Source organism: Onychostoma macrolepis, chromosome 08 (assembly GCF_012432095.1).
Source record: "Onychostoma macrolepis isolate SWU-2019 chromosome 08, ASM1243209v1, whole genome shotgun sequence".
In the NCBI taxonomy this organism is placed as follows: domain Eukaryota; kingdom Metazoa; phylum Chordata; class Actinopteri; order Cypriniformes; family Cyprinidae; genus Onychostoma; species Onychostoma macrolepis.
The window spans coordinates 6657974-6802152 of record NC_081162.1 but is presented as its reverse complement, the minus strand read 5'-3'; the positions used below and the strand labels follow the sequence as shown (position 1 = coordinate 6802152).

General features: G+C 36.0%; 5 protein-coding genes and 1 long non-coding RNA gene across 11 annotated transcripts in view; 2 read left to right on the top strand and 4 right to left on the bottom strand.

Annotated features, from left to right (window-relative positions):
* Positions 1–6480, bottom strand: part of LOC131545382 (uncharacterized protein C9orf43 homolog) — a 7787-nt gene extending 1307 nt beyond the window's left edge. The window contains exons 1-8 of one of the 3 annotated variants that reach the window (XM_058784138.1): positions 6341–6480; positions 4573–4715; positions 4283–4421; positions 4126–4186; positions 3935–4047; positions 3310–3385; positions 1401–1560; positions 1–930 (exon numbers count right to left, since the gene is read on the bottom strand). The exon at positions 1–930 is cut by the window's left edge and continues 1307 nt beyond it. In XM_058784138.1, coding sequence (XP_058640121.1) covers positions 800–930; positions 1401–1560; positions 3310–3385; positions 3935–4047; positions 4126–4186; positions 4283–4421; positions 4573–4715; positions 6341–6357 — 840 coding nt within the window. In that variant the 5' untranslated portion in view covers positions 6358–6480 and the 3' untranslated portion in view covers positions 1–799. Of the gene's footprint in view, positions 931–1400; positions 1561–3309; positions 3386–3934; positions 4048–4125; positions 4187–4282; positions 4446–4572; positions 4716–5691; positions 5842–6340 lie in introns of those variants that run through there. The other 2 variants (XM_058784136.1, XM_058784137.1) reach the window with 2 other exon arrangements.
* Positions 6339–33300, top strand: fkbp15b (FKBP prolyl isomerase family member 15b). Of its 2 annotated transcripts, none has more exons than XM_058784131.1 (29): positions 6339–6478; positions 8911–9017; positions 10099–10177; positions 10416–10485; positions 10580–10654; positions 10739–10837; positions 10912–11061; positions 11885–11953; positions 12042–12185; positions 12366–12493; positions 12590–12638; positions 13623–13748; positions 13920–14010; positions 14214–14290; positions 15131–15173; positions 15322–15437; positions 15524–15622; positions 15867–15961; positions 16094–16196; positions 18593–18764; positions 21691–21827; positions 21923–22078; positions 22233–22385; positions 23245–23337; positions 23773–23886; positions 24919–25026; positions 25138–25763; positions 31189–31324; positions 32735–33300. In XM_058784131.1, the coding sequence occupies exons 1-29, from the start codon at positions 6429–6431 to the stop codon at positions 32813–32815; spliced, it is 3546 nt and encodes a 1181-aa protein (XP_058640114.1). In that variant the 5' UTR covers positions 6339–6428; the 3' UTR covers positions 32816–33300. The 2 variants fall into 2 exon arrangements, with proteins under 2 accessions (XP_058640114.1, XP_058640115.1); XM_058784132.1 differs by lacking the exon at positions 6339–6478 and adding an exon at positions 8439–8669.
* A 204-nt stretch (positions 33301–33504) lies between these two features.
* Positions 33505–45021, bottom strand: stambpb (STAM binding protein b). 3 transcript variants are annotated; one of them, XM_058784133.1, is made up of 11 exons: positions 44951–45005; positions 44789–44872; positions 44078–44315; positions 43659–43734; positions 43472–43567; positions 39699–40065; positions 39484–39608; positions 36400–36537; positions 36121–36233; positions 35293–35392; positions 33505–35187 (listed from the first exon to the last, which is right to left on the bottom strand). In XM_058784133.1, the coding sequence occupies exons 3-11, from the start codon at positions 44281–44283 to the stop codon at positions 35131–35133; spliced, it is 1278 nt and encodes a 425-aa protein (XP_058640116.1). In that variant the 5' UTR covers positions 44284–44315; positions 44789–44872; positions 44951–45005; the 3' UTR covers positions 33505–35130. The 3 variants fall into 3 exon arrangements, with proteins under 3 accessions (XP_058640116.1, XP_058640117.1, XP_058640118.1); XM_058784134.1 differs by having other exon boundaries at positions 39759–40065; positions 44789–45021; XM_058784135.1 differs by lacking the exons at positions 43659–43734; positions 44789–44872; positions 44951–45005 and having other exon boundaries at positions 44078–44210.
* Positions 45022–47294: 2273 nt separating this feature from the next.
* tgoln2 (trans-golgi network protein 2) lies at positions 47295–52914 on the bottom strand. The gene is made up of 4 exons (XM_058785867.1): positions 52759–52914; positions 51255–52162; positions 51052–51135; positions 47295–48913 (listed from the first exon to the last, which is right to left on the bottom strand). Exons 1-4 carry the CDS (start codon positions 52805–52807, stop codon positions 48911–48913), a joined length of 1044 nt encoding a protein of 347 aa, XP_058641850.1. The 5' UTR covers positions 52808–52914; the 3' UTR covers positions 47295–48910.
* An 11400-nt stretch (positions 52915–64314) lies between these two features.
* On the top strand, positions 64315–75800 carry LOC131545541 (uncharacterized). The gene is made up of 3 exons (XR_009272453.1): positions 64315–64406; positions 74432–74468; positions 74609–75800. It is a non-coding gene; the product is annotated as an uncharacterized LOC131545541 (long non-coding RNA).
* tcf7l1b (transcription factor 7 like 1b) lies at positions 66267–132623 on the bottom strand. Its single transcript, XM_058784455.1, has 12 exons — positions 131738–132623; positions 131557–131629; positions 130600–130727; positions 91853–91936; positions 77721–77853; positions 77538–77640; positions 77373–77456; positions 73487–73627; positions 73069–73228; positions 70115–70222; positions 68947–68998; positions 66267–67154 (listed from the first exon to the last, which is right to left on the bottom strand). Exons 1-12 carry the CDS (start codon positions 131921–131923, stop codon positions 66697–66699), a joined length of 1710 nt encoding a protein of 569 aa, XP_058640438.1. The 5' UTR covers positions 131924–132623; the 3' UTR covers positions 66267–66696.
* Positions 132624–144179: the final 11556 nt, after the last annotated feature.

Below are 144179 nucleotides of genomic sequence, written 5' to 3'. Positions count from 1 at the left end.
GGAGAAACAGGATTAAAATTCATATATATTAAATGTATATTAAACGTATCAGAATGATGGTTTAAATGCAAGTCTGCTTATTTTTAAACAAAGTTTAAAATTTGATGCAACAGAATTATTGGAATACCTTGATTTAATCTAGATTTAACCTTAGTTTTTGTTGGTGCAAAAAAAAAAGAGAGACTGTTTTACTGTTTACGGTTTTAAAAAAGCTATTTTCTATTTTTATAGAGGTATTTTAAGTCTGTATTGATATACAATATAAACTATCTGTGTTGGCAAAGCCCTATTTTTTGAAAGTCTAAAAAGCAGTGATCCAAACTGTGATCACAAGTAAACTACATACTAGTTGTTCATAAGTATTGATTTCCTTTTAAAACATAAAAATACATTTCAACAGTAGTGCATGTTTTGTTTGTTGATAATTGTCAACTGCAGTTCTATTCATATAGCATACATCAACTGAACTCACACTAAATTTGATGTAATCACTTTGCAAGTTCAGTTCAGTTAGGATTTGAATCTCTCTGATCTCCTCTGCCACCTGCTGTTTATTATCATAATGCACTTTCGTGAATAAATTAATTGTTCAGGCAGTGAAAAACAAACTATGTAGGCTACATTTGAATTATTTGTTGAAACTAGTCTATGTTTTAAAATAGGAATAGACTTTCAAGACAAAGTGCACTGAATCATTGGACACGACTAACTACTTATGGAACAGGCTTTCCATTTACAGTTAAAAACCTTTGTCTTCTTAGTGTGGCGTAAATAAGTATGAGATCTGTTTAGGTCTGTTTCAGTGGTCTCTCCAGCACTTTACTGATCCTAAACTCAGGCTCAAGGCTGGACTGACACTACTGCTCTTTGGGTTTGGGTGTGGTGTGGTTAGGCTTGGCAGTTTTTGATCCAATGATCCCCACCCACTTTCTGTGGACAGATGAGTGGGAGTGAAGAAAAGAAAAGGAAGAAAGACATAGACACACTGAAACAGAATATGCTATATTATATTATATGTGAAATATTATACTCACGCTCATGTCGTTCCAAACCTGTATGACTTTCTGCTGAACACAAAAGAAGATATTTTGAAGAATGTTGGAAACCAAAGCGTTTCGGGTCCCATTGACTTCCATTATCCAATATGGACAAAAATAGTCAGTGGGACCAAAACTGTTCGGTAACCACTTTTCAAAATATCTTCATTTGTGTTCAGCAGAAGAAAGAAAGTCATACAGGTTTGGAACGACATGCGGAACAGTCCATCATTTTTGGGTAAACTATCCCTTTATAAATTGGAAGTACTCTAATACTCCAATTAAAGAACTGAGAAATTATTTCATTTAATATGGGTCAGTTAGGCAAAGTGTAGCTTTATCCCAAAACACATGTATGCTCACCTTTGAACGCTAGGCTGTGGGAGAGGTGATGTGGGGTGGTTTTGGGAATGGGATTAAAGCCAATGCCCACCCACCGTGGGCTGCCAGCGCCCTCTTGTGTACAGTTAATTCCTTTCTTCCCTCTCCTTTTATGACCATTACACTTCTTCCACTGGTTGGCCTGAATATAAACAAACAAAAACAGCAGAATTATGCTGGACAGAAGCACTTCTGGGGCCTGTACCATGATGGCAGATGAACAAATTCAGAGTTATAGGATAAGTTTTGACTTGACAAATGCAAACCACTCCAATCTGGCTTTGTTGGTACCATGAAGCTGATCATCAACTTTCTCTGTCAACTTTCTCTGTCAACTCAGGCTTGATCCTGAGTTAATGGAGCACGTGCACATGAACGTGTGACATCAGCGGCGAACAGCCAATCACAACACAGATCAAGCGTGATTCACTTCTCGCGAGAGAGTCAGCGAGATACAAAACTCTTTTGTTAAAGGTTAAGAGATTAAAGAATATGAGGAATTTAAACGCATTTCCACTGAATTACTTGTCCATGAAAGAGGACAAATAAAGGAAATTATCTTGCTCTATCAGTGCAGTCACAAGTGAAACTTGTAAAGTTAGTTTATATAGTTGATAATATATAACGATAGAGACTCAAACATGTAAGGTCACATGTAGCCATTTTTAAAGTGTTATCTATTAATTCTACCACTTATTTATATTACATATGATCTGTATATATTAATATTCATTTAAAATAAATGCTTTATAATAATTGTTAAACTAAAAGTGCTTGTGTAATGGAGTAATAATAATATAAATCATATTAAAATTGTGACCTTTAATTTGTAGGAAGAGAAACTGGGGGAGTGACTTTTGTTTGTGTCAGACGTGTGTCACTTTGCTCACATCCGATTGGTCCAATTTCAGTTTGCGATCTCTAACTCAGAACATAACCTACCCCGGAGCAGGTTAGTTGTGCAGTGTAAGTTACTATGGTAATGAACGCAGCTAAAAGCCAAGCCACTTTTATGGTACCTAAAACCCAGGATTGGTGCAAACTAAACTGAAACTTACCTGGCTAGCCAGCTAATCCGGCTTCATGGTACAAGCCCCTGCTTTGAAAGACTAAGAGTTCCATATAATTAATAAAAAATGATTATTAATTTATTCAGACACCTTCAACATTTCTCACATTTTCAGAGTTTATTCACTAAAGTTTAGAAAATGGTAATAAAATAATACAAGAACTCAGAGTTAAACTGTGTCAGAACAAATTCATCTTGATAATGTCAGATAACTTTGATAGAAAGGTATGTAATGATGAATTAGGTTGAATAGCTATCAGCTGTTAAATTTAAGTACACGATTAGATAATACCAATTTAGCTCAACCAATTACCAAGCAATGCTTCATTTTGTTCAGTCTGTGGTGTGAAAAGGTCGCATTAGCTATTAAATAAAAAACACTTAAGCAAAACATGGTCAGGTCAAAGTGTGTGAATCATTTTTGGGTATAATATGTCAGTTTTCTTTATTTTGCTATCCTCACTTAGCCTACATAAATGAACTATAGTGTCTTGCACCCACTAGTAAAATAATATCAAAAATGATATCTGGTGTCTGAATAATTTTTGGTTTGACTGTATTTTTTTTAAATAGGCATTTTAAATAAAAGTAATAATTATACAGAGAGACAAATTTATGTATTTATTATTAAAGAGTTGAATATATCCAAACTGTATTAATACTAATAATACATATTTTTAAATGACATATAAAATCTTTTTTTTTGTAAATATATATAAAGTTTTGGCATCTACCAATTACTTTTATTTTTCTAAACTCTAATGATGCCCTCACATTATTATGGCTGCATAATTATAGCAGACACTGTGCCTGGTTACTCACCACTATGGACGGCTTGGTCATTGGACAAGATGGAAGGCAGACTAACTCTTTTATAGTGATGTTTGGAGATTTAGACCTTTATAGTGAAAAACAGATGCCAAACATCAGATAAATGCAAGTATAAAAAAAGCATTGTACATGTGACTAATGAACAAGTATGGAATTTATTTTTCAAGTAGCCATACGTTCTCTTTTTCCCAGACGTGTCCTGGTCAGGACTTTTTTAAATGGGCTAAAATGTCCAGGTTTTGAATTTGTACTCCTATGGACCCTTTTCACAGACTGTGATGACGCGTTTTAACGGTCTTCAGCATCGCAAATTCTGCAAAGCTTTTTATAATTTAATTTTTTTTTTTAAATGTATGTGCATTTACAACACTTAAATTTTTCATACATGTAACGTATGAGGATTGTAGAGAGAACATCAATAGGAAAACAAAGCAATCTAGAAACCCCGGACAGGCCAAGACATGTCCAGGAAAAATAGGACATATGGTCATCACATACTTGATATCAATAACTCATAAAAGGTGGTTTAAAAATACAATAATATGCAGTACTACTTATATGATTTATAAAACAATGTTGATACAATGGGAAGCAATTATTGTAAGGTCAGGCCTACTTGTTTCGGCGGAGCCACTGAGGCTCATGGTGCGGGTTGGGAATCCACATAACCACTGGACACTGTGGCAACTCAGAGCGGCCCATCAGAGGACTGATGTCAACTGTATTTAACTGCAATCACAAGTCACAATTTATTTAATTCAGATATGATTATTGATATTTTGGAAGTCAAGTGTAACTTCTACATACCTTGACCGTATTGTTTAGTTTATCGCTGGGCAACATGATGTCTGGGAAGGAAAGATTTGCCCTGCCAAACAATAACCAGAGACTGTGAGTAGTGGTGGGATAGAAAAATAATAGTTCTGATCACTTTTGTATTAATGCAGTGATGTATTAGACTTACCTCTTAAATTTCTGAGTGTCTTTTGTCTGTTTGCTGAGAGAAACGCAAGAGACATCATTCAAAGACGCCTCTGTGTCAGCACCGTACAGTGGTCTTTCTTCAATCGGTCTCCCCCGTCCAGCCCATTCAGAGACATTAACTATACTCAGAGATGGAAAGTCTTCTGCTCGTATTACAAGACCAGAATAACAATATTGCATTATACAGACAGAAATCAAATGAATAAGGGACTGGATGTAAATGACACAAAGAAATGATGCAATATCCAGAAATCTGGAATGGAAACACACCATTTTTGAGAGCGTGTTTCCTCAGGCGTGCTGGAGTGTGGCGTTTGATTCCTCTGGTGCAGCGGCGCTCAGTGTCCCAGCAGCATGGGTGCGAACACAGTGCCCTGAAACAATGAGCTCCATCCACACTGGCCTCAAAGTCCCTGAAAAATGAGGGAAAGTTTTCAAAGAACTACAGTGAACCTGATCAGACTTGTGAGTGGAAAGACTTAAAGCAATAGTTCACCCAAAAATGAAAAAATACTTTACTCATCCTCAGGCCGTCTAAAATGGATTTGTTTCTACATCGTAACAGATTTGGAGAAGTGTAGCATCATCACTTGCTCACCAATGGATCCTCTGCAGTGAATGGGTGCCGTCAGAATGAGAGTCCAAACAGCTGATAAAAACATCACAATAATCCACACCACTCCAGTCCATCAATTAATGTCTCGTGAAGTGAAAAGACAAATCCATGAACGTCTAACATCCAAAACGTCCGTCTGTTTTTGTCTTCTTACATCAAAATCCACAGAAAAATCCATATACGTTCACTACTGTTTTAGACTGTTTTCACTTATAAACAGAGCCTGATCTGGGCATATTTCCCTCCTGATTCAGACTAGACTACTTTTTCACTGGAGAAAACAATATTATGGATAGAGGACTCAGATGGACTGGAGTGGTGTGGATTACTTGTGATGTTTTTATCAGCTGTTTGGACTCTCATTCTGACGGCACCCATTCACTGCAGAGGATCCATTGGTGAGCAAGTGATGAAATGCTAAATTTCTCCAGATCTGTTCAAATGAAGAAACTCATCTACATCTCGGATGCCCCGAGTGTGAGTAAATCTTCAGCAAATTTTCATTTTTGAGCGAAATATTCCTTTAAAAATTATTTTTAAGCCTATTAATATTCTAGCATATCAAATATTAGTGAGAAACGTTCAAAATAACCTCACAGTCTTTTATTCATTTACTGAATAAAATGCAAGGTGACAATAAAAATAGAACAACCCTTTAACGTCCTATTATTGTGATAATCATTTATTTCCTAGGATTTAAGAAAAGCGCTTAGCTAACGTTTTATTTGGACTGGATTTGGTGTAATAGCACTATAACACTTATATAAGCTTACCTCATTTGTTAAAACAAACATCAGAGTACATCCTCGCAAGCGTTAACTAACTTGTGCCTTTGCTTGTGTAAAGTTTGGTTGCTTAGCAGCAGCAGAAGTTCACTGGCCTACTTTCACTGTAAGCGCTCACGCAAATCGGACGCGATGCTGCTGTGGTATTTGTTATGCAAATCAAACTGTTAGATTTGTAATACAAATAAAATAGATTCTCAAATTAATATTATGAAACATTTTCATAATAATAATAATAATAAAAATAATTTTACAACGGTTGATGCATCATGAAATAAATATAAATAATAATATGAAATATGATAACATAAATAATAATTAGTTATGTGTTTTTAACAAGAAAAATGAAACATACGTAGTACACGAGGAATAAATAAAGGAAATCCATTATATTTAATAATTTATTTTAAATTATTTTCGTATTATTCATAAATTTAAACAACTCAGCACATTAACTATAAGCACATTAAAACATATTTTAGATTTTCCAAATGTGTTTTAATTACTAGTTTTGTTTTTTTCCTTCTCGCGCCAGTGCCGCGTGACGTAAGCGCGCGTGGTCAGGTGGCGGGTCAGCTGACACCAGCAGAACCAGGAAGCGCCTGGAGAGAATTATTACACGTTAATATTTACTCACCGCATGCAGGCGATCATTACTTCATATCTGGAATATAAGTAATTCTTGCGCCTCAGTTCGCCTCGCGGTGTGAAGATCAGTCAGGGCCATGTTTGCAACAGACGACGAGGACGGAGACTTTCTGTCTCCCACTGGAGGGTGAGTTCCTGACGGACAAAGACACTATCTTGCAGGCAAAAGTCATCAAACAAACGACATTCACTGTTTAAATAAAGTTTGGGTGGATGTGTAACGCCGAAACTAAAATGCAGCGACGGTTTGGGGAAGAAAAAAACAATTCTGGTGCCAGAGAGAAGAGAAGTGTCACTCATTGGCTAAAAACGGACAGTAATGTAGCAGATATATTGAAGCTTTCTAATGGCTGACAGGTCAACTTGAAGCTTTTGAAACTTTTGTTGCGACAAAGTACTTGAACAGGCAAGTGAGTCGTTTGATGCGTTGAATAACATCGAGTTGTTTTCAACATTCAACACTTGAACGTTACATGTGTCCCTCTCACGACGTCCATGATCATGTGATGTCTGATCTTTAACAGTCCTCTTGCTTGAGGTGTTGTCAATTCCACTAAACTCATCTCAGTCTATGAAGTATTTTAATGACAGATAGCTTTTTTTCTCTAAACTAAAAACTCCAAAATGTCACAGCCCACTTAAGGACCACCAGTGGCCCCAAAACTTTAGAACATTAAAAAGCATTAAAGTCTCAATTGCAGAAGTAACTCTGATTTGTGTAATGTAAGACTATCAGACATTTTTAAGTGTTGTTTAAGTCAGGGTTTTCTTTTTTTTTTTTTTTAGATATTATGATTCTCAAATATTATGGTTCTCATACATGAGATCCTCGTCCTAAAAATTTAAATTAATATTATAAATTTGTCAAAATATTATTTGGAAAATATTTAGTTTCTATATATGATTTATATGATATCCTACTGTATCATATTTGATACGCAAATTTCTAAGGCTTCTAAATGATCAACATGATCAAAACTTTGCAGTCTGTTATACTGTAAAAAAAAATTACATTACTGACTATCAATATTTAATTTTACTTTTTGGCTAAATAAGTATTAGCAACTGCACCATATTTCATATTTTTGCTCAGTTTGGGATAATGTTTTTTCTTCCTTGAGTATGAGCTCCATATTCACCTGTATCATACTATAGAAGCCATAAAAGCCTGATCAACTTTTTTTTTTTTTTAAACAAATTTTTCAACCATTTTTTAAATACTTTGTATAAAAATTATTATTTTTTTAAATGTCTGTTATTTCAAATGTCAGGCTTTACAGGATTACATTACATTATGATATTTTTTTCTACTTTTTATAGTGCTCTACTAATAGGGGTGTTATTTATTCATTTATTTGCTTATTTTAATATATTTATTTTATTTTTATATTTTTATTACTCTTAATGATAAGCTATCATTATTTTTAATGACATCTTAATTAAGTAGCTTAAAGGGATAGTTCACCCAAAAATGAAAATTCTGCCATCATTTACTCACCCTCAAGTAGTTTCAAACCTGCATGAATTTCTTTGTTCTGCTCAAGACAAGGAAGATATTTTGAAGAAAGTTTGTAACCAGGCTGTTTTGGGGCACCATTGACTTCCATAGTAGGAAAAAAAATACTATGGAAGTCAGTGGTGCCCCAGAACTGCTCTGTTTCCCACATTCTTCAGAATATCTTCCTTTGTGTTCAGCAGAACAAAGACAGTCATACAGGTTTGGAACTACTTGAGGGTGAGTAAATAATGACAGAATTTTCATTTTTGGATGAACTATCCCTTTAATGATAGCAAATTACATTCAAATATACCCATTGTTTTTATGTTTTTCTCTACACATTTACACAGACTCTAACACCCCATCCCCCTAAGTGTCACTGAATTTTGGAGCCACTACATTTCTTCTCTCTGGTGTTATCTGAAGTTATATCCATAAATTCAATTCTGCGCTGGCATCCACATGTGCTAATGGGGAATATGAAGCTGTTGAGAGGGATTGTAGAGAGGTGGAGAGTCAGCATGTTAATGCTGCTCACATGCTGGTAGTTACACGTACCGGATCAGAGCAGGGCCTCAGTCTGGGAACAGGGCGCCCACAGTCACGCGGAGCTGCTGTGTGGTTGTAGTCCCTGCCAGACCTGCTAAAGAGATCTGAAATTACGTGGAATTGGAAATGTGGCATGAAGCTAATATGCACATGAGGAGTGATTCACTGGTTAACATTGCATAGCTTCCAGCTCAGGCAGCAGGTCAGAAACAGGTCAGCTGAGCATGGCAGGACAGCAGGACAATGACTACAAGTGGAGACAGATCCATGGGTCAGTGCTGTATGCATTATAGCTTCCTGATGATATTGTAGAAGTCATACTTTTTTGGTTTCATTTGTTGTTGCAGGTGTTCACTGATGTTCTCAGTTTAAAGTTTAATCTAAAAGTCATTCAAAGTCAAAATTAGGTCAGCTTTAATTTGAGAATTGAGCGTCGTTCAGACTCTCATGTGATCTTACACAAGTGGAGCAGTGTAATAGCGGGCTTACTTGCTGCTGTTTTGTGATTTCAGAGCAAAGTTAGCTTCTCTGTTTGGACTGGATCAGGCAGCAAGCCAGGGGAACGAGTCTTTCCAGTACACGGCACCCAAACAGCCCCGCAAGAGCTCTGCCAACTCAGGTAAGACTGCAGGAGCCTCTGCGAGTGTGAACTGACACTTAAAAGTGGTCATATCATGAGGAATCAAATTTTTCTATTTTGTTTTTTTAAGCAAAATTAATTGGTGAGGAGTTAGAAACTGCATAAAAACGGCATTTATAATTACAAACTATATCTAACACAACAGCAAACTGCAAGCACAGCACCCAAAACCTTCAATACGAAAGGGGTGTTTCTAAAGGTTCAACAGCAAAAAACTGACATTTAATTGCAAGGATCCAGGAGAGAAAAAATGCTTTCTTCTTTTGCAGATGCTGAATGTGCTAGTTTAGTGCCTGACTTGCTAAAGGAACAATGTAAATCAGCCAATGGCACAAACACACCTGTGAATTTAGCACTGATGCCAGTTTGCATCGGGCAAAAAACATTGACACAAACGTACATATCAATAGTCTCTGAAACAATAATGTTCTTGTTTGATAGGAATGAAGCCACAATATTCTAAGAATGAAATGCAGCTAAAACTGTGAAAGTAAACTCAAACGTCGCATTTATATATTTGTATAGCGTAGGCTCAACATTTTTGGGTTGATAAGATTGTTTTTTTTTTTGCTTACAAAGGCTATAATAATGTGATTAAAAATACAGTAATATTGTGAAATATTATTACAATTTAAATGAACTGTTTTTTTATTTTAGTGTATTTAAAATTAATTTATTACAGTGATCAAAGCTGAATTTTCAGCTTCATTACTCCAGTCTTCAGTGTCACATGATCCTTCAGAAATCATTCTTATGATGATTTGCTGCTCAATAAAAATTTTATATTATTATCATCGTTGAAAACAGTTGTGCTGCTTAATATTTTTGTGGAAACCGTAAAGAATTTTTTCAGAATTCTTTGATGAATGGAAAGTTCAAAAGAACAGCATTTATTTAAAGAATTATAAACAATGTATCTTTACTATCACTTTTGATCATTTTAATTGTAAGAGAACTGTAGAGTTAAGAGGACCTCATGGGGGAGAAAAAACTGAATATGAAATACGATAATACTTTTTTTAATTCAGATTTTTTCTTTTCTTTTTTTTTTTTTTTACAGGACCCCCAACCCAAAAGGGTGCACCTCCTCCAAACTCTCCTGCTGTTCTCATTGCTACTGCAGTACATGCATACAAATAGTAAGTTGGAAAAGATGCAGAAGCTTTTTTAATTTTGTGTATTATTTATTTAATTTTAAGTGTAATGAATAAAGCATAATAAATTTACAGATAGTGCTGCACATTTTAAACCTGTCTTCCAAAGCAAAGTGCCGTTTACAAGTATTTATCTTGAGTACTGGTTGTCTGTGGTAATGCAAAGTTTGCAGACTGATGTTATGAATAGAGAAATGCAGCGGTCGCTGTTTTTTCTGTGCAGTGTTAACGGACAGTATGTGAAACAAGGCAAGCTTGGAGCAGCGGTCCTTGGAAATCATTCAACTAAAGAGGTTAGAATGATCACATTTGTCGTCTTTTGGCTGAATCTTAAATGGAATTGATTTTTTTTTTTTTTACACATTTGCATGTCTGCACCTATTTCAGTACAAGATCCTGCTGTATGTCAGTCAACAGAAGCAGGTGACGGCCGCCAGGATCCACAGCAGTTTCGTCTTCACCGTGAGCTCTTATTCACATAATTCAAGTCAGACAACAAGTTTGTTTTCTATATGTTTTTTTTCTAACGGTCTCTCCCACATTCAGGTCCAGCCCAGTAGCTACTGCACATTTTATGATGACCAGAGACAGAATTGGTCGCTGATGTTCGAATCTGAGAAAGCAGCTACAGACTTTTGTAAAGAGGTTTGTATTTTATGGGTTCTTCGTCGTGTGGTGTTGCATGAGGAGCTTCTTACGCAATAATAATATTGTTTCAGGTCTGTCTTGCCAAAGTAAACTGCAGCAGTGCGTTAGACTCGGTCCTGATCCAGGATCTTGCTCTCGGAGAGGGTCAGTCTGTGGAGAACGGAGACTCTTTAGAAGTGGCCTACTCTGGCTGGCTACTGCAAAACCACACCGTTGGACAGGTAAAGATGTGTTGTCAATGACCACATTTACGTGTGCACAGTGTCCAAAATGGACAGTGTAAATAAAAATGGCTTTGGTGAGTAAATAAGATGCTGTTATGATCCACAATGTACTATGTGCTAAGCAAGTTAATGAATTTGCATGATGCATACATTATGAGAATATGGCTGAATTCTGATTAAAATTCTTGTGAAACATGGTTTTTTATGAGAATTGTAGAACAACACTAAGGTTCAGGAAGTTCAGTATCTTGTGCTCACCAAGACTGCATTTATTTAAGAAATAAAGTAAAAACATTAATACTGTGAAATATTATTAAAATTTAAAACAACTGTTCTATTTGATTTAATTTTTAAAATGTAATTTATTCCTGTGATATCAAAGCTGAATTTTCAGCATCATTACTCCAGTCTTCAGTGTCACATGATCCTTCAGAAATCATTCTAATGTGTTGATTTGCTGCTCAATAAACTTTTTTTTTTTTTATCAATGTTAAAAACACGTTTTTTGTGTGTGTGTGTGGAAACACTTTTTTTCAGGATTCTTTGATGAATAAAAGTTCAAAAGAACAGTGTTTATTTGCAATATAATTTTTTTGGAATATTATAAATGTCTTTGCTGTCACTTTTGATCACTTTAACGTGTCCTTGCAGAATAAAAGTAAGATTTTATTAAAAAAAACTTTTGGACTGTAGTTTATGAGCATAATGAAATATCTATAGATAAATTATTTTATTTGAAGTAATCTTTAGATAAATAGTTTTATTTATTGCTACCCAGCTTTTTATATATAATTTTTTTTTTTTTTAAATTCTCCTCCAGATGTTTGACTCAAATCTGAATAAAGACAAACTGCTGAGACTGAAGCTCGGGGCTGGAAAAGTCATTAAGGTGAGGGGGAAGTTGGCTGGGCTGGATTACCTGTGTCATTATCACTTATATGGCAGTCTAAAGCTCTCTCTGTCTGTCCTTCTCTCAGGGTTGGGAGGAGGGGATGTTGAATATGCGTAAAGGTGGGAAACGGTTCATGGTGATTCCCCCCAGTCTCGCGTACGGGTCGCAGGGCGTTGCCAACCGCGTCCCACCGGACAGCACGCTAGTCTTTGAAGCCGAGATTCGTCGGGTACAGCATTCTCACATTCAGAGCTTCCCTTTACTTCCTCATGTTTGACTGTATAATGTTAATACATACTCAAAAGTATGTGCTTTTACATCCTCGACTCAGTTTATAGTGTTGTAGAATATGCAAATTGAGATCCAGCCCTGCTCTCTTCATCTGTATTCTCTCTTGATGCATGCTCAGGTTAAGTTTGCAAAGGATGGAAGTTCAAGAGATTCGGCGGCTCCGTCTCCTGCTCCCAGCGTGGAGAGTCTGACCCCCTCCGAGCTCAACCAGCCCCTCAGCACTGTCCCACAAACCAGCAAACCCAGGTGAGCCCTACAGGCCTTCTGTTGTAGCCCGACTAGAGATTATTGTTTATATTAATAATATTTGATTTAGGTTTGCTGTTTCCTCTGTGTTTACAGTGAACCGCCTCTTCGAGCAAAATCAAACTCCCTCAGTGAACAGCTCAGTGTAAGATTTGGCTCTTTTCAGTTTAACCGCACATTTATTTTTAGCATTTTTGTTTTATTAATGCAGATTTTTATTAGAAATAAATATATCTGGAGCTGTGGCTTAGTGGTTAATGCAGAACATATGTATTTATAACTAACAGGTGTGCACAGTATATCAGGAACATAATGATTATTGGCCAACATTAAAGATTATTTTAGTCTGTCAAATCAGTATCTCTCGATATTGGAAATATACTGTATTTTTAATTATTCAGGCTGATATTTTCTATTTTTATTCTTTTTTTGTCTTTTAGCTTTAGACTTACACTACTGTTCAAAAGTTGAGGGGAAATTAGCACAACTGTGTTTTATTACACTGATAATAATCAGAAATGTTTCTTGAGCAGCAAATCAGCATATTAGAATGATTTCTGAAGGATCATGTGACACTGAAGACTGGAGTAATGATGCTAACCATTCAACTTTGCATCACAGGAATAAATAAAATTTTAATTGTAATATATTCAAATAGAAAACGGTTATTTTAAATTATAAATTAAATTAGAAATATTTTACTGTATTTTTGATCAAATAAATGTAACATTGATGAGCATAGGACACTTTCAAAAACTTAAAAGCAAATCTTACAGACATCAAACTTTGGAATGGAATGGTAGTCTAAGTTAATTAATATTTAATGACATTAATAATTTAATTACACTCTTAAATGTTTATCAAATCTCAGAAATAGTTTTAATAATAATGTTTGATGCCCAAATTAATTTTTATTATTTTTATTATTAGTAGTAGTTGTGGTAGTATTTCTTTTTTTTTTACACAAAACAGTGTAGACTTTTATTATAGGCACTTTATTAGTAATCAGTCATAGTATGAAAATAATTATCGACTAGAATTTTAATATCAATGCTTCACTAGTAATAAACCTTCTGCAGTGTAATAAATATGTCTGTGTGTTTTCTGACATATTTTGCAATGTCTTCAGAATCCTGATGCCACTAAAGCTAAACTGATTTCACGCATGGCCAAAATGGGCCAGCCAATGCTGCCCTTCATCACCGGCCCAGCCTCGTCGCCCTCACAGCCAGACTCTAGTGACTCCGAACTTGAGGCAAGGTTTATTTTTGTGAGACATTCATTGAGAACTTCATTGCAGTCTCCTAACCAGACACAGCACAAAACTCTGCCACTGTAATCTATGTTTTTGTCCTTTAATAAAGATGCGCAGTGTAAATATGAGAGATAATCCTCATGCGCTCTGATCCTGTTATCATTGCTGTAGGACCCGAGTGTGTCCAGACTCAAGGAACATAGCAGTGCACCATCACCGCAGCCTGTGCACATCTCCTCCGGCCCCCCACCTTCAGTGCATGGTAACACCTATATCAAATCATATTCTGATCAAGGCCAGGAGTGTAGCATAGTGTAAAATAATGCACTTTTTATAAGATATACTCATTGTTTGTAATGAAATTTAGCATAAACCTACAAAACCAGCGCACAAATGCTCGGCTATATACTGTTATTCAGTTCATTTTAGTTTTATGACATTGTATTCACTCTCTCTTCATTCCAGCTTCGGCCCTTCTGCCGGTTACCATGGCAACAGCCAATCCACAGCCCATGATGCCGGGAGCAGTACATGCCTTTCAGGTGGCTAACTCACTAGTGCTGTGTAACTTAAGACTGATATCAAAAATTAAAATTCATTCTGTCGTCATTTACTCACCGTCAAGTTGATACAAATCTGTATGAGTTTCTTTCTTCTGTTGAACATAAGATATTTTGAAGAACATTCTTCAAAATAACTTCTTTTGAGTTCAACAGAAGAAATAAACTCATACATGTTTAGAACAACTTGAGGGTGAGTAAATGATGATTGTTATTATTATTATTATTATTATTGCTCCTACTGTTAGTTAGTGATCTGCTGCCAGTTGCACCAGCTGTGTGTAGAGTAGCTTAATTGCAACCTAAAGAGGCACAAAGTTAAAACTTGTGCAGTATGTATGTTTGCATTGCACTGTAAAACTTGAAATGTAACTCTGCATCAGAAAGCTCATGTTTTACCAGACAAACTTTAATTCTTTAGACAGATGATCATTTTTACACTCATCTGCTTTTTAAGAGAGAGAACATGTAAATAAATTATAAATTAGCAGCTCTTCAACACACTTGATTTAAACAGTGCAGTCAACAGTCAAATAAAATAATTTACAAATAATATAATTTCTTATTTTTTTGTTTCAGTATTTATTTTTTTCTATTAATTTCAAATGCTATGTTATATGATGCACCTATGCATTAGTAAAGTGCTTACTAGCTACATTCTGCCTTAAGAACAAATGGTGCAGCCAAATTAATTACCTCTAGTGTGGACTTTATTATTTCAATTTAAGTAAAAACTTACAAACGGCTGGTGCAACCCTATCCTGAACAAACCCTTGACATCAAGTATAGTCACATCAATTGACTGTGATTTCCTCTTTGCAGCCTGTAAGTCAGATGTACCCCACACAGACTGTGCCTTACCAAGGTAAAGAACATAGCTGTACACTACAAAATCTGTACAACCTACAAAATCTTACTGCTTTTACATAAATATTGCATTTATTTGTAGTTTATCAGCTGCAGATGTGAATGTTTTAAGGTTGGGATTGTAAATGATTGTCTGTCTCTTTAAGGAACTGGTGATCCTTCAGTCACATCCTTCTTGATGACAGAGGCTCGACAACACAACACTGAAATCCGATTGGCTGTTGGTAAAGTGGCAGACAAACTGGACCACTTGTCTTCGAAGGTTGGTATATTATTAGTCACTATTTCTAAGTAATTGCTACATTATATACTTGCACAACCTTTTGAGAAATCTCTCTTCTTTTTCAGATTGATGACCTACAAAAGCAAGGCAGCGTTTCGTTGGGCTTATCGAATGTATCCATGGAAACCGCAATGATCATGCACAACATTCAGAGAATCATACAGGTAATTGGCAGTGAATTGGCAGGTGAGCAGTGATTGGTCAATCAAACCCTCATTCATATTTGTCAGTACTTGCAGAGTTTGTAAGGGAACTACAGACAGGTTTATGAGTCGATGAAAAGCTACTAAAAATGTAAAATGAAAATAAATAAATGATTGTAAAATAAAAACAATCAATCAAAATAAAATACTTAAAAAAGCTGAAATATTTTGTTGACCTGCATGTCATGTGACTTCATTCATTCAGGAGAATGAATGTCTGAAGAAAGAGGTTTTTGAGAAAAGTTCCCGCATTGAGGAGCAGAACCGCAAGATCGGCGAGCTCATCAATCAGAACCAGAGGCAGGATTCAGTTCAACACTCCCACTTTATATTTGACTTTCTGTGTTTTGTATTTTCTGTCTACCTGTTTCCTGCTCTTATCCCCGTCACTTCTTTTCCTGTTTTGACTCATGGGTGTTTGTGTTTGTGTAGGTATGTGGAGCAGAGTAATCTGCTGATGGAGCAGAGAAACGACTCTCTGAAGAACAGCAGTGAACAGAATCAGGCCAGAATACTGCAGGCAGAGCAAGACAAGGTAGCTCTATTAAACCGTCCAATCCGTTACACACACACACACAAACACAATAACACCAGAACAGCTCTGTTTCAAAAGTTAGTGAGCTGCCATGCTTTATACTTCCTACATGGGCTGATAACTACATCAGGTGCCTGATCTGAAGTGCACTTCTTGGGGAGCATCTTCACATGGCATACAGTTAGCGCTCCTCAGGTGAAGTGCACAGGAGACTCAACTCCCAGTGTGTTTCAGTAGAGTTTGATGTTAGCATGTTGTGAATAAAATGGTGTGATACTCGGTCGCTCCAGGATTGTGTGAATTTGGGAGTGCGGAATTTAACTCGAAATCCAACAAACTACATTTTTGCAGCAGGTTTTTGTATAAGTTTGTCTAAATTTCCAAAATTTTTAAGGAGTGGGGAAGCAATATAATGGACTGACTATATAGCTCTGGGACTTGTTTGAAGTCTTTGAAAGGAAAGAAATATTCTGATATGAGACATGCCCATTTGAGAGGGTAATATTTAATATTTCCAAGTGATTGCTCTAAATTATTCATTCACAACTTGCAATTTCCAAAATGTTCGATTCTGTGCAAGTGATCCACTATATTTACATGTAAGCATCTGGGATTAAATGAAAGTTTCTGGTTGTTTAATAATATATGTATATATGTAATAATGAATATAACACACATTGGGGTGAATATTTGCTAGTCTTAATAATGCCTGATTTCACCAGTAGATTAGATTTAAATAAATATATCATTTTACTGGCTATGCACTTTTTAAATATTTCACTGATAATGTTGATGTTACTGTTGTAAATTTATATAAATGTAATTCATAGTTGTATTGACTTCTTCATTAAATAAGTAAAAAGATGTAATACTTAATATATATTAGTGCTGTCAAACTATTAATAAAAATAAAAATTTTGGTTACATAATATATGTTTGTGTGCTGTGTATATTTATTATGTATACTGTATATAAATACACACATACATGTATATAATTAAGGTTATGTTAATATATTAAATATATTTATATCTAAATTAGAAATATAATAAATAATTAGAAATAGAAATATAAATTCTATGAATATAAATGTATACATGTAAATATTTTCAAAATATATTTTTTATGTGTATGTATACATAATAAAAATACACAGTGCACATATATATTATGTAAACAAAAACTTTTATTTTGGATGCGATTAATCGCAATTAATCGTTTGACAGCACTAATATATAATTATTCACTATTAAATTATAATTTTTTTAATTATTAAAAATAAAATTATAAATTTTTAACGTGTACTATATAATCAATGTGACTGATTACTGATTCAATGTCAGTGTGCAAGCTGTGATTTCAGCAGTGCAAAATGATGAGTATTTCTTTGCTGGTGTCACCATTGCCATGTGCATCGGTGATCAGAACTGGAAGTTCTGTAATTGTGCACAAAAATATTTACAGATAATTTCTCTTACTGTCACTAACACTAATTATATAAGTACATCATGGTTATTGGTGAGTTTACACTGCAATACAACCAAAATGCTGCAAATATCACAGTCATTTTTGAGAAAAGCTGCAGCAAATTCAGTCGCTTTAGGCTGTAAAAATCAGCAAATGTGCAAAAATAATCTGACAAAAAAGCATTCAGTAAAATATATATATATATTTTTTTTTTTTGATTGAATTATTTTTTAAATACTTTTTTTTTTATGAAGGATACGCGTGATTCTGCCTTATTTTTTTACCTAAATAAGGCCCAACCATTTGGAAAAGCCATCATGGTCTCTCTAAAAGAGATGTAGAAGTGAATTCCTGAATTCCTGTTTATACCACAAAAATCACTCTTTACACGCTCATTTTAACATTACAGAATAATCTGGTGTTCATAACACAGCAAAAACTCTTAAATATCTCTACTGTTAATACTTTATTTCCTGCTAAGCCATGTATCTCTGCTCTGATTGGTTAATTAACACTGCTCTGATTGGCTGAGAGCCTTTAGTGGTGACTGCTCTCTTTTCCCAGCATGCACTGCCACAGGAATTGAGTTGGGATCAGGTGAGCAAAAGCGCTGTCCTGCCTCATCCGTTTCTTCATAGTCTTCACTCACTTGTTTCCCATCATTTATTTCAGTGAGGCATTTTTCATTTCTCCTTCTGTTTTCACTCCTTGTTTTAACAGGCACCACTCACTAACCAATCAGCATTCAGCTCTCAGCAGAGATAGATAGTTCTACCACCATATTTGACGTATCTTCTTGCCACTGGTTTTGTTTCCTTTTATCTTTTTTCTTTCCATTACAGTCCCATCATCATTTCATCTGAGTAGTGCTGTTGTAACATGAGTTGAGGATGAGCTGGTTTAATGTCGTCTCTCTGTTTCTCCGGAAGGCACGCTTGACAGAGGAGTTGGCGTCGTCCACGGCGCGCATGTCGGAGCTGCAGCTGGAGTTGAGCTCTCAGCAGCAGAAGGCCGCAGCGCTGCAGACCAAACTCAACTCGGCCCTGCAGGACAGTCAGCAGCGCAGCACACACGTCACAACACTGGAGGCGCAGATACTGGGTGAGCGGCACTGTGTGACAACTAGCTAACCTTGAGTGTAACAAGTGATTCTGTTGATCGCTGAAATCTCTGTCCAAAATCGAAATCCGCAAAAATATGTATTAAACAATAAATATGTGGGTGAATTTCACAATTAACATGTTCAGGTCACATTTCACTAAAAAATAAAATTTAAAAAAATGATTTGCGTTTAGATTTTTACATTATTTTTAATTAAGCATATTCTCGTTACCATAATAAATGCAAATGTTTTACCTTTAGGTGTTTTAGTTTCAGTATTCTCAATTATTTTTATTTATTATTATATTACTGTATTTTTAAACAGCATTAAAATTAGTGGTGGGCCGTTATCGGCGTTAACGTGCTGCGTTAACGTGAGACTCTTATCGGGCGATAAAAAAAAATATCGCCGTTAATCTATTCTCAAAGTTGGGTTGGGAGCTGGGTCTATACTACGCAAGCTATGATGACTTTCACCTTGATATTTTAGCGGATGTATACCTGGCGAATTGCACTGTAGGGGGCGAGAACGAGTCTTCGAACCTGTGTGTATGCGTGCTAACATGGATGCAGCTATGAAGCCGGGTTTGCTTCAGGAAAATTTATTTTAAGAAGCTTCCCAATGGAAATCGGCAAGTCATTTCTGTCTCTACGTTACATGGTCGCTCTCTGTATCGCGCACACAGCGGAGTTCCGCCCGGTGCGCAAGCATAACCTGATATTGCCAAGTGCAACGTGTTCCTGGGTCAACATATTTTGTTGACCCTGGAACAACATTTTAATCCAAAAATATAATCTTAACCATATTCCTACACCTAAACCTAACCTTACCCATGAGTAATCCCTAAAATCTGAGGAACTGATAGATGAATTACACTGATGTACAAGCACCAAACACTGATTATAATCCTAAACTTCACAAAAATTATAAACTGGTTCTTGAAATCTGATTGGTTAATCACAATGTTGTTCCAGGGTCAACAAAGATGTTGACCCAGGAACACGTGCACTTGGCAATATCAGGTTTGGCGGTGCGGCACACACACAAGCGTAAGCGCACACACAAGTGAGCACACTCCCACTCCTATTTGTAAATATTAAGCCGCAAAACGTCTATTTAAATATGACTTCTGTGTGTCTCTGTGTTAATGTATGGCACAGACGCCGGGTTTGTTCACTACTCATACAGAAGACCGCGTGGCGCTTGCGGCGATATTAACGCCTGTCGTCTCACTAAATGAGGACATAAATACATGAACAACATCTCCAGAACTGCTCTGAGAGTCACTTCATGAGCATTCGGCGTTTCATTTGAGAAAAACTATCCTCACGGTAACCCGTCAAAATAAAAGTTCGGTTTCACTTGAAGACATTGGGCAGAATGTAATAGGCTACTACTACTAAAACTATTAAAACCTTATCTTTAAGGAATAATCATACAATGTCTTCAATGTTATTATCAATATTAAATTCTTGATGACTGCTAGTTGTTTACTACTAGTAGTGAACTTATTCTGATCTACTTGGCAGAATTCAAATGAGCCATTTTAATCTAGATTAATCTAGATTAATTCCAAGATTACAGTGAGATTAATCTAGATTAAAAAAATTAATCTATGCCCACCACTAATTAAAATATAAGAAAATAAATAAAGGCAGTATCACAAGTATTATCATGATGCATAAATAATGAATTTGTGGGTAAAATCTTCTGAAAATTATCACTAAAATAATGAAAAAAGGCTTAATTTTCTCTAGTTAAAATATGCTTTTATTCTTCTCTCTTTTTCATTTTGGGGTGAAATATGATCAGGACATGTTTAGTATTTTTTAAATCAGTTTTTGATTTTGTTTTGTTTTCTGGTTAATTTTTTTGTTTTCCTTTTTTGTTTGGTCTCTTCTTTTGTTTTAATTTTTCTTTTTTATATTTTGTTTTAAAGAATTTGTTTTGTTTTCGTGTTTTTGTTAATATTCTGTTTTTTCTTTTGTTGTATATTTTGTTTACTTTTTGTTTTTTTGTTTATTTTGTTAATATTCTTGTGTTTTCATTTGCTTTGCTGTTTTGTTTTTGGCCTTTTTAAATGATTTTTGTTTTTATCTTTTTGTTTTTTGTTTTGTTTTCTGTTTGGAACTATTTTTGCTTTCAGTAAGGGAAAAGTTGTCAAACATTAGTGACTAGGGATGTTCATTTTAACCGTTTAACCGTTAACCGACCGATAAGAATTTTGACCGATTAATACAATCAGTTAAACGGTTTAAAGTCACTTATTTATTTATTTATTTCTGTAATTTATCAAGATATTTTAACAGGTTTAATGCATGGTTAAAATAAGCTACGCGTATAAAATAAATAAATAAAAGTTTTTTAGAGAGAGAGAAAAAAAAAAAGTCGCCTATAAGTCGCATCTTATTATTTCATTCAGAAATAGACTGACGCGAATTACAAATATTATAATAAACACTGTAAACATAGCTATGCTATTTTAGTTCCCCTCACTCCACAACAAATCCTTTAAATTAAAAGTAGCCTATAAAAGAACAAGAATTAAAAATGTAAGAAGCTATAGCGACAAACCAAAACGAATTAAGGCTCAATGATACTGAAACCAATGTTGGGTCTCTCGTCCTTTTAGTCATGAAGATAATCGGAATTGTAAAAGGTTAGGGTTGCTTGCTGCTTTTTGCGCATGTAAAATTAATCCCCGGAAAACAAATGTTAGTATTTTTAACGGGTCACAGACACTTATTCCTTCTAATTTAATTTTAGTTCTAATTTAAAATAATCTTGTAGGTTAACGGTAAATAATCGGTTAAGGAGCCTCGGTTGTCGGTTAGGAAAAATAACCGAAATGAACATCCCTATTAGTGACTGTGGAAAATTGCGTGGAAAACACCTGGTTCAGATATCTGTATCTGTGTGTTTCAGAGCTGAAGGAGACCGCAGACAGAGTGCAGAGTCAATACAAGATGGAAAAACAGAAACGAAAGGAACTGGAGCACAAACTCAACAACATGGAGGAAGAGCTACAGGACTTGAAAACAGAGAAAGAAAGTCTGGAACGAGTGAGTAATTCACACTTCTGTCTGTGTGCACATGTGTGAAGGGAAAACAACAAATGATTGAATGCTCATCTTGTGCATTAAACTGTGTGATTCAGACTCTCTCTGAGAGGAAGAGGAAGTGGCAGTTGGAGAGACAGCGCTGCGATGAGGAACTGGAAGAGGTGAGGAGGGCAGGCCAGCAGGAGTTAGACAACCTCAGGAGCCAATTACGTAAAGCCAGAACGAGCACTGACCAAGCCACAGCTGAACAGGTAAACGTGTTCGCACATGATGACAAGAACAGATCCATGCTGAATTCATGGCAACTCTCCTTACCCGTTCCTAACAGTAACTGGGTGTTTAAAGAGGTTGACAACCAATATATGTTTTTTAAGTTAGTAGTTTTACTTTTGTGCCCGTGTGTAGCTGTCTCAGCTGCAGGCTGATATGGAGCAGGAGTGGCAGGTGAAGTGTGGTCAGGCTCTGGCAGCGGCACGTGAACAGCAAAGGAGAGAGATGACTGAACTCACAGAGCACAGAGACGCACTGCAGATCAAACTCACACAGCTGCAGGACAAGGTACACATACACTACACTTCTTTCTTACTAATTTTGGGGAGCTGATTCCAAAAGTAGAGGCTGTTTTGCTTGAGCATATCAAACTTTCTTACAAAATATGGTGTGTTTTGTTGCATTTTTGCTTTCAACAACCATTAGTAAGGTGAAGTCTTGAATTATCCCTTAATCAGCCAAAAAAACCTCCACAAAACATGATTCCTGTCTTCCTCTGAGCAGGTTACAACTAGTTTTTCATTTTTGATTTCACTGTTAGAATTATGGCCAGTGATAGAAGAAAATGCATGAGCCAGATGTTTTCTGCTGCATCTGTGGGTGTTTTACTACAAACAAACGGCGACAGAAAATACATTACATTAAAATTACATAGTTCTTCAGTCTTACATTTTAAATGGAGTATTTCAACAAATTTTTCACCCATTTGCAGATTCTAAGTTAAATTATACTTTTTTATCCTTAAAATTTTGAAATACATTTTGAAACTTCTGACATTTGACTGCTTTTGTTTTATTGATAAGTGAAATAAAGTATATATAAAAAATTATATATAATTTGAAAAATAATCTTATTTTGTGGAAAAAAAACTACATGATGGAAAGTCTGTACTGATATTTTTAATCTCAGCATATCAAATTAGTTAATATTAGACCTTTTTTTTTTTTTTTAGCAAATCAGCTTATTTTTTTATGATGCAGGGCTATGCTATAGATGAAGACAAACACACACATACACAGAAGAAAGTCCACACCTGTTTATAATACTTTGACAAGGAAAGTCTTCTTAAACTCGTATTTTGTACTCGTACAATCACTTATCTAATCAAGGTACTGTAACACAATTTCTTTTTATTTCCTGTCCATAGTTTAATACACTCAAACAATCCCGTGAATCAGAGGAACAGCTTTTACTACAGCAGCAGGACCAGAGAGAAGAGCTACAAGCCTTGAGAGAAAAGGTGAAACAAAAAAAAAACCAGATTCACCGGTTTCTAGTTTTCCAGTCAGCATAAAAAGACCTGATACTTTTTTACATCAAGTTGAGCCTCAAGCTTCTTCGCTCTGTGAATTTGTTTAAAGGACTAAATTCTTCAATTTTTCATGGAATTTCTTTCATTCTTTCAATGTTAGTCTGTTAGTTTTGTAATGCTAGTTTTCTTGCACCAAAAATAGTCATTATTTAGTTTTACCCAACTATTTTTTACCCTCTCTCTGACCCTTTTGCTACTGTATCTTCAAGACTTCTAAATGTAAATGACTTCTAAATAATAAAAATGTGTAACTAAATAGTATATAAATAACAATATGTAAATAATGGGCTAACCACTTCACAGTGTCTTCAGGAAGGGTTTGGGTTGTGTAACATGTTGACAGTGGTCTTGCGTGTGTTTCAGTGCTCAGCACTGGAGCAGAGAGCAGTGTTGCTGAAGCAGCAGGGGGAGACGCGGGTTTCAGAGCTGGAGAGGAAACTGACGGAGCAGCAGCCGCAGGCGGACACAGCAGAAGAGGTGAGACTTCTACCACTCTAACTCCAACTGTATTACATCAACAAACTAATTAAAAAGGTATAATTGGGAATAATAATAAGAAGGTATATTGTGTATTGTCAGTGTCAATATAATGCATCAGAACCTCGCAAAAACGTCATATATCTGCACAAGATTTACCAAGTGTAGTGTAAATTTTACCATCAGTACCTTCAAACAAGCTATGCCTCTGTAAACTGGTTTTATGTAAGTTTTGAATCATTATCTTAAACTGTAGGCTTCCGGCTGTAGACTTCCGGCTCTTGTTTTCCTATATGATTAGTGCTGGTGTTATGTTGTACATTAATTTGATGCCTTATTGTAATAACATATACATACATTTTGTGGATAATAACGTTAATGAGTTAAACAAACTTGTAAGGAAGTATGACAGTTAATTTATTACATTTTAAATTATTTTATTTAAAAAAAAAAAAAAGAATTTAAATAAATGTAACATGAATTTTGATTGCTGGTACTAGTTTTTTATTTTTATTTTTTTAAGAAATTACTATTTTGCATTGTTTATTTGGTTATTTAGCAAAGACACAGTTAATGATATACCGGTAACTTAGCAAAGACCAAAAGTAACAGTTGAGACATTTAGGGCCAGTTTTAATAAACAGGGCAAATTAGTGCGAGAGTGCAATTCCAAAACAGCGCCGATGGGTGTGGAAATTTCTGCGGGTGATTTACTAACAACGTGCAAATTAAAGAACACAGACGCAACATTTCATTTACATATCGGCCAATGCAAAAAGCAGCAAATCAGCATATTAGACCGATTTCTGAAGGATCATGTGACACTGAAGACTGGAGGAATGATGCTGAAAATTCAGCTTTACATCATAGCAATAAATTCAACTTTGGGAATAATTGCAATGCCTTAAAATAGAAAGTTATTTTAAATTCTTAAATTTAGTTTTTATTAAGCATTTAATTTTGATTTGCATTATATAGTAAACATAGTCTGGATGGATCACACTTTCTAAGCGCAGCTGTGTTTATTTTCAGGTGAAGCGTGTGATGAATGGAGTGTTTCAGTCTCTCAGAGCGGAGTTTGATCTGAGCGAGACCTACACAGGAAGTGCTGTACTCCGAGTGCTGGTCAGCACTATCAAGGTCTGGCAAATCTCTGTCCAACACAATGTGAGCTTTGTGCTCAGAATCTGAAAACACTTCATTCTGCCGATAAAGCATGCCACAAAGTGTGTTTTTCTCCTCCAATCACAGAATGTCACACTGCAGCTGCTCACCAAAAAGGAGAGATCTTCATCTGAACACAGTGAAAAAGAAGAGGAAGAGGAGGAGAATGAGGAGGAGAGGGAGACTGACGCACAGCCTAGACGTGAGGTGCATATAAACGGCCAGAGAGAGGAGGAGGAACAGAGAGAGACAGATTCTGCAGGGCAGGATGAAGATGGACAGCAGCAAGTGGAGAAGAAAGATATTTCACCAGCAGAGGAGAAGAAAGAAGAAACAGAGGAACTCAAAAGAGAAGTAGACAGGAGTGAACAGGAAGTTGTAGAAGAAAAGCGTGAAGAGAAAGTTGTGGAAGAGAAGGAAGTGGAAGTTACAGAACGCAAAGTGCAAGATCAGGAGATCAGTGAGAGTGGCACAGAAACTAAACACAAAGAAGAGATTGAAAGTGACGTCACATCCAAACAGGAAGTGACCACAGAGCCGCCTGAGGACATTAGTCCCACACAGGAAGTGAAGGTAATTGATGAGAGTGTTTCAGGGCCTTTAGATGATCCAGAAAGCACACACATGACATTAGGTGGACCTCCCAAGAACCCGCCACCACCTCCTCCTGCTCTCCAGGAGGAGTCCAGCAATACGTCTGCACTGCTCTCCAGGTAAGTACTCTACCGCTAACATGATCAATGTGCTTCACTGTCATGACAATAGATTCATTTTGTTTCAGGTTGTTTAAAGAGGATTTGCCCAAAAAATGAAAATCAGCATTTACTCACCTTCACATTGTTTTAGTATTGAGATAATATTAGTTATTTCGAATTTTTTTTATATATATATTTTTATAATTTTTTTTAATGTATGTGTGTATATACATATACACATACACAGTGGGGCAAAAAAGTATTTAGTCAGCCACCAATTGTGCAAGTTCTCCCACTTAAAAAGATGAGAGAGGCCTGTAATTTTCATCATAGGTATACCTCAACTATGAGAGACAAAATGAGAAAAAACAAAAGAATTTAAAGAATTTATTTGCAAATTATGGTGGAAAATAACTATTTGGTCAGTAACAAAATTTCATCTCAATACTTTGTTATATACCCTTTGTTGGCAATGACAGAGGTCAAACGTTTTCTGTAAGTCTTCACAAGGTTTTCACACACTGTTGCTGGTATTTTGGCCCATTCCTCCATGCAGATCTCCTCTAGAGCAGTAATGTTTTGGGGCTGTCGCTGGGCAACACGGACTCCAAAGATTTTCGATGGGGTTGAGATCTGGAGACTGGCTAGGCCACTCCAGGACCTTGAAATGCTTCTTACGAAGCCACTCCTTCGTTGCCCGGGCGGTGTGTCTGGGATCATTGTCATGCTGAAAGACCCAGCCACGTTTCATCTTCAATGCCCTTGCTGATGGAAGGAGGTTTTCACTCAAAATCTCACTATACATTGCCCCATTCATTCTTTCGTTTAGACGGATCAGTCGTCCTGGTCCCTTTGCAGGAAAACAGCCCCAAAGCATGATGTTTCCACCCCCATGCTTCACAGTAGGTATGGTGTTCTTTGGATGCAACTCAGCATTCTTTCTCCTCCAAACACGACAAGTTGAGTTTTTACCAAAAAGTTCTATTTTGGTTTCATCTGACCATATGACATTCTCCCAATCCTCTTCTGGATCATCCAAATGCTCTCTAGCAAACTTCAGACGGGCCGGACATGTACTGGCTTAAGCAGGGGGATACGTCTGGCACTGCAGGATTTGAGTCCCTGGCGGTGCAGTGTGTTACTGATGGTAGCCTTTGTTACTTTGGTCCCAGCTCTCTGCAGGTCATTCACTAGGTCCCCCCGTGTGTTTCTGGGATTTTCGCTCACAGTTCTTGTGACCCACGGGGTGAGATCTTGCGTGGAGCCCCAGATCGAGGGAGATTATCAGTGGTCTTGTATGTCTTCCATTTTCTAATAATTGCTCCCACAGTTGATTTCTTCACACCAAGCTGCTTACCTATTTGCAGATTCAGTCTTCCCAGCCTGGTGCAGGTCTACAGTTTTGTTTCTGGTGTCCATTGACAGCTCTTTGGTCTCGGCCATGGCGGAGTTTGGAGTTGGACTGTTTGAGGTTGTGGACAGGTGTCTTTTATACTGATAACAAGTTCAAACAGATGCCATTAATACAGGTAACGAGTGGAGGACAGAGGAGCCTCTTAAAGAAGTTGTTACAGGTCTGTGAGAGCCAGAAATCTTGCTTGTTTGTAGGTGACCAAATACTTATTTTACAGAGGAATTTACCAATCAATTCTTTAAAAATCGTACAATGTGATTTTTCTGGATTTTTTTTCTTCTCATTTTGTCTCTCATAGTTGAGGTATACCTATGATGAAAATTACAGGCCTCTCTCATCTTTTTAAGTGGGAGAACTTGCACAATTGGTGGCTGACTAAATACTTTTTTACCCCACTGTGTATATGTGTGTATATATACATACACACACACACACACACACACACACACACACACACACACACACACACACACACACACACACACACAGAGTCGTGGCCAAAAATATCGGCACCATTGGTAAATATGATCAAAGGAGGCTGTGAAAACTAAACTGCATTGTTAATCCTTTTGATCTTTTATTTAAAAAAAATCACAAAAATCTAATCTTTCATTGGATAATAAGAATTTAAAATGGGGGGAAATATCATTATGAAACAAATGTTTTTCTCTAATACACATTGGCCACAATTAACGGCACCCTTTTATTCAATACTTTTTGAAACCTCCATTTGCCAGTTTAACAGCTCTCCTAAATGTTCTCCTATAATGTCTGATGAGGTTAGAGAACACCTGACAAGAGATCAGAGACCATTCCTTCATCCAGAATCACTCCAGACCCTTTAGATTCCCAGCTCCATGTCGGTGCTCCATGTCGGTGCTTCTTCTCTTCAGTTCACTCATTTTCTATAGAGTTCAGGTCAGAGGACTGGAATGGCCAGAGCAGAAGCTTGGTTTTGTGCTCAGTGACCCATTTTTGTGTTGTTTTTGAGGTTTGTGTTTGGATTATTGTACGGTTGGAAGATCCAAACATGGCCCATTATAAGATTTCTAACAGAGTCAGTCACTTGTTGATTTTTTTATCTGTTGGTATTTGATAGAATCCATGATGCCATGTGTCTAAACAAGATGTCCAGGACCTCCAGCAGAAATATAGGCCCACAACATCAAAAATACAGCAGTATATTTCATTGTACACATGGGGTACTTTTTATCCCTGTGTTCACCAAACCCATCTTGAGTGTTTGCTGCTAAAAGCTCATTTTTTAGTTTCATCTGACCATAGAAGCCAGTCCCATTTGAAGTTCCAGTCGTGTCTGATAACTGAATATGCCGGAGTTTGTTTTTGGATGAGCAAGGAGAATTTTTCTTCTTCCAGAATTTACCCTCCCAAACAACATGTGGTGATGTAGGGGCTGCTTGACAATTTTTTTGTTTTTTAAGGCTTTCTGACCCCGAGACTCCACTATTTTCGGCAATTCTCCACCTGTGGTCCTTGGAGAGTCTTTAGCCACTCAAACTCTCCTTCTCACCATGCATTAGGACGATATAGACACACATCCTCTTCCAAGCAGTTTCATAACATTTTATGTTGATTGGAAATTCTTAATTATTGCCCTGATGGTGGAAATGGGAATTTTCACTTTTCTTTAAGCCACTTCACTAATTTGTGAAGCTCAATTATCTTTTGCTGCACATCAGAAATATATTCTTTGGTTTTTCTCATTGTGATGGATTGTGACCAGGAAGCCATGGCTGGATAATTTCATGTTCATAATCACCCTGGAGTGCTCAAAATTGTGAATATGAATGGAAATATTTGAGAAAAAATGTATTTCATAATGATATTTCCCCCTTGATATTCTTATTATCCAATAAAAGGTTAGATTTTTTTAAATAAAAGATCAGAAGGATTAACAATGCAGATTAATTTTCACAGCCGCCTTTGATCATATTTACCAAGGGTGCCAATATTATTGGCCATGACTGTATATATATATGTGTGTGTGTGTATATATATATATATATAATATGAAGAGTTTATTTGCAAAACAAATATCATATTTTTCAAAAATCATGTTTTTTATTATGTTATGTTCTTATTGTGTTAGCTGTTGTTTTTTTTTTTTTGTTTTTTACCTAGTCAAAAAAACCAACTGCAGTTTCATTGAGATTAATTGGAATGCACAATGAAAAAACACAATTTTTGAGAATTGTTAAAACGGAGTTATCTGTTTTTGCAAATGAACTATATATATATATATATATATATATATATATATATATATATATATATATATATATATAAATAAAATATTTTTTTTTTATGTCTATATAGTTTTTTTTTTAATAAGTTTTCTGTTTTAGTTATTTTAGTACATTATTGTAAATTAAAGGAAAATGCAGTAAACGATATATTTATATTTATTATTTTTACATTTTATTTCAATAAATGTTTCTTTTATTTCAAGTACTGGATTGTTTTATGGTTTATGTTTTATGCTTTTAGTTTTGTTTAACTATATCATCCCTGCTACACCAACATGACTTTCTTGTGTGGAATACAAAAGGAAATGGGTCAAGGACATGACAAGACCTCTTCTGTGATCAGCATGTTTTCATTTCTGAAGTACAATTCATTTTGGCGGGGACATAATATAAATGTTATAATAAAGAAAAAGACTGAAGAAAAAAAAAAGAGAAATTCTTGATTTAAAAAGTACTAAATTAGTACTAAAAGTACTAAAAAGTAATTTACTAAATTTAATAAAACTTTTGTCTGTCATGTGGTACAACCAGCAGTCAGGTATAAAAGAATCAAAACAGGAAATGATATCATAGAGGACCCTCATAACTGTGCGTTATGGTCAAGTCTGTTCATGCCATGTTGTAATTACCATAATTTCGAGATAACACAAGACGACGTACTCGGAGCTGTACTCGGACTTGGAATTATGAGCTTTAATGTCAAAACTGTCTTCGCCTAAGCGAATCTGCATATTTATAAATAATTAATTCATGATATATGTAGAAATAATTTTAAACTATTCAAAGCTTTTTTCATTTAGATGTTTACACTCAGTATTCAATGTGGATGGAAAATATTATTTGTTAATTGATGGTTATACCACATGACATTTTTAGTTATTAAATACAAATTTAAATAAAAATACAATTCAAAAACATATAAAACCAGCATAAATACAAAGTTAGTTATTTTCCTCTTGACCTAGATATTTTGCAAAGTGTTCAAGCTGTTCTTTTCTGTACAATGAAGCATAGAGTGGCCAGGTGAAGCTCCAAGCAGGACAGACAGAAAAGCTTCATAAAAGTACTTAATTTGACTTTTTATGCTTTAATCCAAGTCTTCTGGAGATCTAAGAGCCTTGATGGCGGGAAAAAATGTTGTTGTGAATAACTTGCTTTTGCATTACTTAAGTAGACTTAAAAAAAAATAGTGCACAAATCCTATAAACCACTTTTATGGTATGTTGTTATTTGTCATGTTTTTATTCACGATCATTGTGTGAAAGAGCAGCTGGAACATTCTTCGGAATATCTCCTTTTTGTGTTTCACGGAAGAAAGGAAGTCAAACAGTTTTAGATTAAAATGAAGGTGGGTAAATGAGGACTGGATTTTCATTTCACCGTCAAATAGGCCTTACATTTATGTAAAGGATCGTCTTCTCATATGTGAGAGAAGATGCACAGTCTCGTTCCCACGAAAGTGCATGGCAGCACAAACAGGATACAGTCAGTAATTAGATTTCACAGCAAGTAGACTTGCTAGTAATTGAATTTGTTTGTTGACGTCCCAGCACTGCAGTTCATCTAATTCAATCATTTTTAGGATTGTTGGTAAACCTCAGAAATCTTCCCATTACTGTATAACACTGTAAATTAACTTAAGCATATCAACTAACACGAGCCCTGCTTTAACCCTCACTGTGAGCATGTGTGTCACCCAGACGCTCTGTCCTGTTTCTCTCTGTCTCTCGTCTCATCTGTGCTCATCCTGCTATTCTCTCAGTCCGTCTGAGAGGGTAGAAGAGGAAAATGGAGAGGAACCATTTTTCCAGAGTCCCACCCCTTCCCAGCCCCCATCTGCACCTGCACACACACCTGCACCCGCAGTCGCAGCGGCCGATGAAGAGGAGGAGGAGCTGGTGAGCAGGGCTCTCTCTCACACACACACACTCCACATCCATCTGCTGCTCTTCTGCTCTTCATTCTCACAAACTAATTATTTGATTGCCATTTAAAACTGAAAATGTCCTTTGTAGACAAATCAGTCGTTTTAAAAAAGTGTAAATAACCTAATTACTGATTGTTAACTGTGTGTCATTAAAGGTCTAGTTGTCTTCCAATATTGACAGTTCCACAGTATGCTGCTCAATATGGTGTGAATGAATGCGGTGTAGTGGTTTAGAGTTGGTTACCAGAAGGTTGTTGGTTTGATGCCCACCATGAACATGTGACTCCAGACAGATCTATAATACTAGGAGAAAACTCTTCTCCTGTAAATCATGTTTCCTTTCTGACTATAATCACATGAAAGTCGTTATAAATAAAATGAATAAATGCAATATATTGTAATAAAAAAATTGAAGCACATTGTGATGCATTGATTCCATAATGAAAATTCAGTGCATCCATTATAGTACTAGAATACTATTACAGCACTATAATTTAATATTACTGCAGTACTTTATTATAATTTTCCCAATACATTAAACAATTACTTATTCAGATCATTATTTTTATGAGCTTGTCTGACTATTTTACTACAACGCAAGTTGTTGCTCCAGTTTTTGATATGTAAGATTTAAGGTCATTGCACACAGAGTCCGAAATTTTTGCACTGTAAAAAATAAATACGACCTGACGTTGTGTCAATCACGTTTACACACTGCCTCCGAAACTTTCGTCCATCATAAAAAATTTTTTGGATCAGGTTAGATTTTCTGCGTTTTCGCATCCATAGCAAGCATTTTGATAGGAAAGGATGAAGTAATATGAAAAAACGCAAACGGAAATGACCTTTAATGTTTTTTAGTTTTTTTTAAAAGTCTCAAAGGCTGCATTTATTTGATCAAAAATACAGTGAACACACTTACATTTATAGTAAATTTTGAAATATTATTACAACTGAATAGAACGGTTTTCTATTTTAATATATTTAAAAATTAATAAAGTAATTTATTCCTGTGATCAAAGCTGAATTGAATTTGCTGCTCATGAAACATTTCTGATTATTATCAATGTTGAAAACAGTTTTAAAACATTTTTGTAAAAACAATTTTTTTTTCATGATCCTTGGAGTATAAAAGTTCAAAAGAACAGCATTTATTTAAAACTGAAAACCTTTGTAATTTAATGCATCGTTGCTGAATAAGAGTATTCATTTCTTTCAACCTAAAAAAAAAACTCTTACTGTTTACATTGAACCAATAGTGTGAGTTTGGGGGCAGGACTCTGTTTGTTTGGCTAATAGCAGAGATTACTAGTCAGTATATGCCATATACAGTGTTTTTGTTCAGGTGAACTGACTGATGCTGTTGTGTGAATCTCCTCAGAGTCTGAAAGGACGCCCTCCTCCTGCCCCTCTGTTTGGTGATGGCAGTGATGATGATGATGACCTGGACTGGCTGGGCTGATGTGAACTTCCTCCATCGAGTGTTAAAAAACCAGTGCCTGACGTCAGACGACTGCCGGCAACAATGCCAGACAATCTCTGGCAGGAGGAAATGATGTTTGTGTGCTGGGCCACATTGGACACAGACTTAGTGGGTTGGGATGGTTCTGGAAACATTTCAGTATTTTCTGTGATCAAAGAACAGTGAGTAACTTCCTGCCCAAAACCTTAAAAAACATTTAAAATGAAATCTCTCTGGCAGTATGGATCAACTGCTGCTCATAAACTGATTTACTGCACATTCAGAAAAATCATCTTTAAATCTACAAATACTGTAAATCATAAAAACGGTTGATTTTTTTTTTTTTTTATCTTAATTTATAATGTAATGTTCCCATCTTTAACACAGGGTTTTGATGTGTAATTCAGCTTGCTGTCTCTGTTCTTAATATTTATACATTGTACTAACTGCAACTAGTTGCATATTAATAAAGAAATGAGACCGACTGTCTGTCACAGTTTCTTTAGTGTTTGACTGATTTCTATATCAGGTCGTACTTTAAAAGAGGGAAAACTGTAATAAACAATGTGACATGGAAAGTTACCAGTCAAATACGTAATGATATGGGTTACAGTAAGGAAGAACAGACTATTGAATTAATTAATACACAATGTGTGCGTTAAGTATTAATAATTCAGCGGCCCGTCATCAATCATTCGGCCTTTATCACCTTCACCACAAATACATCTATATAACTCGTCTCATTCATAAAACACAAGCTGAAGAGGCTTTTGCTAATTTAACTGCTTCCTCCTTTCCCTGATATGAAACTGTACAACTGTTTGCATACAAAACAAACCCGTTCACAAAGAACACGTTTTTGCATTCCAATGCGCTGCTTTTCCATATTTTATGCAAATATGTGCTAGATGGACGTTTGATGGTGGCGCTCGCTTGTCAAGACACATGGCAAATGACACGCCATTCTACATTCACAATGCTCAAGTTAAACCTAGCTCTGTATAGTATAGAAGCTTGTTTCCACCATGAGATAGAAAAACCCTAATTGCTGCTTTTATCTCATTTTATTTCTTGCAGTTCTGTGTTTCTATCTCACAATTCTGTTTTTCTCAATTCTGAGAAGAAAATTCAGAATTATGAGATATAAACTTGTGAGATTGCAAACTCAGAATTCTTAGGAAATAAGTCAAAATTGTAAGATATAAACTCGCGATGTGTAAACTTAGAATTCTGAGGGAAAAAATGTCAGAATTGTGAGATATGAACTCAGAATAGAGATAGACAGACACAAGGTGTAAACATAATTCTGAGGGAAAAAAAGAATTGCGAGATGTAAACTCTATTCTATTCTAGAATTGTGATATAAACAGAACAGTGAGATGTAACCTCAGAATTGTGAGACAAACTCACGAGGTGTAAACTCAATTCTGAGGGAAAAAAACTATTGAAATATAAACTCAGAATTCTGACAGCAATTCTGTTCTAAAAGCATGGCTCAAGTTAAAAGTAGTTCAAATAAATGAATAAAAAAAATCTCTACTTTGCTTTTTTTTTTTTTCATCCTTACAGCCGTTTCATGTTTTTAAATGCGTGTAACGCCTCTTTTACCGTTGTGCTCGTGTCTTTTTCAGTGTCTCGCTCAACACAGTTTTAAATACATAATACAAATACAAAAACCTTGCATTCTTTTGTTCTACTGTCATGTGTCTCACATTTTTAAATGCAAAAACGTATTCTGTGTGAACGGCCCATCACATTGTCAACCAATCAGAACCGAGAATTCAACATCATGGACTGATTATTGTTACCAAAAATGAAGTTGCTTTTAGAAAATATATAAGAAATTAAGCTGATAATCGGGTTCATGACAGGTGCAGCCCTGCAGGAGTGACCCGTTCAGCTTTTACCAAAAATACTCAGTAGTTTATAAAACCCTTTGTTTTAATGTTGTTTCTGCAGATGTGATATGTTAGTGTGTGAGACGTCACTAAGAGCATAAATAAACTTGGAGGGCAACAAAACATTTGCGTACGGCTCACTAGATCATTAGGACAAAGCAAACCGAAACGGATGGGCTGCAGTCCTGTGGAGGTGTTTGCGTTCCTGAGCTCCCAACGGATGTCATAAAAGACGCTGCTTCAGTTAGTGTCTTCATATTTCCCAAAAATTGCTTGTTTTAGATGAGTGTCTGTCTGTAGGAAACCCACCACCAGTGAAAGCTGGTGCCATACGAGAGCGAGTCCATCAGAGGAGTTAGCGAGGACAGATTAAAAAAATAAGCTTCATGGTACCGCTGTGTGAACACCAGAGACGGATCATCGCAGGTCTAGCATTGATACAGTGTCTTCTGTGATTCTAATGTGGTTGCCACCCTGAGGAAAAAAAACAAAAAAACTATTTATCATATATGATTCATGAAACATAATGCTTATGCCCTTTTAAAACACAGGTAAATAATAGAGGTTGATGTCACTTACAGTAAAAAGAGGAGGTTCTTTGGGGTGCGGATGAAAGCCTTTCTGAGTGCAGGTTGAGATCTCCTCCATGCCGTAGTCTGTCAGCCTGAAGTAGCCCGTCCTGGAGAGGTGCACATGTCAACATCAGTACTACATCAGCGCTTCTCAAGAGTTCTGACTCCCAGGCCCTCATTTCACTTTCATTTTCAAACTTTTTATATTACGATCAAGAGATCATGTTTTTGACAAATGTTCAGTTTTTTTCCTCAGGAATTTCTAAGCAAACAAATATTTTAAAGATGGACATCCCTTAAAATGTATACTCAATACAGAAATTCCCATGGCTTTTTAGGATTATTAATTTCCATGACTTTTCCAACTTAAAAAAAAACAGACAATCAAATAGTTTTTTTAGTCATTTGTGATAACATTTTTGTTTTGTTTACTCCCAAATAGCAATTTCTCAGAAATAAAATTTTTAGAGCTTCAAGTGTATAAAAATATATATTATAAATAGAGAAATTTCCAGAAATTTGGAACTTAGGTGTGCACTTAGGATGGGTTAAATGCAGAGCACAAATTCAGAGAATGGGTCACCACTTGAACGTGTCAGTTTCATTGCTGTCTATGGAGGGTCAGAAAGCTCTCAGATTTCATCAAAAATATCTTAATTTGTGTTCTGAAGATGAACGAAGGTCTTACTGTTTTGAAATGGCATGAAGGTGAGTAATTAATGACAGAATGTTGATTTTTGGGTGAACTATCCTTTTAAGTGTCCAGATAGTTTTTGGGGCCATTGCATCTCACTTGTGCTGCCACTGCTTTCATCTTTCTCATGACTGGACTTACTCATTGAATTTGGGAGAGCAGACGATGGCAATGGACTCCGGCAGCATCATCTGGTATGAGCAGTGAGTATGCAGGTCAACGCTGGACAGGAAGGCTGTTTGAGTGGGGTGAGTCTGTGGAGCAGAGCGACATCTGAATGATGACTGCAGTAAGACTCCATTTCAAAATGATTATTTTCTCATTGATCATTTTAAAATATTACATGCTATTACATATTTGTGGTTCATATCAGTTATATAGCAAGAGAAGGCAGAAGCGTGATGCAAGGTTGCGACTCACATGTATCCAGCCCAGTGTGATGAGGTTGTACTGGTCCTGCACCAGAAACAGCTCCTCTTCATTCTCTGTATCACAGTAATCTGGACCTCCACACTGCTTCGGCACAATCACATGTGTCACCGTGAATGCGTTCCTGTTCTGCAACAGGCACACAAACACTCTCGTCAGATGTCTTAAAGCACTGTATTGGTAAAAGCTTATCCAAGAACTGTATTAAAAGGGTTTTATCTATCTATCTATCTATCTATCTATCTATCTGTCTGTCTGTCTGTCTGAGTGTCTATCTAGCTATCTATCTATCTATCTGTCTATCTGTCTGTCTGTCTATCTGTCTATCTGTCTGTCTATCTATCTGTCTGTCTGTCTGTCTGTCTGTCTGTCTGTCTGTCTGTCTGTCTGTCTGTCTGTCTGTCTATCTGTCTGTCTGTCTGTCTGTCTGTCAGACTCAGTCTGATTAGTGTAGCAAATATCAAGTCTTTCTGTGACAAGGTCTCATAAGTACTAACAGTGCTGGGTAGATTACTTGAATTGTAATCCGTTACTGATTCCACATTACAAATTGTAGTCAGTAACGTAATCCGTTATATTACACATTTTAGGTAATATAATCAGATTACTTTTGGATTACTTCTGATTTAACTCGTTTATAACATAGATTTAGCATAACATAGATAGCATTATCTTGTACCATAATGATGTAAAAAATGCAAAGAGTAAGAAAACTTGTTCCATTCACTGTAATTAACAACATGAAGTGCATTAAACATTATATTATATCAAGGTTTCCCAAACTAGGGTTCGTAAAGGAACTGCAGGGGGGTTGTGAGTTTAATGAAAAGCTGACAATTAATTAAATCATAAAAATTAAAATGAAAATAAATCATTTTAAAACAAACTCCCTTTCGAGCAAAGTCTCTTCACTCAGCGGCCATATTTGCAACGTCCCGGGCAGCTCGTACAAGACCTATCTTAATGAACAGGGGAATCCTGAAATCTCAAAAACTGCTCGCTGAAATTAATTGCCCCATGAATGCTGTTTCTTATGCTCAAATAGTGTTTAAAAAGCTTATTTTTCAGTCTAGACCAGGCAATGCGCATGCGGAGTCATAACGTGCTTATACAGCGCATGTGCATTGGCTGGTCTAGTCAGGTTTCTATGGGAAATGTGGCTCTTTCATTTAGAAAGTGGGACTATTCCTCCATATTGCGCGTTGCAGTTTCTCCCATTCCTAAGTGAACTGTCTTTGTATTTCTATAGTCGTTGTTTTAAATAAAACACTTACTAAAAAAAGATTAAATATTTTTATTTACCTGCATGCCATGAGGTCATTGATCAACATCAAAGAAACCGTGAACATGCAAATGTGATAATTAATTATTGAAATATTTATTTTAAAATCTCAGGGGTACTTAAAGCAAATATATTTGGTGAATAAGGTTTAGATGATTACATGTAACCAAGAAATAACATGAATATGTGCATTTTAATTAGTTATAATTAATAATACATGGTTAAAAAAACCTACAGAGTAGTAATTTAAATAACAATGAATGTGTCCATCAGTAGCTGATGCAATGTTGAAACCCTTCTTAAACCTGAAATGATTTTTTGTAAATCCAGTGGTCAAATGCTGTCGCCACCTGACTAATGACTAGTCTATGTGTGAATGTCCACAAAACTGGACTTATATATATATATATATATATATATATATATATACACACATACATAAATCGGTAGACTATTTTAGAAAGGAAAATTTAAACGATGAAAAAGAGAAATTAGGGAGAATCAATGAATGATGAATAATCTATTGCTATTGTTTGAATAATATGTAATCCAAAAAAAAGTAACTGTAGTCTGATTACGAGTATTTTAAAATGTAACTTACTCTAATTACAAGTACTTAATTTTTGGAATCTGATTACGTAATCCAGATTACATGTAATCAGTTACTACCCAGCTCTGAGTACTAAACTGCTATGCATCTTCTCTATGCTACTTTCTATAGTTACACTTTAGATTCTATATAGAGTGAATGTCGTTAAAAAGAAAACAGGAGAAAACTAAGAATTTATTGGATGAACCAGTTCACCAAATCGGACTGAACCATCTGAAACAGTTTGCAGCTCGAGCAGCACAGATCTACAAGTTACTCAATCAAAACTCACTTTCGGACGCCTGACAGTCACTCCGACTCGAAATGAGCCAAAATACCGGCGTATGATCCTGTGATGCTGGGTTTTGCCAACTCATTCAGTGCTCCAGTTCCTCCAAAAGTCACTGAATTGAAGAAAAAGTTTAGACTGAAGAACCGATAAGCTGCTGTTACGAGCATGTATGAACCGAGCACTTGAATGAAGTGGCGAAATGACAGTTTTTATGGTTTCTCATTATGTAAAAAGGTGAGTTTATTAAGACTAGTTCATTCATTTTATATGTTCATATTTTATATTTAGACATAATTGGGTATACACGACATCATTGGGTATATGTGACATTGCATGATTATGTAAATTAACTGGTGAAACAATTATGTGAACCAGAAGCAAACTGTCCGAAAGATCCAGTTCAAGGAAAAGAACTGGATTTTCCTGTAGCCTGAGGTTGTAAATAATGCGCAGTTTCTTGCACAGACTGATCGTTTCACTTCATAAGACCTCAATATATCATCAGGGGCCACTGGTATTAATTTTGTGCTGCCTGATATGCTTTTTTGAGTCTCAAAGCGCCGGTAGCCGCTGACCTACATATTATAAATCACCAAAGACCATGGTTTGGGTCAAACATTTTCTTTGCTGTTCTACAGAAGAAAAAAAAGTCACCAACAACCTGGATGGCCTGAGCGCGAGTAAATTACCAGTAAATTTTCGTTTTGGGATGAACTATGCCTTTAACAGCTGTTTATTCAAGTTTAAATGTTTATCACAGCAAATTTTTTAGGCAAACATTCATCTTGGTCTGACAAGCCTTTAGCGAATCACATTGAGCCTGGTAACAGGCAAAATTTAGGTGACTCGCAACATTCAATTATGGTACAAAATCATAATAAAGGAATGATAAATCATGTCACAAAGTCATACCAGTCTCCCACAGAGTATCCCACAGGTTTCCACTGCTCTTATGGTGTTGTTATTGGCCAATCGCAGAAATTTGCCGCAAAGCTCAGCAGGAACAGCGATCTGCCGTAAACCATCGACCAATGTAGCTGAAACACAAAGAGAAACACCGTAACAACCTGAAAACACAGAACTAGAGGCTGCTCTATGTTTGCTGAGGATTGAAGGCAAAGCCGTACTGTTGTTACTGAGGTGACCCGGTTTAAGGGAGCGGTCAAAGGTCGGGGGTGCAGCCGTACCGGGAGCTGACGGAGCGTTGTGATTGGCCGAGGGGTACTGTGGACTCTGAGGGGGAGTGGGGGACTCTAGGTAGGGCAGAGGGGGACCCTGGATCCCAGGGATGAGCAGTGTGTCGTCTTGGTGGGGCGCTGGTGTGTTGAACTCATTGACGCGGTGCTGACGGTCCTGCTGCCGGATCATCTCCTCAAACATGCTGAACTGCTCCTGCTCCAGCTGCCTCCTCTGCATGTCCGCCACACGCCGCCTCTCCGCCTCCAGCTCACGCTGCCGAGACATCTCCCGCTCCAGCACCTGATCTTCTGCACGCTAGCAGACGACAGAACCACACTCATAAGACTGACCAAGGTGAAAAAAACCATGTGCATCTTTAAGTTTGAAATGAATCACACCAAACACATCAATAATGTATATGGAAATTAGACTAGGGATGTAACGATGCCCCCCAAACAAATGCGAGACAATTCAAGTCGGATGAGATGTTAAACGAATTGCGATACAATCAGAGTTTATATGAATGCATCTCTGAGGGGAACTGACTGCCTTCAGAAAAGTTTAGATGGTATTTTCTTTTCATCTTGTCTGTGTATAATCAAAGTCCCTTTAACATCTTTGAATGGTCATCCCCATCCTCATCCACAGGGAAACATCAAATTCTTCAAAACTTCGCCACACTTACGATAAAATTTCATATTTGAAATCACCAGTGAAATCTGACAACAACTATCATAAATGTTGTTTATTTTGTTCAAATAGCATTTAAAACACGTCTCAGAACGCTAACTCTTTTTAAAGAAACCGGGACTTTTAACGGCAGCTCCAGTGACGCGCTGACTTTACCGATTAGGGATTGGCTCTTTTGCTCTGAAGGCGAGGCTTCGTTTGATAGAGCGGCCATATTGAGCGATGCATTTTTCCCCATTCAAAACTATACGAGTGACACGTCTTGGGTATTCTATAATGCATATTACAGTAAGCAGTAACCAAGGAAACGCTGGGTCGCTGCTGTTCCATAAGCGCCACCTGCTGTCAGAGAGTGAACTTGCATTTTCATTCAGCCCGTCTGCCGTTTTAGCTTCAAATCTTGAAATTATAGACCAATTTCGCATAGACGTCACAGTTACGTCACTCGCAGCTGCATGCGCATTGCAGTGGCAGAAACACACGGTAACAAGCGGAGTGAAACGGGAAAAATCCACAGAATAAGAGATAAAATGTACTGTTGTGCCTTTGAATGAATGAATGAATGAATGATGCATTTTATATAGCGCTTTGTGTATTGCCGTACACCCAAAGCGCTTTTACAATCATGTGGGGGGTCTCTCTTCAACCACCACCAGTGTGCAGCATCCACTTGGATGACGCGACAGCAGCCACAGGACAACTGCGCCAGTGTGCTCACCACACACCAGCTACAGGTGGAGAGGAGAGAGGGTCATAGAGCCAATCAAGTGGATGGGGATTATTAGGAAGCCATGATTGACAAGGGCCAGTGGAGGGAATTTGGCCAGAACACCGGGGTTACACCCCTACTTTTTACGAGAAGTGCCATGGGATTTTTAATGACCACAGAGAGTCAGGACCTTGGTTTAACGTCTCATCCGAAAGACGGTGCTTTTTACAGTATAGTGTCCCCGTCACTATACCGGGGCATTAGGACCCACACAGACCACAGGGTAAGCACCCCCTGCTGGCCTCACTAACACCTCTTCCAACAGCTACCTAGTTTTCCCAGGAGGTCTCCCATCTCCCTTTTCATTTTTATAGAATACGGTCGTCAAAAACGCCATTTGAAGCTAAACGCAGACGTTTACAGAATGAATGAAACCTGCTATGATTACTCTACTTTTGAAGCATAAATTTGATTTAAACAATTGGTCTACACATAATATTCACATATGCAGTTCATAGGGAATATATTATATTTGGCCTACAGTTACAGCATGAAATACTATTTAAACCTACAACATTTTACATTTAACGTTACCTATTTTGGTTCTTTGGTTCAATTCTTTTGAGACTTTCTTTCTCGCAAATGCATTTACGACTTTATAACTCGATTTAACTCAACTATAGTGAGTTTGTCCATTCTGAGGAGGGGGTGTGGGGATAAACTCAAAAGAGAGAATGACCAGTTGATTTTTCTTATCAGAATTTTGAAATATTGAAAATGAAATTTTAACGCATACCTGCTGCTGGTTAAATGCAATAAAACGAGCAGACTGGACAGAAACGATCGTCAAAAATGCTCACATTTGCAGCGCACACTTCTTATCAGAAAAGGTTCAATAAAGTATTGTCTTTTGTTGTTATGGGCACGTCTAAAGATTTCTTATGGATCTCAGTACTATGTCGTGTATGAAATAATGTATGTGTGCATGTGTGTAAAACAACAAACTGACGATTTATATGCATAATCATGTGTAATTGTAAGTTATATACATTGTTATGAGTAATTGTGGCTGAAATAATAATGTAGCTGTAAAAATAGTTGCCTGCTGAAATTGAAAAATACATTACATCTTCATGACTAGATAGACACGGTGAGTTTGTCTTTACTATACAGGTTAGATGTGAGTCACTCAACCGGAGGTAATCCTGTCAGATCGACCATCCTTTGAGTGAGTACAGGTTGGCCAATCTGGTTCCGTCCGTTAAAGTTAACCTTTTCAAATAACGCGGTCCCGGACAGAGAGTGACCTTACATATGCAGATAAAATCGGAATTTCTTTAGTTATTGTTAAAAAAACAAGCTAACAGACTTCATAGCTAGCGTTAGTGAAGCGGTCAGGGGGATCTTTCTGCCACCACCGAAGCTCCGCCCACAGAAAAACGTCACAATGTTTACTAACAGGAAATTGGTCTATACAACCTAATTTAGATTAAAAACTGCTCATGTTTGGATTGTGATTAAAAAACAGTGGTTGCCTCTAATTTTATATAGAAAGAGCATAGGCAAAACCTTAGTTTGTTTATATGAACAGATTTCTTTTATTTGTGTTACTTATTTATTTGATTTGGGTTTTGTTTTAAAATTTAATATTGAGTTTTATTTTTTGGCATATTTCAATTTTGCAAAGAAATGTGCAGCATTTTGTCCAAGCAATAATAAAAGGACAGTACACCTTTTCATTTGTCATAAATCTCATTAAAAAAAAATAGTGAGAAAATCATATTGTAAAATCAGTATCATGAATCGTACCGCATTGTGAGTTGAATGAAACATTGCATCCCTATTAGACTAATACTATTTTTTTTTTTAAATGAAATAGTAGTAAAATGAATAAATAAATTCATTGTATTGTGACTCTCAATAGTCTCATTGGATATTCATTAAAGTAATATAGTACGTTTTGTGTAAAAAGTTATTTTAATTTTCACAAATTGTGAAAAAAATTGACAACTACATACACACACACACACAAACACAAACACAAACAGGCTATATAGAATTTAACTTTTTTTTGTGGTAACTGGGGATTGGGGGGCTCTGGGGATCTCCATGGTAACAAAAAATATATTGTATATGCTAGAATTACGGAATTACAATAAAATTACTGGAATTTGGGGAAAAACAAATGCATTACTGTAAACAAAATTGGGAAAATGTGTTAAACTGTCATAAAAACAATGTGAGGGGGGGGGGGAAATGGTTTCATCGGTTTTGCTTTTATTCCATGAAAAGCTTTGTTAATGTTTGGAAAACATGTCTCACCTTTTTGCTGATGAACTCAGCATATTCTTTCTCATATCTCCTCCGTAAATGTTTCTTTAGCTGCTCTGCTTGAGGAAAAGCGGTCTCCTTTAGCTTCTGTGTGAGGAACAACAGCAAAATTGAGACAACTAACATGGTATGATGAAAATTTGAGATTATCGATCCAGAGTTCACTAGACTATGTTACCCTTAAAGTCTCCTTCTTCTCAGAAATATTAGACAGCTTATATTCTGGATGCTTGGGGAGCTTTTCAATAAAAAGCCTGGTGGGTTAAAAAGAACCTGAGTTAAACCTGTTATAAGAAAACTGGATATTACCAACATTACACACATAACGGAGACTCCCATTAAAGTTAAAGTGATACTCCACCCAAAAATTAACATTATGTCATAATATACTCACTCCCATGTTGTTCCCAACCCATTTTAATTTCTTTCTTTTGCAGTAAAACACTGAGACTTTTTTCAAATCTCAGAATAAGTAATAAAGAAAGTCACACAAGTTTGGAATGACATGAAGGTCAATAAATGATCAAAGAACTTTCTGTTAAAGTGTCTGTTTAAAATGCAACAGATGGAGCTAGAGCGGCATTCAGGTCTTCTTACGTGATGTATTTGTTGTAGAGGACAAAGGCGTGCTCTGTGTTGCCCTCCTCGGCGTACACGTGGGCCATGCGGATCATCTCCATACCCGAGCGGAAGTATCGGCGGACGGGCACTGCCTCGTTCATGTCCACCGCGCTGCCCTTCTTGGTCAAGGCTCGCACCCGTTCATCTGGGGTCAAACTCACATCGGCGTGGTCCAACATCATGTGGCCAACGTCCTCAATCTACGCCTCCAACCCTGTGATACAAATGAGGACACATTACAAACAAAACTGGATTTCATTTAGTGAATGAAATAATTCAGATAATAATCACAGATTTACTATGCAACTATATCAACTTAATGAATGACACATTCGTTTACATATAAGTCTTAAAGGTACAGTAGCAAAATTCATATACTCTTACTTAGTAGTTTATATTATACTCACTAATAAGTAGTGAACAAATAATACTATTGACTGCGCTGACATATTGTATCGCATAAAGATAAAATAAAGTTTTACAGCTCCAAACAAGTGATATATCACATTCAAAAACTCACTTTACTTTATTTTGTATCATATTCCAAAATAACCAACAGCTGGAGCCGCCTTTTTTGATTTATTTTTTCAAAAAGGTGAATTGTTGTGATACAGTATGATGATTATGTATTCGTGCAGCTAACTGTAGCTGGCTAATGTTAGATTACAAAGCTTTATAAAGTCTTACCGTGGTAATAACGACAGTCTCTGTTTTCCAGATCACGATCACATTAGCTGGGGAAACTCGTCCATCGCCTTTAACTCTATTTCACTGAAATAAAGGCGCGTTAAATCGCGTTTAATGGCTCTGTATCCATCCTCTCCGCTTTAATCTCCAGCACTCACTCACTTCCTCTTCCTGTATGACGCAACCAGCCGCCGCTCTCAGATCAGTCTGGTGTCTCTCTGTTGACAGACTCTGCTGTGTTTCCACCATGAGGAAGGTTTTCACGATTCAAGGTGTGCCAGTTAATATGTAACTGATAAACTTTTTTACTGTTTACTTACTGCCAATAACCCAGGAAGCAAAATTAATGGGGTCATTGCTGTTGTTAAAACAACAGAATTAATTTATTATTATTATGTTACAAATAATGTTGTATTAAATGGGAAATGAATGCAAAATATAGACATTTTTATGGCGGACTTTTCTCAGGTTTTTAAGGCACTGCAGTAAATATTACCTACTGTTCTATGACAGTAAGTGATCCCTGCTATAAAAACAATAGAAAATTTAATGGTTTGTTATAATGGGAATTGTATTGGTTTTAATGGAAACTATAATGGTGTCTACTGGTATGTGATGGATTCTATTGGTGGGATGTTAAATCCTATTGGAAAATGCCCAAAACACACTACAAAGAGGAATTTTGTAATGGTTTTACTGGAAAAAGCTAATGGTTTATAATGGTATTTTAATTAGAATTTCTGTTATAGTTTCTATTGGGCTTCTATTGTTTTAGGTTTTTTTAGCAGGGATTATACACCTGTGTTGCTGCAAAAGATTCTGCTCTTGAGTTTTAATGATGAGATCCGTTGCAGTTAATTATTATTAAACTTTTAAATTTTTTATATTTTAGGGTTTTATATTATTATTTAAATGTTTACATTCAGGTCAATGTTATTTTAGTGTCATTATAGTTTTTGTTAATAATTTGAATTTTATTTTATATTTCGTGTATTCATTCAAACTTTTAGTTTTAGTAATTTTGTGTGCTTTTGACGTTTTTAGCCTCTTAACAGGCTGCAGTACATTCAAAATTCTGCTGCTGGTGTGCTTACTCCACGGGAACACATTACACCTGTGCTTTCAATGCTAGGATTGATTTTCAAATTCTAATTTTAACACATATGGGACTGCACCAGAGTATCTTCGCTCTCTCCACTCTGCCAGTTCTCTTTTACTTTATCAGCCCCCCTGCAAACTTAAGCCTATGGAGGAAAGAGCTTTTTCATTCAAAGCCCCCAAATTATGGAATGCACTTCCTTTTAATATCAGAAATGCACCAACCCTAGATCACTTTAAAAAGTTGATTAAGACACATTTATTTAAGGTTGTTTTTAATTAAATTTTTTGTATTTTTGTATTGTTCTTTTTGTGTTTTAGTTTTTCTGCAGCGCTTTGGGTTTAAGAAAAGCGCATTACAAATAAAATGCATTATTATTATTTATTTATTATTAATGTTTTTTAAAGAATTCTCTTCTGCTCACCATTTATTTGATCCAAAGTACAGCAAAAACAGTAAAAGTTTGAAAAAGTTAACTGTTCTGTTTGAATGTTTTAAAATTTCAAAGCTGAATTTTTAGCATCATTACTCCAGTCACATGATCCTTCAGAAATCATTCTAATATTCTGATTTGCTGCTGAAAAAACATTTATTATTATTATGTTGAGAACAGCTGAGTAGAATTTATTCAGGTTTCTTTGATGAATAGAAAGTTCAGAAATCCAGAAATCTTTTGCAACATTTTGTAACACTTTTGATCAATTTAAAGCATCCTTACTAAATTAAAATTTCTATAATTTCTTTCCAAATAAAAAAAAAAATTATACTGACTCCAAGCTTTTGAATAGTATAATGCATAATGTTACAAAAGCTTTTCATTTCACATAAATGCTGAGCTTCGGATCTTTCAATTCATCAAAGAATCCTGTGTACTCAAAAAAATGTACTCAACTGTTTTAAATATTGATAAAAATAATAATAAAAATGTTTCTTGAACAGCAAATCAGCATATTAGAATGATTTCTGAAGGATCATGTGACACTGAAGACTGGAGTAATGATGCTGAAAATTCAGCTTTGCATCACAGGAATAAATTACATTTTAAAATATATTCAAATAGAAAGCAGTTATTTTAAATAGTAAAAATATTTCACATTCACAATATTACTGCTTTGGCTGTATTTCAGCCTTGGTGAGCAAAGAGAATTCCTTAAAAACATTAAAAATCTTACTGTTCAAAAACTTTTGACTGGCAGTTTATATATTAGTTTTTTATATGTAGTTATTTAAATTTAAATAAAATTAAGAGGTTTATTTAGCTTTATTTTAGTACCTCAACTTACAACGTTGAATTAAAAAAAATGTTGAAGTATTTATTTTTAATTTCAGGTAATGTTTATTGAAGTTTTTGGTTTAGCTTTTTAGTGTTAGTTTACAATAATAACCCAGGTGACAAGAAGAGACCAGTCAGAGGAAAAATCAAACCTTTATTCCATTTCTTTTCAGCGTAGAAAGAATATCACTTGTGAAAAAGTTTCAATAGTGATAAAAGATTGACCACAGTAAATAGGCAAATTAAATCCCATTCATATATTTTTACCCACGTAATAATTCAAAATAGGTCCAGAATTTCAAGAAAATGGATGTGCAAAGCCACTGATTAAATGTCAAATCATCAATCACAGGCTTAACAGAGAATAGAGCGGGAATCACAGTAGGCACACCAGGAGTGTGATAATGTTTTAAATCGCACCAAATAAAACATCCACAATATTTCCCACTTTTAGGATCAAGGGGAGTATGAATATATATCCGTTTGTTTCTCACTCCTGGGAATTATCTAGATTTGGCACAGAAATCTTGCTTCATAAATCCAGCGTGGGTAATTATAATCCTACTGTACACCAAAAACAATCTTCTTTCAAATGCACCATTGACTGCTGCAAACAACAACGGTGGTTTCTTCATCAACTAAACAGTGGACTGCCTGCAGAACTGGATGGCTTCTTTCAACATTAAAGTCACTTGAGTCAAAGATTTAAGAAGAATGAAAAGTGCAACTTGTCAGAAACAGGGCTGAAGTGTTTTTTTTTCCTCAAAGTGTCCAAACGCAGTCCATTTAGAAAACCACAACCGAACCACTGACTGATAAATTCAAATACAATACAAACAGACTCAAACACCTCGCAGCATAGATAGCGTGCACACTGTGTGCAATTAAATTTGCAATTAATTTCCAATTTTAAACCCTAATAAATTATAATATTTTTTTGTTAAAGAAAAATTACATTTAATAAAATTTAAAAAAAACATAAAAACATTTCTTTCTGACGCACTAAATTATTTTTTTTGTTGGGCCGGTGAAAAGGGCAAGTATGAATCTGAACTACAGGTCTGACTGGGCCAGCAAATCAAATCCTTTTTGTTGAGCCCTTCAAAGCTAATTTAGCATTCACCGAGCAGTTAAGATGCTTTCATGGTGTTCTGAATATCTTTCACATAATTACAAAAGCTCGCCACTCCTTTTCTAATCCACACCTGTAGAAAGAATTCACCTGTCCCATAAATGTGTGCAATCAGCTTCAACAAGTGATACAGCAGCCCTCAGAACATTTCAAAACTCAATCATTCCCAATCTCCCATAAAACATCATTCATCTTCATGAAAAAGCAGCCAACATATACTTTCAAAAATATACATATCGGTTCCTTCTGTATTACACATTTCGCCCAGCAATAAATTGAGAAAAAGAAAAACAAAGACAACCACGTACGTAACTCTACCAAAAACGGCTCGGAAATTAAATAGAACCAACATCTACAATATGTACCGGTGTGTTCGTAACACTCTAAACCTGACTGAAGTTCATCCCACAAGTTTTGGAACTACAAGAGACATTGTTTTCAACATACCTGACATGCTATGGATGGATGAGAATTAATAAGATTTTGGATGAGTTAGTGACAGTTGCTGTGCAATGTTTATGAGTGGTGATATATGCCTCATTATGGATAATTCAAGTTTCAAAATCACAGTTCAAATATTTCGATTCATCCACCGCTGACTCATCTGACTGGGTCTTCTCACTGGAAAACAGAATACAGAACACTCAATACAATTTCAATTCAAATGTAAGAGAATTGATTGGTCTAAAAACTAAATTTCCACTGCAGTAAAAACTGTTACATAATGTAATGTAATAAAGTGGCAACAAATGTTTTCTTTATTTAGATGATTTCAATTATGTATTATGTTGCAGTTCCTAATTAGGTTACATTTAACTATAAAGGAGCTTTTTATTTAGTTGCCATAGCTGAGTTTAACTTACATTTGTGTTAATGACAAATAAGAATATAACTGATAAAGACAAAAATATATATATACTGTATATATAGCTTACAACATATCCACATCACATTATTTTGGAAACCTTTTATAAAATAAACTTGACGTTTTTAGAGAATGTTAAGTGGTGTAACCAAGTAAAAAGTGAAATTATCATCATAATGATGACATATTTTCCTTGAACACTTTAAATATATGCGAGAATACCTTTAAGTTTATAAATAAATCAGTCTTTTTACAAATATGATAAATGTTTTGGGAAGTTTTCACACATGACATTTTACTTTCTGAACTAACTTTGTCTTGTCAAAATAAAAATGTTTTTTATTTTATTTTTCTTTCCATGCATTTTGGTCACACAACATGACTGATTTAGCAGACCTAAGCTTTTATAAAACTACAAAGTGGTTTTGTTAAATATATAAAAGCTTTATTAAAGGGGTCATGAACTGAGAAATCAAAACTCCCTGATCTTTTGACATATAAGAGGTTGTTGTGCTATAAAAACATTCTGTAAGTTTCAAAACTTTTTGGACAGCGACAAACGCAGGTCTACGCAGAAACCACACGATAAATTTTACTTGATGAACTTTATTTTTAATAACGCTCCAGACCGCGTCAGTAAGAACTTTGTCCTTTGTTCACTTCATTTTACAGCATATTTGTTTACAAACAAGGCACAATTCGAGCAGGATTTTCAAAAAGATTGAAACTAAAAGACGATGCTGTGCCAACTATACTGTAACACAAGTGTGAGTAACCGTTTTTAATTATGTAATCACCATTACTTTGCCTGTTACTGTAAAAAAAAAAAAAGTGTCCTTGACGTTACCCGTAGGTTTCTGAAGAGCATTTTTGAAGCCCAAAGTAGGCGGAGTCGGCCGTCGCTGTCTTGGCAAGTGCGTCACCACGCATCACTCCCGGATAACGAAAATGGGCAAACAAGTGGGACGTGGGCGGAGCTGGTTGCTGAAACCACACCCACCTAGCTCACCAGTGGTGACAGCAGCAGCAATCCGCCTGTCACTCAACTGGCCACGCTCTTAATTATACAGAACTTTAAGGCTCAATATAATTTAAACAGGCGAGTTAAAAAAATTCACCCCCCTCACAGTTGTCACGAAGGGCAAAATTAGCTATATAGACCAAAATCATTTTTTTGAACCAGACTGTAAACATGTTTTTTTCTGCTGTAAAGTTTGGCATTTTAACATTGGCAGTCTATGGGATCGACTCCCTTTTGCAGCCAGCGTCTAGCGGCCAGTTGGCGAATTACAGTTTAAGTCACTTCCGAGTTGGTTTCACGAGAGAAGGTTGCCGCTTGGTTATTACAGATCGTTTGATACGTATTGAGTTATTTATGCGTTTCTGACTTAAATCACTGCAGCCTCCATCTATGAGGAATGTACGCTGCTGTCAAACATACACAACTATTAGCCAATCACAGCAGTGGGCGTCTACTTCCGAGTCTACAATCCGCCACGCCTATTCAAACAGAGCGTTCTGATGAGGGGGGTCAAAAATAGGACAGAAAATAGCTTATTACTTCTAAATTATAGTGTTTTTTGACGTAAACTCTAGATAACATTACAAGTGGACCTCAGAGAACACTACAAAATAAAAAAAAAAGGCAGTTCACGATCTCTTTAAAATGCTTAAGGTTTTATTTGAATGTTTTTCCTTCAGTATGATATTATGACAGTTTTATCACCCTGGATTTTTTACTTTCTGCTTGATAAAAACATTATTAATAGGAATTTTAATTTAGAAAATGTGCACAAAGAAAAAAAAAAGTCTTATGTATGATTTTTTATGTCTGATTTTAAATAAATGAATAGATAGGAGTCTTAACCCGCTCTGTGTACGTAACGCTACTTACATTTTGGTCGAGTTTGTGGTAATCTGATGTCTTGGGTCTCCGTGAGCCTCTTGATCTTCGGCCCTCAACAACGAAGGCAATGATCTGCAGGCGAAGGTGGAAGAAATGACTGTCATTTAATTGCCATTTGACATCTTTAAAATACAGCAGTAAAAAACTAAAATCACACAAAGTCTCTAGCATGCACAAACAGACCCACTAACCTTGCGCTTGTTGTGGCTGGCGACATACAGCACAGCCACCAGTATAACAGCACAGACCAGATAGGCAAAGAAGTGGCTGTTTTCTGCATTCTCCTCTGGTTGAAAACTTTTCATGTTACCGTCCTTCTTTTCTGTTTTGCTGTTAAATGTACCCTGTTCATTTGAAGGTTCATCAAAAGTACCTTCACCTTCTTCCAGGTCATTTGCCGAATCACCATTTTGTTGATCTTCGTCTGTAGGGATCTCAGGTCCAGGTGTCTTCTCTTCATTCTTGCCATCGGTTTCATCTCCACCATCTTCAGGTTCAGGGTTGTTATTTTCTTCAGCCTCTTCATTTTGGTCAGCTATGGTCGGCTTCTTGTCACCTTTTTCACCACTCAGTTCACCTCCAACGTCTTTATGCTCCTCTTGACCTGTTCCATCCTCTTTTGGTTTTTCTCCACCATCTTCAACAGGTTTAGAGTCTTTTGGTTCATCATCTTTATTTTGTCCAGCTGTGGTCGCCTTCTCTTTAGCATCACCATCTTCTTTTGGTGCTTCTTCATTACCTTCACCAGCTTCATTGTGGCTTTGGTGATCGTCTATTTTATTTGGGGCAGGTGTAGGTGGCTTGTCTTCACCTTTTCTTTCACTTCCCTCAGTGATTATATTTTCTGCTTCATTAGGATCAGGAGGGGTTTGATTGTTTCCATCTTTTTTGTCATCTTCAGGATTTTCAGGTTCGTTTTCCTTAATATCCACTTTCTCATCTTCAGGTGTGTTATTCTGTTCTTCCTTTGGGGTTTTTGCTGGATCCTTATCCTCTGATGTTTTCACGTCATTACCTTTTGGTTCATCTATTTTGCCCTGTGTAACCTCATCTGTGGGAGTTTCTCCTGGAGCGCTACGTGGCAGTGCTTTGGAGCAAACTGGAAAATGAAACAAAAATTACAATAAAATGTTGGGCAAACACACAGTTTAAGCTCATAATATCATCAAACCTCAAATGAAAGAATATATTTTGAAAGTAGCATGTCCTCTATATCCAGTAGAGTTCCTCAGACATGCAGAAACAATGCTGTTCTTTTTATGTTGGTTTTTGCTTTAATTTTTCACCTGTCTGTACATTTTTTACCGATTTACTGAGAGCATACGGTAAATAGGGAACACGCGCGCAGATATGACAACATGTAAACAATGGCGACCTCAAACAGGAAGTCAATCCTATTTACGTAAGTTTCAAAAGCAGGAATGTGGTTGATCCAGGCACAAAAACTGCCCCAAAAACTCACGCATTACAAAAGTGGGGAAAATCAATGTCGTACTTTAGGTGAATAATTAGCCAACAACATGTAGGATAGCCTAATAGCAGAGATTTTTCTTTTTTTTTTATTTCCAAATACAGAGCGCACCAGGACAAGGATTTAGAAGTAAACACTTCACGAGATTTATCAATCTATATTGTCTCCCAATCCAACTAACATCACACGAATATTACTATAACTAGTGTAATACACTGGCTCACCTTGATAGAAGCAGAGGACAACGATAAACAGCGTTGTTAAGCGCATCATGGCTTCAGACAGTGATACAGTGACACAGCGGCACGAGTTTGACAAAGCGCCGACGCTGACAGTGAAGCCAACGCGATTCCGGTACAACGACTTCCGTGTTTACACACAAAAGCCCCACGGTATGATAGAAAATGTGGACTAGACTGCAGGTACACATCTAGTTGTCATTCAGAATTGTTGAGATTGAGAATGAAATAGAATAATATAAATAAAAAATAAAAATAAATGCAAATACCTGATGCATGTTAGAAAATTTAAGTTTCATTATATTTAATGAATTATTGTTTTATGGGCCATGGTGAAAAATATATATATATAGCCTATATACTATTTCCTAGGAAGCCCTAATTTAATTTATTTATACTGGGGAGACTGGGGCTAGTTGTCACAAGATGTAAGTAACTTTTGAGTCTCCGATTACACAAATGTGTTTCTCTAAAAGTGTTATGTTAAATTACAACCATTTTTGACTTCTTCCCTCCGAACTACATATATTTTTTTCTTCTTCTAAAGAACACAATAAAACTACACTGACAAACACTCAGAAATTTCTTTTATAAAGTATTCAAAAAATAATAGTGATGTAGATTTTTTGGATAGCCTAATTACTGAACAGGCCAAATTAGATGAGAAAATAACTATTCCATATAGTAGGGATTAAATGTGCTTAAAGGGACAAATCACCCAGAAATGTACATTTTGTCACCATTTACTCAACCTGAAGTTTTTCCAAACTTGTATGAGTTTCTTTCTTCTGCTGAAAACAAAAGAGGATATTTTGAAGAATGTTGGTAAACAGTTTCTGGTCCCCATTGATTTCCATTGTATTTTCCCCCCATACTATGGATGTCAGTGGGGACCAACAACTGTTCGGACTTCTAAAGCTTACTTTTTATTCCAAATTCCAAAACATTATTTGGGATGTGGCAAATTCAGTTTAACTCCATCTCATGAACCTAATGTCCTGCTAATTCCATCTGCCACTAGAGGCCGCTCTCACCATACTTCAGTCCTCTGGGAGTGCTCTCTTTCAGGATGCCAACACCCCCATCCGGGACTCGGGAGGTGTGACATGTCACTGAATGCTTCCACGAGTATAAAAAAAGATGTGAAATGATGTGTCAGCAGATCAGAGACATTAATAGAGTGGCTAACAAACACAAGCCAATGCTTTTATTTTGTTTTGTTTCATTTTTCTTCCTGTTTTTATTTTATTTTGCTTGTTTTTTGTTTTGTCTGTTTTTTGTTTTGTTTTGTTCTGTTTTTTTTGTTTGTTTTTTTTTTTGCTTTGCTTGTTTTTTGTTTTGTTTTTTGTTTTGTTTTTTGCTTTGCTTGTTTTGTTTTTGTTTCGCTGGTTTGTATTTAGTTTTCTTTTGGTTTTGTTTTGCTTGTTTTTGTTTTGTTTCCTTTTTGTTTTGTTCTGTTCTGCCTGTTTGTGTTTTTGTTTTATTTTGTTTGCTTTAATGTTTGGTTTGTTTTTTGTTTCGTTACCACTATTCACACAGCATATAGTTTCCAGAGGTGTAAAAAGTACTCAAACATTTTACTCAGGATACTCAGTGAAAATTTTACTCAATTAAAAGTACAAGTATCTGGCCAAAAACATACTCAAGTACTCAAGTATTAAAAAAGTACTTTTTTTTTCTGACAGACATACAGAAGTTTGGATAAAGGGAGAAAACGAAACAAAATGCAATGGAAAAGGTCAAACATTTATATCTAGTGCAACAACAACAATTAAAATGCAGCACAGCAAAACACACACACACACAAAATTGCATGGAAAGGGATTAAAAGGAAACTCCATCCTTTCCACCCTCATGCCATACCATATACATATACATACAGTGGGTACGGAAAGTATTCAGACCCCCTTAAATTTTTCACTCTTTGTTATATTGCAGCCATTTACTAAAATCATTTAAGTTCATTTTTTTTCCTCATTAATGTACACACAGCACCCCATATTGACAGAAAAACACAGAATTGTTGGCATTTTTGCAGATTTATTAAAAAAGAAAAACTGAAATATCACATGGTCCTAAGTATTCAGACCCTTTGCTCAGTATTTAGTAGAAGCACCCTTTTGATCTAATACAGCCATGAGTCTTTTTGGGAAAGATACAACAAGTTTTTCACACCTGGATTTGGGGATCCTCTGCCATTCCTCCTTGCAGATCCTCTCCAGTTCTGTCAGGTTGGATGGTAAACGTTGGTGGACAGCCATTTTTAGGTCTCTCCAGAGATGCTCAATTGGGTTTAAGTCAGGGCTCTGGCTGGGCCATTCAAGAACAGTCACGGAGCTGTTGTGAAGCCACTCCTTCGTTATTTTAGCTGTGTGCTTAGGGTCATTGTCTTTGAATCCTATCTCACTGATGATCCAACGGTAGCTGCAAGGATCTCAGGTTGCCTGGCAGACATCTCGGCATGGATGAAAGAACATCACCTCCAGCTCAACCTGGCAAAGACTGAGCTTCTTGTCTTTCCAGCCGCTCCAACTCTACAGCATGACATCACGATCCAGATAGGTTCATCAACAATTACCCCATCAACTTCGGTCAGAAATCTTGGTGTAATCTTTGATGACCAGCTGACCTTCAAAGACCACATTGCAAAGACTGCTCGATCTTGCAGGTTTGCACTACACAACATCAGAAAGATCAGGCCCTTTCTGACGGAGCATGCTGCACAACTTCTTGTCCAGGCCCTTGTCATTTCTAGGCTGGACTACTGCAATGCTCTTCTGGCTGGACTTCCATCAAACACAGTCAAACCTCTACAAATGATTCAGAATGCGGCGGCACGACTGGTCTTCAAGGAACCCAAAAGAGCCCATGTTACACCTCTCTTTATCTCATTGCATTGGCTACCAATCGCAGCTCGCATCAAGTTCAAGACACTGATGCTTGCTCATAGAACAACCACAGGCTCAGCACCCGCCTACATGCACTCACTATTAAGAATCTACATCCCTCCAGAAGTCTGAGATCTGCTAGTGAGCGACGCCTCGTGGTACCATCACAAAGAGGCTCAAAATCACTCTCCAGAACATTCTCGTTCACCATTCCTGGCTGGTGGAACGATCTTCCCACCCATATTCGGAGTACTGGATCCCTGTCAATCTTCAAGCAACAGCTGAAAACTCATCTCTTTCGACACTACTTGACTTCAACCTACACATAACAAAAAAAAAAAAAAAAAAATCTTTCTCCTTACTTATTCCTTCCCTTGCTAGCTTGTACTTATTTAAACAATGCCTGAGACTTGGTGTTACAAGCACTTCCTTTGTCGGATTGCCTCTTCAAGATGAATCGCTTCATGTGTTCCCCAAATTGTAAGTCGCTTTGGATAAAAGCGTCTGCAAAATGACTAAATGTAAATGTAAATGTAAATGTCTTGTTGGAAGGTAAACCTTCGGCCCAGTCTGAGGTCCTTAGCACTCTGGAGAAGGTTTTCGTCCAGGATATCCCTGTACTTGGCCGCATTCATCTTTCCCTCGATTGCAACCAGTCGTCCTGTCCCTGCAGCTGAAAAACACCCCCACAGCATGATGCTGCCACCACCATGCTTCACTGTTGGCACTGTATTGGACAGGTGATGAGCAGTGCCTGGTTTTCTCCACACATACCGCTTAGAATTAAGGCCAAAAAGTTCTATCTTGGTCTCATCAGACCACAGAATCTTATTTCTCACCATCTTGGAGTCCTTCAGGTGTTTTTTAGCAAACTCCATGTGGGCTTTCATGTGTCTTGCACTGAGGAGAGGCTTCCGTCGGGCCACTCTGCCATAAAGCCCGACTGGTGGAGGGCTGCAGTGATGGTTGACTTTCTACAACTTTCTCCCATCTCCCGACTGCATCTCTGGAGCTCAGCCACAGTGATCTTTGGGTTCTTCTTTACCTCTCTCACCAAGGCTCTTCTCCCCCGATAGCTCAGTTTGGCCGGACGGCCAGCTCTAGGAAGGGTTCTGGTCGTCCCAAACGTCTTCCATTTAAGGATTATGGAGGCCACTGTGCTCTTAGGAACCTTAAGTGCAGCAGACATTTTTTTGTAACCTTGGCCAGATCTGTGCCTTGCCACAATTCTGTCTCTGAGCTCTTCAGGCAGTTCCTTTGACCTCATGATTCTCATTTGCTCTGACATGCACTGTGAGCTGTAAGGTCTTATATAGACAGGTGTGTGGCTTTCCTAATCAAGTCCAGTCAGTATAATCAAACACAGCTGGACTCAAATGAAGGTGTAGAACCATCTCAAGGATGATCAGAAGAAATGGACAGCACCTGAGTTAAATATATGAGTGTCACAGCAAAGGGTCTGAATACTTAGGACCATGTGATATTTCAGTTTTTCTTTTTTAATAAATCTGCAAAAATGTCAACAATTCTGTGTTTTTCTGTCAATATGGGGTGCTGTGTGTACATTAATGTGGAAAAAAATGAACTTAAATGATTTTAGCAAATGGCTGCAATATAACAAAGAGTGAAAAATTTAAGGAGGTCTGAATACTTTCCGTACCCACTGTATATACACACACATATACATACATACATACATATACTGGTTTTTCTCAGCAAATATTGCTACATAATAATTTGCGACTAATTATATGAATTAATGAGAAAATCATGTAATTATTAAGATTAAAAAATATTTATTGAGAGTCCAAATTCCTACTATTAATACAACTTATCCACGTCACTAAACATGAATTACAATTAAGTAAACATACAATGTTCATTTAAGCACTTTTTGGAGATTTGTAACATTTAATTTAAAAACTAATAATTCCCACAAAAATATTAATTATGTTTACATTTTTATCGCTGATATTATTTACATTCATTTATAACTGCATGCTAAATTATCAAAATGTCAATTCAAATGATTTAATAAATAAAATAAATGTAAAAGTTTTTAAACTAATTATATTATTAATTCTATCAAATTAATAATTATTAATTAAATAATAATGTATAAATAATAATAGATATTGTTGAGAAATGAGGTGCAAGTAGAGTCTGGACTGTAGAGGGCAGCGTAAGACCATGAATTTGTCAAAAGCCTTTTGTTCACTGGATTATGTGTGCAATTCTGTCTAAATTACATCACCAATTCAGCTTTTTTCCAATGCAGCTCTCCCTTTTCCTCTTTCTCTCCGTCTCTTAAGAATAAACCCCTTTCATTTAGGCTGTACTAAACTTCAAATGCATCAAGAACTATGAATGTGATCTGTCAATTAATTTTAATTAATCCTCTCATTCATCACTAAAGTGAACACAATGTTAGAGAGAGTGAAATGTTTTTTTAAGACTGATTGAAGTTCAGCTCAGAACTCGGAGCATGCATTGACAGGACTCTCCAGAGACGGACTGGAGCTCCTCCTCCAGGAGAACAGAACAGACTCTGAATCTAGAATGAGCAGATCGAGGGCCAGACTCACGCCAAATTCACAAAAATGGCTTGAACGTGTTTCTGAGAAGACCGAATCGCTCCAGCAGATTTATAATGCTTTCTAGTGTCTCTTTCACAGCAGATGTCCTCTTTCATTTTAATAACAAAACTCAATGCTTTATGTTTCTCCAAGTCCTCTGTCTGGGTTCTTAAAGGAGTAGCTCAGCCAAAATGAAACTTCTCTCATCATTTGCTCACCCTCATGCGGTTTCAAACCCGCATGTCTCTCTGTCTTCTGTGGAACACAAAGATTTAGCAGATCCTTCATGTTTTGCTTTGGTTATGTGGGAAAGCGCAGTGTGAACATTCTGCCTGACATTTTCTTCTGTGCGCCACACTGAAAGTCATACGGGTTTGTTACAACATGAGGGTGGTGTAAATGACTTCTTTTTTGGTAAAACTGGCTCCCGTTAAATAAAAATGCCTTTGTTTTTTGTCAGACCACGTGTGAGAGATTATCTTTCCAATGTAAATATGTTCTACAGTGAAACGATTGGCCTAATCGTTATCTTGTATGACCTTAACAACTGCCATGAATAATTTGTTATGGCGGCCAAAGATCTTGCACAACATGCAAATCATGTTAATGTTAATCAATGTTTTACTCCTCAGCTGGAGACAAAACCCCTGCAGCCTCAAATACTCCACCAGGCCTAATTATAGACCTGACATTTAGTACTGAAAACGATCCCTCTTATTCTTCATCTGCGTTTCCTTCTTTAAGGTCAAATGGTCTTAAATAAAACATTAAGAGGCGGTTTTGGGCGCGCGGCCAGGTGATACCTGTCTTCACGAGGAGCTGCCAGCTGAGACGCTGCCAAATGTAATGAGAATGTTGATCAAACAATCAATGAATATGTTAGCAAGAACGCACGTACTGTAAGTGTCCATCACGAATTTTGGCCAGTGGGAGACAGCAGGAGACCTCCTCCTTTGTGAAGTTCCCTGCAGGTGGAACCACTTATGGAAAGGATTTCAAGGTCAAGGAGCCCCAAATATGATTTTCCACTTATGAGGAACCCCCTTCCAAAATAATAAAGACAGCTCTATATTTTCATTTATAAAAATCCATTTGTACTGTGTGAATAAAATATAATATTTGTTATTATAGAGATTCAATTCATTATTATTATTATTATTTCAAATCAAAATATTATTATTTTTTTAATTGATTTTTATATTATATTTTAATTTGAAGGAATTTTCTATATTTATTTTTTTAGAGGTATTTCACCTGTATTTTGAATTTTACTGCATTGCATTATGTTCGTAAAATTAATGGATAATGTCCTGTGTAATGAGCCGTCAGTACTTTTTCTGTTATTTTACAGATTTATTTATTTTTTTTTACATTATTTGTAAGGATATATCATAATGCATATTTATGTTGTCACTATGTTGTATTAAAGCCAAATTATTCAAATATTATCTTTTTGTGCAGTAACCCGAAGAGAAACATTTTCAGATCAGTCCAGAGCAGGGTTATTATTAACTAATAAACTAATACTAAAACTTTTGTTGCTTAAAACTAAATTCAAATGAAAAATATAAAAAACCTTAAACTTATTCTATTTTCATTTGGTTTAACTTGATGTACTAAAATAATTAAAACTGAAATAAAAATGAAGAAAAAATACAGACATAATAAAAAAAAAATGAAAACGACAAAATAACTAAATTTACTAAATTACTTAAAAATAAAAAACAATTCTAAATATTAATAAAGAACATAACATTATCCCAAAATGACAGTGATTCAGATTTATTTGTAAAGCGTTTTTCACTGTAATATATTGTTCTAAAGCAGTGTTATAAAATTATTGCATTTTATTGATTGATTGATTTTTTTGTGTGTGTGTGTGTTAACACATCAACATTGACAGACAGACCTTAAAATAAAATTGTGTGAAAATCTGAAACCCCATTATATTGATATTTGATGTGGATTCTTATTACACCCATATAGCTCATATACACTACCAGTCAAATGTTTGAACACACACGACTGGATTTATGTTTCTCATTAGCTTAAATACTTGTGATCTATAAAGCTTCACCTTGAATGTATGCAAAGTAATTTGTTATTATTTTTCTGCATTTTTTTAAATGAGAGGTTAGTAAAGGAAAAGCAGCAACAAGTGTGCAGCATGAAGTGAACACTGAGAATGAACCTTAAATGTGAGAGTTTTGATCTAAAATTATTATTATTATTATTAACTTTTGGCTGACTTTATTCATATAAAGAAGCAAAATGAGTGTTTGGGGGCCTCCTCTTGAGTCTGAATGCACACCACGGCTCTGTCTGATCTGTCTAAAGAAAGACCATCACAGCATCAACTTGACATCGCTCTTCCTGTGCACCGTTTCTATGAATCATCAAGTTCAAGCACTCAGTCATGTTTTCAGTCTCACTTTATAGAAAATGATTGATGAAGCCATGAAAGGCTGCAAACGCCCCCTCGCAGAACCTGAAGTCTTACTCATGTTCGGTCTGCAGTTCCTGTCATGACACAATACAGCCGTTTTCATCAATCGCAAATCCATCTCAGATTCATACATCTGCAACAACCACATATGAATCGACTGTTCAGTTAATCAGCAAACTGAAGATGACGTTGTTCCTCCTCCTTCAGAGGTTGACAATCAGGCCGCCGGTCTATTAATTTGGCATTGCACTCGAGAGCTACTCAAGCTGATTTATGTATTCTTTTGTCTTAATATTGATTGTCAGAGTAGAGGAATGTAAACACAATGTCAAGTGATTCAGACACATCAAAGGCCGAACCTGGCACGAATTCAAGATCAAAGCCGGGCCCACCGGCAGACGCTTGGCCAGGGGCCAGTGCGCTCTAATGAGCTGAATTAACATGTATTAATTCTGACCTTGTGAGGAGCAGACAGATGTCTCTTATGAGAGAGAGAGTTCAGCACACACTTCTTTGTTCAATACACACATTTAAAGGGGAAGGTCTCCTGCTGTCTCCCGCCGGCCGCATCTGATTATTAAAGACACGCTCCTTCAAATGAAGAAGTTCATCGTAAGAGTAGGGTGTGTGAGGGGTTAAATATTAGACAATGCAACATTTTTAACAAACAACAACACAAAATCTATTATTTTTACCAAAAGCATTTGGCAACAGAAAGGTTAAACAAGTGTAGTATACATTTTATTTGAAAAAAATAATAATAATAAATTGCAAGAGTGCTGATATTTCATATAACAGCACTTGTATTACAGCTTTAGTCAAAATCAACTAGCTGGCCATATTGTATTGTGTTGGGGTCAGTACTTTTCTATTCGTCACACTGTTTTCAACATTGATAATAATAATAATAAATGTTTCTTGAACAGCAAATCAGCACATTAGAATGATTTCTGAAGGGTCGTGTGACACCGAAGACTGAAATAATGAAAATTCATGCATCATAACAATAAATTAAAAATACATTAAAATAATGTATAAAATTATATATATTATTTATTAAAAAATATCACTAATCCAAAACTTTTGAATGGTAAAGTTACTCAGTAATTACTAAGCATCAAACTTTCTAGTATTCAATATCAGTAAGGCTCTGATAACCTGAATATATATAAAATTGTATAAATCTATTTACATTTTATTTATTTTTTATTAAATATTTTGGTTTACATTTCTAAACTAGAATATTTGTATTTAATAATTAAATAAATGTATATATTTAATTGTAATTATATGTTATATATATAATTTAAATTGAATAGAATTTTAGATTTAAACAAATATATTATTATACAACTATTTAAATGAGAATATTTTTAATTAAAAAATTTGGGGGTTACATTTTAAACATTTCAGAATACAATATTAAACACATTTATATATTTCATTATAATTACATAATTTAAATATGATTTTAGAATTAAATAAATAATGATATATATATATATATATATATACATACACCAATTACAAGCTCAATAAAATATGAAATGTGCAGTTAAATGTGCAGTTAAATTATAAAACCACAAATACCATTACTGCTTACCAGCAAGGTGTATTCAAGATACAGTAGAAGATAAAATGCTAATGCAACGAAGTGCAACACAATTAAATAATGTCTGTCTCATCAGGTAAACACAAAATTGTGCTGTGCCTGCAACTCCACTGGAGTTAACAAGCACTTTTCCAAGAATTGACTTGGTGAAAACAAGCTTGGGAGAATAATCACAGATATCTTTCTCCAGCCAATCTCTCTAACAGGCCAGTCATATTAAAGTCACTCAGCCCGGCTCGCTGTGGGTCGCGTAGCATGTGTGAGCGCTCTGTGTGTGTGTGTGTGTGTCGGTGGGCGTATGGAGAATAGGCCAGCGCATCAGAGTCCTAGCCTTAAGGAGCCAGGCTTTCTGTGTTGTCTGACAACTCATTACCTTTAATTTGGTTGATGGGTCTAGAGCTAAGGGTACACACAGAGACACGGGGCCCCAGAGAGCATTGCAGGGCCCGGGATGATGCAAGCCATATTTCTCGCTTCTCTAATGACTGCCGAGCAAAATAAAATATAAGCTTTTGTGTGCATGTGTGTGTGTGACTGACAGGTCTGTACCTCACCTGAGGGCAGAGAGGGAAATGAGCACTCAACGTGTGTCAACCTGTCTGTCTGCATGCTCGCACACACACACACACACACACACACACACACGACATGTCACATGATACATCTGACAGAGGGGGCAGTGCAACCGTATGCTGTTAAAATCGCTCATAGTTGAATCATATGGGAACCAGCACACACTGTAAGACATCATTAAGCAATTAGTGATAATGATGTGTTGCGTTTCCTCAAACTTGACTTGATTGGCTGTTGCTGGCAGTGTGAGGCGCGTCGTTTACAGCTCTGGATGGAGCGAGTCTGAATCTAGTTATGGCACATTACTGCAGCTCAATATAATTCATCCAGTGAACACACACAGATACTGTACGTTCATGGGAGCATGGCTGTACCTGCCATTGAGGTCTCGTGTTTTCCCCAAGGTTTATATAACCAAAATTGTGAAATAACTGCATAATATTAAGTCTAATTTGGTGCTGCAAGGTATGGAGGCTTGTTTCCACTACAGGATAAAAAAAAAATAAAAATGCAAAAAAAAAATAATAATAATAATAATAAAAAATCGCAACTGAAAAAAAAAACAGAAAAAGTCAGAATTCGCAATTATCTTTTTTGTTTTTTATTCTGTGGTGGAAAAATATAATTGCAAGATATAAAGTCAGAATTGTGAGATAGGCTATGTATTACGTATCTCAATTGCAATTCTGTAAAAAAAAAATAAAAAAAAACTATGAGATAAAAAGTTGTAATTGCGTGTTTTTTTTTGTTTGTTTTTTTTTAATTCTGTGGTGGAAAAAAAAAAAGAATTGGAAGATGTTAACTCAGAATTCCAAGAAAAAAGTCAGAATTGAGAATTCTGAGGAAAATGTTAAAATTGTAAGATGTAAACTTGTAATGCAACAACTCACAATTCTGAGGAAAAAATACCAAATTGTAGGCCTATATAAGCTCACAATTGCAAGAGAAGTCAGAACTTGGAAATTAAAAAAATAAATCACATTAGGCCTACCTTAATTTATTTATTCTGTGGCAGAAAAAACTGAATTGCAAGATGTAAACTCAAAATTGGAGATGAGATAATGATTGAGATGACCAATCAAATCAAAGTAAACACTGTTCACAGCAGGGTTGCCAAGTCCCCAGTTTCCTGCTGCTTTAGGTTAATTTGTTTATATGCTGGTTACAGGTTTTGACATATTGCATATAAATTATATTTTCCTGAAATGCTTGTATTGAAATATTTTATATTCTACTAATGATAAAATTGCGCAAGATGGTAGCCTACGTTTTGCATAGGAGGGCTATAGGCTACTAGTAGCCTTTAAGCTGTGTTTATGATCACTACAATTTCAACGTGACTGTAAAATATTTAAGCATGGAAATATATTTCGAGTTTTGATATTTGGGATATGGCCACTTTTGACTACTATAGTGCTAATTGTGAACCTGGCAACCCTGAGGCTGCTGAGAGAGAATACCCGAATGACATTTCAGTTGACGGTTATTTGACAGATGTTTTATGAGAAAAGCGTTAAAATATCGACTGAAACAATAAGGTATGCAAATTAATGTTAATCTAATTTCTCTATTTTAAACTGAAAATATATAATTTACATGATTGGTGTAATGTAACTCGTAAGCAAGCTCAATTTTGGGACCTCGGTCGGTAGGCTTATTTATAAAGCCCTCCGTGGGAGGCGGGTATAATAATTTTAGCGCGGTTATTGTGAATAATTGAGCATCAGCGGGTCGCCCCGACTGACTCTGAGGCCTCGCGTTTGTTGAAATGTAAATTTTATGAGCGGGATTCCTTGATTTAAGTGTAATCGGGGTCTCAGTCGGATTTTGAAGGGTCCGCTCACGTGACGCTCCCTCAGGGGCAAGCGAGGTCTGTCAAGGGTGTCACCTCCGCCCTGTTTCCCAGCTGAGGGGAGAGTGAAAGGGACCGTTCTTGGCATCTCTGCCCGTTTCTAAAGTCCCTAAAAAGCAGAGGGCTCTACCTTGTGTATTTTTCACTAATTGAAAAGCCTAATGAGCTCCCTGGAGCTCCATCCTATTACCGCGCGCTTAATTACAGCGCCAGCAGCAGCTCGCCAAGCCACAAATAAAGACGCAACGCGAGAAAGTGAGAGAAAAAGAGAAGGCAGGGTTTGACCTGCTTTTTGTCGTTGTTTTGGGACTTTGCATTCCAGGAAGGAACAGATGTCTATTATTTTTTTTAAACCCGTGTTTATTTTTGGCAGAAATTTTTGTTGCTCTGGCTCATCTGTTTATTTTCCAGTGCGGTTTGCCTAAATTCCACCTATTAAAGATTTAACTCTAATTCCTCTTATATCAGCAGGGTTTCTCGAGAAGATTATTATGCTATCATTTTGTGCTCTAGATGTTGTTTTTAGAGGAGTATTACAAAATCCCTGCATTTTGAGGTAACATTGTGGCGTTTCCCACGAATACGGTACCATTTGTGCAACACACTTGTTAGAATTGAACTAATCACACACACACACATATATATATATATATATATATATATATTTTTTGTCGTGAAATATTAGATGCACTTTTATTTATCTAATAAACAAAAAGTCGTAACACACATGACATTCAGCTAGTTGCATTTTAGCAGTTTAATTACCAAAACATAATATTCAGCAGTCTCCCACATTTTGCATGCAACTGTTACGGTTTTCCCCATTACAAAATAGTGACTGTAATTAATAGGGTGAGAAGACATGAAAATAAGAGAGTCAAGCTAATAGAGTCAATTATATGTCAGTAAAGATGATCACTTTACACAAGAATGTTGCATTAATCAAAGAATCCTGGAAAAAAAGATGTATTGCAGTTTTCACAAAAACATTAAGCAACACAACTGTTTCAAGATTGATCGTTATAAGAAATGTTTCCTGAGCATCAAATCAGCATGTTAGAATGATTTCTGAAGGATCATGTGACACTAAAGACTGGAGTAATGTAGTATATTTCAATAGAAAACAGTTATTGTGAAATATTACAATTTAAAATATTACTGTTATACTGTATTTTTTTTTTTTTTATCAAATATTCGATGGTAAGCAGAAGCAATTTCTTTCAAAAACATTTTAAAAATCCCATCAACCCCAAACTTTTAAAGGCTTGTGTATTTTTGTTTCATTTGTGGGAAATATCAACATTTGATCTCAAACTAACTCAACCTTACTAATTGATAGCTAAATTCGGGCTACATTTTTAACTACTTTTAAATAAAGTATATATTTTATTTTATTTAATATGGTATTGATAAAATAAAAAGGATAAAAACATTTTAAGATTTCATTTCCATGACTTATTCATGGCTGGACAATTAAAAAAAAAGAAAAGGACAAGACCCATCTAATAAATAAATACATTTAAAGAAGAAGACAATAACATCAATTTTTAGAAACCATTTACAAGTTTTATTTATCAAGTTCACACACTTCAAAACTGGGGTAGAGGGGGTCATTGCAAAGAGGTCTAATAAATTGCCAGTACTATGAATTAAACTCCAAAACTACCATTAATTACAGGCAAGCTTAAAGTTTTTTTGTTCCTTCTTGTCTTTTAAAAGTAGTTTTTAATACATGTATTCTTTATACAAGTTCACTGAATAAATGCATCAAATAAGAAACCAGTTCCAAAGTAGACATTACAAAAAATACATTGTTTTATACAGACACAGAAAAGCAGATGATCAAATATTGACCAATAATATTTATTTCCTTTTCACTTATCAAAAAAGTTAACCTGACATCTATTTCTCCAAAAGGTAAAAAGCAATATACAGCATTATGTAAAAGACATTAAGAGAGAATTGCTTTTGAAGAGTCAGTCAGCTGATTTGGTTACCAAAGAGAGCGGCTGGGACTGGAACAAAGCATGATGGGAGTGAATAGCGGCCTGATGGTACGGGGAGGGCGGAGACAGGAGCGAGGCATGCAGGGAAGCCAAGGGGAGTGGCCGAGACAGAAGAGGTGGAGTTGACTGTCTGCCTGAGGCGCTGGTTGGCTGGGAGGAGGAGGAGGAGGATGTTGAAGAGGATGATGACGATGAGGAGGAGGGTTTGGAGAGCAGAGGGAAGTGATGGTGGCGGTCGGGTTTGGTGGTGAGTGACAGCGGCTGGGCCTGCTCAGAGTGAGTGGGGGCGGGAGCGGCGGGCGAGGCCAGGGCCGCCGAGGGTGTGGCTGGAGAGTCCAGCATGCTGCCGTGAGAGGAGGCCGGGCTGTCAATCATCTTCTCCTGAGGGAGGTACTGCACACACGGCTTCTTATTCCGTGGCGAGAAATCTGAAAGAGGACGGAAATCACGCAATATGAATGGCGAGGATTTCTAACCGTTCAGAGTTATTATTTCTGTTAAACAACAGCAGAGATGAGACCGAGTTTACCCAGAAACAGGAAGGTCATGATGCACTCACAGAAAACTCAACTGCAGTTTTTAAAAATTCATCACAAATCAAGAAATGTTTTGAAAATATTTTTATTCTATTTAGATTCAGAGATATTTTCAGGACAATTAAGCACATTTTCCCACCAAATTCTCATTGGTGCAATGCATCTGAATATTTTAAGGGACGATCACACTACATTTTTCACTCCATTGACTTCCATTCATACACTTTAATGCTAAAGACTGGAAACGCAAGTTCACGCAAAGACGTTTCGCAATTCGCTACGTTCGCTTGGTGAACTTGAATTTGAAGAAAAGATTGATACGTCAAGGTGTGACCTCTTAGCTGAATTTAAAAAAATTCTTTTGGAAAAGATTTCCAAGAAAGCAGTTTTTTTGCATTTATAATTGTTTATTAAATGTTGAATTCGTTTTTTAAAAAGGTGCCAGAGAATGTGATATTATATTTTTTTTGTTGCAGTATCCTAAGAAATTTCACAAATTGTGAAAAGAAAATGGCAATTCCCATTCTTCTGAATAATTAACATTAGATTCTCAATTTAATAGCCATTTTTAAACGATTCTTTTTAAATCAAGAAATTGAACAGATTTTTAAATTTAAAATGTAATTCATTTTGAATTTCCATTTTTTGCAACTCCTAGACCAAATCGGATCATCTTCAGAACATGGCCGACAAATAATGGAATTCAAGTTGATTAGTCAAAGCGTTCTCAAATAACACGCAAACAAAACTGATGAAGAACACGCAAAATGGATGCGAGGCTATTATCTCCTCAACGCTTTAGCGTATTTAAACCAAACTTGGTGTGTGTTATGATAATTATGACATGAGGGTACCTGCACAGTTTTGGCACAGCACCTCCTAGTGGTCAGGAGATGTTTTTTTTCTTTCTTTTGAGCAGTTCGCATTACATTATTAAGAATCTGGTGGAAAATGTACTTAATTGTCAAGATGCCTCATTATCCTTATGCAAAATATTTGATTTTGGGGTGAAATATGACCTAGACGTTCTTCTTTGCAGCTTTAATGAGATTCACCCATACAATACTCAACACAAAATGGAAATGGCGTTGTGTTAATTTATTGACGTCACGGTACTCAAATGGTGGACGTAGTCGTGGATGAGATCACAATGAAGAGTGGGCTGACTTCTACAGTTCTGACACTGGCTGTCTAAGAGGACGTTCACACAGGACACGCTCTTGCTTTAAAAACAGCCAAACGGGCACTACAGAAGGCACACTAACATACACCCGTCACAATAAACACTTAGCATGCTTACATCTCACTCCCACATTCATCAGATTGGTCCACTGTTTTAAACGGACACTGATTCACTGAACTGACATGGCCTCTTCATTACTAATGGCACAAGATGATGAAAATACAGCAAGACGTGGTGCAACTGCCAAAGACGTCCATTTGTTGCATGTGTATGTAAACCAATGATTAAACAATAGAAGAAAAAAAGACCGTATCCTGTGTGAACGGCCCCTAAGCCTGCAGACATACTGTACCTGCCTGTGCTAGCACTGGACCTCATAAGCTGCATGTTAGCAAGGAGGAGAGAGCGCGGTTAGAAATGGACAAGGAGAGAGAGAAAAGGCTGTGCGAGTGTGTGCGTGTGTGTGTGTGTGTGTGTGTGTGTGTGTGAGCGCGCCCTCACCCTCTGGTGTTGAGTCTGTCTTATTATCTCTCTTCCTCTTCTTCCGCTTGCCCTGAAGAGAAAAAATACAGAAAGAGAAACATAGGGCGAGAGAGATGAAAATAGAGTTAGAGCGATAAATACAGAATGAAGTAAAATAATAATACAAAATGGACAAAAGCATCAAAGAAGTGCAGTTATATAATATAAAGAACATTTGGCACTTTCCATGAATACCGTTTAAAATTAGGCCTAATATTCTTTAACAAATGATCAGTGAAGATTTGTCAACCTCAGGTGGTTAAAATGAATATTAGTTTGTTCATTTTCTATTAGGTTTGTGTCTCTGCTAAATGCCAGCCACTGTGTGTTTTCATTCTAGTAAAAAACATTAAATAACCATCCAAATGAACTAGACAATTATAATATAACAATAACAAAAAATAGACAATTTATCATCCAAGAAAAACAGAGTAACACGGTAAATGGTCTAATTATTGTGAATTAAAACTAAAACCATAAAAAAATGTGTTACTTGAAATAAAATAAACAATAACTGAAATAGCCATTTAGTATTGAAATAACTAAAAATAAAGCTGAAATAAAAATGAATAAACTATAGATGTTTAAAAAAAATCTAACAAAAATTACAACATAATTACAAATCAAAACAATTACTAAAACAATTTCTTATTTAAAATCTAAATTAAATTTTAAAAATAAATAATAAAACTGTAATAGCATATGAAAAGATACTAAAACAACGCTGGTTATAAATACACTAAGGCTAGGCTAGGCAGTTTGGGACATAATGTTTATTAGTTATTAGTAGTGATAAACTTACATTTCCCAAAAATCAAAGAAAATATATGTTTGATGTTTCTTTTCTTTTTTTAAAATTAAAAATCTTTTTTCCTACAAGGATCAGTATAAAACAGATTTTCAAAATTATTACGTATGATTTAAGATAAAGATCTGTAAGACCAACAACTATTCTTCTTGGTGGTGTATAGATTTTTGATGTATAACACATTATAAAAAAAAATCATGGGATTTGTGTCTCCACTGCTTTACAAGAACAGCAAGTGAAACCCAACTGTACCGTATTGATGGAAAGTGGCGTTTGACAGCATACAAATGTGAGCGTACAGCTGTGTGTGTGCAAGTGTGCTGAAACTGTCTGACTCACATAGTTATCTCGCGCGGACCAGCCAGGGTAGAGTTGAGAGTGCAGCTGCCTCTCTTTCCTGGCCAGCTCGTAGTATTTGGCCTGTTCCTCTCGTGATAGAGAATGCCACTGCAAACACAAACACCACAGTCAGCCAAAGGCCAAAAACAATAAACGTGCAACAAACGTGCAAAAATAGTTACACACTAATGTTCAAAGATATTTTGATGTTTTTGAAACTCTCTTATGCTCACCAAGACTGCATTTATTTCATCAAAAATACAGTAATAACAGTAATATTGTGAAATATTACAATTTAAAAACTGTTTTCTATTTGAATATATATTAAAATTGATTTCTGTGATGCAAAGCTGAATTTTCAAAGTCTTCAGAGTCACATGATCATTCAGAAATTATTATAATGTGCTGATTTGCTGCTCAAGAAACATTTCTTATTATTATCAATGTTGAAAACAGTTGTGCTGCTTCATATTTTTGTGGAAACTGTGTATTTTCAGTATTCTATAGAATGTTCAAACATTTATTTGAAATATAAATATTTTGTAACATTATAAATGCCTTTACAGTCATTCTTGTTCAATTTAATGCATTGAATAAAAGTATTCATTTCTTTTTAAAAATCATCAACTTTAGTAAAATAATTAAAATGACTGTTAATAATAGATGACGGAATTTTTACAACCCTATATATATATATATATATATATATATATATATATATATATATATATATATATATATATATATGTATATATATATATGTATATATATATATATATATATGTATATATATATATATATATATATATATATATATATATATATATATATATATATATATATATATATATATATATATATATATATATATATATATATATATATATATATACACACACACACACACACACACACATATATACAAATATATACACACACACACACACACATATATACACATACATATATCTCTCAGAGGTTGCGTTAGACTTTAACATCGTCCTACAGGGTCGTAAAAATTCTGTCAATCTATTATTAATCGTCATTTTAATTCTTATTTTAATTATAACACCACATTTAATTGCTTTTATTTTTGTTCACATTTTCATTTTTAATGATGAACCTACAGGATGAGCATATAGGCTTATGCATTTATTTATGAAGAGAACAGATGAACAGAGACTGTGCGTCACTTTTCATGTTCAACACAAACCCCGCAGTGACAGCGGACGCCACTAAAAACAACAAAAGATGCTAGGGCTGGGTAAAACAACAACAACAAAAAAAAAAGCGATTTCTTAATTTTAAAGGTGCTGTATGTAGGATTGACACCCAGCGGTTGAACTATGTATTGCAGTCCAAATTCAAAATATTGGAGACGGTTTTTTTTTCACCCGGCCCCTCCTCCGCAGAGTTGACGCACACGCAGGTTGCCAGATTAATGACACCAACAGGAACGAGTGCACATGCCGATGAATGAAATTAAATACGCTGTATTTTCCGCCAACTGGCAACCCGCGGTGCCGAAATACAATTGGGTAAACTGGCAGTGGGCGGGTTTCACAAACCATAACAAACACAGACATTCCGGGCCGGAATGCACATTTTCAAAGGAGAATAACTGACTGTAGCATTGTTTTTCAGATAAACAAGTATGTTAACTTAGCATGTTTCTTAAATATCTGCAAACATATTATGGTATTTTTATGCTTTAGTAGAGTCAAAATCCTACATACAGCACCTTTAATAGATTCTCATTTTTATGAACCAATATCGATTCTTAAATCCCAATCGATGCTGTTCAGTTGATGAATGAACAGTAGGGCCTACATTTAGCGTGCCTCCCATCCAAAAAAACCCGAAATAGGCTAAGCTTTGTGCGTTACTTTTGATATGAAATGGTCTCAGATTTCAAATTCTGTCCATTTTATTAGGAAATTCAAGCAATAAATACCGTTTTGGCGCTCTTTAGATTGCTGTAGCCACCTCAGATCAAGAAAGCAGCAACGCAAAGTGCTTCCGCTTTACTAGTGTGTACAAGGCATAGCCTGCGTGTAATCAAAGGCATAGCAAAAGACTTGTGAGTCGTTACAGTTTTATTTTGGAGCTGATGATCCTGCGCTTTGCTGCCACACTGGAGCGCACTCGCCACCAACTGGACAGGGGTGGGAATTACAGTTACAAATTACACTAGATCACCCTCAGTGTAATCTGTCAAAGTGATGGACGGCCTTCAAATTTTTCCGTCACTGCTAAAAAAAAAAAATTGTCAATGACGGAATATATATATTAGGGCTGCACGATACATCGTTTCAGCATCGATATCACGATGTGCGCATCCGCGATAGTCACATCGCAGGATGTGCGATGTTTAATATAATGACGTTATATTTATACTGATCATTTTCGCGACAGGCTCGTGTTGTGTCGCACCGCAACCGTTGCAAATCATGTGAACTTTGTGTCAGTACATCATAAATATAATGCGGCATCAGTTTACTCTCGGGATTTGTCGTGTCGCACCGCATCCACTGTAAACAGCATCACTGATTCTAATGGGTTCTATTGTATTTTGTCGCCTCGCGCTGCTCGCCTCCGGTGTACACACGATGAGAGCCACGCAGAAGCACGTGAACACTGAATTCCGTTCATCGCCGCATCTATTTGTCTCTGAAATGACACATACGTGTGAAACTATGTCAAAATGCATGTCTCTGCAAGTATCCTTGCAAACACGATTGCTTATGGCTTAGGTGAAGGTAAATTATTGAGAAAGTAAATGGATAGTATTGGTTCACAGCAGTTTAATGTTCCTGAGGCTTTGTGTGTCATGAATGTTAATCAAACAACAAAACCTAATTTTGGACCACATTTACCCCAGCATTTGTTTCTGATCACTTGTGACTGGTTCACTCAATATGGGTGTTCATATGAGGACTAAGCGGTTTACTCACTCTGCGGCCGAGGATCTGGTTGATGGCGGCGCTTTCTTTCAGTGTGCACTCGGCCACCACTTTGGCCCTCATCTCTTTCATATAGAGCATGAAGGCGTTTAGGGGCTTCTTTATGTGAGGTTTCTTGTCCTCTTCCTTCTTAGTCAGGACTGGAGACTTTCTGCAAACACACACAACAGGTGGGTCAGCCTTTGTAATGGATGTGTGTGTGTGTGTGTGTGTGTGTGGAGTGACAGTGAGAAAAATGGATATGGAGGAGTGTGTATATAATGGTGGTAAGCTGGTAGACAAAACAGTGATAAACGAGTCATTTGGAGGTGAGAGTGAAGATAATGCTATTAGCCGTTAGTAATAAAACCAAAAAGCTATAAAAAAAATAAATAAACAGAAGGGAAGCGTGTTGTATCCGTGTGCTTACGTATTAGCCGCTGGGCTGAGTTCTCCATTGGGCTCTTGTTTAATAGCCGGCGAGACGATGGCTGGGTGAGGGATGCCTGTCTGATGAAGGCCGTGAGGATGATGAGGAACGATATGAGGAGAAAAACGACTGGACACCAAACTGCAAAGAAAGAAAGCGGCGAATAAGCATTACTGTCTTCTGAAACCAAGGAAAGCACATCTGCGCCCTCCGATTTTACAGGATTTTGGACTTTGCTAGACTTGAATCTGTATTTCCCACATGAGCACCAAGGCTAAACATGTGCGAACCACTTAACCACTGCTCTGACTACATTTACACACCTGTTCACCTTGCACACCTTGACCTTTAACCCTTAAAGGGACAGTTCACCCAAAAATTTAAATTCTGTCACACAACAGACGCAAGTCAAAGACTGACACGGAAGAGAAGAAATATTTTAATTAAGCTGTTATTTGTGTTTTCTTTGCACAGTTGAACCACTGATGTCACATGTCTATTTTAACAATGTCCTTGATAACGTGATAACGTGTCAGTTATATTGCTGTCTATGGAGGATCAGAAAGCTCTCGGATTTCAAAAATATCTTAATTTGTGGTACGAAGATGAATGAAGGTCTTATGGGTTTGGAACGACATGGGGGCGAGTAATTAATGACAGAATTACTATGACTCAAACATCCCATAATAATACTCAAAACTCAATGATAGGTCTTTAAGACTCTGATAGTTCCCCAAAAATGAGTTATCATTTTCCTCACCCTCAACCTGTATAAGTTTCTTTCTTCTGTAGCACATAAAATAAGATATTTGGTTGAATGTTGGTAACCGAGCCTTCGCTGGTACCCATTGATTTTTATAGTATGGAAACCAATACTACGGAAGTCCAGACCAGAAACCGTTTGCTTACCAACATAGTTCAAAATATTTCTTCTGTTTTTAGCAGACGAAGGAAACTCATACAGATTTGGAACAACCTGACGGTAAGTAAATGACAAAATTTTCATTTTTGGGTGAACTATGCTGTGTCTAGACTAAAGCACACTCCTGTTTCTATTCATATGTCATATTTAGTCCAAATAAAGTACCAGCTGAAAAGCTCCTTTATCCGCTCCTGTTACAGGTGAAGTACAGGGTTACTGTGGTAACGCAAAAAAGCGCAACACTCCAGACCAAATTCCAAGGAAACCACTTCCTACAACCGGCTGAACGGGACACGGTTCCGATCCCAGCGCCTAGAGCTTCTACTGAGGCGAACGCACAATGAAGGCCTGTCATCATCCAGAACCAGAAAAAGTGACCAATGTTCCCCCTTCCTCTTGACTTTTTTATTAAATGAAATAACCTCTTAATTACAGTTGGCGTCAGCACAAGGATACCAGGAAGAGACTTCATTAAATGCATATGTAGCTTCCACATGATGACCGCAAAAGCAGTCTCACCTCAAAAGGAGAATTTAGACCAAAAGTATGAATTTCAGTAGAAATTCATGTTAAATCCAGTCGTGCATTTGCTGAAAAATAAAATTGAGTTTTGTTGATACTTTGCTGTGTTTGTGGCTTTCTTTACAGTTTTGTTTTGTTTGATGCAAAAGTGCATATGCCGCATTTTTGTGTAGAAGGCCAGTAGCATTGAAAATATATTAAGTGCACGGTAATTTACAGACGTTTACGGCGATATATGATTGGCCGTTTGCGGAAATGTAACTGCTCGGCACAGGACGATACGTGGATTTACCGGTGAGTGCGTCAACATTTCCGTCTGTGTCTGGGGGTTTATCGCGTTAGTGAGCGGACTGGAAAACTGCCACACACAAAAGAGTCCGTTTCTGTCCGTGTCAAGAAATCAGAAACGCCAGGGCACATACACTGAAACCGACGAAAATGTGCCGTTTACGGGTTTGTGCGCTGACGTGAACAGTCCAGAAACACGCATTTTCATGCAGTGCCATGTGATCAGGAATTTCATGTGAAAAGCTGCTGGGTTTGAAAGCAATTTCTGTGTGAGCTGTGCTTCATATATTTCTACACTATTGGCAACATACAATGGATCTTTTTTGATTGTGGAATTTCAGTCATGTTAAATCATATGGCTGTCTTTACTGTAAAGCAGATATTGCTTTTCAATCCAGGACCAAATGGAAGGAGGGGTTTATCAAACACACTCAATACGTCTCTTCTCAAAGTAACTACAGAAAGTGTAGTCCTTCTGTATCACACAAATACCAATGGAGAAGTGAGCAGGGCTGGGCTTGCACTTGCTTGTACTGACAATGGTTGTAAAGGTCTGGAGGAGGACGGACTATTGATCACTATGAACTCTGTATGAATAATTCAAGGATCCCTCTCACACACACAACACAACACAACACAACACAACACAACACAACAGGAGAAGCTCAGTACAGATCATTCTTATTTAATCCAGTGCTACCACTAAATTAAGAGCAGTTCTTGTCAATTCAGATCCATTTCATCTTGAGCGTGTACGATTGCGAAATAAACTCCAAACAGACTCTTCCAAGCATGTGTCTTGGTTTAGAAACAGTAGAGTTAAATGGTGCAGCTGATGTACAGAGGTAAAATGGAAGACTACAGTAAATGTTAAAAGAAGAATCCCCTGTTAAGGTGACACGTCCATCCAAAAGAGACACAAAAAACCCCCCCAAAAAAACAAAACAACGAACATGATTACAGCAGCTGTAATAATTAACATACTGCATCTCACACAACTTAAAAATAAGGCTACAGATTCCTTCATTCAACAAACTAGCAAACAAAAATTAAATGGTTACACTTTATTTTTAGGTGACATTGTTACAGTGTAATTGCACAAATAAGAACTACTGTTAAATGACGTAAATGTACTTACTATAGGAATAAGATTAGGGTTTGTTTTGGGGTTACTTTCTTGTAATTATGCATAATTTACTGTTATTACTATAATAAGTACATGTAATGCAACACCTTAAATAGAGTGTCACCTAATTATAATTGAACATTTATCACTCAAAGCAATTTGTACTTGTTTTCAGGTGTCACCATTTTAATTTTGTATGTTGCTAATGCTAATTCAGGGTTGGGTTACGCTTTATTTTAAAGGTGTCCTTGTTACAGTGTAATTATACACTTAAGTACTGAGTAATATTAAGTAGCTACATGTACTTACTATTTGGTTAGGATTAGGATTAGGGTTACTTGCTTGTAATTATGCATAATTAATTGTTACTATAATAGTAAGTACGTGTAACGTGTAACAAGGACACCGTAAAAAAGTGTAACCCAGGGTTGTGTAACAATTTTGACTGTTCGGGTTTATTTGTGAAAATTTTACCAAATTTTGCCACAAGTTAAATATATTAAGTTTCTACAATATATAAATATATTGTAGAAACTTAATTTCCTGTAAAGCTGCTTTGCAACGATTTGTATCGTAAAAAACGCTATACAAATAAACCTGAATTGAATTAAAATGAATGAAAATAACAACTCACCCCATCTATTTTCTAAATACATGTTATTAATATTACTGTCAACGATTAACCTGCACTTATCTTTTATTTTTTGGACTTTGTAATATAACTTATTTAAGCTTACTTTATCGACCTCTACAATCTCAAAATCCAATCAACAACCGATGCATAAAACTAAATCAAAGCCATTGTTTTTTTTTTTGATAATTTGTTACACTTGGATGTACATCACAACAGAGAATAAAAGATCTGTCGCTACTTCCATTTCATCGCAACCTTATTGCTACGGTAACATAACCTTTAAATAACTTAATTGAAAAAAATAAAAGGTGTGCTAAATTTAAATAGAAATACATCAAGAAACTCTGTGAAAAGAGTTATGGGTGAATCAATCTTCAAAACACACACAACTCACCTGGACATGGATGCGTTCATGGCAAGAGCTGGGTAAGGGTGACGGAAACCCCCGGCGGTGATTGGATACATGGGCTGACCCTGCCTGAGATGCACAGAGAGAGACAGTGAATCAGTATGAATCAGGGTGTGAGGACAGTAGCTATTAAGACTGTGGGATACTCACTGTGGGACGAGCCACCCTAATGGGTGAGGGATCTGCCCCATGGCCCCAGGGGACAGGGGGTAGTAGGGGGATAGCTCTGAGGGGTGAGGGGTCCGAGGAATACCTGAACCAGAGGTACACAGTCTGTCAGTCACATGACAGAGGACAAAGAGTCCAGTTGAAACTAAGTAGAGTGTGCAGTACCTGTCTTTGGGTCCAGGATCTCCGGCGAGAGGTGGGCTGGAGGAGTTCCTGGAGAAAAGTGTTCATTGCTGTAGGTGATGAGGGGGGTCAGGGGGTGCATGTGAGCATGCTGGACCACCGGGACCTTATTAGACTGAAAGAGAGAACGAGACAGGATCAGGTCCAGACTCTTTATAAAAGACAGGAAATCAAAACGGACCCTTTTTATCAGCATTGTTTGCAAGTGTAAGGATTACTATTGCTTACACATAGGGTTAGTGAGTTGAACAGTTTGAAATAGGAATAATTATAGCAAATAATTCAATACCAAGTAATTCTATGGAATGCAAAAGTGCACTTTTTTTGTTGTCTTGGTTCCAGAAGTACTTTTCCTATTTTTTTTCCCCATAGGGATTTTTAAAAAAGTATTCTTTCAAGAGTTATAAGCCATGAACAAAACCATCCAGCTACAAGGTCAACCACAACACCACAAATTTTTAGGTTTTTCTTTGCAGAACCATGGTAAATGTAGTTTTTCTACCAGGAATTCTGATGTTAAACACTATTATTTAAAAAAAGTATTTAATAATGTGGATTGATAATCTAAAAAAAGCATATGCCATTGATTAACAACCTCGTAGCTCACAGTATGTCTGTATTTAATGATTTATAAATGGTTCAAAATCAATTCTCCTACAGAGAAACTTAATGGTATTTTTAATCTCCAGAATCCGACTCTTGCACTCCATTTCACATTTGATTATTTTTGCTTTTTTACATATAAATGCACGTGTAACGTATGACTCAAACTAGACTCAATTAGCATCTTTGTTCTTTTGTTTTTAAGCTATTTGCTTTATAGCTTGTAATGAGTTTCTTTGCTCTTTATTTTACTACCGACTATTTAATTGAGAATCTGAAGTAGATACTTGAACATGACTTAATTGAGAAATACTTGAAAGACACTTGCCATGGTTTCAACTTAATTAGTTGCGCTGTGTGTTTAGCAGAAGTGTGTCAGCTGTAAACTACACTGGTTGTGTAAAAAAATGGTTGTTTATGTATGAGAGGATATATAAATGATGAGAAATATATCAGTATGTATGTGTGACAAGCATGAAGCATGAATCTGGCCGTGCTCCAAGGAATGCTGGGAGAGCTTAGCTTCACACCCAGTGCCACACCAAAGCCCTGTGTACACAGCATGTATTTCACTACACTCACTCAACACAAGACGACACATTACACTGTAGTGCATAGTGCACACGTACAGCATGCCATTATGACACTCAGTTAGTGTAATGAAACCTGAATCTACACCAGTGACTGAAGTTGCACAATCTAGTTCACATTTGTCTGTTTGTTAGCAGAAGCGAGCGAGAGATGTTGTGGTTCGGGCAGCACATCTGTAGGACTGAGGAATGACTGCATCAATATTTCATCATCCTGAAAACATTGCTGAAACCACAGCGACGTGATTCTGGAGTTTGCTTTATAAGGTGAGGAAAGAAAATATAGACCATCTCACTCGTCACTCCACAACCTTTATTTCCATGACAATCTGGTGGCCGAGATAATATTGAATACTGCCAAAATGGTACAACAGTTTGGTGTTGTATAGGAAAACTACTTTGGTTGTTTATTTTTAAAAGTACAATGTGTTTTTTTTTTTTTTCAATGTTACAAAAAGCCATTTTCATAACCCGGAACACCAATATTTCTATTATTATTTCATACCCTAAAACTAATAAAACGGTCGGTTTTAATATCTAAAATATTGTGGAAAATATCAAACTGATTAGAAATAAAATAAATTGTTAATTTAGGCAACATTAAATGAACAAATGGTGGTTGCACTTTATTTATTTCTTTTATTTATTTGCACAATTAATTTTGACATCTGCTAAAGATTATATTTAAGTATAACAGTGGTTCTCAACTTCCAAGGGGGCCCTCCTTATTTAAAATGATTTAAAATAAGAAAAACAAGCATTAAAATAAAATAAAATATAAAATTTTAAAATCTCAACAAACCAACGATTCCCACGGTTTTGAAAAACATATGAGGTAGCCTCATTTCAAAAGTGTGATTTGTAGACCCAGAAAAGTCATAAATGAATACAATCTTAAAACTCCATGGGCATTTTTATAATATATAATATCAATATACATTTTTCTAGTTATGCCCAGCTTTAAATTACTTTATTTGGAAAAAATTGCAAGCAAAAAATATTTTAAAAATCCTTATCCTTAATCCTAAACTGGAAAAAATCATAGGGCCTTTGATAATTGTTGTACACAGTGGAAATCAAAAATGTTGAAAACCACTGCAATTGACAACAAATGTAATTTAAATATGAAAACTCAGTGTGCAAAAAAATGAGTGTGCACAATTATACAGTATTGGCCAATATTCCATATTGTACCAGATAATAAAGTAAACACTACACCTATAAAGTCGCAAATGCATTTGACTTAACATGCTTTTGAATGCAACAATGTTCAATAAAAGACTTAAACGGTTGATAAAAAATTTATATGACAGATGTTTGGAAGAGAGATGGTGTAAAACAAGAGATCCTGGTGAAGTTAGCTGAAAAGGAAAGTGGAGAAAGTTATTTGAAAACAAGCTCTTTTCTTTTGAACAAGTTGATCAATGTACTATAAGACCATGAATGTGTCTTAAATGTCTTAATTTCATGTCTAATATCTTGTTTTCTGACGTCTTGATCAAAATCCTGTCAACAGGGGGCAGACTACAGCGGGGACGTGCAATCTGTGGCGCTGAAAGACCCAACAGCTTTAAAATTCACTAACAAGCTGTCAACTATTTCCCAGCAGCCACTGCCAAGTTGAGGGCACTTTGGTATTCACTATCTGCAGGGCACGAGTGTGAGAGTACGTGAAAAATCAGAGCTGCAGAAAGGAAAGCTAAACGGCGTTAGTGTGGGTCTAGAGCTGGCAGAGGTCTGTGGCGGTCTGGCCAAGAGGGCACGGCTCTGCTGGGCCGGGCAGAGGAGAGCAGCCTGCTGTTGGCCGTGGAGGCCGCGTTCAAGAGGGTAGGAGGATTTCGCTCAGCCAAACATGATTCTCAATCCTTCACATCTGACATAAATTACTAGGCAAACAGCCCCTGGGTACAAGAGTAACCAACAAACCAAACAACCTCCTGAGCCGTGTGTGTGTGTGTGTGTGTGTGTGTGTGTGTGTTGCTCTTTCCTTTCCAGTGGGAGGTTCTGAGTCTTTGAGGAGTCTTTTCAAAAAAGGAGGAAAGAAGAAAAAAAAAGGACAGAAAAAGAAAAGAAGGAAAAAAGGAGAATGCATGGCATGCTGGGATAGCTGAGCCTTGTTTGTCACTGAGGCAGGAAGCGGATGTAAGAGTGGGCAGAACATGACATCAGCATTTACAGGGACACACACAAAGACATAGAAAGCTTTGGTAGACTTAGTATTTTTAGTATTACAGCAGCTACACGCACAGAAATACAGTACAAATATAACAAACATGCATAACATAATAGCTGAAATTTAATGACCGTATTTACTAGAAAAACAGAAATACCTAATGATAAATATCCAATATTTTCTGGAATTATTTTCAGTCATTTTTTGATGGGAAAATGAGGCAGATCCGAACCTGCACTGCCAGAATGAGCATCACAGCTCAATGTTTTAATAAAAAAAATCTTAAAAAAATTATGAAATGACCTTTGTTCTTCAAATCCTATGAAATCAGTTTTATTTGTTGCCAAATTAAGTTTATTTATTTAATTAAAATCATGAAACGTATACAATTTAACAACAATTTATTAAGTTTAAAAATATATATTTTATATATAATATTATTTTATAATATATTTTATAGGCCCTATGAAATAGATTTTATTTATTCTTTACTTCCGTTTTATTTTTAACAAATTCTGAGTTTTCTTGGACTTTAATTTTAATGGTTTAAATAAATTTTAATGAACAGAAATAATGTCTAATCAACTGAATTCGCAAATGAAATGTTTTGCTCTTCACAGAAATTCTGTTTTGTATTAAAAATTTTCTAGTAATCAAAAGAAGACATAAGAAATTAATGAAATTAGTTCAAGTGTTGCACAACAAATGTGTACTAAAATTAAAACATGAAAGAAAATTGTGTGATTATTCCTTAAAACAAAATTGTAATAACAACAACAACAACTATTATAGTTATTATTATTGAGGTACATTCTACTGTACAATAGTGCTATACTTTATAATTACTGTATAATTACTTCAAGTTAAAGAGAAGTCTTATTTTGGCAGGCTGTATTAAAGAGCATTACAGAAATAATAGGACACTACTGAAGGGCTTCAGTATGCAAAAACAGGTCCATATGAACACAAAGAGCACACACACACACACAAATATTAATATATTATATATATATATATGATGCTACCGACATCTCAGTGTCTTTTTTGTGCACGGGACTCTGGGTTGTTTAGTGCCTTATGCAACAAATCTCAAAAGTTTGAGAGAAAATGAGTGAGAAAAAAAGAGGATCATGGAAATGTACAGCTGTTCCTTACTTCAAGAGCCACAATTCTCCACTGTGTTGTACTGAAAAACTCCCACGCAATCGGTGGTTGGTTGTGTACAATATGGATCCCAATCCCCAAGCCACAAAGCTTTCCCATCGGAGGCCTCGTCGCTAGGCTAACTTAATCAACTGGCCTAGCTTATCACATGCTGACACACAGTAAAACAGTGAGGGCTCCGTTGCATTCACACACACACACAAAAGGTGGTGCAGCAGAATATCAAGCAAACCTGTCTTCTGAATTATTGAACATTCTGGAGTGAACAGAATAACACATTAGCATAGCGACCTTATGGGTTCATACTGACAAAGCTGAGTGTGTGAGTGTGTTTGTGGGAGGACGAGGGATTGGGAATGAAATAAAGGATGAATACTAACAGTGGATTGTCCTGTTTGTTTAATCCAGCTATGTTGTTTTGTACAACTGTCAGAATTTGGAGGTCAAATGTAAAATGTTCCACTTTAATTGACTGGGATTGTAGGAGAATATAACATGTTGGGTGAACAGAATCAGGAAATGATGCTTGATGTTGCCTGTCTGAGCACCACAACACCTCAGATAAAAAGAAAAAAATGTGCTAATTCTGAGTTTAAAATCAGAATAAGTCTCATTATGAGACGACGTCACAATTACGAAAAATGAAAAACAAAAGTTGCTTTTACAAGAAAATGTGATTTTTTTTTCTTGCAACAGTTTCTGTGATTAAATTAGAGGAAAAGTCGCAATTGAGAGATATGAGGTAGTGATCGTGAGAAATTTTTGCAATTCCGATAAAAAGTCGCAACTGAGAAATGAGATAACAATCGTGAGAAATAGCTGCAACAAGAAAAAAAATCGTACAACCATTTAATTTCTTTTCTTTTTTTTTTCTTTTTTTAACCGAAGCAAACATGAGCTTCCATACATTGGGCTTCCAGTTGTGACAACGTTATATTCTAACGTGGGTTTTTATTGGCTGAAAAATATACAATTTAATAAGCTGCCATACTGACCCGAATATAAGACAATGTTTTTTTTCTTGGAAATGCATCTGAAAAAAAAACGCGGTCGTGTTATATTCAGGGTCTAGACATTGACATGTCAATAATATACCCACAACAATAGGTGGCGCCAAATACGTGTAAAACAAGTGTGCCAAGAAATACGTACAGTAATGTTAGAACATCGCGAGTGAACACAAAAGAAAAAGAAAAGATTACAGTGGCATGAGTCGTGACTGTCATGTTGCCTGATGGGACCAAACTTCCTCTGTAAGTGATTTTAAAACGTAAGACAGTACCCAGATTTGAAGACTACAGTAAGATTTCACTTCTACCGTTAATAAAATTTTGCTAGGCTACTATGAGATGGATAGCCTAATTGTTATATAATTCAGATGGGCTACCCGTTATTTTCATGGTTTATCAAAAAGTGTATATTTAAAACTGTGATTGGTGGTACATTTTAGCAATATTTACCATACTTTCAAAACAAAAAATGTATCAAAAAGAAAAAACAAGATTTTTCCAAAAGGTACATCTTGAAAAGGGGGGTCGTCTTATATTCAGGTCAGTACGGTATTTAATAATTTAATAAGCCATTCTTATTGGCTGAATAAGTTGACAATTTCAATAATAAAAAGACGTCTAATGATCAACCTATGGTCAACACATTAGCACTGATCTCCATCTTTAGTATCACACATGTGATATTTTTCAGGTATGCTGTGGTCACTTTGTTGTTTGGTGATAGTTTTCGCTCCTAGCAGGTCATATTCACGGCGCCGTTCTCCTCCATAAATAAAAAACCTTAAATAAAGACACACCTGAGCTCACCCTTCAGTCACCCTCTTCACGCCCTGACGCAAATTCCCCTCATCGAGTCTGACATTCAAGATCAGATGTTTTCTCAAACAATCCTCCAGCCAACGCCAAGGTTAAGCAAATCCCTTCGCTCCAGCTGTCGGCCGTAAAAAGGGCCAGAGAGGGGCGTCCGGGCGGAGGAACGCCACAGGAAGGAAGACTGCGCTCTCATCAAATCCTCAATACTCGCTGTTCAAGTACAGCTAATTTGATTGCCATTACTCGACTACACGTCGCATTTTCTGCTGATCCCGTAATGCGAGTGCATGCATTTTATAACGTTATATTAAGCAAATACGATAAAGGCCTAATGGCCAGGCTGGGCGGTGAGACAAGGCTCTCTGTGTTTTTTAAGGACAATCTCATGGTGTGCTTAGAGGTTAGAAAGAGTTCAGGGGTTACTGTGACAAAGCGAGTCTGAGCCGGATAGAGGAGACTGAAACAAACAAACACACACAAGCAACTGATTGCCCTCCGGCTGCCAAAGACTCAATGATGACATTGTCAGTTATCCGTCTGTATTTATTATGTCATAATTTACTATGTCTCGCTGTCACAGGGACATTTCAGACTGAGTAAGAGCAAAAAATCAGTCATTAAAACCACTAATAGCTGCTAAGTAGCTGAACTGTTCTTTAAAGGCTGGGAATAACTGCTAATGAGGCAATGCTTTAATTTATCGCTTTGATTAGTCATACAACTTAATCATATTTATTGTCAGATTAAGGAAATCAGAAAAATCAAATTGTTTACAATGTCATGAGACTCTGATTCACATATTTTCATGTACAGTGACCCCAAAAAGTATTTGGACATGAACGGCACACTTCAATTATCATATCAAATAATAAATGTAAAAAAAAACACTATTAAGCAAAACTTTTCACAAAGATTTTAAATAAAAAAAAAAACAGTGACTGCAATTAAATTAAATTTAGACAATTTAAAGAGTACCCCAAGTAAAAACTTTTCCAAATGCTTTGGTTTTATAAAATCCATTACTTCTATTATAATCCATAAATTGGTTACTCCAAATAAAAAAATAAAATACTTTTTTTTTTCCCTTTTAAACCATTTTTATTTAATTAATTTTATAATTTCCCACTATTTAAATAAAATTCAATGTAGATTATCCACTATGTAATGTTTGTTAATTTTTTTTTTTTTTTTACAATATATTTGACATTAAACAACACTTTTCTATTCTTAAATCCCGTGTGGATTATCCCATTTATAATGTTTGTTAATTTTTTTTTTTAATTTACAATAAATTTTACATTAAACAACACTTTTATATTCTTAAATTCAATGTGAATTATACATTTTATAATGTTTATTTTGTTACAAAAAAGGTTACATTCTTAAATTCAGTGTGGATTATCTATTGTATAACGTTTGTTAATGATTTTTTTACACTAAATTTTACATTAATCAATGTAAAATTGTTTATATTAATCAAGTATTAGATGTTTAAAGTTTGATGAGCATATCTGCGTGCAGAAAAGTCACTCTTTCACCTACTCTGCTTTTGAACTGGTTTAGTATGGGTCAGTCTGCCTGACTCTCCCTCTGAAGTTCCTCATGTTGTGTGTTTGCATGTTTCACCCTGACACATTCTCACACACACACATTTACATGCTCCACCACAGCAAGAATGTAACGCTCTGGTTAAATTTATCACCTCTCATCAGCTTACCAGAGGTGAATCAAACCACACAGGTCTGCTGAGGACACAAACTTCCATCCTGCAAACCTCCCGACCTCCAACCTGCCTGACTGGAATTCACACAGATCTGCCCAACAGGGAAGCTCGCTCTTATCCAGCAGCGATCACTGTACACTAAGGAGTGGCATATGTGTACCACGCATTCTGGTTTGAGCCAGAATCACTGAGAAAACAGCTTTCATTAGTTATGTACCTACAGACAACCAAAACTGCTTGATCATAACTGACCATGTACAGTACAAAATAAATTAATTTTATTCTCAAATACGTTGTAGGCTGGAAACACTGGGCTTTTTGATTTTTTCCTCTTCAGAAAAGCTGTTCTCACTGCACACCAAACAAAAGCAAATGCTTTGCATGGCAGTCCACATCAATTACACAAATCAATACAAGCTCAGGTAGCCTTTATGTACATCAATAAAGATTACCTGACACAACTATTAAAAACACATCGGGATTTGGTATGGGGGGAAAAACATCTGAATGTGATTTGCTTAAATTCAGTGTGGTCTTGTATACGTCAACAAAAACAAACATGTGAATGAATCATTCACAATAAGATCAGAAATAAAATTGAGTGACTTCTCGGGAGAAACAGCGCCGCCATCTTGTCAAGTTTTTTTTTAGACTAAATTTAACGAGAAAATCATGCGACATATTCGATTTTTTTGAGTGGACATTTTATGAGCTGTATATCCGAAGACAGTGTTTGTCAAGTTCAGGCGTCAGGTAGGCTAATGTTAAGTCAATTGTGGCACTGAATAAATATATTTGTACTTAACGTTAGACTGAATTTATCAAAACGTATATTTAAAAGGTGTAAATGTTTTATTTAAAATGTATATAATTTATACACAAACGTACAACACATAAAAACATTGAATAAAGCGGCGTATGATAAACGTGACTAACAACAAGCCACGGTGAAATGTCGCTCTTTTCAAACGGGGCGGATTACACAGCGTTTCTTTTCTCGTGAAGGCGCCTCGGAAGAGAAGTTCGTCATTCCGAACGGAAATAAACAACTGAATCGTTTCACGAGGCCGTTCAAAGCATCTCAGTCAGTTCCCTAGGTAGTGAATCACTAGATCGTGCACTGGGGAAGACCATTGCTGCGTCCCAATTCGCATACTATCCGTCCTAAATAGTATTCGAAAATAGAATTAGTATGTCCCAAATCACAGTATGTTTAAAAAAGTATGCCAAAGATTCCCGGATGGTCTACTACTTCCGGCTAGAATTCGAAGTGCAGATCGATGCACACTCTAACGGCTAATATTGCCCACAACACATTGCACGGTGGACGAGGAATCGATCAGAACTACAAACACGCATAAAACGTATTAAAAAACTACAAACATGGCGGATATGCACGACCAACGGACAGGTAGAGAAAGTGATTTGAGTGATAAATAATCAATGTCTAACCTGATTAAAAAATATTAATTTAATGTTATCCACGTTATATTTCATCTGCAGCAACACTGTGAACTTTTATAATGATACGTTTGGTCATTAACTTTTAAATGCATCATTATACAAACACATGAGCAGAGTTCTCAGCGTGAAAGACCCGCGATGTGCTGCTTTATTTCTCTCCAGTAGGGTAGGAAATCAAATTAAAGGATATGTGGATGATGTTAACTGTGATAAGATGATTAACAGGGCAGTTTAAACAGTGACAGGATGCACGTAACTAAGCAACAGAGCGTCCGTTAAAGAAGCAGCTATGACGAAGTAGTATGTCCCAAAGCCTGCCTACTATTCTGCTACATACTCAAAAGCATGTACTTTTTCTTCACAAAAAGAGTACATACTTTTAGGGCATAGTATAAGTAGGCGAATTGGGACGCAGCACATGATCAGTAAACACTGGGACAATTTATCAATCAATTTGTTAAACGTCACCACTGGTATTTATCAACAACGTTATATTTTGATATTATTCAGTCCGATGAAGGCGCGTCTGTGACTCAGCGATAAGGAAGATTAAGAATGGCTATGGAGATTATACAAGGCAAGATATTTTCTTTATTTGTAAGTAATTTAGACTTAAACATCATCTATTTTTACGATTTAATTGATCTTGACTTAAATATCTTAGTTTCGCCGTGCCTACACTTTCTCCGGCCTTCCCTGCTGCTTTGATCATTTTAAAGATATACTGTCGACTATATGCATCATTTTAATGATTTTAAACACATTTGTCATCTCGAGGCAACGTTACATTTCACTTTCACGCACTCATCTAACTTGCATGAAAGTTATCTGTGTGTAAACCTTTCATTTTCGACCATGTGCATTTTCGACTATGTGCATCTTTTTAGGCAAATTACGCGTGTATGATTTTTTTATTTAAAATGATAGCTTTGTCATCTCAACAGCCTATGCATTTTTTACATAGAATTTTCTGAGAGGTACGATTTGTAGGCTACTGTGTGACCACTAAAGAAGTGGAATATGCATTCATGTCATGCTGCGTTGTAATTTCATTACAAAACACGAGCAATGTGTCGTCTCGATTTTAGACACATCGTCGTTGTGATATCATTTCAACATTGACTCCAGTGTGGGATAATCAATCAGTTACGTTAAGTATAAGTTTTTTGTTTGTCTTGTTTTATTATACAGTATAACTAAACTTTACTAATTTCTTTGCAAAAGTATTGATGCTTTCTCTCTCTTTTTTGACTTAGATATGTGAGTGTATGAAAGCTACATGTAAAAGTTTATAGGAAAGGTGCTAATCTACATAAGATGTTCAGCAGCAAAGGAGTTGCATCTACACAGAAGATAGCACACATTATGGCAGTTGCAGACAAGGTGTGGTAAATTGTATTTAATTTATTTAGAACTAATTACAATGATTGAACTTATCAGCTTCTATTATTGTGCCATTTTTAATATGTTTTTAATGTTGTCAATTTCAGTGCGATGACACATCAAACGAGTGTGTGTGTGTGTGTCTACCTCAAAGAGGACATGACAATAGTCAAAGAATTCCAGGTTAGTATATATACACTTTTTTTTGTACGGACCTAAACATACATTACCAGACTGCATATTGTCAATATTTCAGTGAAACTAAACAATATGTTTTTTTTTTTTTTTGCCTTAGGACTGCAACCCTGAAGTCACTCTGAGACTTTCCAAAGAAGGTAAAGGTGCTGCTGAGGATGAGCCAGATGTTGGAGTTTTGATAGATGGTGTGAAGCTGCTACAACACTTAAGAGTGTATTTCCTTTGGATTAGTAATGCTGTTCAGACTGATCTACGCTCTCAACTTAATCTACCCTCAGAGTCTCAAATTCACATTTGAATTCTTCTAGAAAGCACAGATAAATTTGGATGGCAGCGAGCTTTCCTAAAAGGTTCAAGCACTTAAAATTAAAATGTTTCAGTCAATAGGACATGTTTCCAACAACTGGAGGGATATTGAAAAATTTTAAGTTTAAAGACATGACAAGGATACCCTGAAAGAGATTCTGCAGACTGATGACACTAACTCCAGCATGCAAGAGACTGCACCTAACCTTTCGGTTTCCTCTAGCTGTAATACTTTTGATATGGGAGATGTTAGCCCTAGTGCTACTGACTCAGTCCAGGAAGTCAACTTATCTGATGACTCGTTTTCCAGCAGCAATGAGACTTTTACTTGTGTATCCTGAGTCAAGAACCAGTTCTTGGCCTCAGGTTTTTAGTAGTTCCTTGTTCTTCATGTTGTGATTAAACTCAACTTCAGAGAACTGAATGCCACTTATTCCACCACCAAAACTAAGAACTGACATTCAAGAGGAGATCTTTAGGTATTCAACAAATCACACCGCAATGATTAGGACACTATATTATATACACACACACACACACACACACATATACATACATATATACATATATATATATATATATATATATGGGTTGGGTACCGAACTCGGTACTTTTAAGGGTACGGACGGCATTGCGTCGGTACTACAGAGTATCGATTCACATTAAATCATTTGGTACCAAATTTTGGTACCTAAGAACGCATTTGGGCGCATACGAGAGAGACAGAGAGAGACCCTGTGACTTGTCACCCCTGCAACTCTTTAAAACACAACACAGAGGGCCAACCGAAATGTTCTGAAGTGTGCTTACATTTCTAGGGTCATATGGTTTCCGCGAAGATGTGGACAGGATGGCGGAGTCCATTCATAAAAACGGAATTTTACTTTATAGCGCGGAATGACACGGAATTCGGCAAGTTTTGGATGAATAAAAATGTCTGTCACTTAATTCGAATCGCGATATGAACTAGCGTATGTGAATATTAAAACGCAAAAAAGACGGTTTAAATATGAATCCTGCATGTTCTGTTAGCCTCGGTATGTATGAATGGCAGAGACGCGGTTTTGTTTAGTAAAAAAATACTGAAGCACACGTGAACTCGCTGTGATTTTCGGCCTCTGCATCTCACTACATGAACACATGAACTTACAGGCTGTGAGAGTCACTTCATGAGAATTTTACCGTTTCATTTGAGAAAACCAGTATCATATCATACTGTATACACACAGAAACTTCACGCAACCTGTCAAAATAAAAGTGCGGTTTAACATGTAACAGAAATATATTACTCTTGTATTACTTTTGTACAGTATAATGTACGTCTTTATATATTCCATTTACTGACAAATTTAAATAAAACAATTAAATTATAAAAATAATTATTACAACCACATTAACAACTTAATTGCAGAAAAAAATACAATTATTATTATAACTTTTTTAAAGGTATATTCACATAATTTTTCTACCATGTATTAATTTTAACAGTAAACCTCTGTTTGTTTGCCAAAAAAATAAATGGGTTTCATTTTGATTTGATTAAAAATAAATAAATGCTTCATGCCTTCATTTGATTATCAGAAAAAAAATAAAACAAGAATTTCTGGAAGAAAAAAAAAGAAAAACAATTGTAGGGTCCTATTGTTCAAAATGTTGAAATTGAGAGTTTTGGACTTATTTTTTCACTGAAATAAATGTTTTTGTTATTACACAGAGAGTAAAGTACCGAAAAAAGGTACCGTTACCGAATTTCAGATACCGGTACCGTGCATCGGTTCAAACGTGAACGGTACCCAACCCTAATAAATAAATAAATAAATAAATAAATATATATATATATATATATATATAATTTTTTTTTTTTAAGTGTAGAAGTTGTCATCACTAGTTATATGTGAAGTAAAATATAATAGTTGCTTTCCTTTATTTTTTTTAACTTTACATTTTTTGTTTGTTTATTTTCCCCCAAGTTCCCCAAGTAAAGTCTTATATGTTTGGAATGACATAAGGGAATTGAAACTTGAAGGAATTACAAGATATAAATGCTGAAGTACAAGAGAATCATAAGAAATGCAGAATTATGAGACATAAAAGCATAATTACAAGGTTAACAAGATAAAAAGAAGAACGAGATAAGAATTATGATATATAAATGCAGAATTGTGAGATATAAATGCAGAGTTACAAGATATAATGCAGAATCATGAGATATAAACAACTGCAAGCTTTAAATTCAGATTGAGATATAAACTGTCTACAATTGTGAGATATGAATTCAAAATTCTGAGAAAAGTCAGAATTGTGTGATATAAACAGAATTATGACAAACAGAATTATGAGAAATAAAAGCTGAATTGCAAGCTAGAAATGCAGAGTGGCACGATGTAAATGCAGAATTATAAGAAAAAAAAGTCAATTATGAGACTTAAACGCAGAATTATGAGATATAAACAAATGCAAGCTATAAAAGCAGAATTGTGAGATAAACTATAAAAAGACAGTTTTTTTTTTTACTCTCTGGCAGAAAAAAACTGATACACATTCTGAGAAAGTCATGGTATTTGTGCCATCTGTCTGGACAATAAATGTCCATTAGTTTTATCTTTTTTTTTTTTCCATCTGATGCAATGGCATTTGAAGTGTCTGCATACTTAATAGTGGCCACTGTGTGTGTGTGTGATACTCACTAATTGTCCTGGAGTAGGTGATCGTGAGTCTCTGAGTGCTGCTGAGCCTGGAACGTCCAGAAGAGGCCATTTCATCTGCAGATACTGTCAAACACAACAACAAAACACAGATGAGACACCAACACCGCATGTTAATTCACATCTCTCTATCAAAAGTCAATGGAAAAATTTGTGCACAAAACAGGTGCAGAAACTTCACCTCAGTGGGTGGCAAAGTCAACCAACACGTTTTGTCAGACCTGTTTACAATAGCACCTTTAAAAACGGAGGAGTGTGTGTGTCTAGACAGGCCTTGCTGATGACTAACCATGGATGAATGAGTGAAACAAACGTCGTACTGAAAAGAGACTTAACAGAATCTTGCAGCATGAGATCTGCTTCTCAGAGGCTCATAAATAAATCGAACGGTCAGCAGAGAGCAATTCTACTCTCAAACACCTGTGTCTGTATCGTGTGTGTGTAACGGAGAGAGAGTGAGAGTGTGAAATCTGTGTTTGTCGGAGAATGTGTTCCTCCCAGAGCCCAGCTGTGGGCGACTATCGAGGAGTGTGTGTGTGTGTGTGTGTGAGTGAGTGTGTGTGTGTCGTGTAGGGGACAGCTGAGAGGAAATCCCATGGAGAGAGGTGGGAAAACTGGACCGTGGTAAAAACACAGCCACATCTATAAAGCTCAAGTGAATAGCCCTGCACTTTTGACCTCTCCCTGTATCACTTCAACTAGTGAACAGAGCAAACTTAGTGTGGCCCGGGCCGCATGTGCTCCACCATGGGCCAAACAGGTGTGCTGATACTCGCTAACGCACAATGCACTTTTTTAATAAATGCAGTGGTTGTGTTCAGATCTTCTTGTTTTGCTTCATTTGGTCTTATGGTCATAGCTGAAGTCTCAGCGGAGTTCACTTCAGACATCTGGTTTGTATATCAGTTCTTAACTGCCGGATACAGCAGATTTTCATGTGCATGAATTTCTTAAGGCTGCTCAAGAATTTAAAATTCATTAAAACACATTTAGTTTGAGCTAATATTCTCTTAGTAGTATTTGAAGGAGTGTTTGAGCAGAGCGCATTCAAGTCAGCAGGAAATCAAAACTGACCCGGTTCATTTTCTTAATGCATGTTCATGCTCCTAAAGCTACACTTGGGGGAAAAGAAAAAAAAAAAACCTAGGATTTACATTACTCAGAAATTGTTAGCAATTTTTAAATTAATTATGTATATAAAAAGTGTGATATATAATTACAAAAACTTTAACACTGAATTGAACGTGAAAATTTAAGCAAAAAGAGTGAAATAGTATTTTACTGTAAAACTTACTCCAATAATCAAACTAAATATTTTTAAATCATATTTATACTTATATATATATATATATATATATATATATATGGCTGTATTCATTTTAATATAAAATGACAAAAAAAAAAACTTCTGTAGAGTGTTGCTTGATTAGATCGATTGATTGCTTTATTTATATAAATAAAGCAATCAATCGATCTAATCAACAACACTCTACAGAAGTTTTTTTTTTTTTGTCATTTTATATTAAAATGAATACAGCCAAAAAGACAAAAAGCAGTGCCAACATTAAGGTGAGAGTATTAAAATTTTAACATCAGCTTTAGGTATTAAAGTTCTATACAATTTTGCCACAAAAAATAAATTATTAAATAAATAAATACTTTTTAATGCTACAATTTAATTTAGGCATCACTTTATAATTGAAAATATTAAAGATGTGTATTGATATTTAAATGGTATTACATATCATTCACCCTTAACATATATATTTTAAATTTTATTTAAAGTGGACTTTCACTTTAATTAATTTTATTATTATTTTTGTCCTAACAGCTTTGATTGCAACATGACACTGCATTTCTTCATAAAGCGCCAAAAGCTTTCATCTAAATGCAGTTTTAAATCACATTGCATGTGGTCATATGCAAATTACAAATGAAAAAAAAAACAAGTGTGTCAAGAACAGCTCACTATGCACTGATTGGATGATGGCCTCTCCTAAAATCAAACCAATTGTGTTTCTTAATGCTTATTGTCTAATTATCTACATTGTTAGTGCAATCAACATCTGACTTGGTCAAAACAAACTCTCCAGTCCACCTGCTCTGATTATAAGCACAAATAGTCATTGGGTTTGGCCAAATGTTGCCATTTCCCTTTAATAAACATGATAATTGAATTTAATTAACTGGTGTTTATATTAAGACTTGGATGCGGTTCATGACTGGAAATCCAGCCGGAAAATGCGAGACTTCGATTGAATTAATATGGGGTCTGGTCCACTTTTGAACCTTTACATCTTCGACCTTGCTTTCAAGCACAACGTTCATAGGAAGGAAGTTTACACGGCTACGGTTAAAAATGGAAAAGACATTATAGCACAAAAGGAAGAGGGGAGGGAGCGAGAGGACAGAGAAAGAAAAAAAAGAAAAAACACTTTCAGGAATGAGTTTTGTCTGAACAGGCCAAGGGTATTGTTTCCTGACAGCTGGGGGACTCGGGGGGGCAGAGCGGGCCCCTCATTCCCATCCAAAAGAGAGGAAATTCTTCGGGTTGACATCACTCATCTCCCCCTACTATCCCTGCCACACACACACACACACACACACACACACACACAAACGTATACCCCGAAAGCTGATGTTAAGGAAGGAATACTGGGCCCACACAACTGCTAAAGAGAAACAGAAGGCAGCCATTATTACTCTCTTTAGCTGCTCATGTTTTATCCCACTATAGGAATCCAGGCCAAGATATAAACACACACAGATCTACATATTAAGTCATAAAAAGTATATTTAACATGACAATGGCTTCCAGTAAAGAAGCCTAGTTCCAGTAAGGGTCCCTAGATCTGTCTCCCATCATTACCAGTGCTTTAAAACAAGACTTTACACTGTTCAAACATTACATGCTGCAATCTCAAGCCTAAAAACACATGATACAGTGAAAGTCAAATTTAAGGACTTACAAATAATAAGAAATAACTTACAAATAATAATAAGAAACTTACTTTCTTACATTTTTAATATGGATTAATATGGATTTCAAACGTGTAATGTTACAATTTTTTTTTAAATGTAAAATTTGGTCATTTTGATTAATTTAAGATTTCTAAAGTAACTTTTTCAAATGTTCAATAAAGAAAATTGATTTAATTATGTTTTTTAAATGTAAGATTTTCATAATTTTCAAATTTCAAATGTGTAATGTTACATAAATATTTAAGAAATTTAAAATTTGACTTCCAAAAGTAACTTTCAAATATTTAAAAACAAGTATTAAAAATTAAAGAAAAAAAAAAAAAGAAAAAAAAAGTTTAAGATTTCCATAATAGTGAGTTTAAAATGTGTAACATTTAATTTGTAAAATTTTAATGTAATATTTCTATAATTGGCATTTTCATATAATGTTCAGCAGGAAATAATGTGGGGCAGGACTTGATTTAGATTATAAAAAAAGTGGAAGGAGGATGTGACGTGTCATTCAAAAGATAAAGATGTTTCAGAAATGGAGAAAAGTCATCACATTTGGATTAAAGATTACAACAATACTACTTGATTTCGGTGACCATGATGAGGAAAACCTTCACCACCCAACACTCCCATCTTCAACTAAAATTATTTATATTCTCATTTTCTGGCTTTTCAGCCATTTTCAACACCTCGGCCTAACACAATTCCCTTGGCCGTTGCACGCTGGCATCCTGTCCATTTAGCACTTCGGCTCTATCCAAACACTGGTGCCGACTGCCCCGCCGCTGCGGTCAAGCCCTGGTCCACTAAAACTGTCCTCAAGTTGGCTCAGAGGGTCAGCAGTGAAAAAACAACACCTCTCTTGCTGGTCAGCAGAATTCAGCTCCTAACGACAAGGGTGGTTACAATCGGAAAAGTGCTTTGGGCGGAACGAGAATGCAATCCTGTAGTAAGTGTTTACAATGACATGGGACTGGAAACACACACATAAACTCAATTTGCCAATTAGCTTTTACAGTAGACTTTAGGCGCTGGGCTAATGTGTTGCAGGTGCCCTTGAGTTGTGCTTAAAACAAGACCGAACCGGCATGAGATAGAGAGCGAGGAGAAGAGGAGAGAAAAGGAGGAGCACAGCAAACATTTATCAACCATTGCACTGATAACAGCTTCAGATCAAGTTTATATTGTCTCATATTCACACAACCTTGAGGGAAAACGAAGTCAATACTATGTAGCAATATGCAGCAGTCACATGCAACAGGCAATGTGTTTATTACACTACAAAATGTTAAATGAAATGGACAGTTATGGCTTTAAAATCTGCAACCAGGTGCATTTCTATAAACTATATTACAAAATAGAAGTACTGATTAGCAATTATAATTTTTTAAATAATATATAAATTTAATATTAATTTTTTTTTTGCTCTGTAAAGCAAGCTTGAATTTTAAAACCAGCGACAAGATCAAATGCATAATGTTACAATTATCTTTATCATCATATAATTATATTATATGAATTATATCGTTATATATCATTATATATTAAAGATTTAATTCATTACATATTTAACAAACTATATTACAAGGTAGAAGAATTGTTTATAGTGAGTATATTTTTATTTGATATTATACTACATATCCATGTATTTACTAATGTTGTTATTGTAAAATGTACATTTACTAATATCCATTACACAAGCTAAATTACAAAGTGAAAGAATTGTTTAGTGATTATAATTATTAGATATATGTTGTATTTATTAAATTTTATTATACATGCATACATACATACATACATACATGTATACATGTATGTATGCATGTACACACATACATGCACACATATATAGGTCTGTATAGCAAGCTTGAAAAATCTACAAAAATTATCAAATGCAATTACTAATGCTGCAATAATTTATTATTATTGTTTATACATAATTAAAGATATAATTATATTTAATATCCATATGTATATTACGGTATATATATATATATATATATATATATATATATATATATATATATATATATATATATATATATATATATATATATATATATATATATATATATATATATATATATATATATATATATATATATATATATATATATAAAAGGGTGTCAACGTTAATGCATGCGATTAATCTAAAATGTTAACGCATTAATATTACAAGGCAAATTAATCGTTTGATAAAGTTTGACCCCAACTTCTTGCCACCATCACAGTGCAGAAGGTTATCTATCATTGTGTGATGAGGGGACAGCACCAGTGTTGCCAGGGTAACGGCACAAGTGGGCTATTTTAAAAATACAGTTGCGGGAAAAATTACAGAGCCGTGAGTTGCGGTTTTTTGGGCTACTTTTATAATGTACCGCGGCCACCCAAAGTGTATATAGACAAATAAAAATTTAAATAGATCCTTTTACTAATGTGTATTATACTTGAAATGTATCCCTGGCGACTTAAGAACGGAGAGGCGTGAGTTTCAGCAGAGCATACATGTTAAAGCTTTTACACAGCAGAAATAAACATGACAACAGCCGCTATAGATTATATAAGATAATAAACACACGATTATGATAGGATATGGTCTGTATGTGATTTTCTTGAGTTGAATGTGTATACATCTGAAATGCTAATTTGTGCAGCGATATAAAATGCTATAAATAGCATATTTTAACAACAGTAAACGACCAAATTCCATATGTGATCGCAAAAGGAAGTTATTACAAACACTCGATGGTGGTTTGAAGTGAGTTCTGAGTAAAAGTGTACTATTAATCTCATAAATTGTCTTATGAAGCATGATGCTAATATTAGCTCTAATGCAGCTGCAGAACAGGTCCAATTCTTCTTCATAATGCATTTTGTCATAATACATAATAATGTAAGGTCGCAAGAAATGTTTTGTTGTATTTATTTAGAAATACTTTTGATAATAGTTGGGTAAATGTATACTGGGATTGAAGCGATGTGGCTTGGTAAACGTTTTATTGCCAGTTTAAAGGCTGATAATGGCTGAATAAAAACAGAAGAATAATGATAAAATAATAATAAGGATTATGTCTCATACCTGGCGGAAGTGTGAAAGCTTCTGTTTCCTTAAACTAGTTTGTCATGCATTTCTTTATTTCAACACATTTACAGGTAAATCCTAGTACTTTAAATTTGTGATTAATCATGATTAATCACAGTCCATGTCTGTGATTAACGCGATTAAATTTTTTAATCGATTGACAGCACTATATTTACTTATATTACACTATTAATCATATTTATATTATCTGTAAAGCAAATTTGAGTTTTATAATCTGCTATATAAAATCAGGTGTATTTATGACTGTTATTGTTATTACAAATATAAGTATTTATTGATACTTTTTATCACTGCTTTTACTGACAATGCATTTATTTTAAATCTGAATCAAACATTCCAAACCATTTGGATTCTGGAACATTTTCCATTTTATTAGAGACTCTATATTGTGCCTGAAACTACCTCTCCAAGCGGCACAGACTCTATGCCGTGGCTCCCGCTTTCCTCATCCTACATAGAGTCTCTCAACTTCAAAACTAGGCCTCACACAGACCGTCATCCTCCAGCTATCTGATCCATTTCTCTCTCCTCTCTAATTGTCTTCCAGCTCTCTGCCTCGGCCTCCAACGCTCAGAGCGAACATCAGTCGAACGCTCTCCTAATGAGAGGCAGAACACAGATGCGACAAAAGGTGGCGGAGAATATTCCAGAGAAAAGCCAAGCACTGGGCCCTTTGGTTTGGTGAACAGAGAGAATATGGCATATGCTCTTGGGCCCGCTAGGTGCCAGCGCCAGAGTCCAATTGTTCGCCTCCTTTCATGGAGAGAGACGCGAACGCGGGGCCAGGAGGCTTTGTCAGCTCGGAGGAGACGAGGCAGCGCTGCCAGGGATGCTGTGAGGCAGATGTGAGGGACATTTGTTACTGAGGGAGAGCGCGGCGCCTGCCAACAGCACCCAAATAGAAGCGGCCTGACAAACTTACAGCTCCGCTGTGGAGGTAATGAGGGGCTGACATGCTTTCAGTTGCCCGCTCGAGATCTGTGTCGCTCACTTTACCAAGTTTTTAGGCTAAAAAGTTTCGTCTAAAAGCCTGGATGATGTTTTACCATCACTCTTTAATACTATGAGTTTCTTAATACATGTTCCTTAGTAAAGAACATAATTTAAGTTAATTACATTTTTTAAAAATCATCAGTTTAATAAATTAGAAAAAAAATGTATGAAGTGAATGGCAAGGCAATCTTTTTTAAATAGCACATTTCACACAATGGTAATTTACATAAATATAATTATTACAAAGCCAAAAAGTACACAAGAAAAAAAATATATATTTAAAAAATAATAAAATTAGCTCAGACTACTGTTCAAAAATGTGTGGGTCAAAAAAATTAATTTATTTAAAGAAATTGATATATGTTAAATCATAAATTGATTAAAAGTGAATGCAAAGTCATTTATAAAAATTCATATAATTTTTTTTAAATACAAAATATTTCTGTTACAAATAAATACTGTTCTTTTGAAGTTGCAAAGAATCCAGAGGAAAAAAATAGCACAGTTTTCACAAAAAAAAAAAAAACATTTAGCAGCAAAATCTGTTTTCAACATTGATAAGAAGAAATGTTTCATAATCAAATCAGCATATTATAATAATTTCTGAAGGATCATGTGACACTGAAGACTGGTGTAATGATGCTGAAAATTCAGCTTTGCATCACATAAAAATTACATCTTAAAATATATTAAAATAAAAAACATGATATTACTCTTTTTACTGTATTTTTTATCAAATAAATGCAGACTTGGTGAGCATGAGACTTTCAAAAAATTTAAATATCTTTGAACATTAGTGTGTAACTATTTCTGCACGTTTGTTGCATGTACATGTATTTTTTTAATCAAATAATAAACCAACTTGGGTGACTTTTCCAAAAACAACTTAAAAATATCTTACTGAAACGCCAAGTAACCACAGTTTCATGGTACAATTACATATATATAAAAAAAATAATTTCATTCTGCACAGAAAATGATCTTCATAACCACAGCTGAACTCCACACATGTCCTCCGCACCAGTGGATCATGCCAATCACCCAGCGTGTGGCCTGTATTTATTTAGGACCCCCTGATGAACACAAATGGGCCTCCCTGTGGCCGGTGTGTTAAAGTGTTAATCACATCTCTCTATCTGAGCAGCCCAGCACAGATAACACTCACACACACACCGTCCTGCCCCACATGACAGCCTATTGTCAGAACATGCCGTCAGCTAAATACTAGTCATTTACACCTACTGTTAGTCCAACCTGACCACACAACCAGCGCTTACCACAGGCCGCACACAATAGAGGTGAGAACGGCCCCCCTGCTTCAAACCGGGCACCTTTGTGTTAGTGCGATGTGGGTAATTAAATAATTATACAAATCATTCTTATGCAAACAAGATACAATCATGCTAATTGGAGGGAGAGATTAACTATCAGTGAAACTGGGCGGACCTGAAGCAGCTCTGGTGAGATCAGCACCCACAGTGCCTTGTCAGATCATCTGGAATGTAACCAAACTTCAGATTAAACTTGAGCAATGATAGTGATTTAGGTAAAAGTGTATGGCATTCAAAGATGAATCTTTGAATGCCAAAGATTTTATCCAAATACTTGGATAAAAAGTATTTATCCAAGTGGTAAATAAGTGCTCACTGACACACCATGTTTACGGTTAATAATAAAATCAGTGGTCTAACTTCACTAGTTTAACTTAGTCAGGATGTCGATAGATCCTCATCCCTGAGCGATTTCCCTCGACGGGAACACATTCCCATAGGTAAACGCTGCCACATTAGCGAGTCCGCTCAGCATGCAGGTATGTTTGTTTTGGCTGTAGGAGTTGTTTAGAGCGCGGCTAGACGAAACATTTCAATGAGGCTATTTATTTGCGCTTTTCAGACCATAACAACGTCTGAGGTCGTTTTCTTACTCCGTTCGATTGATTTTCCAAACCCAAATTCGATTCCACCCTGTTCTCCCTTCCTCCACAGGCCTGTTTTCACATTGTATCATCTGGGTCTGAATTGCAGTATGTAGTGCAGTGAAATGGAATTTTCAGTATAATGCGGAATGTCACGGAATTTTGCCAAATTTGAATGAATAAATCAAAAGCAAGGCTGCACATGTAATTGAATCACCATATGGACTAGTAGTGTATGTGAATATTAAAGAACAAAAAGACTGCTATTGAAATATAAAGTCTATGTTCTGTGCGTCTCTGTGTCTCATCTACTGCACATAATCAGTGACATGAACTTCATCTCCAGAGCTGCTTCGAGAGTCACTTCATGAGTATTTCACCATTTCATTTGATAAAAGCATTGTCAAATAATTTAACAGAAATTATGACAGAAATATCAATTGTACAATAGAATTCACTTCTCAAAGTAATGCAAAAAATACAGTGTATTGACCTTGTAGCTAATAAACAAGGTATAATTGTATTACAATTATTACAGTTTTATTAGGAGTATCACACTTTGTTAATCACTTTGTTTGCCAAAAAAGAAAGTTGTTTGCTTTCATCTGATCACACTTTAAAAGATGATTTAGATTAAATTTAAAATTAAAAATGTTTTGTATTGATTTGTTTACCACCATTTTTGTCAGTAAATCTGTATTAAATCATGAAACACAGAATCCCCAAAAATTTAAACAGACAGCACAACAATAAAACATTTCATAGGGTTAATAAATTATTATTTTGTTAAATTTTTAGTAAATGAATTGATTAGACGACCTGTTAAACTTAATTAAATTTTTTTTTTTTTATTTAATTTTAAAATTGGAGTAATGACTGCTAAAATATTCAGGTTTGCATGACAAGCAAAAATAAAATATAATAAAATACAAAATCTAAATGGAAAACACAAAATTGGGGAAAAAATAAAACGGGTTTCATAACGACCCAAAGTTCATTTGCATAATCAATTTGAGTAGCACACCAACAACCGACTGCAGGTGTTTAGCATCTCGTGAGGAGATGAAACCAGTTTCACTGTGTTTTTGAAATCAGAGCTTCATACTTCACAAAAAAGTAGTTTCATATATTTAAGATTACATTTGTTAGACATCATTCAAACGGACAGCTTTCAATAGTAGAACTACCCTAGAGTTCCATCTTTAAGCTGGCAGACAGAAAAGTGTCATTGGCTGTTTTTTTGTTTTTCAGTTTCAATTTCCCATTTTACCGCTTTTAATGACAGTAATAGTGGAACAGGAATGAGAGAAATGATTCGGAAATGTCAAATTCTAACTGCATCCACATGACCAACATAAGCCACATTTTTGACAATCTTCATCTTCAAAACCAAATTGTTCTTTAATGCATGAATGCTAAAACTAGGCAAATTAGAACCTCACTCTCCAACTGTTTGACTGGAGGTCACCGTCAATAGGCTGATGGCTGCTGTATCTGAAGTATGTATCTAGCACTAAGGTAATGGCTGCCATGTTTGAAGTATTCCTCAGTCTTTGGGCAGAGTGAAGTTAAGTGCCTTTGACAGGGCTCTGCTGCTCTCATCAGGCGTCTATTGTGACCCGCGCACCCTCCTTGCACGTCCATTCATTGCCTGAAAACACTAAAAACCAAGTCAAAGGTCAACCTGCCAGAGTGCACACATCTCCATGGCAACATGGCCCTATTTAGGCCGAGCTCACGGGCCTCTTAACACGCTCTTATGCACAAAAGAACTATTAGTAAGGAAGGACGGACAGAGATGCGTGTGAGCTTCTATGAGAGCAAGGGAAGCACAGAGACGGAGCAAAGGTTTAACCGAACAATTGAGAGATTCCAAGCTCTGACCAGGACTGATGGATGGATTCGCTTTAAGGTAACCAACAGTCCATCAAACGGGGCCAGGACAGCATGGAGAGCCCATTTCCCACTCTATTGAAGACCACTCTTGTTTATTAGCTACGAAGCAACACAAGGATCATTGAGAACATTCCTTTAAAACGCATTCATCACACTGTAAAAGCAATCTGTACTCTTTAGCATGGAAATAAGAACCTACTTACAGTACATTCTCATTAGAAAAATCAACAAAAACAAGATTTTTTTAGGTAACGATAGGAAAAATCCCATGCTGAGGACATAAGTGAATTGTCCACTGGAAACGGACAATTTAAACTGAATCAAACTTACCATATCCAAATCAGAGACACATCTTTGTCTTTACTGAACTTAATGGTCAAATTAAAGAGAATTAAAAGCATTGCAATATTAGAGCCCTATGATTTCTGCGAGGCGTAAAACGCTGATGGAATTGCAGAATCCAGTCATAAAAACTGAATTTACTGTATAATGCTAAATGTCACGTAATTTGGCAAATTTTGGACTGATACATCAAAAGTAGGTTAGTACACTTCAACCAAAACGCGATATGGAGTAGTATTTGTAAAATTAAGCCACAAAAAGACCATTTAAATATAATTTGTGTGTCTCTGTGTGAATGAATGTCGCAAACATGCAGTTTCGTTTACTACACACTTACTGAAGCGCGTGTGACGCTCACAGTGTTTTCAGCCCCTGTCGCCTCAATATATGAGTACATGAACAATCTCTACATGTACATGAACGGCTCAGAGAGTCATTTCATGAGCATTTTACCATTTTTTTTAGAAAAACTCTTAATATCATATACAGACAGAAACTCAAACGTCTTCATAGCAACCCGTTGGTTTAACATGAAGAAAACGCGGCAGAATTATTACTTAATGTAATGATAGTGCTACCTATAATAAACTCATTGAAACATTATGTTCTCATATTAAACTAGGGATGTAACGATTACCGGTTTGATGATAAATCATGATAAAATTCCCCACGGTTAGTATTACCGTTTCATATTTTAATTATCATTAAAACCGTATTAGATTACCACGATTTGAACAACTCCTGGTATATGAATACTGTCCAGCATAAAGCACAGTTTTAAGTAACAGTCTCGTGTGCGCACAGCATGCACAGTAGTTTCGTTTTGAGTGAAAATAGGGCAGAAAAGCTGGGAGGTTTTAAAAGAGTGCTAAGGGAATTATACAAATGAATATATGAATGAATTAATTATATGAATGTATCTCTGAAGGTTCTGACTGTCTTCAGAAACGATTCGATGGCATTTTGTTTTCATATTCGCTCCATGTAATACCTAAAGCAGTGGTTCTCAGACTTTTTTGGTCGCGCCCCCCCTTTAAACCTATAAAGAAATCTGGCCTATAAAAATATCCACCATTCTTTTTTATATTTTGTTACCTTGAAAGGATTTGTCTTTATAACAGGGAAATTATTTTGGCTGCACTGCTCAGATAAAATAGTAAAACCAACATGACAAAGAATCGTGATATGATATTTTTGCCATATCGCCCACCCCTAATGTGTTGGTACTTTTTAAACATCACAAGCACATTTTAACAATACCGTGATAATAGTGATAACCGTGATATTTTGGTCACTATAATCGTGATAAGAAATTTTCATACCATTACATCCCTATATTAAACCTGTTTCAGCGTCCTTGTTCGTTCATTTTAAAGTGTCCTTATGATTCATTCGTCAACTATGACTTCCTCTAGAAGCAAACCAGAATAGACGGTGGAGATTATATTTTGTCAATGTGGAACAGTATAGCTGGAAAAATACCATTGCATTGACCATGGACAGACTTTTATTCACACCACACTCGTAGAATGAGAGACAGAGCTGATGGAGTAGAGCGTGATGGAATAATTGAGCTATTGTACTCAAGAACACAACGCAAGGTCAATCGAAACCTTACGCATAATTAGAAGCACAAGAAAATAATCGGGGCATCTGGCGAGAGCTGGCACTCTGTCAGCGCAGAGGGCAGGCGGCCATATTGTTTCAGTCAATTACCAGTGTGTTCTGAGTTTTTTCAGTACCTGGCATATCTCGTTACAGACTCTTCTACAAATATTAAGCTCACAACAGGGGCAATATTTTTAACCACTAATGCTGATGGAAAAAGAACTTTATATCAACTGCCTTTACTCAAGCTCTTTGGGGGACTTGAGCTTAAGAAACTCTTCAGCCTGCCAGATTAAGCCAGAAATTTGACTCAAACATTATCATAATAAACCCCAGAAACTGTAGCTGTCAAATGAATTACTGGATGTTTACTGTAGAAATTTGAACTGAGGTGCGTTTATGGGCTGAAACATACATGTGAATGAAAACACTTCTAGCTCAATATCATGTATCGTTACGTACCAATATGTGTCAGAATGCGATTCATAACAAGTATGAGAAGCATTCTCAGTATGGATGATCAATATATTGGCATCATCCAATAATCATATCAGATTTAATCAGTTTCAGTCTGGTAAGTAAAATATGCTGATATTTTGAAATGGCATTATTTTGTATTATTTTATTAAATTAAAAACATATTAAAATGAATTATTTGCTTAGAGCATGCAAGATTTTTTTTAAATTCATGGCACATATGCATTGTTTTCTGCTATTTATGTATGCATTCATGCATGTAGGTATTTGTGTTTTTTGTATTTTAAGTTTCATAAAAGAAACTTTTATATATAGAATTGGCCATAGGCATATAAAATCTTGGTAACATTTTGGTAAGTATAAGGTCTATATAAGATATAATAAGGTCTAATTTTTAATGTTAGTTAACACATTAGCTGAAATGAACTATTAATTAGCAAAATATATTTCATTTTACAGTATTTATAAATCTTTATTAACGTTAGTTAATAAAAAAAATAAAATTTTTCATTGTTCATGTCAGTTCATAGTGTGTTAATCGTAACAAAACGTTTGATTTTAAAAATGTATTAGTAAATGTTGAAATTTACAGTGACAAAGATTAATAAATGCAAGTTTTTTTGTTATGTTAGTTCATGTTAACTAATGTAGTGTAACAAATGAACTCTTATAAAAGCGTTACCAAAGGTCATATAACGGTCCTGATGGAGAATTTTGCTGAGCAAATTAGCTTAGTTAACTTTGTTTGTGAAACTGAACATTTATAGTTAGTTATGTGAATGAAAACAGATCCTGGTAAACAGATGCATCACAAAAACACAAAAATTAACTTTAAGTACATATGACACAACAACATACTTGGTATTTATTGGCTCTGCATGCTTGCAAACTAGCATAGAAACTATGTTTCTGCTATAAAATCTGTAAACCTTCATTTACAGTCTGACAAATTCTGTCCAGATGTGACGTATGAGGCACTGTAACTTTACGGGCTCCATTTTACAGGAGTGTTTAGTTTATATAGCTGAGACAGACTTAAGATTACAAAATGAGGCACAGGTATCACTTTAAACCCAGCTTTTAAACAGTTTTCTGCGGCCGAAAATGAGAAAATAAATATTTGCTCGGGTGTAAATCTGATCGTGCAGCTCCTCAATAAGGGCTTGTGCTACGAGAGGCTGAACACACACTGCTACCATTTAAACTGGCCTTTTCACTGCCGTGACACATCACTTTAGAGAAAGAAAAAGAGAGAGAGACGGACAGAGAGATGGTGGAAGGAACAGACAGGGCTAAATTAAACACATTTGTTTCTGCTCACACATACCACAAGCCTTATGAAAACAGAGCACTGATTGTGTTCGTTCTTAAGCTGCTCTGACAGAAACACACACACACACACACACACAGCTGTCTATAGAGGGCTGGATGTATGTTTGGCTCAGCAGTAGAGGCATATAGAAACAGGCCCGGACCTCCTGTGCGCACGGCCTGAGCTTTACAACCTAATACACCCTCTACACATCCTTCTTCGTCATGAAACACGCATACACACAGCAGGGAAGCTCCCTTACGGACTCAAAAACGTGTACTTGCAGGCATGCAGCCATAACGGAGACAAATATAAGAACAGCTCACCAAAAATGATAATTTACTCTCTCTAAACCAAATGGAGACGTTTCGCTGAATGTCCAAGCTGCTCTTTTCCCATATAATAAAAGCAATGTTTTTTCAGTAAATAACTTACCCTATAAAAGCCTACTGTTTTGATACTCAAAGGCTTCTAGTTGATCAACAATCAATTTTGCTGAAAAAAAAACCTGTTGCACACCATCCATCTTTGGTCATTTGATTGAGTTTATATTTTTAGCAAGTAAAAGCCTTTTGGTAAAATTATAAAAATCAGTCAAGATATCACAGCAAAAAGACACATGAACCAAAACCTGATGGACATTTTTACAAAGTAAATGTAAAAATCTTATTATTATTTACAATATTGTAAAACGAATGATTATGTGTTCATTGCTCGGTAGTTATTGTATTGCATTATGCTTGGCTCCAATAAAACAACAATAAAATAATACAAACTACAGAGCTTCACAAAAGCATTTAAAGAGATTATTGGGAGATACAGAGTGACAACTTATATGCATTTTATGAAATGTAATCCGCTATACTGTTAAAAAGACTTCAAATCAGAATTTCATCTTAATTTTTGCCCACATAAATGTTTGCAATTGCACCAAAGTGGCATATTTTTTGCTCAGTTTGGACCTATGAATAGATGTTTTTTTTCCTGAGTGTGAGCTATTCATAAAATAAAAGCCCGATGAAAGAGATTTTTCAGACTATTATTTTGCATGTCAGGCTTTACAAGGTTAAGTATTAATCTGTTCCTCACAAAATGCTATACTATAACTTCATAAGTCTAGCAATACCACATTTGAGTTGTATGGACAGCTTAAGAAGTTTTTGGACCTTGACCATTTCTGGTCCCCATCCATTATTATTATTATCAGGAAGAGCAGCATGAACGTTCTTCAAAACGTGTTTTTCTTCTTCCACTGAAGAAAGAAAAATCAAGGTGAGGGTGATTAAAGGATAACAGGATTTTCAGTTATCAGATGAACTTTTGTTACCCACTGATCGCTTCATTCATGAGTAAGATAATCTTTATTCGTAACGCCCAGGGCAAAATCTTTGGCTTTCAACACCAGTGGGCCTTCTTCAAAACCTGTTCCATCATCGGTGTTGTTTTAGCACAGAACAAACAGGAAAGCTTGCAACACAATGAGAAAAGCAAACAGCATCCAGCCCCACTGACTGCGTGAGGTTCTGGTCCAAAGACGATCTCCATAGCGTGGCCGTGGACCGGGGGTCCGAGGGGTCAGGAGCCCCCTAAGCTCCTCAACACGGTTCGCAAACTCACCCTGAGAAAAGGATAATGGACGGGAAGCCAAACAGAACAGGAATAAGCTTTTTCGCTAATGGAGCCGACTGTGTGCGTGACACGTTTGAGAAATTAGCTGGACAAGTTAAACTAACAAGCTAACAAAGTCTATTGTGTTTATTCACGAATGAAGACTTTGAATGGGATTAGAAGCCTAGCGTTAGTGGAAATTCATTGTGTCGTAAGGTGGATTTGAATGGTGAGAAAGTTTGGAAAACAAACGCTATTTTGGCCTTATTTTTTCGTCAGCGGGAGTCAAAATAGAGACTTTGCAAGTAATCAAAGAAGGAGACATATCCACGCCATAAACTGTAAATGGCTATTAAATACATTTACGTCAGCGCACTGGCGTCCTGAAGGCCTCGTAAAAGCTCCCAGCGCTCCGCTCACGTTGATAACGTATGTTAGGACTTCCAACTCAACTAGCCGGGTGATGTCATGTAAAGGTGGAATTCGTTTTTGTGTAGAAAAGCAAGAATGTGTCACACTATTAAAATGAGGTGTGAACAATGGAGAAGGAATTAAGATTTCTAGGAGCTTTGATACTAAATCTCCTCAACACCCTATTACAGCGACAGCTACAGCCACTTATGACTGCACCGGCTCGCAGGTATTTACACCAAACCCATCCAGAGAGTCTGACTAAGAGAAAGAGAACATGAAACACGCATTCATGCAAAGAAACGAAAAACAATACGCTCACAGGAGAGGATAAAACCGAGATCACAGAAGACAAAAAAGATCAAATACAAATACAGTCATTGTGATTTGAACTGCATTATGAGAAACATTTAAGATCTTGTTTTGCGGTTGCTTAGGTATCAAGGTTAAAAGAAAAAGGCATAAAATCAAATTGATAAAAAAGGTCTCATGATAAAAACTACAAACTAGTAAGACAAGCCTTTCATCTCCAAATAAAGTCCAGTTTTACCCACTGTTCTGAAGCCAGGAGGAACTTACTCTGTAGGGGTATTACCTTTATTATTTTTATTATTATTAATAATAATAATAATAGTTTGTAATCTTATTACTAGAAGTAGAATTAGCAGTAGTAGTATATTTATGTTTTTATAATAACAATAAAAACAACATGTATAACAATTACTACTAACAATACTTGTATTTTGTTTATTATTATAAATAATAATAATAATAATGTTTTTATTATTAGCAGCAGCAGTAGTAGTAGTAGCGGTGGTGGTGGTAGTAGTAGTAGTAGTAGTAGTAGCGGTAGTAGTAGCAGTAGTAGAGTAGTAGCAGTAGTAGAGTAGTAGTAGCAGTAGCGATAGTAGTAGTGGTAGCAGCAGTAGTAGTGGTAGTAGTAGAAATAGTATATTTGTTTTATAATAATAACTACGATAACGTATATAACAATTACTACCACTACTAACAATAGTATTTTATTATTTATATTATTTTATTATTTATATTATGATGTTTTATCATTATTGTTATTATTATTATTATTTTATTATTATTATTATTATTATTAGTAGTAGTAGTAGTAGTAGTAGTAGTAGTAGTAGTAGTATATTTACTGTTTTTATAATAATAATAATAATAATAATAATAATAAGTCTTATATTTTATATTATAGTTGTAGTAGTAGTAGTAGTATTAAAATTATAGTAATATTGTGTTTTTATTATAAAATAGCAATAATCATTTATACATTTTAATAATGTATTGTGACAGTCGTATGTCTAGCATAATTTCTTCAATTTACAGGATTCAATTCAATCTTTTGAGAGAAAAGTGGAGGAAACTTTGAGGCTTTTGAGGAATTTTTGAGGCTTCATGCCACTGTGCACTAATCCTCAGTCAGTAGATTTTTAGAATATATTCACCTTTAGCAGCAAAAATGTGAATATGAAAAAGTTAATGCTTTGTATCACAAAAAAGTTCAAGTTTTGTACGCACCTCTTTTGTTGCTGAAAACATAAAAATCGCCAAAACAGCTAAAGAACAGGAAATTATTATACCAGAGATTAATCTGACCTGCATATTGAAGTAAATCAGACACATGATATAAAAGTGCATCTTCTCTTCACAGTTAAACAGCTGGGCATATGGGCTGATGTCTTTAGTCCTGGCTTTCACCCATTTGGCTCTTTTTCTTTTTCGAGGTCAGACAGTGTTTTGCATCCAAGGCTGCAAGCAGCTCACCATTCAACTCATCTTTTAAACTTTACGCGAATACACTTCAGTCTAAGCACATAACCAATTACAGAGACACCACACTGACATTAACTTCCTCAAAGAGCCAAACCTCATTCAGACCAAAGCTATGAATTTGATGAATGACAAAGACCTGGACTTCAGGAGAACTGTGCAAGTGTCAGAAGGATGTATTCAAATCAAGGCAAATCTACCACTTCAAACGACAAAAAGATATGCAAGATTTCTGAAGATTAATTACAACACGACTTGACAATGACATAAAAACAAACATGTAAGACTATATAGAACCTATTAAGACTGATCTTCAGGGTCAAGGACCTGTTATTGAAATAGCAAGAACGGTTTCTTCTAGAAGATATGCCGAACTGCAGTGAACAGTTACATAAAAGAGAAGTTCACCAATATTAGTCAATTGTCAATCTCTACCAATCAGTCTTAGTGCTGAGGAAAAGGCTTTGTGGGAAGCACACGTCTCCAGAAATCCACTCAGCTTTTGACCCTGAACTTTGACCTTTCACCGTTAACCTGAAGGGCAAACACCGTATTGAGTGACAGCTGAAGCAGAGTCATAGTGTGTTTGTACACAGGCCCAAAGCGAGCCGCTGGCACCAGAACTCTACGAGGTGTTGCATTACCCTGCGGCCCCAGTTCTCACTCAGTGAGACTAATTCTGGGTCAAAGTCCCTGCGCCATTTAATCACATTTGTTTGGCAACTATTCTGCATTAAGCGAAACATGTCAGAGATTAACCGCTAAAGAACGAGGAGAGAAACAGACTGCAACAGAGGATGAGGAGAGAGAGGAATGAGTTGTTATTAAAACAGTGCTGATTCCTGTTTAAAATTTTACTAAGCTTAAGCTAATATAAGTAATACCACAGCAGGGGACTGGAAAACTATAAAACGCAAGTGTGTACACACAGACTCAGCTGAACACACACAAATGAAAAAAGTTCATGTGTGCTGTAATCTAAAACTACAACATCTCGAGAACAGCCACTATAAACTTATTTTTTACACACACAATTACTGAACAATATTTGCTCAATATATTTAAAAAGTTTGGCACCGATAGCCTTATGGGCAGTGTGCCGACATACAGCACCATTGCGTTACGGGCGTCCCGAGTTCGAATCCCAGCTCGTCGAGCTTCCCCAATCCTGCCTCCCTATCTCCATCTCTCTCTCTCTCTCACTTTGCTTCCTGTCATTACACTGTCCTATATCTAAATAAAGGTAAAATACAAAAAAATTAAAAAACAAATCATTTAAAATGATTTAAAGATAACAGAAAACGGCCAAATATTTATGGCTGATTCATCAGCTAACTGGCAGATATATCACTATTATATACATTAATACACAAGTGTTCTAAAGTGTGAAGTAAATGTTTTTTAAAAATAAATGAATACTTCTGTTCATCAAGAATGCATTTCACACAAGTGCTGTTCTTTTGAACTTTCTATTCAAAAACTTTTGAATTTCTAATAAGAAATCCTTAAAAACGTATTACTTTTTTCCACAAAAATATTAAGCAGCACAACTGTTTTCAACATTGATAAGAAATGTTTCTTGAGCATCAAATAATCATATTAGAATGATTTCTGAATGATCATGTGACACTGAAGACAAGTAATGATGCTGAGAATTCAGATTTTGCATCAATAAATCATATCTGAAAACATTCAAATGGAATATTTTACAATAGTAGGGTACAACGGGGCTAAAGGCCCCCCTTAAGAAAAAATGTGCTATTCACTGCACCTAAAATGTATAATTGCGTTGTATTTGAACATTAATGGAGCAACAGATTTTGTGTGGAAATAAATCATTCAAGTTGTTTGTTTTGTTTAAAAATCTTATAAATATATGAGGTGGCAAGGGGGGCCTTTTACCCCACACACGGGGTAAAAGGCCCACCAGTATGTGGTAAAAGGCACACGGTATTGATACAAATACTTCAGCTAAAATAAAATATTGTCTAAGTTAATACTTGTTCAAAACAATCACTTTAGCAAAGTTTGTACTATTTTCTGCTTATTTTGAAAAAAATAATGAATGTTTGTTCAATAAATATACTGTCATCTTGCAAAGGGAATGTTTTGGAAAGTGCTAAGCCATGTTTTTGTGCCATCTAGTGGTTTAGATGAAAATAATATCAAAGGCACCTTTTACCCCGAGGCGCCTTTAGCCCCGTTGTACCCTACTGTTTTTACATAAAGATAAAAGAAACATACTGATCAAAAACTATTGATCAGTAAAATAAATATATATTTATTTTAGTGCTGTCAAAAGTAATGTGTTAACACAGGTGATTAATTTTTTCAGTTTAACGCGTTTAAATTATTTAACGCCATTAACACAGGCAATGTTGTGATCAGTTAAGTCATGAAGTTACCAAAAAGGCGATTAAAGCTGCCATAAAACTGTGCATGCATGTAATATGTTATATATGAATTACATTAAGAACATGTATCTGAAATGGTTTTCAAAACTGTCCTGGAGCAGCCCAACACTGTCTCCCTCATCTAACACATTCGATTTAACTCGTCAGCTCATTAGAAGAGACTGAAATGGCTCAGAAAAGGTAGAGTTGAGAGAAAATACAATGCGTGTCAGATCCGCGTCATGTTCAGTAGTGGCAGCTCTTAAAGATATAGCAGCCAAAAACAACCTAATAACCAGCTGCTGTGATGTCATCAAGAATTAAAAAAAAAAAAAAAAAAAAAAAAAAAGAGGAAATCAATAACTTTTATAGTTTTAAGGATTCATCTGTATTTAGTTTAGAATTTAGTGTTTGATAACTTCTGTATATTATTCAATTTCTGTATATTTCTGCTGAGGGGCACAGGTAGATAAATATGACATTTATTATAATGGGTTTATGTGAAGATTGTTTTAAGTTCACTTAAATTAGAAGTTATTTTTGAAGTCTAACAAATGTTAAACTTGATAGCTCTTAATTATAATGTAATGTTGAATGGCTATAGTCAATGGTTAAATATTAGGGGGAAACATTTGTATAGGGAAATCAGTATTAATTGGTATCAGTGAACCTGGCCTTCAGTCATAAAAATGTCATTAAACAAATATTAAAAATATACTGTCTTTATGTTGTTTGTACATTAATTTGAAGATTGAATGTGAAATTATTGCAATATAAAAGTATATTTAAAAAACTTTAATGTTAGGTGGGATATTATATTTATACATACATACATACACATATACATACATATATACATACATACATACATATATATATATACACACACACACACACACACACATATTAAATATACATTAAATATACTACATTCAATTCAATTATTGTAGAGAAAAGATGATATGAGATCAGGAAATAATGCAGGTCTGTACTCGAACCTGTATCTCTTGCATGCACTCCACAGCTTAATGCATCATTACACTTCAACTTTATATCAACAAAACTGGATATTATCAGGCAATTTTACTTCTTGATATGATTTAAGTGAAACAGGACATTTAATGAGTTTAGGAAGGGATATTATTATATCCATCAGGACTTTATTCAATCCAAAAACTGAAAAGTACTGTAATGTAGACAGATGGCTGGACTAAAGCAACTGACAAATCCAACAAGGATGGGTGAAGTCAACCAAAGTCATTTTATTTTTCCTTCGGAGTAACATGCACTGAATCAATAAAGTCAACCAACTCAATGTTGATTAAAATAATAATAATAAACAATTACATCCAATGACAAAACATATCCAGCTAGACCTCATACTCCTATAACAGCATATTCAAGAATGAGGCATAGAATTGCTATATAATTGAGTGAGAAGTGATGAGGAGAAAAAGACGCAGTACTATTAGTAAAGTGTAAACGAGTGTAAGGTGTTTGTGTGTGTGTGTGTGTGTAGGCCTCAGCTGTAAGACTCTGAGCTGCTGCTCTGGTTTCTTTGTCCTGTCACACATGCCAGTCTAAAACTCTCAAAGAGCCCATTCACTACCAGTGCTGCACTTGCCAACACACACACACACACACACACAGTCCTTTCCTCTCTACAGTCCAATGTAACACACACATTCCTTCTTAAGTGCTGTGTGGACAACACACCATGGCCGCCTCGCTCCTGCTCCGTTAAAATGATCTTAGAAACTCAAATGCAGGCTAAACCCATCTTAGAAATTAACAATGGAGAGTCACGTGTGCGGGGAATCCCAAGGCCTGAGTGCTCACAAGCTAAATCCAGTTTTTTTTTTTTTTTTTTTGGTGCTAGGGAAGAGGCAGTTTGAGAGGAAGAAATGGTCAATTGTACGAAAACTAATGAGAGAAATCGTAATACCTAATATGTCAGCTACAGGCATACTTAAAAGACACACTCATCTTTGCCCTCAGTTCATTTAGCATGATTTCAGATAAATGTATGATACCATTGTTCTCAGATTTGGAAATGACTTGAAATATGATATTAAAGTAATCTTCTTAGTGAATTATGGGCTTGTGGTGGTACTTGAGACATTATTGGTAATTCAATGTTTCTGTAAAGACTAATAATAAAACTAATAAAACAAGCATATTCCTTTTTCGATTTTCCTGAAAAATCACCTCATGCGAGCATAAAAACTTATTTGCGATATATGGGAGTTTTTGAAAAATTTATGCATTTCCACTGGGAGTATTTTCAATTTGCATAATTTGAAGGGTAATGGAAACACAGCTACTGACATGATGTGTGTGATAGACAGAAACAAGACATTTATGTTGACCTTAACAGATATATCACACCGTTACAAATTGGAAGTAGGAGCTGTATTTGTTTGCCTACCAATATGGCCGCCAAGTGAACCACTTTGCTTTAAAGGGACTTCAGCTGGAATTAGCACAGACAAGATGTGTGTGACAGTCAGAAACAACATTTGTTGACCTTAATAGTTTTAGAGATATCACAATGTTACTCTCAAATGTTTTAACCAGTCAGGTGCTGTCATTAATCAACAAATGGGAATTAGGTGAGAAACGTGAGTCTGTTGCTGGGTCTTAATTGGATCTAGCAAGACGGTGGAACATTGTGACTATCTAATGAGTCTAATTGATTTAGACATGTTTACACTAAGGTTTGTTCAAAGGCTAGGCGGATTTCATCTGGCCAGAGGTCATCGCAGTTATGGAGATGTTAAATTGGGTTACTCTGGATGTATTTCACCTCATTCAGACAATCCTGATCCAAATCAAGAGACCTGTGATGCCATTCCATGTAATATAAAAAGGTGCTTTTTACAGATTCACAACTACTTCTCCAAGATCTCATGGACCCAATGGAAACGGTGACTAGCATGGTTTTATACTTCAGAAAGCTAGTCGAGTGTTTGGGACTGTTGTTGTTGCAAAGCGCCTTGCCTGGAGCGGCCTTGTTAAACGAGCTAATCGTTTACATCTGGAGTTCCGCGCAGAGGAGGGCAAGGAGTCGGGATGGAGGGGGGAAGCAGGAAAAACAGAGCAGGATATTCAGGAGGTGCTACATGAGCACAGGGGCATATCCTGTGACGATAGGACATACGTGACCTACCGAGAGCAAGACAAAACAAATAAAGCTAGAGGGAAAGAATAGCTTCATTCTTTCTTGGACGTGTAACGCTGGAGGTGTCGTCTTATCATTAGCATGCCGGCACTGCTGTGCTTCAGCTGTCTATACCAGTGCCGTGGCTCACGAGTGTTTTTGTGGCCTCTGTCTGACCTGTGGGACGAAGCAGCGCCTTAAAACAAATATGATAGTGATCAGAGATCCTCATCTGGATGTGACGGTGTGCAGGGGCCAGAGGGCCATGTGTATACATACAAGGACCTGCTCATGCTGGGCAATGAGACAACACTGATAATAGTGAAAGTAGAGGTCTGGGGTTTATTAGATCAGAAACAATCTTAAAACAATATACAAGCCAATGCATGGCATTACAAGTGGACCAACTTCTACTTAATGCATGCACTTGCATAACTGTGTTGGCATAAAACCTCAGGACTAATAGGTGATTGAGTTATTTTCAGATGCCTGTAACCATTAAGCAAGTATATATATATATATATATATATATGCATTGTTACTTTTTAAGATTGTCGCTCCATCATGCCAGTATTTGACCTGAAGAGAGAACTGACTGGGATGATGACAGTTTATGTTAATGGCTGGCATGAGCATACAAAGATTGGATTATGAACGAACACAACAGTGACCTCCCACCTTTCAGCAGCTTATTTTTCCACTAATTTAGGGACTCATTATAGAGTTTTATGCCTTTACCAACATTATAAACCTGGTCTTGAAGCAAAAAAGCTTTTTAAAAATATAAAATCAAAAGACAAAAACGTAATGGCATGAAATTGCAAATGATGTAATCAAATAAAAAAGCTACAGTACAATATAAAACTATCGATTCATATATATTTATCATAAGTATTAAATGCAGTATATTTGAGTTTTGTGGAAAAATGGTCAAATATAGATACATATATACATTCAGTTTAAAAGACTGGGGTCAGTAAGATTTTTTTGGAAAGAAAGAAATTAATACTTTTTTTTTTTTTTTTTAAATCAGCAAGGATGCATTAAATTGATCAAAAGTGCCAGTAAAGTCATTCATATCTATTTTAAATAAATAAAAAAACATTTTAGACCGTTTCCGCAAAATATGAAGCAGCACAACTGTTTTTAACATTGATAATAAATGTTTCTGAACAGCAATTCAGCATTTTAGAATGATTTCTGAAGGATCATGTGACACTGAAGACTGGAGTAATGATGCTGAAAATTCAGCTTTGATAAATCACAGGAATAAATTACATTTTAAATGTTAAAAAAACATTTTAAATTGCAACAATATTTAACAATATTACTGTTTTACTGTAAAAAAAAAAAATGCAGCCTTCGTGAGCATAATAATAACTTTTGAACAGCAGTGTTTAAGTTGCTTGAGATTAAAGAGAGACTTATTCAATAATGTTCGCAATGCATCATGGGAGTTTTCTGATTGGTGGAATTCAAGGTGTTGCCCATTTCAGGATTGTGGGTAGTGCAGATTAAATCACTTAACTTAAGCAAGTCAGTTTGATTCATCAATACAGACCGACATAAACATGTCAAATATGCAGGCACATTTACAAACACACATCTTCCATGTACCATCACTCCAAACTTCCATTTAGAAACAACTTTGTCATCCCATTTTTCATGCAACAGTGAAACAACTAGGCATAATATTTCTTCCATCCACACTTCCACTTTTCCTCTCGTTTACCCCTTCCCTTTTACTTATTTCCTTATCATCACTATCACTTTTCCCTCCTTCCACCCACCAACTGTGCAGCATGTCAGGCCCGCTCTGCCTCCTCTTTCCAACTCTCTCCGCTAAGCTTTAACTGAAACCATCTGCTTGGAATACCAGACTGATGAAGGTCTGGTTGGGAGTTGCCCTCGCTCACACCCCCCTACTCTCACTCTCTTTCTGCACAATCAGATTTTATTAGCGTACACTCCAGCACTTAGTGTTCTGGTTTTAAGAGCACTGATGGCTCTTAATGTGAAATAAAACCCTGGTCTCCACGTGAGGGGCCACACATGATCCAGAGGGGCCCCGCTGTAGAGGGGGTGGAGGTTGTGCGGAGCCCTGCTATCAATCAGGCAAAGAGCCCTTATCACCCTGAAGAGAGATGGATGACCCCCACACCCCTCCAGCCCACAGGGGGTTAACCTTGGCCCGCCGGTTGGGGGCTTTAACCTGGTCTAATACTGATACCACACAGCCTAGAGGAGGCAAGTGGGTATTAGCGGGACATATGATAAGTGCATGCACACATATTTGTATTCTTAAAGTGCACGTGACGAGACGGTATTAGTTTGACATACGACAAGCATGAACTCTATAACATGCACAGACAAACAGGCCTATATTTCATCACGGTCGGCTTAATTTTTGACTTGTGAGCAGCTGCGATTTCTTGTTGGACCAACACGAAGTGCATTGCATTGTTTTCCCAAGCATTTTCCACATTGCAGAGCGCCAAGTCCTTGAGTACAGAGGTATACATTTCCCTATGGGTGTGAATGGCAAACGTTCATGCTGGTGCAGGCCAATATGACAAATTGAATGCATTGTTCTTACATCCCTCATAACCAGTGACGTTACGGTTAACTAAATCTATCTTAAGTAATTGCAAAAAAGCTGAAATAAAATCTAAATATGAGAAATAAAAATAAACTATAATTAGAAATGTTACCTTGGCAACTGAAATAAAAGTTGAAGTACTGAAAATACTAAAACTAATACTCCAATTACAAATATATATATATATATATATATATATATATTAAAGTTAAAAAGAAATATTTAAAAAAATCAAACTGAATAAAAAGGACAAAAGTAAATAACTAAAACAAATGAAAATGAGAACTGGAAATAAAAGGTAATTTAAAATATGAATAACTACTAAAATAGAAAATAAATAATAAAAACACTTGGAGGGCCTCATTTTAATAGTAGATGAGCAGAACCACTTAAAATGATCATCTTTTTTATTTTATATATTTTATTTTATAGTTTTTTTTTTAGCAAATAATTTTTTTTAGACAGTTACATCACTATAAAAATGATTGCTGCAATTAGTTATCACAACTGAAAATTTAATATGAAGTAATAATCCATTGTTTCAATTTAAAGTAAGTGTTCATGCTTGACTTCAAATGATAAGTTTGATTAACTTTTATTTGGATATTTAAGTTATCTTAAATTTTAAGTTGTAACTAATTGCAGAAGCATTTTGTACAGTGATGTAACACTAAAATATCTTCAGTTATAATAACTTAACTTGAAAATTTACTTTTTTATTTTTGAACACATTGATAACGGATTGATTCATTTTTATTTTAAGCGATACTACTAGTCCTCCAAACTTTTGTGTTCGCATCACTTTGAATATGACATCATTCCTGACTAAAGTCTAAAAATTCAGGGGAGTGTCACTCTTCAAATCACACTCAATAAATGCATCGCTCTCATACAAAAGTCTCTACAGACCGCTAGCAGAAACACATCTGGAATATTCCATCAGTGAGATGGGGCCAGGTCTTTGAGAGCATACCATCACAAGAAGTAAACTGTTTGAAAACGCCCACTACACCACCAGCTAACAAATTTAGACACTGAACTAACAAATCAACTCCCACAGTAATGAAGGCCCCTCTAAAGTCACTGTATCCTTATGCAGCCGTCCTGTTTTTAGCCGTAATTTTTAATGTTAGATCATAGCGGTTAGTGGGTGTATTTGCTGAGCTAATGTTGATTTTAGCCAGCTCCCCTAAATTGAGCAAAACTAACATGGGAAACAAGCGAACAGTTAAACTGTGGTCACATTAGTGACAATTTGGTGAAATTTCGAGGGCAAGAAGGTCCATTGTGTATTGTCAATACTGTAGCAATGCATGTAGGGTCTGTGATGCGGAAAAAGCAGACTGGATCGCAAAATTCGGTTATAAAAACTTAATTTACTGTATATTGTGGAATGTCATGGAATTTACCAAATTTTAAAATCAAATCAGCCTCTGAACACATGAACATAATCTCTTAAACTGCTCTGAGAGTCACTTCATGAGCATTTGATTGTTTCTTTAGAGTAAAACTATGGTCACATCATATACAAACAGAAACCTAAAAGGTCTTCACAGCAACCCGTCAAAATAAAAGTTTGGTTTAACCAGAAGAAATTGTGCCAGAAATATATTAGCGAATGTAATGATAGTACTACAACTAATAATAAAATTATTATTAAAACATTATTTAAGGAATATTTACCAGAACAAAAAATATTTACCAGAAATTATTTACTAGAAAAATGTAAAGACACAACACAGTATTTCTGGTGTGTGTGTGTGTGGGGGGGGGGGGTTAAATAATAATAAATTAGTTTTTTAATCAATTATTTAGAGATGCTTTTGACTATTAAAATTTAATGAAACTAGTAAAATGGAATCCAGAAAATTAATGGTAAACAGAATACAAAAATAGCAAACAATTCATAGGGCCTTAAAAACTTTTTTTTTTTTGAACTTTTCATAAATTGCTGTTAAATTGTGTACGTTTCATGATTTCAATTAAGTAGACTTGCTTTTTCATTAATAAAATTAATTTTAACCATTAGAGACTATAAAAAAAAAAAAGGAATTTGGAAAAAAATCTAATGGATTTCATGGGGCCCCAAGTATGAATCACAGATGTAATTTTCAAATCAAAGAGTTTTCTGGCAAATTCACAGTGACCAACTCAAACCTGTTGTGACACAAATTCCCAATCATGTGGCCACCCAATGTGATAAATATCTACTCCGAATCTACTTACGCACTTGTTTATGAACAGCTGGTTTCAGGCGAAGAAAAAAATAAATAAAACGCGAGTTACTGTACCAGTCCCTGATATATATGTGTATTACTGGAAATAAGCACCAGTCTGCTGAGAGTCCGATATAGACTTTAAAGATGGAATAAACAACTCGTGTCTTGTCAAAAACATCCCAGCGCGGAATTAAAGTGGGCATCTCAAAGCGCCGCTTCTGTCTGAACCTGGCCGACTCCGAAGCGCCTGCTTCAGATTAATAAATTGATGAAAAAATACATTTATACACATGCTCATCCCAAGCAGCTTCAAAGGCCTTCTCATTGATGTCACTGAACGTAGCGAGTGTGTGTGTGTGTGTGTGAGGAGGGCTGGTTGGTTTGCCAGTCCTCACGGGGGGTTGAATCTCTCCTGAAGGGCCCGGCTCTTGAAAAGCCAGCGAAGGCTATAAACAGAATATGTAATGGCAGGGACGGAACAGAGGGAGGGATGATGGGCAAGCTATGGGTGGCAGAAGGGGTCGACGCCAACTCCCGCTCTCCTAAGAGAAAGGAAGGAGGAGGGAAGGCCAAGGCTGGCAGTGTTTCACACAATTCAAAGAGTATAGAGTGCGCGAACACGCTCGCACGATGCACTGGTAGTTTTTCTAGGACACGTTGATGGAATGGTTGATGGGCTTAAAGAGAGTTTATGTTTGACAAGAACCTTCAACATGACTGAGAAAAGTATCTTCAACAGAAGTTTGCTGCTCTATATTGTGCAACATCTTTTCAAAAAAACTCAATGCTTCAGTCCTAAAGTAAAAATCTGTGAAGGACAGAAATACAACCTGTTTATTGAGCTACAATCATTATTTGAGAAACTCAAAAGTCCTCGTTTACTCAATGTCCTTCCAATCCCATATTTGATGCGCTCAGTGTATGTAAATTGATCAGTGTTTATATACTGTATGTGAATAACAGTTAATTAAATCTGTTCATCGATTTAGAAGGCTTGCTCGATTCATACAGATCTTTTTGTACTATTTGATGTGTGAAGGTTTTGATTACGTGTACTTTCAATTAGGGGTGTGCAGCGAAGCCAGTATTTGTATCTGTAAGAGTCACAAAATTATTCGTATCTCAATCTGTTTTCGGATAAAACCGGAAGTAGGCGGAGCTTGAACCAGAACATCATACAGTTAAACTTGATAAATCCGTTATTATGTTTATGGTATTACAGCCTATTTTTTTTGTAGTTAGTTATCACTGAACAAATATGCCGTGTTTAACTAAAATAATTATTTTTTTTATAATTATAACATTTATTTAAATATCTTCTAACAGTCGGAGCCGATACCCTTGTATTGTATAGACAGCGCTTCGAGATGCACTGCGGTTGTGCTTCGAGCAACGTGAGTTCGAGTCCCAGCTTGGGGACCTTTCACGATCCGATTAAATATTTAAATATCTTCTAATTAAAACAGTAAGGGTTCCTACGCAGTTTAGAAATATGGAAATTGATTTAAGTAATTTACAGGAAATGCATGGAAGGCAACTGCAACACTGCGATTTTATTTGCGCTTATTTAATTCATAGTATTTTAAACTCATTTACTTCACACACTTGTTACTATGTTGTAATTTTAGAGGTTTGTGTAAAACAAAAATAATTTCCTTTGGCTCACCGGTTCCTCGCAGTTTAGAAATATGGAAATTGATTTAAGTAATTTACAGGAAATGCATGGAAGGCAACTGCAACACTGCGATTTTATTTGCGCTTATTTAATTCATAGTATTTTAAACTCATTTACTTCACACACTTGTTACTATGTTGTAATTTTAGAGGTTTGTGTAAAACAAAAATAATTTCCTTTGGCTCACCGGTTCCTGCGCAGTTTAAGAAGTATTTCACTTAAGTAATTTGCAGGTCTGGAAAAGTATATGGAAAAAATTTTAACAATACAGATTGTGTCAAAGCACTTAACAGTATTAAATTGGAGGATAGAGTGTCAGTAATGTATAATGATAAGATTAAACACTCAATTTTCAGTTAAAGGCATTTCATTATTGAATTCAAAGATGTCATTGTCTAGCTCAGTTTAGTTTAAATAGTATCTGTGCAATCAAATCGGCGATAATCGCTAGAAATTAAGTGAATTTGAACACGACTTTCATTACGTAGAACTCTTTTAAGCAGGTTTTTTTAACTTTTAACTTGACTAAAGAAATGTGCATGTGCCATGCAAACAAGCAAAAGATAAAGAAGCAAACATGTAGGCCTAGTAGAAAATGTATCTGTATCTAAGTTCATTACTAGCTGTGCTTATTCCATTAATTCGTGTATCGTATCGTAGCCTATAAGGTTTAAATCACTGCCTTTTAAATATACACAAATAGCAGAACATGCCAAGCTCTGATTTCTGAGAGATGCACGGAGAGTCAACAGCAAGCGGTGTTTGATTTGCAGTCTTTTCATTCTTAAGTTTACATTCACACACTCATCATAGCGTGAATTTAGAGGTTTGTGTAAAATATCGCGCTGATCCCCTGGCTCACCTGTGAATCTAGCAAACACGTGCTGCAGCCTCAGCCGAATATTCGTTATCCGTTAGAATAAGGTATTCGGCTTCGGGTACACCCCTACTTTCAATAGATGGACAAAAGAAGATGTGAAAATATTAAAAATACCCTTTTCTGTGTTTCAAAGATGAGCTTTATGGGTTTGGAACATGACGGTGAGTAAATGGCGACAAATTTAATTTTTGGGTGAATTATCCCTTTAACACTTTACTCAATGGATTTATGAATGTAATACACAAATTTTATAAGCTTGCGTTTTATAGATGAGGCCCAAAATGTCATTAAATATCGGGGAAATGTGTCTTTCCACTGTTGGAATAAACAGCTTCATTAGGCCACAGTCTTGTATCTGGTCCAAAGTGGACCATCTAAGACCAATAATAAACCAATTCCCAGTAATTTATACTAGCGTTAGGTGGTCAAACTTTTAGTGTGTGGTTAAACAGTTAATGACCAGCAAACCATGTTCCAAAACATAAACCAGATTTTCCAAAGGGTCCAAAAAAATTTACACTAAACAATTTATTTGCATTAGTTGAAATACTACTCTGACTAAAATTCTACTAGTCGTCTCCTCAAACATCTAATGGAATGAAGAAAAGCATGAACAAAAACACGCAATTATATTCCAAGACAATGTTCCTTTAATCAAATGTCACACATTGACCATAGGAAAGTAGATTGTTTTAAAGGTAGAGAAAATATGTAGAAATCAGTCAAGACTGTTTACACAGTTGTGGTACCAGCATCAACAAAGAGAACATTTGGCAACTACATTATAGGTTGCCATCAACAGATCTCTCAGTCTCTCACTGGTGAGAAAACACACACAGCATAATGTTCAGTCTGTTGAAGGTACAGTTACATTCAATGTAGAGGCAGGAGATGTAAATGATGAGCAGTTTCTTTACTCACCCTCAAATCAGTTCAAACATAAGCCCTCTATTATGGAATAATAAAAGCAGATGTTTAGAAGAATGTTCACACTGCTCTTTTCCATACAGTAAATGGTGACCAGGGACTGTACAAATCCAGAAATTACCATAAAATTATCATAACATAGTACATATGACACATGTGTTGTATTCCAAGTCTACTGATTACTTTTACTGTATTTTTGGAGCTCGACAGCATCCGTCCCCATTCACTTTCACTGTATAGAGCAGATCTGCTAAAATTCTGCTTTTTGTGTTTGATGGAAATTTTTTTTTTAAATCATGAGCGACACAAGGGTGAGTAAACCAAGACAACTGGCAGTTTTTCCTTTACAGGTACAGCCAACGTCTTGAATACACACTAACAGTTTACTCACACAAGAAATGGACATGAAAAAACCACACACGCACACACCGACAATAGCACTATTGACTCAACTGCGTCTCAAAGATTTTAAGTGCTAAGAGCTGCTGGCAGAGTGAGAACACCTGAATGTGGAAAAATGCCCAGCGGAGGCCTGGAATGCCGTAAAAGACATGTGGCCTGAGCTGTGATGACATGCTCAGGCATTACAAAAGCGTGTGTTTGTGTGCGCGTGTGCCCTGTGCTATTCTTCCCCAAAAGACAAGACTAAACAGTTTAAAATGTGTTTCCACTGAGGTGTGTTTGTTTGCCGATGTGGGCGCCGCAACACAAAAGCTGCTGTTACAAGGTTTGGCGAGTCGCTTGGTTCCTTGTTCGGGCCCAAAACCTGACAGCGTTAAAACAACACGGGATTGTGCTGAAAGCTTTTGTGTTGGAAGGTAGAGACCGAAATCGAATGAAAAAGAAGTCTGAAAACCGATTACGACCAAGTCTTTCAATGGCTTTTCCAGGAGAGCCAAGACTTGACCAGAAAATCATTTCAGCATGTAAATGTGCATTAAAATACAATGTTAGGAAACGCCACAGGCCTATGAAAAACATTTAGGACTGAATCCATTCAGTGTTTACAACACATTACGCACCGTGTCAAAACCTGTCATCAAAATGAAGAGAGTCATTGCTGCAGTTTGTACAGGGAACAAGTTGTAATACAGGACAATGAATGTTTATCTTTGACTGTCTATACTGACAGAACTTTGTTTTTGGCTTTCTGACGTGTTGCGAGCTGGATTTGAACTCATTTTGCCCAATTGAGCACCAGAGTTCAATATGATCTATCTTATGCATTCAGAATCTCATATGTGACCCTGCACCACAAAACCATTCATAAGGGTCTTTTTTATTTATTTATTTTTTTTATTTTTTTTATAAGTGATTTATAAAGCTGAATAAATAAGCTTTCCACTGATGTATGGTTTGTTATAATAAGACAATATTTGGCAAAAAATCTAAATATTGAGAAAATCGCTTTTAAAGTTGTCAAAATAAAGTTCTTAGCAATGCATATTACTAATCAAAAATTAAGTTTTGATATATTTACAGTAAGACATTTACAAAATATCTTCATGGAACAGGATCTTTACTTAATATCCTAATGATTTTTGGCATAAAAGAAAAATCGATCATTTCGACCCATGCTATCTATGCTACAATCTATGGCTATTGCTACAAATATACCAGTGCTACTTATGACTGGTTTTGTGCTCCAGGGTCACATATTTGCAATTTGCAACAAAGGAAGGATTGACACTTTTCTAATGCCACACTAGAAACTGTAATGGCCACATAAACGTGTTTTAAATAATCATAAGATTCACAATGTAGAAATATTATTTGAACACATTTTGCTCAAATGAGCACCAAAGTTCTCATATGTGACCCTGGACGACAAAACCAGTCTTAAATGTCAATTTTTCGAAATTGAGATTTATACATCATCTGAAAGCTGAACAAATAAGCTTTCCATTGATGTATGGTTTGTTAGGATCGGACATTATTTGGCCGAGATACAACTATTTGAAAATCTGAGGGTGCAAAAAAATCTAAATATTGAGAAAATCACCTTTAAAGTTGTCCACATGTAGTTCTTAGCAATGCATATTACTAATCAAAAATTAAGTTTTGATACATTTACGGTAAGAAATGTACAAAATATCTTCGTGGAACATGATCTTTACTTAATATCCTAATGTTTTTTGGCATAGCCAAAAATACATTGTATGGGTCAAAATTGTCGATTTTTCTTCTATTGCTACAAATATACCCCAGCAACTTAAGACTGGTTTTGTGGTCCAGGGTCAGATATGTTCACAATCTGTCTCATACTTGCAATTTGCAAAATAAGGAAGGATTTTGACACTTTTCTAATGCCTCACATTTTTAGGAAGCCACATAAAAGTGTACTTAATTTTCACAATGTGGCTAAATTTGACTTTTCCAACAAAAGCATTGTGCATATACTCTGAATAACTCCACATATCAAGTTCTCTCCATTTCCAACACCAAACCCCTAGCAGACGATTCCTCGAGCCAGGCTTGAGCATTCATCTCAGTGACAAGCATTGAGAAGAGTAGAGCTGGTTGGCCGCCACACTCGATCCTTAAAAACAGTCCCACTGGATTATTGAGGAATGTCAGCTCGGAGCAGGCCCTAAATCAATTATGGCAAATCTGCACGCCTGCATTTCCCCACATCTTTCCCTTCTGTCACTTCATACCTCGGTTTCTTTCCATCTTCCACTTATTTCTGTCCTATTCTCAGCTCTTTTTCACTGTTTTCTTTTCCGTTTTTACTAAGAGCGTCTCTTACACGATGCTCTTCAAAGTTATCTGGACTGTTGCCCTCACCACTACATGAATAGAAATTTGAAATGTCAAACAAGACACGCGAGTTCTGAACTGCTCAATGGCCAATCTTGTGGATCTGACTATCAGGCCTCAAAACACTTAAAGAAAAGTTATGTTTTTGGTGGGGGTGGATTTTTTTTTAATTAATATGTGATGAAGGCCTTAAGCATTCACAATTCCATTCAAGGTTAGTAATCTGAATTTAATGTCTAGGTCAACACACACACACACACACACACACACACCTACAGATGCAACAGCTTTCAGACTGATATTTAAATGCCCCAAAGGAGCAATGTGCAAAATTACACATTTCAAAATCGACTAGTCAGTTACCGTGTTTACATAAGACAGGTTCTTGTGCTCAAAAACAGCTGGTGGAAACATTCTGAATGGAACCATGAACTTGTTAAAGTTCATGTATTATTAAATATTAATTAAATAAGTTCAAAGTTTTTTTCCAAGTTCAAGTTTTTTTAGATTATTAAAAATTCTTGGTTTCTAAATAGAAATAAATAGAAAATTCATCTAAAAGAGCTGATCATTGTGACAGTTTATATCCCAAAACACATCATACACTAAATATAATACAACATGCAACAATAACCTCATTAATCACAATGTCACATGTGTGCATGCCCATGTGTGTGTTACAGTCACTGAAGAATGCTAAGAAATTCTATGGATTAAGCTACGGTCTTTGTCTGCACTTCTAACTAAAGCCACAGGTATTCAAAACTCCACATTCCCTTTGGCAAATCTTTCCTTCCTACAACTATAAATATTACATGAAATCTATGAATTCAGAGGAGCTTTTCAATTCCACCTCAGGGATATCAGAGAAACAGCACAAGAAACGTACATATTAGTTTAGAAGCGACATGATTAGAAGTTTACTCTATTTGCGACTGCTTTAGGCTTCATTTTGGCATTCAAGGCCTACCTTAGCAAGTGTTGTGTATTCTCAGATTCCTGTAATATGATTTGTGCGCTTTACGGCAGTAACCAAACAGACGGTTTGCTTAGAAAAGCACATGCTAAGAAAATAAATATAAAACTCATCTATGCAGTGAACCTGAGAATGATTTTATTGCATTTTCGCTGGCACAAATATGTAGTGCACCATATAAAAGCAAGAGACCAAAATACTTCCGACATTTTTTTCTGTAAAAAAAACAAAAAAAAAACCTTTCTTCTGGAACACTCAATTTTTCATCCCATGATAGAATTTTAATGGCTTTCATTCTGACAAAGAACATTCTCTGAAGTCTTTTATATTCAAGCCAATTCCTCAGATTCTCTACTTTACAAAACATATTGAACCTGTTGAGTACCTTTTAGAATGACATTGTCAAATTAGTCCAAAAAAAAGAGGATACAGCACAGACTCGTGCTTTTCCCTGGCAAACATACTCTACATTTGTGCATCTGTTTGAGCGTAATACAGAAGATCATTCAGATTCTGACGGGTTCCTCAGCTTTGTTTGGAAACTTCCTTATGTGATTTTGACAGCTGTGACTGAGGCTGTCTGAGCGAGAGCTTAAGATTAGTGTGTAAATATCTGAAGTATGCCAACCACTCATTGTCTGACGCTCGGCTCGCTCTAGAGGTGCCGATTGACAGGCTAAGCTCATCTGCCTCAATGACCTCCCATTTTTCTCGGTCCACACTGGGCTAGACCTGATCTGCTTGAGCTATCTCTTACTCCGGGATGATCGGATTTCTGGAACTTTCAGATAAAACTCGAGAGCCAATCTGCTCGGGGTCTGGAGGTTATGAACTCCTGCGATTTGAATACTGTGAGGAATAATAAGAGTCAGATGCCTCTTTTTCAAAACAGGATGAGTCTTGCATGGATATTTGTCTTGCATCTGGATGCGTTCGGTTATGGGGTCATTTTTTCTGGGTGGGAACCAAATCTTTTGACGGTCCCCAATCAGCTAAACAAATTAAAATAAGTTATAATCCTTATCCTAAATGACATCATCTGAATATTTGCTAGTAAGCCCATATTAGCCTTTGGCTCCTTAATGCGCATTATGCTAGAGTTAACAAGAGGGCTTCTGTGCTCGTGAGATGTGCCTGACATTGGCTTAATATTCACCATTTGAGTCTGCGATGGAGTGATTTTTGAGTAAAAACGTAAAGGAAAGTTTGCTCGTTGCAGGTAGAGCACGAGGCGATTTTAAGGGTGGGATGAACCATGTTCCTTCAGGATAATTTAAGCAATAGGCTCTTCCCACAACAACACTCTATAGGCCAAGGAACAAAAGTACCACAACTACTATGCAACTAGTCTGTAAGGAGCAGCCATTAGGCTAATGAGGGCCTATGGAGATCCCAATGAAGCCATCAGCATTCACTCAGAATGACAATGTAAGACTAACGCCTCAGGAACTGAATGGAAGGGATTGGGAAGGAGGGAGAGCTCGTACGGACGAGTGAAAAGAAACGGAGAGGCCAAGTAAAACTTGCGCGAGTGTCTAGAGGGAGGAGGCAGGGGAGAAAACACAACTTTTCGCTCAAACGCTTGGCCGGGTCCAATCAAATCGCATTGCAATTCAGAGTAACGAAGGAGGATTTGAGCTCTGGAATAAACAATGGCTGTAAAACGTGTTGATTTGGGGAGATGGCTCACGGTTTAGCCAAAAAACACTCCCGGTTGAGGCTTTCAAAGACCCAACCGTTCATTCTCTTTTTTTTTTTCTTCAGAGCGCTGACGCATAACACCGTGGCAAAGCCATACATGAATGCCTGCTGAGTTCTTTGCAAATTGGGTTGAAAAGACCCAATGCTGGGGCTAAAAGGGCAGTCAACCTTTCCCAGACACGGACACAAAACTCCAACACATCTATAGGGAGAGAACAGGCAAACTCTGCAGCACTCGGACAAGAAGAACGAACACCCAGATAGAATTTCACTGTGACAGACCTCTTCGCTCGGCCAGACTAATCTTATTTTAAAGAAGGCTAAATAAGCAGCCTGAAACTGCTTAATTACAGCCCAGTGGCAGACAGCACTGAATTAGATTCACTGGGTATTAGATCAATTAGCCAACCATTTCACAGACAAACATGAGGACTCTTCAGCGTATTTAGACAACGAAATGTGGGGCCAAAACACCATAAAATACTTTAGATGCAAGATTTTGGCAAATCTGATCCAGTAAATGCTGGCGATAACAAGACATGATCTCCTACACCACAAATAAATGAATAGAAATCTGTCAAATACAAGTCAAACAGCTGAAGTACACAATTAAAACCAATTAAACCGTTTAATAGCCTCAAACATGAACTAATGCTAAAATGACATTAGCAATCCACATGCATATTCCTTAAATAACTTCAAATTACAAAAACTGATTGGCGAACTACTAAATCCTAAGCGCTAAAACTCAATGAAGAGAGGCAGATTTTTTTATGCTCTCAACTAGCTGACTGAGAATGATCTTGACTGCAGATATTGAAGGCGACATGAGCTTCAAATATTCAAAACAGTGGTTGATTAGTGCAGATTTTCAAATGGAATCCTTTATATAAACATGTTGGTTTCATTCTGCTTGAGGGCCATTATAAACTCTCACATGATGTTTCTCACTGGCTCTTAAAAAACTTCAGAGATGTACCGAGGCAGACAGTGTGTTCAATGGCACTCACCGTTCTTGCGCTTGGAGACAAGGCGCCGTTGGTCAAGTAAGGATTGGCAAGATCTGGGATCATTAGAAACGGGTAGCCTGGATAATGGGGGCTCTTAAAAAATCCTCCATCTTGCTGTCTTCTCAAAGCTGGACAGTGGAGAGACAAATGATTAGGGATCAATGTGTGGACACAAAAGTTAAGTAAAGAACAAATATGGCAAGCTGTTTCAACGTTTATTCATATTACTGATATTTTTACTTGTACTGAGATGTTGCTAGTAGTTATATATATATATATATATATATATATATATATATATATATATATATATATATATATATATATATATATATATATATATATCTCCAGTAACTATTCATTAAACACTAGTGGCTACCCATTAGTAGCAAGTAACTTTTTAATTGCTACTGGTAAAAAAAAGTGCACAATTTTCCTATTGAATTCTATGTAAACTTGCGGTTCAGATATCATCTGCTCACTTCCTACTAGTATATATTCTAATGGTTTCTACTACCAAGTTTAGTTGTAAACAACATAGTATAATTTGTGTTTTTATCTAAATAATAGCATCTATTCCAGATATAGGCTACTAGAACTTATTGGATTTAACTACCTATTTTGTATTACATTAATATCTATCAAAATTATATATTAAACTACAACAATTGTTATCTCAAATTTCAGTTGCTTTTGTAATTATTAGTTAAATTGGGAGTTTAAATAACATTTCTATAAATTATAGTAGAAAACATATTAAAAATGTTACTACTGGTATGCACACCAAATAAATAGTAGCCTAACTAGAAGTAGGCTACTGAAATAGACACTTATAGAAAAAGACACTGTTATATAATGAGTCAAACTGAAAAAGACACTACAAGTAACAAAAACAGAAACTAGTTTTTAAATGAATAATTGTTAAATGGGCATGCCACAGCAGCCGTTTGCTCGTACCTTCAGTGAAATACTCTCGGGCTCTCTCATAACTTTCAAGATCAGCTCTTGGTTGAGGGCGCCTCTCGCTTTGCTGAAGGGAAAGAACGAGGAACGGAGAAAAACAAAACAGAAAAGTTATTTTTCCGACGGCAACAACCACATCCATGCGTCTGTCAACACGCGGTGGTGTCTGACTTACCTCAGAATCGGATGAACTGCTGTTATTTTCCGACTCGTTCACTAGAGAAGACTTCACATCGTCCAGATCTCTTTCGGCTGACACGTTTTCGGAGATTTTATCCTCTATTTCGCCCTCATCTTTGAACGAGATCATTTCATCGTTCGCCCCCAACTCATCCCCTCCACCTCCGTTAAGCTGTGGCATGTTTACTAGCGTCTCGCAACAGTAACAAAATCAAGAGTTTGTGTTGACTCTGAAGTGCACGAGAACGGCGCAGTCCACTCAATGCAGGTAAACACACAGGAGCTTTCAGAAATAATCCTTGACACATGAATTTAAATCCAATTTGTCCATGATTACTTTAAGAAACAAATCACACAAAGCTCGACAGTTTCCCTGCAACAAACTCTGCAAACTCAACTCCAGCGCTGTGTCCTCCGCTGACAAACTCACCAAACACGAATTTAAAAAAGTCGAAACAGGCGTATTCTCGTCCGATTCTACATTCCAAATTCGAGCGTAAAAGTTGAGAGACTTTTTCTTTAAAACGCGCAACCGTCAGTAAACGCGCGTGCTGATTGCAACAAAAGTTGCAACAACGGTCGCGGCGCCTCCGTAGTCTCTATCCCAAAGACGTGTTTTAGTCACATAAAACACAAATTCCTCCCCAGATCAGCTGCTCGTTTCTTCCATATTGCGAATTACAACCGTCATGTTTGCTGAGCTAAAGCACGAACACTGAAAACGGTGTGTTCAGAGGCGAAGAGGCTCCGTTTCCCTGTCCGTTGAGCTGCTGATGGGGAATGCGCAAGCAGCAGAGTGTGTGAGTGTGTGTGTGTGTGTGTGTGTGCGCTGGACGAGCAGAATGCAGAGGAGGAGTTAAGCGCTGAAAAACGACACTCCATTCAGCACACACACACACTCTCAGAGAAGTTTAAAGGAACAGTTTGTTCAGGACTTGATTCTTGAAATAGTTCAATGACACAGGGTTTGGGATTGCGTTATTTAAGCAATATCACAAGAGCAGATCAGCATGGCTGTAATTCATTCGCATTCAATAGCCTACAACTGCAGGATTGTTTTTATAAAACAGTTCAGTTATTAATAGCATCTCTCTGACAAATTTGTCAAGTTAGTTTGTATATTAATAAAATGCTCCAAAGGAAGCTAAAGCATTTTTGCCTCACCTAGCAACAGAGTGAAAACTGGACTGGAATGACTGTGAGTGGACCGGAGTTTACCGTTCTGTAAACTCTCGAACTCCACTCCGGGTTTTCCATTTCCCGCTATAGTGAGAGAAACCCTCTCTGAGTCTGATTCTGATTATGGAAGCCCGTTTCCGCCACTGAATAAAAAATTAAAAAGGTAATTGCGACTTTTTATCTCACAATTCTGTTTTTTTTTTTCTTCTCATAATTGTGTGATATAAACTCGCAATTGCGAGTTAAAAAGTCATAATTGCGTGATATAAACTCGCAATTGCGAGACATAAAGTCGCAATTCTGAAAAATAAAGTCAGAACTGCGAGATATAAACTCGCAATTCTGAGAACATATCAACCCCCCCCCCCCCTCAAAACTGTTTATATCACGCAATTCTGACTTTATAACTCGCAATTTCGAGTTTTATATCTCACAATTCTGAGAAAAAACAGTCAGAATTGCGATATATAAACTCGCAATTGCGAGAAAAAAAGTCAGAGTTGCAAGTTTTATCTCGCAAATCTGACTTTGTAACTCGCAATTTCGAGTTTATATCTCATAATTCTGTGGAAAAAAAGTCTGAATTGTGAGATAAAGTCGCAATAACCTTTTTTTTATTTTTTTTATTCAGTGGCGGAAACGGGCTTCCATAGCTGATAGCCTACCTTCGGTGTCGGAAATATCGTAGGTGCTAATTATGAGTTCGGAACACTTGAAATTCAAGTCTTGAATAATCAAGTAAAGTTGATTTACAAGTGGGAATTTCATAATTGTAGATTATGCCCAAGTTGTAGAGTTGTGGCTTTGTAAGGGGCGTGTCAGTGCGACCCTTGGCGGCAACAACAAACCTGAATGGTAGCTATGCTTTTGCGAAGATTTTTTTTCGTGCTGTATTTCAGTAAATATAGGGCATTACTTACTAAAGAGGTTTTAAATAACAAATGTAAAATTAATCACTCACATTTCACGATTTTCTTTATGCAAAATTAATGTTTTGTTAATATGTTCTGTGAAAAATTAAAGTTTTGTTAGGGTGCATAAATGTTTACTTTTTCCGGCAAATATTTGTGGGCAAAATCCCATAATTTGAATTGGAATCCACAAGATTGGGAATTTCTTTTGAAGGTGAAAAATGTTCCAAAGTAGATTTCGCAACAGGTTCAAGTTGAAGAGTTCAGAAAATTGCTTGGTTTGAAAGTGACTTTGATATGCATCACATTATTGGCAATACATGATGGATGAAAATTTAAATGATATCAAAAATATATAAATTAAAATAATATAAAATGTAATAAAAATGAAAATAATTTTGTCATCTTGTGATGCCAGAGAAAATACGGAGCCACATGACACGCAGGGTAAAAAATTATATATTGTGGCCACGAATTAAGAACTTGTTCCCATGACTTGTTAATTCATGGCCACAATTTACTAATATGTTTCCTTGTTGTTTTAAATCTTGGCCATGTTGTACTAATTTATTCCCTAACTAAAACGAGTGAACAAATTAGCAAATCGTGGCAACGAATAAACGGGACAGAATTCTTAATTCATGGCATTGCATTTTTTTCCCCCCAATCAAAACACTGACATTCAATCACTGATTAATTATGATAATATTTATATTATTACTAAAATGTACAATATTTAAGATAATTTATTAGACTTTTCTGGCGTTAATGTTAAGGAGTGAAACCCAAAATATGGTGGGAGCAGTTATAATAATTTGCATGTAGCTACTTAACTTGTGTATCTTTATTGCCAAAAAATATTTAAATAAAAATTATTAAACATTGGCATATAACTTTTGTGCTGCTGACATGAATGATGCCTGAAATCTTGCAGCTTGTTTTTTTTTTTTTTTTCATTTTTGCCTTTGTTGAAACATGAAAGTATAGAGGATAGACAGAAAGCAAATTGGAAAAGAGAAGGGGAAGGAATCAGGAAAGGACCATATGTTGGGACTCGAATTTAGCTTGCCCTAAATGATTCGCTACACAAAAAAAATACAAAATTTCAAAGTTATATATAAAACAAATTTCACTGGAGTACATTTTACAAGAAAATACTATTTCAGTCTACTAAGTTGAATTCAATGTGTTCCTTGCTGTTTCTTTGTAATTAATTGTGAAAATTACTAGCAATTTCTGAGTGAAAATTGCTTCAAAGTGTTGTTTTTTTTTCAGTGTACATGTTGGAGCGCTGCCCAAAAAGCTTGTTGAGGAGAGGAGTGCTATTACTTTTCCAAGCCATCTGATTTATGAGTTTTGTGGAAAAAATTTCCCACAAACTTACATTGAAGGAGGCATGGTTTTTTTGGATGATGGTCAATAGCCGTAGCTTCTAATAAAAGTGAGTTTTTTGTTCGCTTGTCATGGTCCATTGATATTTGGGCAAAAATCAATGATGTCATGCTTTCCCAGACTGTCAGTTCATGTGTCACTGGTAGCCCCCCATCACCGCAGATCACAAAAGAACAACTAGGGCGTAACCGTCAATGAAGGAGCCAGACACCAACGTTCACCCCCATCCAAACACTCAACCGAGCTTCAGCAGCCGTAAGCAGGCCATGCAGAATCTGCATCCGCAGGATTCACTGGAAAGATCTACAGATTTCCATAGAATTGGAGCGCTTATCATTTATAACATCCTAAACATCTCTTGCACATTTGCATGTTTGCTTAATAACTATTTTGGCTAATTTGATTATGCTTTCAACCACCAGTATGAGTCTAATAGTCCCAAAATAAGGAAAAAAAGAAATCCTTAATGATATACAATAATTAATAGCATTTTAGTCATTTTATTAAGACCTGAAGTCATGCTTCATGCTGATTTGATTGCTAAAATGCTAAAACAGAATTCTTTTCCATGGCTGAACACAGACAGGCTCTTGCGCAGCACTATTCATGGTTTTATTTGTTTGTTTTTCTTTAAAATGTCGTTTCTTATTCATAGTCGACTTTAATGCTCCCTGTCTGTGAGGGTGTGATAATAGGAGTCTGTATAAGTCTCTAATGACATGGTGTTGTCGTAATTGCTGGTTACTGCTGTGTGGGGCAGTGTGTGCATGTGAGAGAGTAGTGGAGTAGGAAGGTAGGGCTTGTTGTAGGGATAAATAGGTCTGTTAGTGAAGGCTTTACCCTCGTCGCTGATCAAATCCCCTCTCAGAACAGAGAGATCCCCAAACCTCCCACTGAGAGACGGCCCGAGGGCCACTCACACACACACACACACACACACACACACCCAGAGTTTAGTTTATGACCTTTTTTCGTTAATTTGCTTTATGGCACCTCAAGCTAATTGCACTTTAATATGTTGGGATATAACTATTCATAAACACAACAGGGCTGAAAGGTTAATTTGGCATTACAAAATTATTAGAAAGAGAATTAAATGTTTACTATACATTATGGTAACAGGTTTTACAGTTTAATATTTAAAGTCTTGTGGTAAAGGTCATGAAAATACAACATGCCTCTCTTAGAAAGTTTAAAAAAGAAAAGAAAAAAACAGCAACTTTTTACTGTAAAAAATTAACCAATTTAAAAAAACGTTACCGTAAAAAATATGATAGCATTTTAGGTTTAACAGATTTGTTAAAATGAGTTAAATTTACAGAAAACAGTAAAGTACTTCATAAAATGATATAATATATAAAATCATGGTAAAAAGAAAAGAAAAAAAGAAAAAAGGATGACATTTTAAGATCATTCCTTACAAATGTAACAAAAATAAGATAAAGTGCACAAAAAGAAGATGGTTTAACTTGGAGTCAAGACTTTTTGAAAGTACATGATGTAAGTGAAATGGCAGCATGTTTTTCCATTACTTTAACTCATCAAATTAACTGAACCCATTTCAACTTCATTTTTTGAGTTTAATAAAGTCAGTTTAATAATTTTTTTATTTAAAATCACTTTAAATAAAGTACATCCAATTTGATTATACTGTAAAAACAAACAATCAAACAAAAAACATAAATAAATAAAGGCAGCAACTGAACTTAAGTTTTCAAGTCAAAGTCCATATATCTTTATTTTATTAAAATATGCATATTTGTTAATACATAAAGGAGATTTCAGGCCAAAAAAAGACATCCACGTGATGAATGAAAAGGAAAAAAACAAATGCAAATAAAAAAAGCAAGTAGATTTTCATTGATTTGTTTATTTAAAAAAGTCTGCATTAACACACTATTTGGTGTGAGTCACATATGTATTTGAGGAACACACGTTTTATTCAGTTTTGTAGAATCACTCACTTTGATTTGCTGGGCATGAAAATAATTCCCACATATGAAAACAGAAAGACACAATAATAAAAGTTAATTCTTGTAATTAAAGAACTTACTGTGTTATGCAAGCACACCTACTGTGACTCACTGTACATTCAGCTCCATAATACCTATACAAAGATGATATGTCACAATACGCGTGTGAAGTTAAGCACATTCTCAGTTACATGCTCCTCCTCTGAGCTGCTTTTTATGAAAGTAAATCTGCTTAAGAGCGATGATGGGAACTCTCCCGTGCGGTTTTAAGAAGCTAAAAATGGAGAATAAGCTGGCATAAGAATCCGCCTTCCCAAAGAATGCAGTGACGCCGCTTGGTTTGGACTAACTGTTGCAAATGAGCACTGGAGGGTGCGTCTGAGTTCAAGCACACAAACATGTGTCAGTGCTTGTGTATTTTATTGTGTTCTCGTTGTATTTGCGCCAGTGTTTATATCCGCACTGCCACGCAGATCTGTGCTTCAGGTGCACGGCTCAACTCGATTCTCTCTCTCTCTCTCTGCTGATGGGGTGTTTGTTGAGGTGATTACTCCGTATGGGTCATTAGTTCTTGAAGCGTAGTGCTTCTTTAGCAAATCCCAAGTATTCTGTGTCCAGGCCCATCACCGGACTGCTTAACTCAGCCGCAGCTTGAAGACAAAGCTTCGGCCCACCAGGTTCGCTTATTAGACCGAGAGAATGAAAGGAGGCCTCTGATGAATGATTCATGTTGTTTGATTCCACACGAGGTGATTTTGTTTTTATTGTAGTTTTAACAATGCAATATTTAAGTACCCAGCTCAATGGAATAATGTTCTTTTTGGTCTAGATCTATTAAATATTAATTTTTTTTTTGTAAAATTTTAAAAATACAAGCCTTAATGAGGCTTAACAGCCTTAATTAGCAAACAATATTTAAGAAATATTACTGAACCAAAACTGTTAAATGGTGGCATATAATGACTTCAACACACTATTTTCTATGATTAATATATTTTACTTTCTGAATTAAGATTATTATTAATTAATAATAATTATTAAAAAAATATTTAAAAAAAAAATATTTAAAAAAGCAAAGCAGACCTTCATGGTCAATAATTATCAGATAAAAATTTTGATAAAAACATAAAACTTCCTCAAAAAAAAAAAAAAAAAAAAATTATAATTACATGCGTGTACAAGTGTATTCAAGGTGTAAGGAAAACATGAAATATTAATTTTTTTAAACTCTTTAGTGCATTTCTGGCACAAGAACCTGGCACATGCTTTTTATAAACTAGATTATTAAAAGATTTTTAAGATCTTGCACACTTTTATTTCTAGGTACAAGCAGTAAGCTAAATATTATATTACTAGCTATTTTCTGCAACAAATGACATAGGGAACATTTACTCCTCCCTGATTATTTGCTGTGGCAAAATATATGCTTGGTTACATTTTGGTATTAGCATTTTTTTTGCATTGACCCCATCAGCACAGACCTGTGACCCAATTCTGAGTCTCGTCCCACCGGTTGAGATCCACTGCTGTAAATATTCAGTAAAGCAGTGTTTGTGCCTCTCCAGCACGTTTCGACGTCTCTCGCATGTCACACATTCTTCCTTCCCAAATCACAGTTTATTATTGTCCTCCTTGGGAGGCAGAGAGTGACAGAGCACATTATTAATTGAATTAATTTGAGTGTCTCTATAATCCTGTCAGTAGTTTAGCTGAATTAAACCGAGCGGAAGAGACAGAAGTAGCTCAATGCTGTTGTCAGCCATGTGTCAGCATGGTGCAGCCTGACTGACAGACCAGCAGGGCCTCTCAGGGCCTCATTAGGACACCATTCCTACCCCGTGTGTGTATGTGTGTGTGCTTTCTTATTATGTGTATACATACATTTGTGCATGTGTGTGAATCTCTCGATGCAATCTGGCAGGTGTGTACACTCACACCTCTCTGCCCAAGGTGGATCGTTTGCCTGAACAATACAAGTCAGCTCCAGCTTAAGTTGCAGGCATGTGAAAACTAGCCTGTAGGGACAGTTTCCAATATCTGTTCACACTGCTACATTTACTGCTGAAAATCTAATACCTTTTATTGTATTCAAACCGTCAAACCAGCACGCTCTGGTATTCTGTACGCGTAATCGATCAGCCTTCCATTTTTGGCACTCCCTCCAAGCGTTGTTGATCGCACAACTAGACCATATCATTTACATTAAACCGTATTCAGCAAAACCATCAGGTTTGAAAACGTAGCTACAAGTATTCAGGGTTGTACCGAGAGACTCGATCGGTGACTTTATGTCGGTATGTTTAAATAAGCATGTATATTTGCATGATCATTACATATTCGGTCCCTACTGACATCATTACCTGCACACACACAAATGCACACAAGCCACACGAGGGATCCTGCAACTTATATTTTATTCAACAAATCCAATGTTTCATTTCCCCTCAGGTAGTCACTCATTCAACAGACATTGCTCTTAAATTATGAATGTCTGGTTTGTCTCTTTTACACACACACTGGCAAGAATACACACCTGCGTCATTGCCAGAGACGTGCTCATAGAGAATAAATAATGTGCTGGTGTGAAGTGACAGTAGTGTGTTAAAGTGGAAACCACATACCCACTGCTGTGTGAACTGCTGGGTTTTACCTCTAACATGAATATAGTATATTCAAACGTCGCCTTAATGTCAACACAAAGATTTCTGCAGCCTTGTTCGGAGTGGAAGCAAGAATAGGATTTTTATTTTTTTTGGCTGTCCGACTCAAATGTGTTGCATTTTTTGTAGTTTGAATTAAAGGGATAGTTCACCCAAAAATGAAAATTTATAACATCCGGCGCGTGACACGTCAACATGCTCTGGCATAGTAGACGCATGCGCGGAAGCGATCTAAACAATGAGTGACGTATACGTGCGACAGATCACGATGATCATGATGTTGATGCGTCATGCGCCGGATGTTGTGAACGCGCTCAGGACAATTGGACATTGCGGTGGATCAGAGGTAAAAAACGATATAAATACTGTTCAGTTTCTTGCACAGACCGATTGTTTCGTGTCTTTAGACCTCAATGTATCGTCACGAGCCTCAGGGGTTCATTTGGTTTTGTCTGTGTATGTTTTTTTGACTCTCAACTCCATGGGTCCCATTGACTGCCATTATATGACTGACAGACTGCAACGGTTTGAGTTAAAAATCTTCGTTTGTGTTCTACTGGAGAAACAAAGTCACCTACATCTTGGATGCCCTGGGGTAAGCAGATAAACATCAAATTTTCATTTTTGGGTGAACTATCCCTTTAAGAAAGAAAAACACATGAAATCCAAACAAGCACAATCTAATTAAAATAATTTTTTCAAGTTCCAGTCTGAATGTTCAAATGTATTCAGATTTGGTTTCTGCCCTAATGAAAAACATGCATTGCTAAATTCTCATGTATTGTCAACCAAATTTGCAACTGGATCTGAACATGACCTATAACATTTAGCAGAACTATTACATTTAGCTATATGCTAAAATGTTATATTCAAACAAGAATTTACTGAGTAAATATAGTATTAAAGCTGTGAAATCAATTATGAATTGAGTAAATATAAGAAAATTCCTACACCAAACACTAACTGATCTCCTCCTATAATAATGTTGTGGAAAAACTAAAACACACAAAAATAACACATAATTGTAGGCACCGATAGCCTAGTGGGCAGTGTGCCAACATATAACGCTGTTGTGTTGCGGGCGTCCCGAGTTTGATTCCTAAATTTTGATCATTGGTTGAAGAAATATCCTCTTGTTTTCTGTATTTCACTTCTGTTCTTGCTTGTTTCCTACTTTAGGTTTCTGGCATTATATACTATGAATATTGTTTTCTCTGTGACAAATTGTTTATAATGTTCTTCATTTGATAAATCACTTTGGATAAAAGTGTCTAAATGAATAAACATAATGGAAATGCTTCCATTATGTTTATGCTTCCAATGCTAAATGGCATCAATGTGCAAAAATTAAAAAAAATATATGTTTTAATTTATTTTCCTTCAACAAAGACACAAAAAATATTGATTACTCATTCTGCACTACACAGATTTTTATCCAATCAAATGCTCTCTTGAATGAGAATGTCCTGCGCCCTTATATCACCTGCAGCCAACTAACAAATCCTGGGTCATGGCTGTTATACAAGCTAAAGGCTATTGCCTATTTAAAACAAAAGGAAAATAAAACTGCACTCATCAAGTGTTTAAATGTGGGCTCTAAAGTCAGTATGCTAACTACCAGAATAATAATCTGATTTAATATTGTACAAAATATGTACAAAACAGCATAAACTTGTCAAGCATTTGTGTCTGCCTGTATGTTTACATCCTTATTCTCTTTAGTTGTGTGTGAGGGTATAAGTGGTCAGGAGAGACGCTGAAGGCTGAAACAAAATTTATTTACTTCCGCTAGATGACCATTGATTTACTTTTTTTTTTTTTTTCTTTTCTGCAACTTACTGTATGTACTGTACATAACTCTCATTTCTCTGGTGTGACAGACTGGGGTTTTGTTCAGAATTAAATACTATATTACTGAATAGTGGCATACAACACACTTCACAGTAATTTGTGACTTTTTTGTGAATAGGTGGTGAATTTGTATGATCTCTTTGTGTTTTCTTACACCCCACAGAAGTTTTGGTTTATGGCTTCATGCTTACTCATACACTTCAGTAAAAATCACATTGTACAAATGAATATGAATTCAACGTCTTGTAAATCGTCTGAGATTGGGTTGGTTGGTACATACAAAGACAAACAGTAAATGTTTTCCACAATGAGACTGCTCGCATTTCAAACTGTAGCGCGCTATATTGTTATCACATGACCTCACTATGCTCGTCACATGACTTAAGCATGTAGAGTCCATTTTCTTTTTGGAAATAATATGGGTGAATTTGTATTTTTTCCTATTTTGTACAAATTTTTCTAAACTCTTGGTGGCCAGATCAAATACATAGTGAAGTAAGAAATATTAATCATGACTGCTATGATTTCCTATTCATCCATCACACTAGAAATGGAAGGTCAAGTTGAGTACATTGCACTGTGGGATACCATATTCCACACAGAAATGTTTGGCAAATGTATTAGGTCATCTGGGGATTCTCTGCATATAGAAAAATTGCATAGTGTGCACAGCATACTAAATACAGCCGAAGTCTACGGATAGTGGAACATAGTCTTTGTTTGTATGTGGCAGTGATATGGTTTTCAGTGCATGTGTGTGTGTGTGTGTGTGAGAGGGATGAAATGTGTGCAAGTGTACACCGGAGAGAGTGACAACGAGTGCAGATCCCTGTCTCTCACGGCTGCTCTTTCATGTGTTGCCAGACTGAACTGATGTAGGTCTCCCCATCAAAGCTCTGTTTAATTCAGTCTTAATGAGGGGTTCCTGTCCCTGCCCCTCTGCTTACTGTGTCAGCAACCTCCACAGCTCCCACATTAAAATATCTGCTCCAGGTTAACTCATGCTTATGTGTATGTATGTGCACATTGATTACGACAGAACAAGAACTGAACCTGAAGCTTATTGAATGCTGGTTTTTAGCATGTTTAGACTTTTTTGAAACTTTTTAAAATAAGATGCGTCTTGCAAGTTGAATTCAAACTTACATTGCTGAGCACTCAAGATCCTATTCAATCTGGGTCATGACATTACATGACACAATGTAACTGGTACTGCTCACACCACTGCAAATGGATTGAAACCAGAGTCAACCAGCATGTGCCCTCACAATGCTAGAGGCCATATCCTCTATCGTAGTGTTTCCCAACCTTTTTTCTGCCGTGGCACAGTTTTGATATGTAAAAAATCCCATGGCACACCACTAAGCATTAAAAAAAACAAAAAGGATAGAAAGGGTAAAAGTTTTTTTTTTTCAATAAACATTATGTCATCAGAGTTGGTATTTTGGCTTTATACTGTATATGATCAGACATTTGCATTTAATTTCTGAAAATCATACTCAAATGGAGTTAACAAGATTTTTGACGACCGAATAACGGAGATCTGTGCTTTGTCCATCATTAGAATGGCCACATCTGAGGCAGTTAATTAATCGCATTATGTTTCATCAGTTTGCAGGCCAAAATCTCATGAAATAAAAGACGAACCGCTATGCACAGAACATTTAAAATGTACAAAAGTGTATTGGCTACAACTAGAAAGCAAAGACTCTTCTCTGATCTTTAAACACAAAAACATTAGCCTTTATAGACAGTGTTTCTTGAGTGAAGGAAACACTGTACTTATATAAACCCTTGCATTGTGAAGAAGTTGACGTCTGTCTTAAAACTGAGTGTCACATCACTTTATTCTGAATGGAGGCGGGGTGGAGTTATGAGGTTTGCTTGACGATTTGAAGATCCAATGGCTTTACGAGGTTTAGACACAAGCTCTTTTGAATGCTTTTCATTGGTTAAATATTTGTAAAACCCACAAACAGACATAACGATGACCAATAGCACTGATTTGAAATAATAATAATGAAATATAATAGAGATAAGGAAGTTTTTGATCATTTTCCACGGCACACCCGACAACGTCATTCAATTGCTGGCCTCCATTAAACTCACCCCCCTAAACCTCACTACCATCTGGGTCATGGCACCAATTTAACTGGTCTTACTTGCACCACTCCAAATGGGATTCGAACCACCATCAACTGGCATATGGTCCTCACTGCAGAACACAAGATCCAGGGGGCGAGGTTGGATCCAGATACAACTCTTCCCACTCACCAGCCTAAACTTCACACATTACTTCAATATTTTAACAATCCATTCACAATTTATTGATACTGAGTCATATAATTATTTATCACCCTATTTTTATAAATTTTCTTAAATTTGCAAAGTGAATTGCATACTTTTAATTCCTTATCACATTTATTCCATAGATTTACCCTTTGACAGATAAACACCTACTTTTTACATTA

Bases quoted from the DNA above. Each gene is read 5' to 3' on its own strand.
- fkbp15b (XM_058784131.1), top strand. From the start codon at position 6,429: ATGTTTGCAACAGACGACGAGGACGGAGACTTTCTGTCTCCCACTGGA. The intron at 11,062-11,884 runs GTAAAGATGTGT...ATTCTCCTCCAG, and splicing joins AAAACCACACCGTTGGACAG to ATGTTTGACTCAAATCTGAA. The intron at 15,962-16,093 runs GCAGGATTCAGT...GTGTTTGTGTAG, and splicing joins CTCATCAATCAGAACCAGAG to GTATGTGGAGCAGAGTAATC.
- stambpb (XM_058784133.1), bottom strand. From the start codon at position 44,283: ATGATGTTGGACCACGCCGATGTGAGTTTGACCCCAGATGAACGGGTG. The intron at 43,735-44,077 runs GTAAGAAGACCT...TTAACCCACCAG, and splicing joins CTCTACAACAAATACATCAC to GCTTTTTATTGAAAAGCTCC. The intron at 36,538-39,483 runs GTATGACTTTGT...TGCCTGTTGCAG, and splicing joins GGATACTCTGTGGGAGACTG to AACAGGAACGCATTCACGGT.
- tgoln2 (XM_058785867.1), bottom strand. From the start codon at position 52,807: ATGATGCGCTTAACAACGCTGTTTATCGTTGTCCTCTGCTTCTATCAA. The intron at 52,163-52,758 runs GTGAGCCAGTGT...TTCATTTTCCAG, and splicing joins TGTCCTCTGCTTCTATCAAG to TTTGCTCCAAAGCACTGCCA. The intron at 51,136-51,254 runs GTTAGTGGGTCT...CTTCGCCTGCAG, and splicing joins CCAGCCACAACAAGCGCAAG to ATCATTGCCTTCGTTGTTGA.
- tcf7l1b (XM_058784455.1), bottom strand. From the start codon at position 131,923: ATGCCACAGCTTAACGGAGGTGGAGGGGATGAGTTGGGGGCGAACGAT. The intron at 91,937-130,599 runs GTGAGTGCCATT...TGTGTTTGACAG, and splicing joins TGTCTCCAAGCGCAAGAACG to TATCTGCAGATGAAATGGCC. The intron at 77,457-77,537 runs GTGAGTATCCCA...TGTGCATCTCAG, and splicing joins TTAGGGTGGCTCGTCCCACA to GCAGGGTCAGCCCATGTATC.